General features: G+C 40.9%; 1 protein-coding gene across 1 annotated transcript; it reads left to right on the top strand.

The window, feature by feature from the left end:
• Nucleotides 1-11,598: 11,598 nt before the first annotated feature.
• On the top strand, nt 11,599-78,891 carry PPP6R1 (protein phosphatase 6 regulatory subunit 1). The gene is made up of 25 exons (XM_063436362.1): nt 11,599-11,867; nt 20,902-21,134; nt 22,394-22,580; nt 23,741-23,878; nt 31,040-31,105; nt 35,168-35,280; nt 36,545-36,658; nt 39,209-39,377; nt 46,768-46,920; nt 48,119-48,253; nt 48,747-48,811; nt 49,770-49,885; nt 59,552-59,637; nt 59,932-60,021; nt 66,335-66,432; nt 66,878-66,901; nt 67,761-67,818; nt 67,977-68,122; nt 70,549-70,670; nt 72,237-72,399; nt 72,498-72,589; nt 72,782-72,980; nt 73,095-73,220; nt 74,549-74,660; nt 77,785-78,891. Exons 2-24 carry the CDS (start codon nt 20,908-20,910, stop codon nt 74,649-74,651), a joined length of 2,790 nt encoding a protein of 929 aa, XP_063292432.1. The 5' UTR covers nt 11,599-11,867; nt 20,902-20,907; the 3' UTR covers nt 74,652-74,660; nt 77,785-78,891.
• The last annotated feature ends 29,008 nt before the right edge of the window (nt 78,892-107,899 follow it).

The following is a 107,899-nucleotide window of genomic DNA, read 5'->3' as shown; positions in this document are numbered from 1 at the left end:
ACACTCGCTACATCCCCTATAACACTATGCTCCCTATACACACACTCTCTACAGCCCCTAGCCACACATATTACACCACAAACACAAATGAAATTGACCTATTTACACAATACCACACCACACTCTACACACACACAATCCCTCAAGCAGGCTCCAAACACATGCACCATACACTTTACTGGCCCTTTTGTCCTCTGGTATCCCACTTGTGGAGACACCAGAGACAATTTAAAAGCAAACACAGCGCAAGCATGTAATTAAATTTGCTTGCGCTGCGCAGAACAAATTCAGGGCCTTTTTCTAATGCCAGAGCTCTTCAGTGGGGCTCTGCGCATTGAACTAACATGCTCACTTTGAGAGGGGGCGTGCTTGTCATTAGTGATGACAAAACACACCCTCTCTGGCCCCGCACCCTTCTTAGGGGGCCGCTCTGATTGAAAAATGCCCGGGCCTAATTTTTTTCCCAGTCCGGCCCTGGTGCAACTCATATCTGGTGTAACAGTAGTGTACATTTTAAAAAAACAAAACACTTTTTTGACTGTGAAATAATAGCAGTCAGTTTCCTTCACACGTGTGCGCTTCAGGGCCTGCCAGGGCACAGTGTCACACCAGTGCAACTCATATCTGGTGTAACAGTAGTGTACATAAAAAAAAACTAGAAATTTGACTGTGAAATAATAGCAGTCAGTTTCCTTCACACGTGTGCGTTTCAGGGCCTGCCAGGGCACAGTGTCACACCAGTGCAACTCATATCTGGTGTAACAGTAGTGTACATTTAAAAAAAAAACAACACTTTTTTGACTGTGAAATAATAGCAGTTAGTTTCCTTCACGCGTGTGCGCTTCAGGGCCTGCCAGGGCACAGTGTCACACCAGTGCAACTCATATCTGGTGTAACAGTAGTGTACATTAAAAAAAAAAAAAAATAGAAATTTGACTGTAATAGATTGAATAGCAGTTAGTTGTCTGCAAGCGTGTGTGTCAGGCCTACAGCGTCTACTCTGCCAACTTCTGCCAGTGCACAGTGCCACTCATATCTGTTGTCACAGTAGCTTGCACGCATAGTACCACTAATCGAAAAAATAAAGACAGGCAGAGGCAGGCCACCCCGCAGGGGCCGTCGTGGTTGTGGTGCTGTGATTCCCTTTGGCCCTAGAATAATGCCCAGTGTTCAGAGGCCACGTACCCTGAACTCGAAAAAGATCTGAGGACTTAGTTGACTGGCTAACACAGGACACCCAATCTTCTACAGCTTCCGCTCGGAACCTTGACGCACCATCCTCCTCCAGCTTAGCTTCAGGCATCTTTCAAGTTACCACTCGCCCGCCTGCCGCCACCACCAACACTAGCACCACAGCCGCTTCACTTGATCTGTCAGAGGAGTTATTTACACATCAGTTGGAAGAAATGAGTGATGCACAACCATTATTGCCAGAGGATGTAGATAACAGGAATATGTCTCAGTCAGGCAGCATTACACACATGGATGTACGGTGTGATGATGATGATGTTGTACCCGCTGCTGCTTCCTTTGCTGAGTTGTCAGATACAAGTGAAGCGGTTGATGATGACGATGCGTCCGTGGATGTCAGGTGGGTGCCCGCTAGAAGAGAAGAAGAACAGGGGGAAAGTTCAGATGGGGAGACAGAGAGGAGGAGGAGACGAGTTGGAAGCAGGGGGAGGTCGTCGCAAGGAGCTAGTGGCACAGTCAGACAGCATGCATCGGCACCCGGGGTCAGCCAGACAGCACGCCAATCAACGCATGCTGTTGCCACCACCAGAATGCCGTAATTGCAGAGCTCAGCAGTGTGGCATTTTTTTTGTGTGTCTGCCTCTGACAACAGCGATGCCATTTGCAACCTGTGCCAAAATAAACTGAGTCGTGGGAAGTCCAACACCCACCTAGGAACAACTGCTTTGCGAAGGCACATGATCGCACATCACAAACACCTATGGGATCAACACATGAGTACAAGCAGCACACAAACTCAAAGCCGCCATCCTCCTCCTGGTCCAGCATCTTCAGCCACGTCAACCACTGCTGTCCTCCTTGCCCCCTCTCAACCATCTGCCACTCCGTCTCTCGCCTTGAGCAGTTCCTGCTCATCTGCCCACAGTCAGGTGTCGGTCAAGGACATGTTTGAGCGTAAGAAGCCAATGTCACAAAGTCACCCCCTTGCCCGGCATCTGACAGCTGGCTTGTCTGAACGCTTAGCCCGCCAGCTTTTACCATACAAGCTGGTGGAGTCTGAGGCGTTCCAAAAATTTGTAGCTATTGGGACACCGCAGTGGAAGGTACCCGGCCGAAATTTCTTTGCACAAAAGGCAATCCCCAACCTGTACTCGATTGTGCAAAGGAAGTAATGGCATGTCTGGCACACAGTGTTGGGGCAAGGGTCCATCTGACCACTGATACCTGGTCTGCAAAGCATGGTCAGGGCAGGTATATCACCTACACTGCGCATTGGGTAAACCTGGTGACGGCTGCCAAGCATGGAATGCATGGCTCTGCAGAGGAGTTGGTGACACCGCCACGACTTGCAGGCAGGCCTGCTGCCACCTCCTCTACTCCTCCTACTCCATCCTCTTCCATAACCTCCTCGGCTGAGTCCTCTTCTGCTGCTGCGTCTTGCTCCACATCAACGGCACCCCCCCAGCTCCCCAGGTACTATTCCACATCCCGGATACGGCAGTGTCACGCCGTCTTGGGGTTGACTTGCCTGAAAGCAGAGAGTCACACCGGACCAGCACTCCTGTCCGCCCTGAACGCACAGGTGGATCAGTGGCTGACTCCACACCAACTGGAGATCGGCAAAGTGGTTTGTGACAATGGAAGAAATTTGTTGGCGGCATTGAATTTGGGCAAGTTGACACATGTGCCGTGCATGGCACATGTGTGTAATCTGATCGTACAACGCTTTGTGCATAAGTACCCAGGCTTACAGGATGTCCTGAAGCAGGCCAGGAAGGTGTGTGGCCATTTCAGGCGTTCCTAGACGGCCATGGCGCACTTTTCCGATATCCAGCGGCGAAACAACATGCCAGTGAGGCGCTTGATTTGCGGCAGCCCGACACGATGGAATTCAACACTCCTAATGTTCGACCGCCTGCTCCAACAAGAAAAAGACGTTAAAGACTATTTGTATGACCGGGCTGCTAGGACAGCCTCTGCGGAGCTGGGAATTTTTTTTGCCACGTTACTGGACGCTCATGCGCAATGCCTGTAGGCTCATGTGTCCTTTTGAGGAGGTGACAAACCTAGTCAGTTGCACCGAAGGCACCATCAGCGACATCATACCATTTGTTTTCTTCCTGGAGCGTGCCCTGCGAAGAGTGCTGGATCAGGCCGTAGATGAGCGTGAAGAGGAAGAGTTGTGGTCACCATCACCACCAGAAACAGCCTTATCAGCATCGCTTGCTGGACCTGCGGCAACGCTGGAAGAGGATTGTGAGGAAGAGGAGTCAGAGGAGAAATTTGGCTTTGAGGAGGAGGAGGAAGACCAACCACAACAGGCATCCCAGGGTGCTCGTTGTCACCTATCTGGTACCCGTGGTGTTGTACGTGGCTGGGGGGAAGAACATACCATCAGTGAGATCATTGAGGACGAGGAACGGGACATGAGTAGCTCAGCATCCAACCTTGTGCAAATGGGGTCTTTCATGCTGTCGTGCCTGTTGAGGGACCCTCGTATAAAAAGGATGAAGGAGAACGACATGTACTGGGTGTCCACGCTACTAGACCCCCGGTATAAGCAGAAAGTGCCTGAAATGTTACCGAATTACCGCAAGTCGGAAAGGATGCAGCAGTTCCAAAATAAATTAAAAAGTATGCTTTACACAGCGTATAAGGGTGATGTCACAGCACAACGGGAATCTAACAAGGGAAGAGGTGAAAGTAATCCTCCTCCTCCCACGACCACGCCGGCAAGGACAGGACGCTTTACAGACGTGTTGTTGATGGAGGACATGTGGAGCTTTTTAAGTCCTACTCATCGCCACAGCCCTTCGGGGTCCACCCTCAGAGAACGACTCGACTGACAGGTAGCAGACTACCTCGCCTTAACTGCAGATATCGACACTCTGAGGAGCGATGAACCCCTTGACTACTGGGTGTGCAGGCTTGACCTGTGGCCTGAGCTATCCCAATTTGCGATAGAACTTCTGGCCTGCCCCGCTTCAAGTGTCCTGTCAGAAAGGACCTTCAGTGCAGCAGGAGGTATTGTCACTGAGAAGAGAAGTTGCCTAGGTCAAAAAAGTCTAGATTACCTCACCTTTATTAAGATGAATGAGGGATGGATCCCGAAGGGACTGACAGTGGGCGATACATTCGACTAAAAAAGGCCTGATGAGGGGGACGTAACAGGGATTAAACTGATAAGAATAGTACTACTTAACACACCACTCCTGTCTGGTGGCACATTAGATTACACGCGCAGTGCCCCAAATTTGAAGTAGGAGGACCAACCAAGCATCTTTTTCCATCTCCGGTTCCTAAAATCGATGCCATATACACGTCCCCTGATAGGGGATGTAACAGGGATTAAACTGATAAGAATAGTACTACTTAACACACCACTCCTATCTGGTGGCACATTAGATTACACGCGCAGTGCCCCAAATTTAAAGTAGGAGGACTAACCAAGCATCTTTTTCCATTTCCCGGTTCCTAAAATCGATGCCATATACACGTCCCCTGATAGGGGACGTAACAGGGATTAAACTGATAAGAATAGTAATACTTAACACACCACTCCTATCTGGTGGCACATTAGATTACACGCGCAGTGCCCCAAATTTGAAGTAGGAGGACCAACCAAGCATCTTTTTCCATCTCCCGGTTCCTAAAATCGATGCCATATACACGTCCCCTGATAGGGGATGTAACAGGGATTAAACTGATAAGAATATTACTACTTAACACACCACTCCTATCTGGTGGCACATTAGATTACACGCGCAGTGCCCCAAATTTAAAGTAGGAGGACCAACCAAGCATCTTTTTCCATTTCCCGGTTCCTAAAATCGATGCCATATACACGTCCCCTGGTAGGGGACGTAACAGGGATTAAACTGATAAGAATAGTAATACTTAACACACCTTATAATAACGCAGAGAGAGGCAGCGCAGAGAGAGGAGTCTGAAGAAGAGGAGTCAGAGGAGGAAGGTGGCTTTGAGGAGGTGGAAGACCAAACACAGCAGTCGTCCCACGGGGCTTGTTGTTACCTTTCGGGGACCCTTGGTGTTGTACGTGGCTGGGTGGAGGAAGATACCTTCAATGACATCAGTGAGGACAAGGAACGGGACATGGCTAGCTTGGTATCCAACCTTGTGCAAATGGGGAGTTTGCGGTTGTGCAAATGGACTGTTTGCGGTTGTTTGCGGTGCGTTAAACGGGGAGTTTGGTCTGTCACTGTGAAGCGGGCGTAACCCTTACACTACCTGATCGATACAACATCATACATGATGTTTTAAAGCACGTTATTCCAAACAATTTAGGAATGTTAGGTGATTTATGCCCTTTATGGATTAATACCAGACTCTGCATCAACTATGTAATTTTCCATGGGAGTTTTGCCATGGATCCCCCTCCGGCATGCCACAGTCCAGGTGTTAGTCCCCTTGAAACAACTTTTCCATCACTATTGTGGCCAGAAAGAGTCCCTGTGGGTTTTAAAATTTGCCTGCCTATTGAAGTCTATGGCGGTTTGCCCAGTTCGCCCGTTCGTGAACATTTGCGGAAATTCGCGTTCGCCGTTCGCGAGCGGAAAATTTTATGTTCGCGACATCTCTAGTGCTGTATTGATAGTGGAGTACAATGTCTTGTTAAATTCAGTACCATGTCAAGTTTTAATTTTCTTTAGATCAATTTAGAAAGGTACTCGACAAAAAAAAAAAAAGCTTTAAAAAAAATTTCTTTATTCCTTCACCTTTTTTGTTCAAAAACACTGCTCTCACAGACATGAAATAATTGCATGCAAAACACAGAATTACAAAAAAAATTCAAAATAAAATATTTGTTAACTATATGTGTGGCACAATTATTCGCACCCCTGTGACTTCATATGAGAATATGAAAATATATTTGAAGTATATATAAAATAGTTAATCCATTACTTCCTGTTTTACAGGGATATAAATGTGATGTAACACATCAGCCAAATTTCCTTAGTCATACATCACAATAGGTAAGTTCAAGGAATATAGCTGTGATGTGCAGCAAAAGGTTGCTAATCATTACAAAATTGAAGTGGCTATAAGAAAATAGCAAAAGCATTGAAAATGACCATTTCCACCATTAGGACAATAATTAAGAAGTTTCAGTCCACTGGAAATGTTATGAATCAACCTCAAAAAGGACGTAAGTTTATATTGCCTCAATGTACTGTGAAGAGGATGATTTGAGTAGCCAAAAGATCTCCACAGATCACAAACTGTTAGGAAGGGTTTCAAGAAAGAAAAACTCATCTAAAAACAAATGCAAGCAACTTCAGTTTGCAGACACGACCAGAACATCAAATGGAGTTGGGTTAAATGGTCAGATGAAACCTAATTATACAAAGAAAAAGCAATATGTATATATATGATACCTCAAATAGTATTACAATGGTATCTAGATATACTTATCTGATATATTCAAAACAGCCTCTCAAGGTCGTGGCCCAGTTCCTGACCTTTTACAACATATATATAGACACAAAGGGAAATGAGATTCGGCTGTACATGATCTAAAACAGGAACAGAAAAAGATACATAGTGTGATACAGCAAAATGAATAGTAATGCGCTGATATAATAATGCACTCACAAGATCAAAATGAATAATGCGCCAAAAAAGGTGCCTGCCCCGATGAACTTGGGCGGCTGAACGCCTCCACTCTCCACTGGAACTCCAAGCGGACCAAAGTATGGAATGAGACTCCAATATAGGTATGGTAAAATAAATATGCAGGTTTATTGTAGAAAAGAGGCTATATACATTAGCCACATTAAATAAAATGAAATAAAACAAAAGGAGGTCCTACGCGTTTCGTTCCTATAAAAAGGAACTTCCTCAGGGACCAAAAGCAAATGATATGACAATTAAAAACAGTCAATACAAATGAGTCTCTATAAATAGGGCTGGACCCTTAGTTCATAGGTGGATCGAGTGGGAGTTACCCTTGATTCCTTGATCACATCCAGTTGTGGGGTATCTAGCGATCCTGTTCAGGTGTGGAGTAGGTGTTCTAACGTTCATTCTTGGCGCAAAACGGTGGAACCGGAAATCTAAATAGTCAGACTTATAAAACACGAAATACATGGACTTTATTATTACTTCCCTATTCCCTTATTGCTATGTTTAAATACATGGAAATCTCATTTAACCCTTTATTATTACAATATTTTGATATAAAAATAGATATACTCCATATATATTATCAGTGTTATAAAGTTTTTAATGTGGCATTTAATGTTTAATTAAATAAACCCAATAGGTGAGTTGTCTTATAACTCACATAATAATATTAAATATGTACTCCAAAATAATAATAATAATCAGTGATGCCAAATTCATAGGTGGTCATCAATCAAGTGGGGTGCTGTTTGTATTTAGTGTTTATCTATTTAAAGATTTATTTAAAGAATTATCTATATTTACACCTTGATGTGAATAATATTTCTTAATCACACATTTTTTTTTGTGTGTGTGTAAATTAATTAATTCATATGAATTTATTATCTGATCCTGTATATTCACGTGTTTCATATATTATGAATGAATTAATCGTATGATTTATAATGTGAAATGGTACAAACGGTGCTTCTTAATGATCTAGTGGTCTCCATCTTGTTATATATCCTTAATAAACTTGTTCCTGAAAAATTATAATAGTATAAATTCATCTAAGAATGTATAGATATCCCATGTTTGGAATGCAACAAACAAGATAACTTGTAAATTGCAAAAACCTCCAATAAAAAAGTAGTAACAGTAAATAATGAAAAATATATACAAATTAATATATAAGGATGTGTAAAAAATTGATAAAAATTATAAAAAATTAAAAAGAAGAAAAAGAAAAGAGAGAAGAAAATCACTCCTACAAAGGCACTGCTGTGGGACAAGAGGAAGAACTAATCGAGGAAACACATAAGATCTATATCATGGTTTAATCCTGTTGGATGAAGAGTCTGGTGTTTATGAATCCAGAATGTATCGCGTTGTGCTAGTTTCTTGAGTCTGAAACCTAATTATAGCTTTTTGGCAATAAACACCAGCGGTGGATTTGACACACACAGAGAGATAGTAATATGGAAAAGTACCTCATGCCCACTGTTAATATGGTGGTGGCTCATTAATGTGTTGGGGCTGTTTTTCGGCCAAAGGACCTGGACATTTTATTAGGATACATGGCATCATGGACTCTATCATATATCAACAGATAGTAAATGAACACCTGCCTTCTTCTGCAAAAAAGCTTTAAATAGGCTGCGGATCTTCCAGCAGGACAATTTTCTTTCTAACTTAAACCCTATTGAAAATCGCTGGGGTGAATGGAAGTGGAGAGTCCAACAGCGCTGACCTCGGAAATTTTAAAGATCAGGAGAGATTCTTTATGGAGGAATGGTCTCAGCTCCCTTGCTATGTATTCTCCATATAAGCACTCCCTTAAGTACTTAAACACAATAATCTCTATATAATACAGAATGCACACTCTAACACTCCCTGTTATTTAGTATAAATCTTTAATAAGTATGCAAATAACAAAAAAAATATTTTTTTACAAAAAGGAAAGTAACAGCACAAGGCAAATAGCCTTGATAAAGGCAACCAGTAGGCGCCGAAACGTTGGGGTAGTTGGTGACTTGTGTTTCTGCCTTGAGGCTTGTAAGGTTTGGATACATTATTTTTGATTGCTATTTGCCTTGTGCTGTTACTCTGTTCCTTTTTGTACAAAATTATTTTTTGTTATTTGCATACCTTTTAAAGATTTATACATAATATCAGTGAGTGTTATAGTATGCATTCTGTATTGCAATTATTTGATATTCATGAAAGCAGAGTATTTTTGTGTAAACAATATATCAAAAGGTTGAACAATAAAGACAATTTTTCACAGTCTTTTTTGCTCATATACTTACCAAGAGTGCCAGTATTGGTGCATTGCACAATATATAATTGTTGAATCATCCTACAGAACGCATTGAACCACACTGGTGGTCACTGAACATAATGTGACCATATTTGAGCTATTGTAATTGTGCCACTTGACAAACGATTCAATATATTGCCTGATGTTTCTTTTTAATCAGCATTTGTTTAATTTTTTTCTGTTCTTTGCATCTCTCTCCTTTTTAAGAAATTGCCTTTTTTTTCTAGCTTTTGACACAAATGATAGTGAGTTGTGTATTCACTAATTAATTGTAAAATAGGTGGGTCAGTTCAATGGACCTAATATCAGCACACACACTACCGTCAGATTTTAAATGAAATCATTAAAAGTTATCCTGAACTTCTAATAAATTAAGAGGGACGCAGTGTTTTTGACCCATTCTACTCCTTCACATCTTGGATAAAATGTCAATGTGAAGGCTCATAATTTAGTGTATAAAGCTTGCAACACCACCCAATCTTTCACCATCCCTTCGAGGTGATAAATATACAGACTGAGGGTTCATATTCAGCTGCTTTCTTGCTCACATTCTCCCACAACCCTGGTCTATGTGGATATTGAATGTCCAAAACATTCAGTGGTCTCCTCCACACCGTACGTCAGCAAATATTAGCATGACGAACCTCTACATACTTTATTTGTATCCCATTACTAGTTTAGACTTTCTCTACACAGTCTGCCCCGAGCGTCATCCTGGAGAATCGTTCCAAGAGCAGGGTCTTCATCAACCTATTGTTCCTGTAACATTTTATAGTTGTCTTAAGTATTATTACATTTCCCCCCCTTTATAAGAAACTGTATGACGCTGCTGAAGGTGAGACAATATTTTCCTGACTAGTTTATTTAAAGCATTACTTATGTAAAAATTTTATATAATATGGTATAAAACTGCGGAATCGGGTGACGCTATATAAATGCCAAAAATAAATAGTAATAATAAGCTTCTTTGCCCTAGTTGTGCTTTCATATGTCCCAAATTGTGGGATAAAATCACATGTTGAAAAATGCAAAGTTATGCACTTTGGCGTAAAGAATACACAAGCAACGTATAACCTTAATGGAAGCGAATTAGGGATAACAACACACAAAAAGGACTTGGGAATTGTTATAGACAACAAACTATGCAACAATGTGCAATGTCAATCAGCAGAGGCCAAGGCCAGTAAGGTATTGTCATGCATGAAAAAGGGCATTCATTCTCGGGACGAGAATATAAATTTGCCTCTTTATAAATCACTGGTAAGACCACATATTGAATATGCTGTGCAATTTTGGGCACCTGTTCTAAAGAAGGATATTATGGCACTAGAAAAAGTGCAGAGGCGGGCTACAAAATTAATAAAAGGAATGGAACATATCAGGTATGAAGAAAGGTTAACAAATTTAAACCTATTTAGTTAAAAACGTCGCCTGAGAGGGGATATGATAACATTATACAAATATATTCAGGGCCAATACAAACCATTGTGTTGAAATCTATTCACAAACTGGACTTTACATAGGACACGAGGCCATGCGTTTAGACTGGAAGAAAGAAGATTTCGTCTAAGGCAAAGGAAAGGTTTTTTTACTGTAAGAACAATCAGGATGTGGAATTCTCTGCCTGAAGAGGTGGTTTTATCAGAGTCCATACAGATGTTCAAACAGCTACTGGATGCATACTTGCAAAAACAGAATATTCAAGGATATAATCTTTCAATGTAGGGTAATAACTGCTTGATCCAAAGATAAATCTGACTGCCATTCTGGGGTCAAGAATGATTTTTCCCCCCTATCTTGTTGCAAAATTGGAAGTGCTTCAAACTGGGTTTTTTTGGATCAACAGCAAAACACAAATGTGAGGAAGGCTGAACTTGATGGACGCAAGTCTCTCTTCAGCTATGTAACTATATGTAACATGCCATAGACAATAATGAGAAGCATCTGATTAGTGGAGCCTTTTCCTGGTCTGGCAAGGACCTGACTGCTATTTGCCCATGCTGTGCACATATAGTTACATATTGTTTTGTGGACCCAGGACATACTTGAAAACAAGACAAATCTCAATGTATCTTTCCTGGTAAAATATTTTATAAATAAATATAGTAGCAACAGGATCAATGAAAAGTGACAATATTTTCCCAATTAGTTTATTTAAGGCATTACTTATGTAAAACAGTGAATGTGTGAGGAGGTGGTTCCTCCATTTTGAAACACATGCTGACAGTGACCCCCTCCAGCACAACAGAATGTCTGGGCTCTCAGACACAGTCCTTGGCAAGGCGCATGCGCAGCTTTCCCGCCCAGCAGCCCGCCCTATTCCAATGCTCCCGCCCTGCGCGCCGCCTAGTTATAACCACGCCCATCGCGCGGCCACGCCCACCGCCTGCCAAAGACTAGCAGGTAGAATAAGGTTGCGTACACCGGAAGCAAACCTCCCTCCTTCCCCTCCCGAGCTCCCCAGACCGGAAGCGGAAGTGTAAAGCTCTTTCCGCTGCTGCCTCTTACTGTCCTTTTGAAGATTCGTTTGAACCCCCTCCCTCCCCCTCCTTTCTCCTCCACTCCTTGACAGCGGCTCCTCCTGGGCGACCTCCCCAGCCTGCAGCTCGCCCTCCCCCTCTCTCCCTCCCCGGGGAAAGAGGCACCGGCCGCCGCCGCCATTTTACAACCGGGAAGACGGAAGGTGCCGGAGCCTGCCACATCCCAGAGCGTCTCCCAGGATCCCACCAACCGGGTAAGGCCGGACACAGCCGGACACGGCTAGCTACATACACACCGCCTGTCACGTATCGACATGTACACATTGAAATCCACCTTTATCTCCCCGAGTGCCAGGGGGTCGGACTGAGCTCTGGGAGTGAGAGGGTTAAGCAGGGCCCCTCCGTCCAGAGACCAGCTGTCAGATATCTGCATAACTGGCTTTAATCTCCGAAAGCTCCAATGTGTGCACAACTCCTAGTTAAAGCAATAAGTAATGCCTGTTTGGTGCTGCCTATGTCTCAGTATTGAGCAAAACTGAAGACAGGAAAGGGTTAACTAGTGAGCGTTCAAAGTCAATTTTAAGCCCAAAGTAGCTGAACAGGAAGCACAGCTGTATTGGAGAATGTGTCCACTTCGGCTACTTTCAACCTGAAAGCTGAAATTCACTGTAATGATGTTACTAGTGTTTTAGTGTGTGTGTGTGTGTGTGTGTGTGTGTGTGTGTATATATATGTATGTATATATATTAGCATTGTTTGTGTGCTTTGTAAGTGGTTCAGTTGCTGCTGCCTAGTTACTTGCAACATTGTATACAGATAGAGACATTGTGTGTGTGTGTGTGTGTATAGTAAAAATACACTACTAAAGTACCACATTGGGCACATGCTCCTAAAAAAATACGTAGAATAACTTGGTGTTAACTAGGATTCGTTGGACAAGAACACTTTTTGAATAAACGTTTGTTTTCCTTATTTTAGTTTTTAGGTGGGCAGTAGATTATTTCTTGCAGCATTTAACAGGGACACTACGGTCACCATAACCACTACAGCTTAATATAGTGGCTCTGATATCTATAGCCTGTCACTGCAGGCTTCTCATTGGAAACACTGCCTTTTCATTCTGCCACTAGAGGAGTTTCCATCTCAGTGGTGGGTAGTGTGCATCAGCTAGGTTCAATAAACCATAAGTCTAGAGATCAACCGCAAAAATCAAATGTGAGGAAGGCTGAACTTGATGGACACATGTCTCCTTTTTAGCCTATGTAACTATGCTGTGAGATGGACTGAACTAGTGACAGTGGATTTCAGTTCTCTACAACTCACTCTCTATTGTACAAACCGTATAGTTCCTTTTTCAATTCTGCACGACTTCTAGGTTAATTTCTAAATTGCCCATAGGGTAAAGTGAGATGTTTTTGGAGTTCAATGTGAAGTTTAAGTTAAGGCCAATGTAACAAACTGGAAAATTTGCTGGGTTTAGCAAGCACAACACAAATGTGGGTGTAAACTGTGTAATTTGTACTGGTGCCCTCTATCCACATGGGTAGTAGGCAGCAATATGTTGAACTGTGCTGTTCAGTTTGTGTATTGGATGATCTGGGATTTGTCATTATGGTATGATCCAGTTTGGCAGCTATTGACTGAGTATGGGATCAAATACGGTCCACTGTGGCAACCTCTAATAGTAATGGGTGTCTTATGATCCACATGGCCTTGATTTAATAATTTTGTATACGTTTTCAAATCATCACAGTTTGATTTGGGAATTGCTGTAGATAAATCATTCAAAAAGTTCTTCTAAGACTTTGGTGACTTTTATAGATATATCATTAGAAAAGTTTTATGCGAGGCGACAACTTTGACACACAATATTCCCTTATTCATTGGCCATTCTTAGGGCAGATTATGGAATGCTTTCCATAATTGCACAACACTTCCAGCCTACTCAAACACAGGGTTATTCCCTAAAGTAAGAATTCAAAGTGAATTTAAAATTTTAAAGCCAAATTAGCTGAACTGGAAATATTCTCCAGTTCAGCTATGCTTTTAGTTTGGCAACTATGATCTTAAATTTGATATATTGACTTTGCATTCTCACTTTAGTGAATAACCCTGTCATTTTTTTTTTCTTTTTTGTAAATGTTGCATCTATAAGGCACATTTTCGTGTGTGTGTGTATGTATATGTATATGTATATATGCTTTTTACTTCAGACATGGTTCGGTATCTTTTTTTTTTTTTTCTCCAAGGTGTTTTTTTTTTTTTCGCCTGTTTTTCATCGCTAATTAACCATCTCTCCATTGTGTATAGCATGTATGAAACTTATGTAGCAGAAATACATAAGAATCTTGTATGCACCAAAGCAACTTTAGCTTATTGAAGCAGTTTTGGTGTATAGATCTTGCCATTTGCAGTTTCACTGCTCAATTCTCTGCTAGTTTGGAGTTAAATTACTTTGTTTATGCAGCCCAAGGCACACCTCCCTGCATGTGACTGACACAGCCTTCCTAAGCACATACTGTAAATGGAGATCTAATGTTTAAACATATTTTATTGAACAATTTTTCATTTAGAATTTCATATCTCTTGCTCTCTTAATAGCATGTTAGAGACTGTTAGAGAATTAAACCTTTTTTTTTTTTTTTCTTCTTCTTCATGTAAGCTTTGTCAGTCACAGCCAGGGGAGGTGTAGAGAATTGAGCAGTGAGACAGCAGGGCCATGATAAACACCCAAACTGTTTAATTATGCAGATGTTTTAATGCATATGCAGGGCTGCCATCAGAAAGTTTGGGACCCCTTACATTGCTTAAGGCCTGAGCCTGCCCCAGAATCAGCCCACCTCAGATGTCTCCAACAAGGATGCTGTGTATATGTGTAAGGGATGTAGGGTGTGTTTGTTAATTTGTGGGGTAGGATAGAGGCTTTTGAAGTTTATGCAGTCCGGGAGACTCCGGTAGGTTTGTTTCTTTCTTTCTTTCGCTCGCGCGCACGTGCCAGCAGTGGCCTGGGGTTTATATTGTGTGTGTGTGTGTGTGTGTGTGTATATCATTTCTTCACATAGAGAGCATATTAGGACACAATATTTATAGGTGACCTCCCCCCTAAAAAAAAAACAAAACAAAAAAACTTGGATTTCTGACTTAAATCTTTTGGATGGCTTTGCAGACTTGTGAGTTTGATCCTAAATATACAGTTATACTTGTACTGTAAGTGAAACACACAAAGGTACTAGAAATACTGTATCAAACATGTGTTATTCATTCTCATCTTAAAAGCAAAGAGAAGAAAAAACGGAACACTCACACATCTACAAGTCTGGTCCAATAATTCTTCTTTTAAATTAATTGAAATTTTTTTTTTCTTCTCGCACTTTTTTTTGTGGTTTTAATATGGCAGTTGTGATAGTTTCAATATGGTTCCAAATTGAGTTCTCATTTTTGCCCTATATTGTTTCTATAGCAAGTGGTGTGTATTATCTTTGTCACTCCAGCCCTGTACGGGGCCTCATTCATGACAGGAGAGATTTTCTTTCCCTTACATAATCATTTCACCTCCTACCTGCTGTTGCAGCTTTAGGACAGAGAAGGTGGTGCACGCTCTTTCTCTCTCCGCCTCTCTCTCTGTGGATTGTAATTACTACTCAGCAGAATAGGACTGAGATTTATACATTCATTTACTGTAAAATACATTTTGATTTGACTTTGCAGTTGCTTTATTTTTATTTATTTATTTATTTATTTTATCGTGCTTTGAGTAAATAACATACAAGCTCATGGTGCCCCAATAGCATTCCCCGAGCATAATTTTCAGGCATAACAGTTGGAGCATTGAGATTATCGACACACTTTGAAATGTTAAAGTAATGTTGCTTAGATCAGAATGTTAGTAAATACAAATTACATTAGCTTGGGTTATGATTACAAGAAGTTAATTAACATGTCTGACTTAGGTTCATAGCATGCTGAATAGTGCATCATCCTAACCAGCTAATAAGTTGCTTGGGTGTACAGATGTTTTTATACAGCAAGTATCTTAGCTAGGGCTATTATTCAGATTAAGTAAAGTAAAATGCAGTAAAGTAGAATAGAGTACCATCAGGCAGATCGCGGCACATTGGGTCATCCACTGCGAGTGTCAGGGTGTTAGAGACTGCTGTGTATTGCAGGTTTGGCTGTGACATTATTAGCATATATGTCCCTCCATGAAGCGGTGAATGCCGCCAGAGTGTCCCTTGGTGAGGCTGCTTGTGGTGAGTTCTGCAGTTTGTGCCTTTCATGTCTTCCGTTCGCTTACTTTGTGGAAGCTTATTAGTAGGCATCCTCTTCTTAGGCATGGGGATACACCCGCAGGTCTCTCCAAGTCCACTGGGTCCTGACGACACACTGCAGGGCATAGTGTCCGGAGATCGATGTGGTCGTGTGACCCAGTCGTGGGGTGATTGCAGGTCTTGTGCTGAACAGATCACCTTGTCCAGGTGCGGGTAGCGGTGCGACCTAGCTGTTACAAGGGGACAGCTTTTCAGGGCCTTCCTCCGGTGATGGTCTGCGGTCTTGGTAGTAGGAGGCTGGGGTAAGGCGTTCTCAGTTGGCGCGTTCTGTGCGTCTTTTCTCCAGTGGCCTGTGGGGTAGTTATCGCACACTCGGCCATTTTGTTGAAGCCGCGTGGCAGTCGTTGGCGGATGGTGCCGAGCTGCCCAGGAGCGCCTTGTGGGTGTTTGCTTGCCTGGTGGGGACCGGGATAACCCTCACCGGTCCAAAGGGGGGGGGGTGTGAACGGGGCCGGGAGGGCTCCAGTTGCGTTGTGGTTCTCTGCAGTCGGGGTGAAAAGCAAAGCAGCGGGCGTCTGCTCCACTCCACCCCCCCCCCGGGTAGGCCTCATTCTCCAAGCCCCAGACCATCTCACCAGGACCCAGAACCACCCGATATCAGGTGCTCTAGCTGCACCGGGACACTCCAGTATCTTGTACCACAGATTTCCAGGGTGTTTCAGGCTGAGTTGAGTGGGGATTTGCCCGATATTAGCTAAATTCCTCAGGAGCCATAGTGACTTGCAGCCTGCTAGCATGGCTGCCCGGCCCCGCCCCCTATTTTTTTTATTTTTTTTTTATTAAAAATAAATAAAAATGATATTCTCACTCTGCTCTTCAGAAAGATATTTATGACCCTCTGCAAAAATGGTGTCTATTTTCGAACAAACCTGTGTCTTATCTACACTCATGTCGCTTCAACCCCTGTATCACAACTCAACTTTGAATTCTATGTGTCGTCTTGCTCAGAAATGCTTCAGACTTGAGAAAGGGAGGTTCTCCCAAAAGCTTGTCATTAAAAATTCTGTTAGTCCAGTAAAAAAGGTATTCGAAGATTCGAATACTGGACTAAAATGGCTAAAATATGTATATATGTATGTGTGTGTTTTTTTTTTTTTTTTTTTTTTTTTTTTAAAGAGAACTTTTCAATATATATTTTAAATGTATAGCATGTGAAACAGTTGTTGCATTCATGTTCTATAGCAGAATAACTAAACCCCAACTGCATCCTTTTGTGTACCTATCTTCTCCTTTATCCAGCATTCTTAGTGCTGCAAGAATTATTCATGCGATTGATTATTAAACTTATTTAAGGCAAGTCTTACAGTAATTTGATTAATCAGTGGTGTCATCAAGAATGATGTGACATACAACCATTTAAGTAGTTTGGATAATATTATTTTTGTGTGTTTTTCATGTCGTCTGCATTGTGGAGTATCAATATTTGTTAATTTATTTTTTTGCTTAATATCAGTTGGTGTGTTTTTATTATCAGTTGATAACCTTTTCCTCATGTTACTTTTCCCCTGAGGGTAGAGGTAGTATACACACATGAAGAGAACTTAAGCTATCAGGCAGCCCACAAAAACAGAGCCTTTTAAAAGTTAAGCCCATCCTTCCCTTACTCCTCCCAAAAATATAAAATAACTCAATACCCCATGAAACAAAGTTCTGTTAATTCTCGGCAGAGCTTGTGGCCTACTGGGATGCAGTGAGGGGGCTATGGCACTGGGAGTCTGATAATTGATGGCTTTGTAGAGCTGCCAACATGGCCAGTGGATGTTAGGCCTCTTTGTGGAAAGTGTTGTTGTTTTTTTTTTTTGTTCAATTCTGCGGTTGCCGGTCGGTTTATGAAGTGTGCACTCACCTGTCCTCCGCATACTGTGAAGCATATTAAAACACTCTAGGCACCCTAACAACTTAATCAAAATAACATTGTTATGGGACGAGGAGGTCCCAGACAGTGGCTTACTGTTCACAAATGGTCAACCACATAGTCTCCCCACCAATGTTGTTTTGCTTTGCCCCTCCAACATCTGTTTAAAAAAAACTTCAAAACTGGAGCATCAGGGGTGCCAATGATTGGTTAAGAGCAGTCAGCCGACACTTTAAGCCAGTCAGTAGCTGTCCACTCACAAAACGGCCTCTTCCTCCCTTACCTGTCTGTTCAAAAACACAATGACTTGGGCCGAAGGTCTTTACTCTCTTTCAGCAGTTCACATAACCGGGACATTCTAGTAGAGGGCATAGCCAGGGTACTGGTCTCTTTTTCCATAGATAGAAGAGATAATTCAAAGATTTGGTCTGCTTAAGATTAATCTTATAGTATCAACATTAAAGGGACTCTATAGACAACCAAACTACTTCCACTCATTGAAGTGGCCTATGTGCAGTGCACCTGTCTGTTTAATCCTGCAATGCAAAAGTAGCAGTTTCAGAAACCAGACAACCACTAGATGAACTTCCTGCTTTCTAATGTAGTTTTACTTCATGAAAATTTTGATGCCTTCAATTTCCCCATAGGAAAGCATTGCTTGAATGCTCGGAGGTGGTGGACATTTACACTTGTGTTAGGAGTACAGCTTTGTATTCCTAATGTTCTAGATTTTTTTTTTTTTTTTTTAAATGAGTTTTTTTTTCTTCCATCAAAAGGAGCAATAGGCCAGACCTCTGCATTTGCTAGCAATGAAATAAAATTTCAATCTCATACATTTTTCTCTCCAAAAATCCTTATTCTAAGGGTTATAAAAAAATAAATACAATCTTCAAAGAGAAGTTGGTTCACCAATCTTATGTACCTTTTAGGAGGTAAATGTTGGATGCTTCCCTTTTTAGGAGTACATTTTGGTTCCTCTTAAAGACTTTCAGTTTGAGAGCATGGCATCTGAACTGTATATAGTCTTCTCCAGGGATTTAGACGCAGGTGTTATCAGTGGTTTTTGTTCAAGCAAACAAGGAGTCCACAAGAGTAAAGTTTAGTCATGGATTTGGAAAAAGTTTGCGTCTTGCAATCTTAGAAGGTGCAAATTTTAGCAATCCGTTTCTTCTTCATTAGAGATCTAGCATTGTAACACTTGATGTAGTGAGTCATAGTTTAGTTACGAGAGACATGCGTCCATCAAGTTAAGCATTTTTCACATCTGGTTTTGCTGTTGATTTAGAAAGACCAAAATAAAAAGTTTGAAGCGCTTTCCAGTTTTGCAACAAACCAGGAAAAAAATTCCTTGTCAGACCTAGAATGGCGGTCAGATCGCACATTGGTTCATGAAGCTGTTACCCCATGTAAATTACATTGGTGAATATTATTTTTTGCAAGTATTCATCCAGTTGATGTTCAAAGGATCACTATAGTGTCAGGAAAACAAAGCGGTTTTCCTTCACTATAGTGCCCTGAGGGTCCCCCTCCCGTGGCGCTGAAGGTCAGCCACTTACCTTAATCCGGCGCCGGGCTCCCTCGGCGCTGGTGACCTCTCCTCCCCGTCCGACGTCACTGGAGCCGAATGTGCATGCGCGGCAAGTGCCGCGCGTGCATTCAAATTGTCCATAGGAAAGCATTTCTCAATGCTTTCCTATGGACGCTCTGCGCGATAGAGGCAAAATTCGCCTCCCGCATTGCAGATGCGCCTCTAGTGGCTATCCGGAAGACAGCCACTAGAGGCTGGATTAACCCCAAATGTTAACATAGCAGTTTCTCTGAAACTGCTATGTTTACATGTGTAGGGTTAAAACCTGAGGAACATGGCACCCAGACCACTTAATTGAGCTGAAGTGGTCTGGGTGACTATAGTGTCCCTTTAAACAGTGCAAACTCTGATAAAAGCACAACTATAGGCAGGTAATTCTGCATCACTAGTGCTTTCTGTAAAAAAACCAAAAAAAAAACACAACCCTTTCCTTTGCATTAGATTTTGTTTCTTTTCTTCCAGTCTAAATAGGTGACCTCTGATTCCGCTCTAGTATAAAAATAGTAATCATTTAATTTTAAACGATTGAATAACTCCGAGAAAAGGTCTCTTCTACCTGACCTCAGTTACCAAAGAATGGATATTGCCTGGATACAAGAGACCCATTTTAAAAGTCCTGTTGCCTCTAGCATCTTCTCAGCACATTACCCCACAAAGTTGCATGCCTAATTTAATAACAAGTCTAAGGGAGAATTCATCTTAATACATAGGGATGTATCTTTCCAATTTCAAAGGAAACAAACTGATGATCAGGTTAGATATACTATTTTATGTGGCCTGATTAGTAATGTGCAATACACACCTGAATCAATGCGTTCCTATTGGGGGCGAAAAAAAAATCTGGCACTGGTGGTCCTCATGCAAAGCGTGAGGACGTCCATCAACAGATATCAAATCAAAGGTCCGTTTCAAACCTGTTAGCACTCTAGTGGCCACTAGAGGCTGACTTAGTGCTGCAATGTAAACATTGCAGTTACTCTGGAACTGGAATGTTTAACATTGCAGCACTAAGTGTACCCAAACCCCTTCAATGAGCTGAAGTGGTCTGTGTGTCTACAGTGTCCGTTTAAATGGCTGTAGAAGCGCTCACTATAATCTCTGCATACAGCGCATCTGTCATTCTTAGGCCACAAGCTGACAAAGATGGGCTGCAGGTATTTGATACTTTGGTTTCCTGATGTGGGTGTGAATTTAACCTTGTTGATACTGAATTGTTGCAAAGGAGAGCTCCAGATATTTATTGATACCTGGGGCTCCCTGGTGTCAGCAGGTATTTAACCCTGCTGACCTCAAAACTACAGGACATTCCACGTGGTCCTAACTGCATTAAAGACCACTCTGGAGGACATCATGTAACTTTTTTAAAATATAATTCTTGTTTCTTATGGTAGAAATTGATAAATATATCATTATAAGCATTTCTCCTATACTGTTTAAGGACCAAAACCATGTTTAAATTGGTAAACCTACTTCTTTTCTGACACCTCCATATAAACTCAATTTATTTTTTCCCGCAGTGAACCATGTTTTGGAAGTTTGATCTGCACACTAGTTCACATGTGGACACTCTCCTAGAGCGTGAAGATGTTACCCTGTTTGAGCTTTTGGATGAAGAAGATGTATTGCAGGAATGCAAGGTTGTGAACCGCAAGCTGGTGGATTTCCTAGTGAAACCACAACACATGGAAGAACTAGTCACATGCATAACAGAAGAGCCTCCAAATGATGTGGATGAAAAGATGCGATATAAGTATGTATATTGGAAATATTTAAAGTGCAACTGTCTTTTCAGGATTTTAAATACTATGTTTGTTTATCCCCTTTTTTCAACAATTCCATGTGTGAGAGGGTTGGAACAGAATATTCACTCTGCAGTATTTACTTTTGAATCTGTCTTCCTCCATTTCACTCATTGTTAAAAGCTCTGCCCTTAAAGTCTGTGCACCAGGCATTCAGCAAAGAGAGAATGCAGTGTTTTTCTCCTGCTCCAATGCCTTAAAGGAACACTGTAGTCACCTAAATTACTTTAGCTAAATAAAGCAGTTTTAGTGTATAGATCATGCAATTTCACTGCTCAATTCACTGTCATTTAGGAGTTAAATCACTTTGTTTCTGTTTATGCAGCCCTAGCCACACCTCCCCTGGCTATGATTGACAGAGCCGGCATGAAAACAAAACTGGTTTCACTTTCAAACAGATGTAATTTACCTTAAATAATTGTATCTCAATCTCTAAATTGAACTTTAATCACATACAGGAGCCTCTTGCAGGGTCTAGCAAGCTATTAACATAGCAGGGGAAAAGAAAATCTTAATTAAACAGAACTTGCAATAAAGAAAGCCTAAATAGGGCTCTCTTTACAGGAAGTGTTTATGGAAGGCTGTGCAAGTCACATGCAGGGAGGTGTGACTAGGGTTCATAAACAAAGGGATTTAACTCCTAAATGGTAGAGGATTGATCAGTGAAGCTGCAGGGGCATGTTCTATACACCAAAACTGCTTCATTAAGCTAAAGTTGTTCAGGTGACTGGTGTCCCTTTAAGTGCTTGGAGCTTCTCATAAGCATTGGGGATGAAATGTGTGTGCCCAGCGAGTGCTGCACTCATCCAATTTAAATGCATCTCCATATGATCTGCATTTGAAGATGCAAATGTCACAAAACAAAGTCAGACTCTGTTCTCAATGCAGGAGTGCCTCTAATGGCTGGCAGGATGAAAGGCAACCAGAGGCTTGTGAAGCCCTGCAATCTTAACATTGCTGTATCTACTAAATGCCAATGTTTTAGATTGCAGGGCTAAACCGCCTGGGGCACTCACCCAAGCCACTTTTAGTGTCCCTTTAAGCTTTCTGTTGATGGTATTAGGAGGCATTACACAAACTCCTTTTTTTTTTAACAAAAAATAATAAATAAATAAAAATGTATTCCCTCCTTGTATTATAACTTTTCACTTGTATGAGTGCTGCTTTGGTACTGTTCTATTTGTCAGCTAATGATTTTTTTGTGTATTAGATATCCAAGTGTATCCTGTGAGATCCTAACAGCAGATGTATCACAGATTAATGATGCCTTAGGGGAAGATGAATCTTTACTGAAGCGACTGTATGACTTTTTGCAAAACAATGAAAGCCTTAATCCTTTACTGGCAAGCTTCTTTAGCAAAGTGATGGGCATTCTAATCAACAGGAAGACTGAACAGGTACAATTTTTGGTCACTTTATTTTTTTGGGGAGGAAAAAGTAATTTTATGTTTGTTAAATAAATTTAATGTATATGTAAATAAAAATAGCAACTATTGTTAAAAAATGTATGTGCTGAATATATGAACTAGAAAGTGCAAGTGACTTAGACTACCATGCACATTCCATATAATACCTTGTATAGTAGAAATGAAGCATAGGGAGTTTAAAACTCCCGTGTTTTTGTTAACCACTGTAGTAGCATATAATACCCATATAAATGACTTTAAAGTAACTGTCAGGTTCCCAGCTATACTTCACCTGCGTGCTGCCATTTATTTTACACTTGGATAAGAACATTCACTTACCCAACTGAAGATCACACTGCTTTACCTGGCAATGATGTCATAGCAATATGAACGCGTGGCTGGTCATAGCAATACATCACGAATGTCTGGTCAGGTAATTGGTGAAAAGGGGCTTTAGCCCTGGCAGTGTTTCTTGATGCATTACTTTCTGTAATTCTGTAAATGCACATGAGGCCAAAATATTTTAGCTAGCCACTCTTTATTACTTGTAGCTGTAGAATATGATGGGGTTTAATCAGAATTCAATAAGTTGTGGGAAAATAAAAATTCAAAACCTTTTAAAATCTAGCTTAAATAGTTGGAGAAAGGTCTGGATTCTTGAAATTTACCAGCTGTTTTTTTTTTATTTTTATTATTTCGTTTTTTTTAATTTACCGGTAGTTGTATTTTTTTTTTTGCCTTGTTTTTAGTGAATACACCCTTCTGCAATGGTTCTCCCCTTTCTCACTCACTTCTTACCAGAGTTGCCTGAGTGCCAGAGGCAAAGGTTGAACATGATTTTCCTGCAGTATTTATTTTCACTTAATATTTATCTGTACTGTATCAGTGTTTGCATACGTTTCATTGTTTTGTTTTTTTCCCAGTCATGATTCACTAATAAAGTACAATAGAAACAGTAGTGGAGTGAGTGTCAGGTCCCTTTTCCTGTAATGGTGGACTACAGTGATCAGTAATTATTTTTTTTTTTAATTTATTAAATTTTTTTGGTAATTTATCACGAACATATGAAAGTCTTATTGTATTTACTTAATGTATGGAGCTGAAAATAAAGGATCTTGCTTATACAATTAGTTTTCTTCCTAACTTTGTAGATTATAGCGTTTCTTCGAAAAAAAGATGACTTTGTAAGCTTGTTGTTACAACACATTGGCACGTCTGCCATTATGGACCTGCTACTGAGGCTTCTGACATGTGTTGAACAGCCTAGACTGAGACAAGATGTGTTCAATGTAAGTTGACCATAGAAAATTTAGCACCGTAAATCATACAGAGTGCATGGTGTTTTGATGTCAAATGTACCTGTGCAATTTTAATGATAATACTGTTTACCTTGTGCTTACAAAAAATGTTTTGCCATTTGCCTCTGTCAACAACATAGAGTTTTTAAAACTACAAATATGGCTGGCATATTAAAAGCTTACACATGCTTTCTGGATGACATATTGGATGAGGCAGAGACAAACTTCAGGTAAGTATATTGTTTAAAGCGTTTCTCTATGCAGAATAACCTCATTTTAGTGGTTTGAAGTGGTAATGGTGCCTCAAGTGTCTATGTTCATAGTTTGGCTTTGAAACACAGCAAACTCGGGTATAACTCCGCCTCCAGCAGTGTCATTAGCCTGTCCAGAATATATTTCTGGGTTGGCCAATGTCAATTCTGTGCAAATTACGATGCACAGAATCTTATTTGTTAGGTAAAAGTAGTCAGCTGACACTTCCACTCATTTATTGTTGGAGAATATCGGCAACCGGCTTTCAGATGTTCTAAACCCTTTTCAGGGCCGGACTGGCCCACCAGGAAATTTCCCGGTGGGCCGTGGCATCTGGGGGCTGCGCATGTATGTGCCACCAAGTGGCCGGTCCGGTCGCACACACTCTGAGGGGGCCGGCCGCGTTCCACGCTCATACAGCATACTGTGCTGGGGATTGTGGGAACTGTGAGGGAGCATGGTAGAGAGATATGCTCCTCCTTCAGTCCTCCGCATCAGTGACAGGAGTGCCGCCGGACTGGCGAGGTTGCCACCCGGCCCGGTGGCTCCAGCGTGGAACGCGGCCGGCCCCATGACTTCTCTCTGTAAATTGGGGTGGGGCGGGAGAAAGGGAATATAGACACAAGGGGAGGGGGGGAATAAAACAGAGGAGAAAGAGACAGAGGGGGAAGAGTGAGACACAGGGGGGAAAAAGAGGGGGAATAGAGAGATGGTGGAGGGAGAAGAGAGATGTGGGGGGAGAGAGACACACAGGGAAAGGGGGGAGAAAGAGGCAGAGGGGGGAAGAGAGAGACTGGGAAGGAGAGGGGAGACCTGAACACAGAGGAGCAGTGGGGGGGGGGGGGGGGAGACAAAAAGTCACACATAGGGGATGTATATATCACTGGTGGATCCCCAATGCCGCCCCCCCCCCCCCCCACACATACACAGCCCCCCCATACACACATTGCCCCACACCCTACACATTTACACACTACAACCCCCCTCCCCCCCACGCACACACTGCACCCCTCACACATTGCACCACTGCTCCTATACCCTACTACAGCCCCATATCCCAGCAGACACCAGGTAAGTTGTCAAACTTTTCTTAAACGATTTGACTACTTACTCTGGGAGGGGGTCCTGGCACTCCTGGCACCATAACCACTACACAGGGCAGTAGTGGTTATTGTGCATGGATTATTTCTTTAATCTACAAGTGCCCCTCCTGGGATCAGGCTCTGGATCCGCCAATGGTAAATGACATGTATATTAATGTGTGTCATATATCTGTCACTGTCATTAATATGTAATGAGCAGATATTGGCCCAGTCTTGTTGCTAGGTGCATACTCCAGCACAATAACATATTTAAAGTGAAGAGCACAGTTGTGGCCTACATACGTTCACCATTGTAGTACCATTACCAAGCTTTCCTTAATATGTCAAGGTAGTTGGACTGAAACATTGATTACATACAAAGGCACATCTGCTTAAAATAAATCTGCACTTTTGTTTATTTTGAAGCCTATGAGTGTTTTTTTTATTTTTTTTTATGTTGGAGTAATTTTTAATTTTTTTGTTTTTAAATTCTTTATTTTATTGTGCAAGTAGTAACATACAGCTGGGTACGCCACGACAGCGATACCATACTTGTTAATAACAGACGTGAATAGTGTCATAGCATATATAGGCAGTGCACATTTTATATATTATAGGAACATGCTGATAAAAGCGGAGGTTAGTAGGTGAAAAAGTGAAAACAGCTTAACATTTTAACGATCTGATGAAAGTAACGGTTTGATCTTTTGTAGGCAGCGTTATAGTACTACGGGTTACTAAGGTACCGGATGGGTATAATCATATACGAATATATCAGTTTACATTTTTCTTGCGATGCCACAACCGCGTTGACAAGCTAATTAGAGACAAATGGTTTGACATGGCATGCAGTTTGACAGCACATTTTTATAATAATGTTATGTTAAAGCCGGAAAGGTTGTGCCAAAATATGAGGCCTAATTTTAAACCAGAAGTACTAATATTTCAAACATTGTCATACATAGGTGTAATTATAAGCGCTTGCATCTATATCTGTTCATGTCGCTGTAGATCTTTACGATAAAAGGTTTTAAACAAGTTAAACTACGCTAAGTACAACAGCACTGTTAGTCTTGATTGTGCATAGGTCTGCGTTTTATGTACTAACCGCTGGTCTAGATTAAAGTAACACAGATTAGGTATATAGCTTTAAGGCTCATCACATACATGAATAGTCTTGTTGCTGGAATTGAAGTTATGAATTATAGCGATGTATGGCATAGGAGACCTGGTGCACAGGTGAGTTAGTGTGAGAGAAAGGTGAGAGTGGGTGGTAGGAAGAGAGAAAGCTTGAGCTAGCAAACATTTAAACATTGAAACATCAACAGGTGACTGAGATAAATGGGTAACATGCATCACTAGCAATAATAAGTGATCTGGCATGCCTGCACAGTTAAGCAGTCCGTCAACCTATACCCCGGGTGGGCTGCAAGCCGCCATGTGTGGACAGTTCATGCAGGGCTTTCAGTGGCCCGTTAGGAGACAGGTGCAGTATGTTCGGTGTTTGCTGGTGCCTGCTAGGTCGTCTTGAGGGCCTGGGCTTTGCATGGTTACCCTCCGCTGCTGAGGCGTTCTGGCTCCCGGGCAAGTTTCGGCTTTGTAGAGGTGTTATACTCCTGCTGACTGTCAGGGTGTCTTTCAGGTGTTGAGTCCCGGCAATATCCCGGTAGGCATTGGGGATAGGTGCCCTCCTGCCCCAGGCAATCCTGGAGGCCTGTCTCTCAGCCCCAAACACTCGAGTAATCGTAAGGGAGGCCAAGTCTCTCTTTGTTTGGCTCCAGGCGAGGCTCCCGTTGGTCTGTTTCCGCCTGTGGCGGTGGACCTGCCGCTTCCGCGGTCGGTGCCCCAGGGGCTGAGCCCTGCGGGCCTTCAGTCCAGGCTGGTGCAGGTTGAGTGGTTTAGATGCTTCAGGGTGAGTTACACCCGGAGGGGTTGTACCCCACTCCCGCTGTGCTCTGCTGCACCGCTCCTCCCAGTCTCGGGTCAGTGAGTCTGCCGATCGTGCCTTAAGTTGCGCCCAGAAGCGTGCAAAGTGCTTGTCTATGCGCTTCAGCATGCGGTCAATAGGGCAATGTTGGGCCACCGTTTGTTCCTGTTGTCCCTGTGCAGGGTCGGGGTATGCATCCGCCATCTTGGATCTACAGTGAGCGGTGTTTGTGCTGTTCCAGTCGCTTGATTGTGTCGATTTTGTGGGTTCCACCCGTGGGGACCGGGATAACCCCCACCGGTCCAAAGGGGGGGGGGGGTCCTCTGTGGTCTCTTGCCATGTCAAGCTGCGGTATCCAGCAAGGGGGGCCCGGGCGCGTCTCCCTTGCTCTGTGGTTGACAGGCCGCAAATTACTGCCGCGGTTATCTGCGTTTTTTGGCTTCACTACAGGTGTCTAAATGTGTGGTATCGTGTCTCGTCTCTGCTGGGCACCTCAGATTCAGGTTTGGGACACTGTGGCTCGAGATATTGCCTTGAATCAGCAGGTATTTGCAGGAGCTCCAGCTAGACACATCTTGTCTGCTTGCAGGTCAGGCTCCGCCCCCCGGAGTAATTTTTAATTTTAAGTTATCTTTTCTAACTCTGTATCTGCACACTATGCTGGTGCAACGCATTATGGGGCTGGTAAATATTTTTTTTCCAGGGCTGCTTTTAATTCCCAGTCCGGCCCTGTCCGGCAGAACCAGGTTAAAGGGCAATCCAGTTTAAAATGGCTTCCACATTACCAGGGAACAACAGAATACCCTTAAAATCATACAGTGGGCTGCAGTGGTTATGACATACATTTTCTGGCAATTTTGCAAGTGCAGTGTTTAGGTACCAAAAAGTTAACATTTTCCTAAACTGATCATTGACCTACCATTGAAGGATGGTGCATTGAGGGTTCTGTAGAAGATTTAACATGGGAGTGAAGTCCTAGGAATTAAGCAATCCACCAGAACACGTTCTCTGTTAAAGTTCACTTTCGCTTGTATTGCTGAAAGACTATAACTTCCAAATATTGAAGCAGTGCATGCCTTTTGTAAGGTTTGCAGGCAGAGAAAACAGTAAAATGTTTTATATTCCCCCCCTCCCCCATTCCCTCAAGATAATTTTCACTAAATGCAGCAAACTTTAATGTTCTTTTAGAAATGCGCCTTTCATTTTCTTTGCAAAGATACTAAATGGGGAAGGGAGGGAAGGTGTGTGTGTGTGTGTGTGTCTGTGTGTGTCTGTGTGTGTGTGTGTCTGTGTGTGTGTGTGTCTGTGTGTGTCTGTGTGTGTCTGTGTGTGTCTGTGTGTGTCTGTGTGTGTCTGTGTGTGTCTGTGTGTGTCTGTGTGTGTCTGTGTGTGTCTGTGTGTGTCTGTGTGTGTCTGTGTGTGTCTGTGTCTGTGTGTGTGTGTGCAAGTTGAAATTAGTTGGTTAAAAATTACTGAATGTTCCTCAAAATCGACTGGAAAAATAAGCAATAAGGCAGCTTATTCTCACAAGCTGTAACGGAGCCCAGCATCAGCAGACATACTGAACCCTAATCGACTGATACCCCGGAGAGTAGGATGTCTGCCCTGCGGCCTGGTGAACCAAGGAGAAGCGGCCGATCTCGCATTGGGGATCTCCTAGAAAGCAGCGGACGACACCACCCAGAGCCCCGTAGCCCCCCCCTATGGACCGGCGGGGGATATCCCGGTCCCAGAGGGAACCCAGCGGTGGTGAGCCTCGCCGCGAGGCAACCTCTACAACCAGGAAACACGACTTATTCAACATGGCGGGCGCCACGTGTGCAACGCATGTTACAACTACAACCCAAACCTCACCAGCGACCAGGATTGATAAAGCTTTTGCGGACTTTTGGGCAAAGCTCAACCAGGTGTTATGGCCTCCCATCACGCACAGGCTGACATATGGCACCCCACGAAAGCGGCCACAGAGCGCTCAGCTCCCGCCAACAGGCGAGGCTCCAGGCCGGCAACGACGCAAAGCAAACTCTCCTGCCGCGAAACATGGGAAAGCCCTGGCGTTGCACAGGTCCTCAAGTGGAGGGGAGGTCAGACAAAGGCACCGGGACCTCCAGCCGCCAAACCCACAAGCAGAGAGGCCCCAAGATTACACGAAAAGAAACATGCCAAAGCAGCGACATCCCCCTGCTGCCACCTGGCTTAGGCTGGGACACTGCGACAGCAGAAAAAGAACCAGAGGGAACACTCACAGCCCAGCGGCACTCAGCCCAAGCCACGCATGACGACACACAGAAGGGCACCACAGCTGGCTAGCAGTGGGACTTTTACAGCATCGAAGATACCGGGGGCAGCCCCTCCATGTTACAAGGTTAAGGCTGCGCCTGGCGGCTTATTGGACTCACACAACTGGCACCACCGATTTAACTGCGAGGCCCGAGAGGCCAACACGCATACCAAGTGCAAAGCTGGCGTCGGATGACTCAGGGCTACACAGCGGACTATAGCCACAATATTCCGCCCGAGCACTGGAGAAAGCCAGGCACTATAAAATGAACATCCAGATTGCCTTGGTACCATAAGTTGGCCAGGTGTCTCCTTTTTGTTTCCGTCTGTTCTCTTCTTCCTCCTCTTTCCAATATCCTTCTGTTTATCTATCAAGAGCACTGTATGCTCCATATCTAAAACCTGTGCACCACAAGTTTAAAGTCGATTATTTAAGCGGAATATAATAGAATTCATGTGGTCAGATGTTATTGTATAGCCTGTTGTTTAGACTGTATCTAATATGCCATAAAATAGTGCAAAGTCATCAAGCAAAGCTGTTACTGAGCATATACATTATCAGGCGTAGTTGTTACCAAGCATATGCATTAACAAGCATAGTTACTACCAAGCATAGACAATCTTGGTGACAAATACGCTTGGTAATGCATATCATCAAGCGTATGTTATCAATTGTATGCGTTATCAAATCTTACCATTACAAAAACAAAATGTGCTGAATTATCTCATGCCCTATATTGTTAAACAATGTATGCTGATTCTCGTGCCACCGCTGTTTGGGCAGGGCAAGAGTTTGTGTAACCTTAAAGCACAACAAAAATAGAGAATTTAAAAAAAAAAATTAAAAAAAAAAATTACTGAATGTTCAAACTTTTCTTAGGAGACTTAATTGAATTTGACATAATGAGATGTCATTTCTCTAGTAAAGTTGCTTGCAGTATGGGTACGTTTTGGTTTTATTAATTACTACCATGTCACTTTTAGGGTGCATGTGTGTTTATTTTTTTTTCTCTTCTAAATTGCACTAGTATTCCTCATTGATTTATCCCTGCTCCTTTTCAGTAGTTTACTCTGGCAATACTAGAAGGCAAGGTGTATGTTGCTGAGGGGTGGGGAAGCACATTTAATGCAAATATTGCTTTGCTTCACTTTTGCTTCTTGAGCAAAAAACAAAAGCAGTTTGTGACGACTCCACCTTAATGTTATTGGTATGCTGCGCCCCCATTCACGTTTTGGCTTTAAGCAATGTGGCTGCTTTAACAGACAGGAAATGGTAATTACAATTCTCTTCCTTGATGTACAATTTGTTTAAATAAACTAAAGCGTAACTCTCCTTGAAGTACTTTCTGGGATACTTTAATGAGACAATTTATGGTTTTGCTGCCGAAATAAAAGGGCCCAGGGACGATTTTATATAGTGCGCTAATTATGTGTATGGATATACAGAGTTTTATATGAACTGAGATCAAGTTCACTGAATTAGTTTGTCATCTCTATATTTTATATCAGCAGATTATCTTATAGTTTATTAACGAAATATAAACGTGATCTAGGGCAGTGCTGTCCTTTTTTGTTATTCTTTCCCAATAATCTTCTTTTTATGATTTACAGTGGCTTAATGAAGAAAAAATAGTACAAAGACTTATTGAAATGATTCATCCTTCAAAGGATGACAATGTAAGTATTAACTGACGTCTTTATTTTTTACTATAAGTAATTTGTCTTTTTTTCCAGAAAAAGTAGGTGTCCGTACAGCTTAAAAAAAATACATAAGAATTTAACTCTCTTAAAATAAATATCATGGTTTTGTAGATTTGGAGAGTCCCTTTAAGGAAATTTAAAAAAATGTAATAAGCAAAAAAGTTTAAAAAGTAAAAAAAAAAATAAAATACTTTAAAAAATGCTCATTACCACTACACCTGGAACAAACCAGAGAAAAAATGATCCCAAGCTAAGGTTCAAAATACGCCTTTTGCATTACCACAGGGTGTGTTCTTTAATAAATAGTATGTGTTTTGTGGGGAAGTTTCAATAACCAACCATCTAAACTACTCCAAAATGGAACATGGACACAGCGCAAAACTTCAAAGTTAGAAAAAAACTGGCTGTGTCTCAAATGTGCCTCTTCAACATCCACATATACCTGGCAAAGGTACATACGGGGCTATTGCTGTACTCAGACGACATAGCTGAGCAACAAACGTAGTATTATACAGTCGTAGCACACATACGATTTGCAAAATATACTGTGCAAACTCACTTTGTGTGTCAAAAAGGCAGAAAAAATGCTTATTACCACTACACTTGGTACAAGCTAGCGAAAAAATGATCCCATGCTAAGGTTCAAAATATGCCTTTTGAAATACCCTGGGATGTCTTCTTTAAGAAATGGTATGCCTTCATGGTGTAGTTGTAATTTGTTGCCTGCTCAAGTGCTCCAAAGTGGGACACGGACGCATCAAAACTCTCCATGAAAATCCACACTTAAAAACCTGAACTTGTCACGTCTCTTTTACAGTACTGTATCTTCACAAAATAGTGTTTACGTCATACATTGGGCATATTGTTTTACTCAGATGTAACTGAGCATAATGTGGGGATTTTTATGACTGTGGTACATATAAAGTGTAAGAAATACTCAGTAAAAATGCAACATATATGTAAAATTCCATTCCCCACCCCCCCATCCCAACCACAAACATTGACATAAATTTGTGAAAAAATGGTGACAATTTAAGGCACAATATACACCATATAAGATACCCTGGGGTGTCTGCTTTATAAAATAAAAAAGCCCTTTGTGGGGTTATTTGAACAGTCACACTGCTATAATACCCTAAAATGAGACACAGACCCTGTAACGGCACCCCGGATAAAAGGGGTTAAAAGCCGTTTAGGAGATATTCCCTTCCCAGATATAAAGGCAGCTACCAAAGTCACCAATCCGCCGAACAGGATGAACCATACAAATAGGTTTACACTCCAGACAGCCAAATAGTAAAACCATTCAAATAATCCCCCCACCAAGTACGAGACGAGGCTCCGTATTGAGGGTCAGCAGGTGATCTGGTTTAATGGGGCTATCTGCCTGGGATTTATGCAGGTCTCTCAACAGGTGGACACTCCCCTAGGGGACCTGGTGGAAAACTGTGACAAAAAGATACAGTAGCCAATCAGAACATTACCGAGATAAACACTCCCACAGGCATATTGTAAACCCTCCTCTCTATCCTGGAGATAATTGGGAAGTAACTCCATTATCTAAGAGGATAGAGGCAAAGCTCCATTTTACACATGGCAATAAAAATATATAACTTCTAAACTGCCGAATGCAATATACACATTTAACGTATCCCCAGATAGCTTAGATCTGAGCACACATTATTACCGAATGGCGCTCAGATAACATACATACAGTTCAATCGCCATGGAGCCAAAGTCTTTCACACAGTCTTTCGTTATACGAATGGGCTCCACGGCATAGCTATCTGGAGTAACACTGTTCACATAGCCAAAGTCCTGAATGGCCCGACGTTCGTATAAACGAATGAAAACAAGAGAAGGGAGGTCGGCGGCATCAGCGGTGTTCGTGAAGAAAAGTGTCTGTTTTCAGTTCCATGAAATAGTCTACGAACACTGCTGTGCATTCGACGGCTTAAGATGGCCGCCTCCACGTTTTCAGCTATACGAACGACTGCCACCCAGCAGAAAAGAACGAACAAGCATTTCTACAGGGAGGAATAAAGGTTTTAGCATAGGGGCCATAGTCCTGAGACAGCAGGCGAGCAACCAGGCTTCTGTCAAATCCATCTACGAAAATTCTAACTATAGCATCTGAAATAGCCTTGTCTCTTATATTGCATTGTAGCTTTACAGAATAGTGCCAAAGGCATACAATGGGGGTATCGTTATACTCAACAGATGTAGCTGAACACTAAATGGGGTTCAGTGCATGAATAGTACACACCAGCTTTACGAAATACACATTAAAAAAACCTTATGTGTATATGCCAAAATAAAGAGAACACAATTTTACTCCAATATTTAGCAGAGCTTGACAATGAAATGGCTACGTAAAAAGTTTCAAATTAACCTTTGGTAAATAGCCTGTGATGACTACTATATATGTGTGTGTGTGTGTGTGTGTGTGTATATATATGTGTGTATATATATATGTGTGTGTGTGTATATATATATATATGTGTGTGTGTGTGTGTGTGTATATATATATATATATGTGTGTGTATATATATATATATATATGTGTGTGTGTATATATATATATATATGTGTGTGTGTATATATATATATATGTGTGTGTGTATATATATATGTGTGTGTGTATATATATATGTGTGTGTGTATATATATGTGTGTGTGTATATATATATATGTGTGTGTGTATATATATATATATGTGTGTGTGTGTGTGTGTGTGTGTGTGTGTGTGTATATATGTGTGTATATATATATGTGTGTGTGTGTATATATATATATATATATATGTGTGTGTGTATATATATATATATGTGTGTGTGTGTATATATGTGTGTGTGTGTATATATGTGTGTGTGTGTATATATATGTGTGTGTGTGTGTGTGTGTGTGTGTGTGTGTGTGTATATATATGTGTGTGTGTGTATATATGTGTGTGTGTGTGTGTGTGTGTGTATATATGTGTGTGTGTGTGTGTGTCTATATATATATATATATATATACTTTTGTGTATCAATTTTGTTTTCTGTGATGGCTACTAAACCTACAAGACAAACTTCTAAAATTGTTGCAAATTGAAATTTTATTATGCACACCCTATTGCCAAAACTGTGAAAGTATTTTTTATTTTTTTGCCATTTTTTATACAACTAATGAGAATGTATATGTGACATCAATTTAAAGCTCTGTGTGCCCTCTAAAAACGATGTATAATATGTGTTGGTGCAATAAATGACAGAGATGCAAATTTGTTTTTGCATACAAACAGCAAAAAAATGCAAAAATGGCTTGTGTCCTTAAGCGTAAGACAAGCTTCTGAAGCTGTGTCCTTAACCCCTTAAGGACACATGACATGTGTGACATGTCATGATTCCCTTTTATTCCAGAAGTTTGGTCCTTAAGGGGTTAAGGGGTTAAAAACACCTTTAGTGACTGCGTTTTAGGCTGACATTAGAAGCACTCCCTGTGCAATGACAAAGTAAAACTTTGTTGTGTGACCAAATGCAACTCCTAGGAAAGCCTTGAATCATTAACCAAGTCTCAAGTTTGATGCCTATTAATCTAAAATATTTCCAAAAAAATCAAAATCAAAAAATCAAATGCTTTCCTATGGGGAAAAAAAAAGTTTGGGCGCGTGTGCAGCACTCATAGGAAGGGCATTAGCTCGGACAATCTCAGAAGAAATGCCTGCAGACTGAAGCACTGAAGTAAAGTAAAATCTTGGCAACTTTGCCCATTCAAAACTTCTAAACCTAAAGAGCTTCTTCCCTACAAAAAATAGTTTTGGGCAGGCAATGGTATCCCTTTATGGAAGAAATATCAAAGTTGTAAATTGTCTCCATACCGTGATCTATACTTATGAATACCAAAAGCCTTAGTACATTTTGTGCCATCTGTATTACATTACAAAGATTTTAGCAAAAAAAAAAGGTTGACTTATTTTCCTTTTTTCTTTTTTTTAATTTCTCTCTAATTTTCCCTTTTAATGTTTCATATATTTATTTATATTTTTTTTTCCACCAGCAACATTCCAATGCTTCCCAGTCCCTGTGTGATATCATTCGTCTGAGCCGGGAGCAAATGATCCAGATTCAGGACAGTCCAGAACCAGATCAATTATTGGCTACTTTGGAAAAGTAATTCATGCACACAATTTGCACAAACCTCTATTAATTTGTATTTATTGAATCAGTTCTCAATGTTAACGCATGTGTTTTATGGGGGAGGGGGAGGGGGAGGGACTCAAATGCTTTAAATGGGTTTCACAAAAACAAAGGCCTTAAAAAAATAAATTAATAAATAAATATAAATAAATAAATAATATATATATATATATATATATATATATATATATATATATATAAACACACTTAACCACATGCTTGGTAAGGGTGGATACTCCCTCCCTGTCAAAACTGAAAGGGAAAAAATATCAGAGGGAATGAAAGATGAATTAAAGTGGGTCACTACCACATTAAAATCTGTACTCTAAATGTAAGAAATGTATTTAGTGTAACAGGTGAAAGTCTGGCGAGGGTAGTCTTGCCTCTGAATTGGACTGTTTATGACGTTAAGCATAATTGCAAATGTTCATATGTTAAGGCATAACTTGCATATTAAAGAAACAATTTGAGCAACAAAAGAACTTTAACTTAATGAAGATATTTTAGTGTATAGATAATGCCACTGAGGTCACACTGCTCAATTTACTGCCATTAAGTCTTTCTGTTTCTGCAGTCCTAATCACACCTCCTGGCTGAGACTCGCACAACCTCCCTACACACTTCCTTAAAAAGAGGTCTAATCTTTAAACTTCCCTTATTTACAGTGTGTTTATTTAATTTATAATTTCTTATATATTGCTCTGTTAATAGCATCCTAGATCATACAGCAGTCTACTGTTTGATTTAATGCTCAATTAACAGAGCGGGAGATGAGAGCTTATAAAGTAAACACATGGTCCTCTAAGATCAGATTGTAATCTACAGTGGTAAGGTGCCTACATATGTTTCTGATCTTTGTTTAATGGATGTTAATGTATTCATTCAATTTATCCACTCAATGCTCTGTAGCTACTACTGGAGTTAGTGTTGTAGTGTCAGGCTTTTGGCTTTTGTTAGCTGGCATTTTGTTAAGTTGTAAAGGTTGTGACCCATAATTAGTCACAATCATATTAGTTGTTGTTTTTAAGTAACTACAAGGGTGCATGACCACCATATATTATGCATTGAAATCCATCCCTGCTAAACAACTCCAACCTTTTTTGTGTTATGGATCTGATTTTACTACACAAAGTACAAACCCTTCTGAATGTTCAAGCTCCATGCCTTGGTCCTTAGAATGTATTTACCTTTGCACAGTGCATTGTAAAAGCAAATATTTTTCCTTTCTTCCAAAAAGGCAGGAAACCATTGAGCAGCTCCTAAGTAACATGTTTGAAGGAGAACACAACGAATCTGTAATTGTTCACGGCATTCAAGTGCTTTTGACGCTTCTGGAGCCTCGTAGACCGAGGTAGGTTTCAAACCATAGTAAAGTTTTCTGAGTAGTAGATCAACTCAAATCACAGGGCCTGTACTTGGGTGCTTTTTAAATTATAGTGGCTGTGTTGTGCTGTATGTTTTGTAATCTAGATTATTTCACATGCTTTCAATTCGTACATAATCACTCTAAAAATATTCCGTTATAAAAAAACATTTATGTGATGAACATTAGGAAAGTTGAGCGAACACCTATTTTTCTTTTATTTAAATAAAACAAATTTCACTTTACTGAAAATGACCGGTCCTTATTCCCTCACACCAGTAAATGCTAGTGGAGTGCCGAATAGGTAATTTATAAAGCAAATTCATCTCTGCAACACTTGTGTGTCCAGAACATAATCCGTCCATTATCCTTCCTCTTAAGTGGTTTGAAAGTGCCATATATGTGCTTGCTCTCTGCTACGCTTGAATTAATTTAATTAAACTTAGAAATAAATTAAGGTGCCTGTCACCCTATACTTGCCTTACTTCAACCTGTTCCTCTTCTCTTCCTTAATTCTAATCTGTTCTTTCTTTTTAATCTATTTTTCTTAAAATATATAAGGAAAAGTAGGGGGACTACTTTGGCTTTACCAGGGTTAATCATGAGCATGGTGTTAGCCGTCTACTGAATTCCAGGGTACTATGGCATTTAATGTCTATGATTTAACAACTGTCTGACTCTCCGATCATGGTAGACAGTGGGCCCTATCTGAGAATAGGTTATAGAATTTTGTTATGAATACATAACATTATCAGACAATAACTTGTACAGAAATGATCAGCACACATAAGCTTAAAATCTTATAAAAAAAGATTGTGTAGTGATCAGAGGATTAGTCCCCTAATTACATGGGCTAGGTTGGAAGAAAATGTGTATTTTAAAGCATCTAGACTAGATCCCAAGTGTAGTGGAGACCGTTGGATGGTTGTGTTTCTGTTTGGTTCTTAAGTGAGGTGGGAGTCAGGGGATTGAGTACACAGGGGTCCCCGCAAAGTCTGATTCCAATGCTATCCAGAGTGTATGCAATGGTCCATTCAATCACTCTTTGTAAGTTAATTGCTTTATGGTAAAGGACAATGTTGGGTAGGCTCACTCCTCCCCTGTTTTTTGGTTGTGTTTGAAGGTGGAGTTTTAGTCTAGGCTTGTAGTCGTGCCACACATAGGAAATAAAGGTGGTGTTTTGTATCAGTGTGATCATGGACGAGGTATAAGAACAGGTAAAGTTTGCAAGAGAAATAAGATGCATGGCACATATATTCATCTTGAGCACGTGTATTCTACCCTGCCATGTTGTGTGGGAAGGCCCAATTCTGAAGGTCCAACTTAATCTGACGAGAGGTGAGAAATTGATGCTGCAGGTTTTATTAAAGGGATGCTGGAGGGCACCTAGATAATTTCAGCTCATTGAAGTGGTCTGGGTGCACTGTCTCGGGTACCTTAACCCTGCAATGGTAATTATTGCAGTTTTTAAGAAAGGGTGTTTTTTTTTTTTTTTTCATTTTCTTCCAGGGCACTATAGTTTCCCTTTAAGGTTGGAGGGTAGGTTTAACCCAAAGTCTTTAATGGATTCCTTAAACCAGTTTGTTTAGTTCTTAAGAGAAAATATTGTATTTTATTTGTTAAAGTTAAGCTTTAAAGTCATTACTGCCATTGGTTTCATTCACAATTTCAGGTACATGAGCCTACTATTGACTGCTTAAAGTGCCACTGTCATGGCCGCATCCGTGTGTTTTTTTTTTTTTTCTTCTTTCTTTTTTTACTTTTTTTTTTTATCTCCATAAATTAAGAATACTAGGTAATCTTTACTTGGTATTAGTAAAGTAGGCTGAAAGGCCAACTTTGCTCTTTAATTCCCACAGTATTGGGGAACTATCTACCAAATGGCTGCAAGATGCAGCCGCAGCACAAATAGGATTGGAATGTCATTTTTTATTAAAATTAAATTCTGATTCAAACAAAAAAAAGTGCAGAATGTTGTTCTAATATGAATGGACAAAGTTTACTTATTCTGTTAGGATAAAATTCGGTAGTTTCGCCGGTGCCCTGTATATATGACCGGACGTTCAGGAATAGTGAAAGGAGGCATCGTGAGATCACGGAAGAACAGTATTGTGATAAAATTTATTTGACCATAGGGAATGGAGCGTGTTTAAGCTCCTTCTTCGGTCAAAGCTGGTCAAACTTAGGAAAAATACATAAGACAAAGTAGTCCCTACTTTGTCTTATGTTTTAAAGAAAACTAGGTCAGACAGGAAGGAAAGAAGAACAGATCCTGAGAGAGGAAGAGAAGATGAAGTGATTGGGGAAAGGTAAGTTTGGCATGACAGTGCTCTTTAATGCCCTGTGATAAGTAGACCACCTCCCTGATGCGGTAAATATTTAATCATGTTGGCCATGTCCTTTTTAATCTAAATACCCACAGTTTGTATTTCATGCAGTATACCTAGCAGTTGTGATTTCCCAAAATAAATTTCCGTTCTCATTTTTTGTTATATACTTTGCGTTTGTTTTCTAAATGTTGCTCTTCTTGCCGTGCAGGGCTGAACTTGGTGGATTGAGTGGATTCTATTGTAACCTGGAAGGCCAGTTGGAGATCAACCCTCCCGGTATGGACTCGTCTTCCAACACTCAAGCCAGTTTAGACACTCTGCTTGCTATTAAGCAGCATTTGTGTGAGTTTCATAAACTCCTAGTTGATCCACCAACGGTAAGAACAATGTCTTGACATTTAAATTTGTATTCTCATATTTATTTTATAACAGAATTGTGTATTTAGTTGATCAATGAATACCAACAAGGAACGCTTTTTATTCCAAGCACTGAATCTCCATCAACCTTCCATGTCTTGTAAAGCTATCTTGTCTGTTTTTTGATACCAGTCAGTTTAAGGTGCTCTGTACTTGTTTATTTACTTAGACCTATTGGTGAGACTGCAACTAATCAAATAAGAGCTTGTCCATGTACAATGTCTGTGTTGGAGTTTTTGTCTGTGAAGTTAAATAAATTCCTAGGTTTAACAAAGATGCTAATAAAACAAAGTATCTTACAGTGCCTCCACATTAGACTGTCTCAGTGTTGTCCTTGAATTGCTTTATGGCAATTTATTTTCAGGTACAAAATCTTTTACACTGACAACCTTCTCAGCAACTTTCCAAAGAGATGAGTTGGAAATGTATTTTTGGTTACTTTTTGCTCTGGTTTAACCCTATCACGACTGTGTCCTAATATAAAATTTGCTGACCAACTTGTCCTGAAGGAGTTAAGAATGTCTAGATTATGAAGAAGTTCCATTTGAGAAGAATACATGGAGCAACACAGACAAACAACAAACAGTCAGTTTTAGTTAAGGTTGAAGTCTTGCTTGACTGGTAGTGACAGTTGCTTGTTTCCTTAACCGTAAACACTCATCGTTTATTGGGCTAAATAAAGCAGCAGAGGTAGGGTAAAAAAAGCAAAAAGGTTGTGCGCCTTTCCTGCACTCCTGCTTTGTGGGTGAACTTGCTGCCCAGTCAAGTCTCTGCTCACTCAGAGTATTTCTGTGTAGATGCCAGTCTTGTATTTCTTCAGCAGTCTCACACATGCATCAAGTGTGTGACATTACAGTAATTTAATCTACATTCCAATGCCAAATTATTGAGTCTTCATGATTGGCGTTGCTGAATGTTAATCCTCCTCACACTAATAGGTCCTCAGTACTTGTCTAAGCATTGGATTGGCCTAAAATAATACCCCGGGTGGTGGTGCGTTCCACCGAAGTTCCAGGTGCACTATTACGCATGTGCAAACCGGAACTTCCTAGAAACCTCAGAGTGCGGATTGCTATGCTGTTCCCTCTGGCAGCCGAAAGCTTGTCAGAAGGGTTCCCCGTGTAACCAACCCCCCACACGGCTCAGAGGTTTTCAAGTTAAGATTAGCTGATCTTTGCCTTGAAAATCTGTTCTGATTAAAATTGCAAGTTATGGATGGAATTGTTTTGCAGAAAGTGGACTGTATGTGCAAGATGGACTGTTTGTACACTGTGGAATGCCTCTGCTATACTTGGCTTTTGCTTATTGTATCTGTTCTACTTCCCTTAATATGGTTCTGGGGTTTATAAATAGGACCATGGTGCTGCAATTTCTTGGCTAAAATTAAGCAGAGAATATGAAATTATTCCCATCTTTGAATTCTTATAGAGAATCAAATAGTGTATCAGCTGCTCTGCCTGAGATGTTCCACAGGTACCGAAGAGAAGCGTCCTTCGATTACTTCTAATGTCTGGCGAAAATGTATTTACCTCTTCTTAAGACATGTCTGGTTCATCATACTGTGTGGAGTTGGTTCCCACCTGATGTACTGAGAAGGTTCATTAGGAATGAATCGGTCATGGGGCAGGATAAATCTGCTCAACTTTAATGAGGGTTATGTGTTCCTCAAACCCCATGTCTTTCTTATATGGAGAAATGGGAACACTCTGTGTAACGAGCCTTTCTTGCCCATTTTTTAATATGTTTACCATCAAATGGGTAAATGTTACACTTACAGGTACAATCCATAAAATTCTGCAGCAGTAGCTGCTTTAAAAACCTTGTTGTCAAGAAGTCTGAGACCTCTTGCAGACAATCTTTCCAGACGGCTGGGTTTCGGTATGGGTCTTTGCTGGCAGCTGCAGCGGTGTCCAAAACATATATAATCTCCATTAACAATATTAAACAAAGTTATAAGTCTCCTGATAAGCAGCTCGTCAGTTTCCTGTTTTATTTGTGATTGTCAAATTTTATTAGTCAAATCCATATAAAATGTTACAATGACAGCCAAGATCATGGGTTGATCTGCTGTTTCCCCTATATCCTGGTGGCTTAAGCTTGGACAGCAGATCAGAGTCCTTTTCAGTCCCCTGTTTACTCCCGTTAGAGAAAGGGGAATCTTAAATAACCTATGTCTAAAAAGAAAAAAATCCCTGCCTCAAGACAAGTAGAACAAAGTCTGACATGGTTAGGTGTTTCGGACGCCAAGAAGCTTGGATGTGTAATCCTTCATTTCTATACCAAGTGTGGATAGCTCAGTGGGTTTAGACCTTGTTCAACCATCGGGGTTCACAGGTTTGTTTACTCAGCCCTTCATCCCTTTGGGGTAGATGACTGGAGTACTATTCAATAGAGTCACTTAAAATTCCCAGGCTGCTTTTGGGAACCAGTATTTTTTTATTTATTTTTTTAATTCTTTATTTTTGAGAGTTAGTGCAAACATTACAGCATGACATGTGCTTTGCAGGAACGGTAAATTAAACACCCAAAAAATATTTACAGTATTACACATTGCAGGCATCAACTCAAATTCTTTTAAGGTAAATGTCTAAGGGACCCTTTCCTGCTTAAACTAGAGTGGTGTGAGGCGCTTCTTGGGGGTGCTGGAATGAAGCTTCAGGTGCCTATATATTATGGTCATAGCGCAGTTTGCTGTGGCTTATTTTTTTTTTTTTAAATTCTTTATTTATTTCAAATTTGTCAAATTTGGTGAAATGCGGGGAAGGGTTACAGAAAAGAAGAGGGGTATCAAAAAAATTACATACATACAGTTTTGTTATATCGGTAAAATTACTGTGATAGGGTTTCGTATAGGTCAGGGTTTGTGTAGGAGTACATACCATGAGGGGTTCAGGAGTGTGTGCGCTGCTGATCGCCCTGGTATAGGTGTTCTGGTATAGTGGTTCTTTCAGGTTGGGCTTTCAGGGTTCAGGGAACCAGTATTTATTTTAATGTCTCTTGCCTGGCTTTTAAGTGGAACCTACTTGCAATCACTGGTTGCTTGATCTAGTTAAAGAGGGCACTGATTGCTCTTTTCAAATCTGCCCAATCCATAATCTTGCGAACATCTGATACTCTATTTACAGAAACAGTGTTCCTGTTGGATTCAAGGAGTTTGAGATATGGTTCTTTGAACCACAAAGTTCGTTGGGTTCCTCAGGAATCTCCTGGTTATCAAACTCTGATCCTTCCTTTAAACTGGTTATGAATTTAAATTAATTGGTTCCTCTCCTGAGTTTCAAAATGGAAACTTCTGTTTCTGTAACTGATTCTGCAGAAAGGAATATCATGGTGTATATAGATCAGAGATATATTCCCACATATCCCTATTGCGGCCCCTCAAGAAGTTTTCAGAAAATACGCCATAATACCTGGATTGTTGAGATTTCATTGCTTTTCAAAGCGCTCCCATAACAGCATATTTTAGGGAACAAGGCATTCCCTAGTTGGGAGTTTGGCTACTTATAGCAAAATGGGACGTTTGCCCTTTTAAGTATGTTCAGGTAGTTAGCAGGGTGCTACAGCAACACTGTTGGATACGGAAACTATAAAGTATTTTATTTTTCTCCAGGAAACGTAGGCTTTTGAGGTTCGTGTTAACCTTAAAACGTTACCTCTGCATCTACTGCACTCATAAAAGATAAAGAAAATAAAAGGTCCAATTACTAATAAAGCGAAAATGTCTCAATAAGGACATGAAATGAGATTGCTGGGATGTCTGACATCTTCAATTCCTGCGATCAACTGGGCAAAATTCTTGATTTGGCTGCTACTGTGAAAAATTCTCCCCTTTGGGTTAAAATGTGGAAATCTTGGATTTCTGTCTCCTAGACTCTTTAAAAATAGGAGAAGCTGCCCTTTCTGCCTATAGAAGGAGTAATGTTCACCATAGAATGCATCCAACATAGGCTGGGTCGCTCGTCTAAATTCTCCAATGTGCCAGTGTTCTTGGTCCTAAGAAAAATAGTCCACCAATTTCAGAGCTCTTAAGGCAGTTCTTCACTCCCCTCACCGATTCAGATCTTGGTTGATTGATGGACCTATTACAATGCGGTCAGACCACGACACTGCTTCCCTCACATCAACAGACAGGGCGGTGCCAGAGGCAACGTCTGTTTCAGCTATGTACCAAAACTGTGTACTGGGCTCAGGATCTCTGGGAGGTCCTCTCTCCATTCCACTCATGATGTGTGGACAAAGTCATCACTTACAACCTCAGCTCAAGAAATTTGGATCAAGAGTAAGGGTCTGTAGATCCAATCATGTTCATGGTCTACAGAGAGATTTGGAGTGGCCGGATAGACAGTATGGCGAACATTAAGATTCTCAGGTTTGCCTCTCTGTACAGGTCAGACAAACTATTCAACATCAACTATCTATCTAAGGGTATTTCTCCAGGCTTACTTTTTTTTTCTCCTATAGACTGTTCCCAAGACTTCTTCAAAGAGGTAACAGACAGAGCAGTGGTTCTGCCAATCTTTCCGTACTGGCCAAACACGAGCCAGTTTTCGGCCTTGGAGATGACTTTCAAGTTTGGGGATCTTCCGATCTCGAAAACACTTTTGGAAGACAGGATATCCTACTAGAACTGTTGAATAGGTTCTTATTGACGGTAGGGCACTGCATGGTGCTTCCTTAAGCACCTGAGTCTTTATGAGTCAGAGTCCGCTTGTTGCATATAATCTTCTAGCCGTTCCGCCTCTAATCTTTACATGAGGATTTGGGTAGTGTCTACATTGTTGTAAAACGTCATTGTCTTCTAGTTCATTTGTCCGGTTGGTTCAAATTTACACTTCCTGCTGAAGTTTTCCTTAGGTTGGGTGTTTCCACGTTAAGACCAAATTGTATTCCCTAAATTCTTTCTGAAAAGGGATTGATCTTCGTATATACTGGTTAGAAGTTTCTTTAAAGCAATAGACTTCTTAGGCCACCCAGGAAGTTCTGTTTCCCTCCTGGGATCTTTATTCAGTCTTTCAGGTCACCTTTTACTTTGTAAGCGGATCCTTTTAATATGCTAAAGCTCAACCAGCATTCTTAATGGTCATTACCTCTGCCAAGAGAGTAAGTGAGCTTCAGGATTTATCTTGTTCAGTGGAATTTCTTGTATTCCATCAGGGTGAAAGTTGTTTCATCCTAAAACTTCAATTCTTTCAGAGTTATCTTTTAGAGCTGTTAATCAGCTCGTCCTTCTTTAATTATGCCACCTCCCCGCTGGAACTAGATGGCAAAAAAATTCTATTTTCTATTCTATTTGTCGTTATTTTGTCAATCATATGGCCTATGCTTTAGTAGTTTTGATTTGCCAGCGTCTTTCACCGCGCATTCCACAAAGGCAATGACGACTTCGCAGAGAAAAGCTCTTGCTTCACCCGAAGAAATCTGCATGGCTGCTTCTTGGTCAGCGTTTAGCACCGTACAAAATGTCAGGCATTTTCAGACTAAGATGTACTCTCTGCATCTAAAATTGCGTTGGGGCGTAGGTACTTCAAGCTGTTTAGGCATAAGGCCCACCCAATTGGGAATCTTGCTATATCCCATATGTACTGCCACCATATGTCAGAAAAAAGAGATTTTTACTCACTGGTAATTTTTTTTTCTTTTTTTTTTTTTCTTCTTAATATGGTGGCAGTACAAATCTCCCTCCCTCTAAATTACAATTTTGCTTACAGTGTGTGGCTTAGGTTTGTATTCTTACTATGACTGAGGTAGGTTTGCTGGGGGAGCCCTTATAGAGTAAAGGGGAGGGACTTTTCTTAATCAACTATCTTGCAGATGATTGTCCTAAACAGGAAGCACAACCCATATGTACTGCCACCATATGTCAGAAAAAGAAATTTACCTTTTATCCATCGCGTCCCAGTCTTGCCGGGGGAGCTGCTCCGCCACTTGTCACTGGATATTTCAGGTCAATCCAATTGGTGTGAGTAAGATTTTAACATTCAGCAACGCCAATCATGAAGACTTTCAATAATTTGGAATTGGAATGTAGATTAAACACTGTAATGTCACACTTGATGCAAGTATGGGACTGCTGAAGAAATGCAAGACTGCTCGCTCATGGAGTATTCCTGTGTAGATGCCAGAGACTTGACTGGGCGGCGAGTTCACCCATAAAGCATGAGTGCAGCAAAGGTGCACAACCTTTTTACCCATACGTACTGCCACCATATTAAGAACAAACATTTTTACGGTGAGTTTCACAGAAATTTGAAGTCCTGCGTATATGTGTATAAATGCATACACTGACTCAGTTAACCTTCATTTTTATTTATTTATATGTTGCTGCCTTATGGTACCATTGTTTAAATAATTTACACACAAGCACACCTTCACAGATGGTCCTGTGGGGGAGAGCCCTTCTGACATTACCCACTGTTGAGGATTCCGTGTTCATTGTGTACATAGGGAGCAGTGATGTCATGTTTCTGCCCTCTTTCACATGATGCACAGAGATGTGCACTAGATCATTGGAGTCCTCTCAGGAGAGAAATCTGGTCTCCATGAGGATAGTAAGTGTTCCATAAGTGGTAAAGCAGCCAGCAACTTACTTAAAGGGACACTCCACTGCCAAATAAAAAATTAAAAAAAATCACTTAATATAAATACACCAATGAAAACATGCAAAAGCTCTAGATTTATTGTCTGCAGCTTTTACAAGTTCTCCAATCACAGACTTCCCAATGCAGCAAATTGACAATTTTTACATAAAGCACTTCAGTAAGCTAAAGTGCTTTAGGTGTTTGGAGTGTTCCTTTAACAGACTGTCTCGACTCGACACCAATCAGTTGGCAACTGTTGTCATGTTATAGTTGTTTCCCTCTATACCAGGCTTCCCCAAACTCTGGCCCTCCAGATGTTGCTGAACTAAAACGCCCATGATTCTATGACTGAAATAGGCTGGGAATCATGGGAGTTTTAGTTCAGCAACATCTGGAGGGCCTGAGTTTGGGCAAGTCTGCTTTATACGGTCAACTACTGGACTTGAGACTCCAGACCTAGATAAAGGAGATGAGAATGCATCACACATTCCTGCTTGGGCATTTTTTGAACATGTAATTTCACTGTAGGGTAAATTTGAACCATAACTCCATCCTTAATGTAAACCAGATCATTAGATGTTACTCAATCCCATGGGTTGAATGCCAACTATACATGCCAAAATAAAAATCTAAATGCAAAACGTCTATTTAAACTTTACAAAAAGATAAATGCAATGTTCTGAGACCATACAGTTTTGATGTCTGGATAAGCACTCCTCTCCCCCCACCCTCCAAAAAAAATAACCCAATGTTATGTTTCCTTCTTGTACAGAAATACTCCTTGCAGACCACTTGGGGAGTCCTTGATCCACCATTGGGAAACACACGTCTCCATGTGGTGAAATTACTTGCAAGTGCAATTAACGCAAACAACGAAGCATTAAACCAAGAACTGATTGACCTAGACACCCTCAATGTAATATTGGTAAGTTGAAAAGGGTTATACTTGTCTCAAAATTATCTTCCTTTCATAAGCGCTCTCATGTCACATCCCATAGATGCAATCCTTAACTTAATCACATGAGCAACAATATAACCAAACACCGTGTTGTGAACACCAGCGGAAACATGTATAAAAGGACAAATTAATCTTTTAGATTCAGAAATCTCTAGAGCCGAAGATTCCTCCCAAACTTTTTAAAAATTAATATAAAAGCATACCACTCTCTACAGAAAAAAATGCAAACACATACCCTAGTAGTATTGCTAAATATTGCTTGTTTAGTTGTGTATATTTCACTCACAAGATGAATAAAAATGATAAAATCATACCAGTCTGTACAATGCCTCTTCTTGTGTTCATGTAAAGTGGAGAAACTCAAAACAGTGTATACCCTTTTTTTTTTTAAACCAAGAAACTTTCTTGCCTGTCCCCATCAAATGGAGTATATAATCCTTCTTCCAATACCTCTCAAATTTTAAGGATCTTAACATGTGTAGCTTGGAGGAAAGACTAGAACATTTAAATGTATAAAGAGGATCAACGCAGAAAAGGAGACTATATTTAAAAGATAAACTACCACAACAAAAGGACGTTCGAGGGGCAGATGTTTAAAAATACCAGGAAGTATTACTTTACTGAGAGGATAGTGGACACAGCCTTCCAGCTGAAGTGGTAGATGTTAGAACAGTGAGGGAGTTTAAGCATGCGTGGGATAGGCACATGGCTATCCTAGATAAAAGATAAGGCCAGAGACTAATGAAAGTATTGAAAAAATTAGGCAGACTAGATGGACCGAATGATTCTCATCTGCCTTTACATTCTGTTTCTATGTGTCTGCATTTTTTGTTTTTTGTTTTGGAGAGTGGTATGTTTTTATTCACAAGGGCACTTTGTGACATGCTCATTGCATAGATACATTAGTATTTATAAAGTTACACTAGCTAACAATATTGAATTGATCTGGATGTTTTCTGACCACCACGTGTTTGGGTGGGTGGTTTTTGAAGTTATGTGGAGGTGTGACATGTGAATAAGTCTGTCCTATAAGCACCTATGACCGGAAATAAAAAAAATGTCTAGATTAAATGGTTCACCTGTTAAGCTATACAAAAATGTGGCTTTGCTAAGAACATATGTCTTAATATACATCTAATTTTATTTATGCTTTTCTATGTTCTAGGATCTTTATTTCAAATATATGTACAATAATTTCCTGCATTCACAAGTAGAACTTTGCATCAACACGATTTTAAATTCTGCACCTATTGAAGAAACCAACGAAACTGATGAACAAGTAAACCCGCTCGTTAAACATGTAAGGAAAATTTTAGTGTTCTGCCTGTATAGAAAGAAACTGTAGATGTGCAATTCAGAGACTGGCATAAAGTGGATCTGGGGAAAAATATGTACCTAAAATGCATTGACCCAAGATGGCTTTTTTGTGTGGCACTTTACATAATGCATTAACACCTTTTGTGGAAATATATAACATGGCAAACTTGTTAAATAGTCTAAAAGTTGCAATGCCTAGGACTGCCCTGAAACTAGCTAAGCTATCTCAGCCAGTGTTGAAGTATTTTCTGATGATGGATGGGGGTGTAAGTTTCTTGTTCTTTTCATGCTGGTAAAAATTATACATAGAACATCCCTTGCAATATCTATTCATTTTCCTCAAATAGGGCGTGGTAAACAAAAGTATTTTAGAATATTAAGAACGTTTGAAAATGACTGACAAAAGGAAATCAAATGTTGAAAAAGTATTACATGTATTACTTGGTAGCACTCTTAAAACTCGTAATCCTTGTCAGCTTTTACAGAAATGTCGACTTTTCCATAGAACACTTTCAGCGTGGGAGGAAAATGAAAAAGAACAGTAAGTGTTTTATATATTTATGTGTGTGTTTAGAGATAGACATGATGCACAGAGTGCCCTACCCATTGTCAGAAGTCAAACTGTTTTGAATGGTTTGGTTTTGTTACCCGGGTTCAGCCCCTCTCCATCTCCACTGCTTCAGATGTAAAGCCAGAAATCTTAAGCGGACACTCGGGCAAGTTACTGATTGGGAACTTCTCGCTCTCCAGCTTCAATAGAGGAGGCCTTGAAAATGTCATCTGGCCAATCCATGTAAATAGTTGGGTCATTCAAAAACAGTTTGACTACTTACTAGGGGGAGGGCACTCTAGGCATCTTGGTGTTTGGAGTATTCCTTTTAAAAGGGAGTAACTTTTTGTTTGTGTTTGCTTCTTTTATTATTCAATACTTTATTTAGGATCATGCATAATACCTTAAAAGTGAAATGCATACCTGAAACGGTTTTGTAAGGAAGTGACTCTAGGTAACAGGTCCTGGAAAGAGATTTAAGAAATTTTGAACAACAAAAGAAAACTGGGGGCTTGGGGGGGGGGGGGGAGGAGAGAGAGAAGGGGTATAAAGTGGTTGGTTGCATTTTTAAAATTTATTTTTGTCTTTAAAATGCATTAAAGAAATAAGTAACCTATGTTACTTATTGTAATTTTTATGGTGCAAGGAGTCTTGGGAAGCAGTCCTTCCAACTTTTTGTCAAACCATTTTTAGAGCCGGTTGAGGAAGACACTGTGCTCTCCCATTATCCAATGCCTGCCAAGGTAACAATGGATTTTGTTTCATTCTCTATCCAAATTTGGAAGTGACTGTACCAGTAGAATCTTTGAATAATAACTAGTACAATATGTTGTAATCATTCCAATGCCTTAGTGCTGATTCAATGAACGGTGCAGAAGTGGTTGAAAATGTGCACAGAATTGTTGTTTAAGTCTTAATTAATAAATGAGACCTTTTTCTGTAACTTAAGGTCTGAAGGTGGAAGACGGAAAGGCTTCATGGGTCACCTGACAAAAATTGCAAATGCAATGGTTCAGAGTTCTGAAAAAGGACCTAATGTCAACCTTGTTATACAGCTGATTAAAGGTGAACAAAATGACAAATAGTTTACTGTAATGTATTTTCACAAGATTCTGAAGTCACTTGGAGTGCTGTGAATATAATGTTTAATAGTACAAATGTCTGTATTCGCTATATCCATTCTATTCTCATAAAAAAAACAAAAACACAGTTTAAAGGTTAAATGTGATGATTTGTCTTGAGACTCCTTTTTATTGTTTTAAATAGTTGGCACTATTGTCATAAAAAATAGGTGCCGTGTTGACCAGATCAAATCCCAGCAATGTTGCTGAAGCTTAGTGCGCCAGCAATTGCTAAACCTGTCACTACCCTTATCACTGAATCCCTGGTGTCAGGATACATACCCATACTTTGGAAGACTGCAAAAGTTCTACCTATCCATAAAAGTGGTGATAATACTTTGGTATCTATTGCCCGATATCATTGCTACCGCTATTGTCAAAACTCTTGGAAAAATATGTTCACGTGCAACTATGTGAATATTATCTGGCCCTCTGATCAATCAGGCTTTCGTCCAAATCACTCAACTTCGACTGCCCTCTTAAAAGTTTGCAATGGCAGCGGCTCCCCCTTATTTGCTCCCCCTCCCTCCCCCACCACCCCCCTTTTTTCATTCTGTTCACCATCTTTCTTTTTCTCCAAGCCTACTTGGTAATATCAAAACACCTGACCAACGCTATGCATCCACGGGAACAGACACATGGGACATACAGACTATTGACACCTCGGCAGAGGGAAATGGGCGTATAACCCTTCACAATACCATATGACTTGCCATGAGCAAAGCGCAAACTTTCTCTAACACTAGCAAGACAATAATTGGGTCGTAATGATCAATGATACAGTTATGTATGCTAATGTGGAGCAGCCACATAACGCCGAACACAACAAAACATGTTCACAAGGTAAATACAGAGACCCCATGGCAGGTCCGTGGAAGGACTATGTTAAACTCACGTTGATCTCTGTTAACCCATGTCTAAATCATGCTAACCCATGTTTAAACCGTGCAAGTTAATGTATGTAACATGTCGTGTCAAGACAAAATAAAGTTTGCAATGACATCCAAATTGGCATGGAACAGGGAGACTTAACTGGAGCTTTTTTCCATTGATTTTGCAAAGGCTTTTGACACAGACCGTGGCATTCTTTTGCAAAAATTTAAAAACTCAGGCATTGGTGATCGTCCACTAACCTGGTTTCGATCGTATGTTTCCAATCGACTGCAATATGTGGCCATTTCTTATAGCGCTTCTTCCAGTCACGTATGGTGTTCCCCAGGGCTCCATACTCTGCCCCCTGCTATTCACATCATTTATAAATGAGGCTGTGCTCCAAAACCAATTCAGAGGTAGAAAAGTGGATAGCGGATAACAAACTCTTCCTAAACAGTGACAAAACGTTACAATGATCTTTGGAACTGTACCTAAATTACGTAAACTGCAAAATCAACAACTGTGTATCAGAACAAATTCAAATAGCACACTGACAGCAGTCTGCTCTTTTAAATACCTAGGTATGATGCTAGACCAATCTATAGTTTGGCCTTCACATTGAAAAAAACTCTTCAAAACTTTTCCCAAAACTAGGAGCCCTGTACAGAAACAAATCCTGCCTAAGCCCTACAGTCAGGAAACAGTGTAACAAATGCTAATGCCGGTCATTGATTATGGGAATGTAGTGTATGCACCCGAACCGCAAACCCACCTTAATAAATGTAATACGTTATACAATTCGTTCTGCCGCTTTGTACTAGAATGTAAATTACTTTACATGAGCTAAACTGGCTGTCGCTGGAATCAGTTAATGTGCATAAGAGCATTTCTGGGAAGCTCCTGCCCTACCTGAGAAGAATGCTCTTCCCGGCTGTTCCCAGCTCCTATAACCTCCGATCCAGTACTAGCATGATATTTAGCTTACCGCAATACAAAAATAAAGTGGCTCGATCCTCCTTTTCCTACAGAGCACCGCAATTATGGAATTACCTCAGGGACATGGTCAAATGTTCATTCAATCTAATATATAGTTTGTATATTGTATTTTTGTAATATTGTATCCTAGTGTAACAATGCAATGCTTTGTGGACCCAGGACATACATGAAAACAAGAGAAATCTCAATGTATCCATCCTGGTAAAATATGTTATAAATAAATCTTTGCTCAGTCTTGCACGTGTAACTTTCTACTGCAATGGAAGACTAAAGGCCCTTTTAAAAAATAAAAATATATATATATATATATAATTTTTTTAATTCTTTATTTTTGCGTGCAAGATATTACATGCTAGCCGTGTTGCCACAATAGCAGTCACAGGCATATTATGGTCATACATGGCATATATTTTACATTATTATTATAACGTGTAGATATGCAGCGCTCCAACATTATTCACCAATTGTATTGGCAGATCTAGCAATAGGAGCATATTATAACAAGCATAGTTTGGAGTTAAACGCAGCTTCACTAGTGTTTGTACCTCATAGTGGTAAATGGTTACAGGCTATGGTCACGTGAATGTTTGTTTGGTCTCTATTGTGTCGTTTGGGCTGTACGGTTGTTGTTTATCTTAGTCTGCCACGGGTGCCAACGTGTGGTGTGTGTGTGTGTATGTGTATAGTAGTGTTTTCCACTTTTTTTCTTCACATTGTATCACTTGGTGTCAGTGAGGTACACCTGGGATCCTTTCAATTTAGCTCAAGTTTATTTATGGTTAGTTTGTATACTATTTCATTAATAACTGTGTATAGTAGTGTGTCTGGTCTGCCAGTACTCCCCTAGATAGGTCTGTGGTCCATGTCAGTAGTCGTGGGGGTTGTCAGGGCCTGTGTGTAGTATGATTGTCTGTGGTATCGTGAGTCCGTCAAGCGCTGTGTTGTGGTATGTGCGTTAGATGCTCTCTGGATACTGATAGCGTTGCTCGGTTGTCAGGAAAGTCGATGGGTATGTGGGGCTGTGAGTGCAGTCTGTGGTTTCCGCAACTGCAAAGATGACTCAGCTCACAAGTGCTGGGTATAGTGTCCAGTGTTAGCTGATGCCTAGGCTTGGTGGTGGGCGTAGGGGGCTGTAGGCGATTTGGTTGCAAAGTTCTGGTAAGCCCTCCTCAGGGCCCTGGACTGTCCTGGGGACCTGCGGGTTCGGTTTCTTCTGGTGAGGGCCGCGTTCTGCCTTGTTTAGGGATTATCGATTATCCTGGCATGGGGTCTCCTTCTGTAGGGTCTGATCTTCCGCACCTGTAGCTTATGTTCCAGGGGTAATCCCATGGTTTACTTCTATCTGAGTGAGCTCAATTTGTAACTGTGTGTGCACTGTGCATTTGAAGTGCCCAGGGGGGACCTCCTCGTTTCCCGCCCTTAGTCTCTCCGCCTGTGTGTCATTGCCGGTGCTTGTAGCCGCTTGGGGAGGGTAGCTGGCTTGCCTCGGGGGCTTGCAAAGTTTGTATGTCGGTTCTGCCGTTTGAGTGTATGTACGTTCATTGGTGGTTCACTCTCTGTCTGCCCTTGTGGCTGCGTGGTGTCCGCCATTTTGGTGTACGCCATGCGGGCCGTAGTCTGCGGTTTAGTTTGTGCTGGGGCCAGGCAATTGTCGTCCGTGTGGAACGGGATATCCCCCGCCGGTCCATAGGGAGGGCGGGACAGCAGGATGCCGTTCGGAGAACCGGGGAAGCGCCCGTCACACCCCGGCTCAAGCTCGGGTAGGCCCCAGGCCTTCGGGTTACTCCAGTGCTGTACCGGGTCAGAAGCGGTATCACAGTGTGAGCCCTCATCTTGTGAGTATATTGAGCTTCGATTTGGGACGATGGCTGCTGGTGGCACGGAGTTGGCTCCGAATTACTGGCCCAGATGCCAGAGCTCAGACTGGACACGTCTGATCTGTTCAGCGGTCAGGCTCCGCCCTCCCCTTTTTTTTGTATTTTTTTTTTTTTAATTCTTTATTTTTCTTGTGCACGTAAATAAGGATAACATTTTCTTGCGAAGCCACAACAGCATTAGCAAGTGAATTATACACATAAGGTTTGACATGGCATTCGATAGACAGCACATTTTTAAAATAATAATAACAGGCTGGAAAAGTTATGTCATAACAAAATGGTACGTTTTAACAGTGCTAGATTAATACAGAAGAGCTTGCATTGTCGCGACAGCATAAGTAAGTTAGCATAGTTTAACAGTTAGTGGCTTTGGTAATGTGGCACTGTTTATATATATATTACTTAACTATTACAGGTAACGAGTAAAACCGGTAGTTTGTGAGAATACTGCTCCCGCTGTGGGTATGTAAAGTATCTGCGTGTGTACAAGGCTGCATGTGTACAAGGGAGCATTAGATGCCTCAGAAACCAGAAGGCTATAGTAGGATTAACGTACTAGGTACGTGTTAGAGAGGAAGGATCCCCCTTACTTAACTCGTAGGGTGAGAACTGTAGTGGTTCGACATGAGGGCATAAAAGGGGGGGGGGGGGGGGGGAGGCTATCTGGGTTGATTCATAGATGGATATAATGAGAGGCTTAAAATCATTAACGTATATGATGAGCATTGCAAATAGAGAGTTATAGCGGTATACTTGTAAATTCAATAAACTTGTAAAGGCAAAAAACAAACTTGTAAAGTCTATACACAGGAGGGATAACTTGGCAACAGGCAATATCCCGTGGATACAGTTCAGGGTACTGAAGTGGATGCCGCTTCATTCCGCTGTGCCGCCGGGATGAATGGGTGCACCGTCGCTGGATTCCAGGTTATAGAGGTTGTTGGTGTCGCTGAATCTGCTTGCTCTGGTAGTCGTTTATCCAATTTGAGCTTCTGCAGCGTGGCTGGAATCTCTGCTTCCTCTTGTACCTTAATGGCCCCAGTGTCCCCGGGTATTATCAGGCTTTTGGGCATGCCCCAACGGTATGGAATATTGTGAGCTAAGAGCTCTTTGGTTAGAGGGCGCAGGGATCTCCTCCAGTCCATGGTGGCTTTGGAGAGATCAGGGTAGAAGGACAGAGAATAGCCCTCAAAATGGAGGGGAGATTTGTTGCGCGTGGCTGCCATGAGGGCAAAGCGATCCCTGCCTTGTTGGAAGCGAATGATCACATAATTTCCACCCCCTGGGGTGTTTGTCGTTGGTCTGGGGATCCGATGCCAGCTATCCAGAGGCATAGATTTGGCCTGCTTAGCCGTGAAGAGAGTGTTAAACAGCCTGCGGAACAGGTGTGGTAGCTCTGTGGTTTCCACCGCGTCGGGTAGGCCGCGGACTTTGACATTTTTCCAACGTCGCTTGTCTTCCAGCCCTGTTAGTTTATCTTGCTGTAGTTGGTGGGCTTTCTGCAGGGTTATCAGTTGTTGTTCCACTGCCGTGAGCCTGGTCTCATGTGCGGCCGTGTTTAGCTCTGTATTTTGTAATCGGGCCGACACTCCGCTAATTTCCTCGCGGAACGTGCCGATGTCAGCTGCAATGTTGCGGCGCAGCTCCCCCAGCATGTTTCTCAGAGCCTCTTCCGTGACCGGTGGCTTAGCAGGTACGTGGGTCAATGGGGTCAGTGCCTGGGCTCCATATTCCTCCTCCTCCGACCCGGATGCCTCGCTGAATGAGTTGTACCTGTCCTCCATCTGCAACGCCATTGTAGGCCTCTGCGTGGTCTGGGGCCTCCGCAAGAGATCACCGATATCAGCGGTAGCCGGGGGTCTACCCGGCTTGGATTTTTTATTGCGTCGCCCCATGCTCTCAGGAGGCTTTGCTGTGTCCAAGAGTGCTCTCAATATGATTTTTCTGTTGTATTTTGCCGTTTTTAGGACCTATTTGCACGGAGCTCCGTGCATGTGCATCCTCTCGGTATGGCTGCTGGCTCCGCCCCCCTTTTTGTATTTTTTTTAATCACTCTTAAGATAAGTTTTTTGTTTTATTTTGTTATTTTTTACTGTTGCCAATAAGGAATCTAATTAGACCTCTAAATAGGAAAAACCTATTTCATTTTTTTTTTTTTTTTTTTTACACTTTTCTTTCAATTTTTTATTTTTACATTTTTGGTGCAGATTTGCATGTAACGTACATACATATTTTTTTCGTTTCGGTCTACAACATGAGTAAACAACAAAGGTAACATCATATGTTTGTGGCTTATATCTGGTTAGTGTGCTGCACATTTTTAGAAGTGTGTTGGACTGTCGGGTTGTAGCGAGTTGATCAATGTATGGATTAATAAACCCCCTCTATGCGTGGTGCCGCGGAGTTTGTGTGCCAGTGAGTTTTGCGGTGTCTAGGTCGCACGGGTGTTGTGTAGAAGGGAGAGGTGTTGGTGTCTCTGTGGTGTCGGCCCCACTAGGTGGCGGTCGGTGGTTCCAGGTGACATCCCGGCTTCGTCTCCAGTGCGTGGGCTATCTCTATGAGGTAGCACTGGTGTTGTAAGTCCTATCGTGTGGCCCTTATCTGTGTGTTTGGTCCCTTGTCCCCTTGTTTTTTTCTCCTTGGCACGTCGAAACTATGGGGGGAGGGAGAGTTCCTGAGCATAGTGTGAGCGCTGTGTGTGTCTTTTGGGTGTTCCAGCAAAGCAGAGTGACTGTGCGTTGGTGTGTGTAAAAGTAGGCAAATTAAGCGGAACTTGTAGTGTTACAATTGCAAAACTTTGTGGTTAAGAAAGTCACGTATGTGCCACTTAAGTATGGGATGGCCAGGAGTATTATTTGGTTCAGGTCTTTGGCCTCATGCTTCTTCCGGAGTCGCGTGAAGACGTGTCCGAATCAGTGTCCATTCGGGGTTGCGTATCTAGCGGCTCGTGTGTAGGGTTAGGCTGCAAGTCCAGCGCTGCCAAGAGTGCGGGAGCATCTGCAGGGTCAGTGGCCTTGTAGAATTTTCCGTTTTTGGTGACCCATAGTATTTGCGGTGTCGCCCATCTGTAGGTCAGTCCTTCTTTTTGTAGGGTCTGCGTGAGGGGTTGCATGGCTTTTCGCCACTGTAGTGTGGCTCTACTAAGGTCTTGGAAGAAGGAAATTTTACAGTTCTCAAAGTGATACGGCGTCTTTCCTTTTATCGCCGCTAGCAGGCTTAACTAGTTGGACATCGTTTGACACCTCAAGATTATGTCACATGGTGCAGTTTCAGGAGCCCTAGGGGATTTGGCTATTCTGTATGCCCCATCAAAGGAGAAGTACTTGGCTTCTCTTGCTGGCAGTAGCGATGTCGTCAGTCTTCTCATGAAGTGTGGCAATTCTTCCAGGGGTATGGACTCTGCTACTCCCCTCACCTTTATGTTCTTTCTCCTGCCCCTGTCGTCTAGTATGTGCACTTGTTTATTGGTTTCAACTTGTGTGTTCTGCAATTGCTGTACCTTATCACTGAGTTCTTTAAGGCCTTTTTGTAGGTCCGTTACATTTCTTTCTGCAGTCTGTGTGCGCGTTTTGACGGCCTGTACCTCCGTTTTAAGAACCGCCAGATCCGCCTCCCACATTGTCCTGAGGTTGTTTTGGAGGTCGGTGAGCATATTTTGAAGTTCCCTTTTTGTTGCTGGAGCTTCTGTCTCCTGTGGGTGTAGTGTCCCTGTGGTTGCCGGTATCTGGCTCTGGAGTGGGGTCCCGCCGTCAGCCTTTGAGAGTGAGGGCTCTCGGGTGAGTAAGGCCTCCCGTGCCGCCGGTGCCATCATGGGCGCCGTTTGTTGCAGCATCCAGCCTATGTCGTGCTGGGTCCTGGTGGTAGTCGCAAAATTTTTTGGTTTCTCTTGCCCATATCACCTGTCGGCAGAGGGAAGAAGTCTGTTTCGTCCCAGTACAGTAGGCCTCCGTAGGCTGCTGAGGTGTGTCTGGTAGCGCGGCAGGCCTTGGAGCCTCGGGTCTGGTATTTATTGCCCGGGGTGTATAAAAAAGGCATCGGAGGAGTCAGGGCGGCTTGCTGCAGTGATATCTGCCCTCTGCAGTGAGATCTGCCCTTTCAGTTGATTTTGCCAAGATGCCGAAGATATTGGGTGGATTAAATTTTCAGCGCTCGGAGCTGTGAAAATGGCGTCTATTCGGATGCGCTGCTAGGAGGCTCCGCCCCCCCAATTTTGTATTTTTGTTGTGCAGTTGAGTATACATCAGCTTCAAAAACGCCACAACAGCGTACACATTTATAAACAAGGGGTACAGTGGCAGGGAGAAGTATGCACATTTTTATGTTATAAACAAGTTAGTACAAATGGAACTGTGCCGGCCGGGTCCCAGACATGCGTTGCGGTCGCTGTCATTTGCTCTCTGCCGGTCAGGGAGTCTTGTGGGAGACCCAGAGTCTCTAAGATGGCCGCTGCCCCTTCAAAGTCCTGGACAGGGTGGGAAATGTTACCGTGGAGGACAGCCAAGGTACGCGATCCTTTCCACCTATAGGTTATGCCTCGTTCCCTAAGGATCCGATACAGATCTACCGGTGTCACCGTTTTCGCCTGTTTAGAGGGCAGAATTGCAGTTATTAGCCGTTTTAGGAAATGTGGCAGCTCCACGTTGGGGACCGATTCTGCTACTCCCCTGATTTTCAGGTTATTGTTACGCCTGGAATCCTCCAGTGCTGCAAACCGGTGCTCTGTTGCGGTTTGTTGTCTCTGCAGCTTGTGAACCTCTTGTTGTAGTTGAATGAGGTGTGCCTTCGCATTGTGGGAGTCACTTTCCACAGTGCTTATTCGGCCAGTTAGCCCCTACAGGTCTTTACGGAATGTCGCCATGTCCATTTGGATACCTCTCCGCAGGCCCACCAGCAGTTCCTGCATGTCGGCCTTGGTGACCGGTGTTGAGTCCGGTTTAGGGGTCGCAGGTGCCGGGTCCAGTTCGGTTCACGTGGAGCAGGTGAGTGGGGATCTCCAGACTTTGGTCGTCCGAGAAGTCGGAACTCTCTCCCATATAGGCGGCCATCTTAGTCATCGAGGCGCCATGTGCCTGCCGCCATAGATCACCGATGCTGGTACCTGGTTTCGGCTTGTCCGGCCTCTGTTTCTTAATTTTTCGACCCATGCTGATGTGTGTTGCTCGGGGGTCCGGTTAGGGTCAATTTGTTTGGGGCTGGGGTCAGTAAAAACTCGATAAATAGGCCTCTGGTTACGGAGCACACAAGTTTGCGACCGTTCAGTTCAGTAGCGTAGCGTAGCCCCAGGAAAAAACTATTTCTATACCTTTTTGTTTCCTTTATTTTTGTTGTGATGAACAGTTTATTAGACATTTTCACTTGTGAAGCAGTGCATGTGTCAAATATTAGCGGTTTCTTGACTAAATGGCATGTGCAGTATTAAAGGGATCCTATAGTGCCAGGAAAACACAGCCTTTTTCCTGACACTATAGATTTAAGGTGCCCCTCTCCCTCAGCGCTGAAGGGGTTCAAACCCCCTTCAGTCACTTACCTGAATCCAGCGCCCATGTCGGGATTCGCCCACGTTCCTCCCCCAATGACGTCAGCAGAGGGAGACCTAATGCGCATGCATGGCAATCGCTGCATGCACATTAGGATTTCCCCATAGGAAAGCGTTCACATGCAGTGTCCCTTTTAAATATTTGTACATTATCTATGTAATGCATTAAACGTGTCAGGAAAAATGCGTCAAGTAGTGTCAGTGCAGTGAATCACAAAGTCTGGCATTTCATAGCATATACTCTTTCTCTTGTTATCTATGTGTCTTTCTCTCATGGGTACAGTTTTATATAACTGAATGTAAATCTGTTTTTTCTGTCATTCTTTAGATCTCACAGAGGAAGAGCAGGAGAAGTGGGATAATTTCATTAGTGGATCCCTTACAGACACCAATAAGAAGAATACTGTGGACCTTGTAAGAATTTCTGTTTAGTTTTTGTGCAGTTATTTTATTTATTTTTTAAATTTTCTTACTTTACACAAAACCAAAATCTGTAGACCATGTAATTGTAAAACCTATTCCAAGCGAGCTTGTTTTGAATTGGGGAAAATAACACTGGCAAGGAGATATCAAGCACTAGAAGTGTTGTGCATAGACTGCAAATCACTCCTCTCGTCATTTTAATCTATACATTGTGTGTCAAGTAACCAGCAACAATATAGATTACAAACCATACCATAAAATGTTATTTTCATTCTCCCGTCATAGGTAAACACCCGTAACATGCACTCCTCTAGTGACGATGACGAGAGTGACCTAAAAGAGTTCACCTTTCCCCAGGAAGCTGTTCTTCAACAGGTAACCTTTCGTTTCTTTGGTAAATGCACACCCACACTGAAAAGACATTTAGTTACGGTTAATTTCCAGGATATTATACCGTAGTGTACCTACCATACAAAAATGCCATGGTGGTGTTTTTGGTGAATTAAACATCTGAATAACACAATAGTTTCAAATTGTCACTATATACAGCCTGCACCTATTTGGCTGCTGTCTTTAGATCAGTTAGGTATATTTGAATATATTGTTTGCTGATATTTTAGCCACTATGATGGATCGAATAAGCAAATACCCATGTAATTTTGTACATGGCAGTATTTATTTAAATAGTAAATTAGAATTGGTTGACAAGCACTGCACTGAAAGAGAAGCTTCAATAAAATGCAAGTTTAGTTTTTTAAGTAGCACATGTTGCTGTACCATATAAAATCCTTCAGCAATGCTCCATGCTGATATAAGTTTGCATTATCATGAAAATTTAACATTGTCAACAAATCGGCATAAGACAGTCGTTTATTGTAGTAAACCTATGCTATTATCCAGTTCATCCAGTTGTGTGAACATATGTACAGACTCTGATAAAACCACCTCTTAAAGCAGAGAATGGTTTGTGTTGGCCCAGAATATATTTGTGTAATGCTACCATGTATTCTAAACTAAACAGATTTAAATGTGCTAATCTTTCTTCATAACTAAATTGTTCCATTCCTTTTATTTTTATAACCCGCCTCTGCACATTTTCTAGTGCCATGATATCCTTCTTTTGAACAGGTGCCCACAATTGCACAGCATATTCAAGCGTCCGCCTGGTGGGCCGCTAGATTGGAGTGACTGGCAGGAGGTGGGCTGGTGGGAGGAAAAAACACTATGGGACAGGGGAGGGGGTTGCAGGAAAGAACACTATGGGGGGGGGGGGGGGGGCACACAGGTGAGAGGGAGGGAACATTAAGGGAGGGCACTAAGGTACAGGGAAAGGAAAAGGAACACTGGGGGGGGGGGGGGCACTAAAAGATAAGGGAGCGGGACATTATTGGGGAGGGGTGGAATGGTTCAGGCTCCTCCTCGGCATGGGGGACCTAATGTGCATGTGCGGCAAGTGCTTTGATCGTATTAGGGCTTTCCCCCACAGGATAGCATTGTACAATGCTTTCATGTGGGCTTTTGGGTCAATCTGGATGTTCTTATGCATAGCGTGAGGACATCCAGTGTCAGGCGACTGAAGTCACCCAACAACCCGGAAGTCCCTCTAGTGGCTGTCTACAGGACCGTTAACACTGGCAGGTAATTATTGCAGTTTATCAAAAACTGCAACACTTCTCACTGCAGGGTTAAGGGACCTGGGACACTTCAATGAGCTGAACTGGTCTGACGCATTTTTTCCTGACACGTTTAATGCATTACATAGATAGTGTCCCATTAAGTACCCATGGGTGAATAGTCAGGCCCTGGAGCTTTGTTGCCTTGAGTCATCCAATCCGCTAGTTTTTAACAGCAATCATTTGCATATCTATTGCCATAGATACCTCCTTAATATATATTAAGCAAAAATAGTTATTTAAAATTTTTCCCTTTTCTGATCTTCATTAACTAACACACCCATATCTGTTTTCAGTCTACCTTTACTTAATTTTCTTTTTTAATGTATGCACTATGGTTTCGCTCTCTTTGTCTCTCTTTATTTCTAGTTTCTCATCTTTTTGCATGCATGATTGGCTTTCTTATAAAATATGCTTCTGTTTTATCTGATTATAAATTCTTTAGATGTAATTTTCTTTGTAATTTCTTGATTTACCTGCCCACGAAGTCACCATGGTTTCAAATTGCTTGTTATATTCAATACCCAGTACTACATACTGAGAAGTGCACCTTTCTGATATTTGTTTGATATTACATTAGTCCCTACTTTCTTTATTTCCATCCCCCATTAAATAATTTGTCAATTTAGTCAATATGTTGTAAAGCTTCCCTTTTATGGAAATTGGCCTCTATAAAATTATTTTAGTATACTCGTGCATTTTTTTCTTATTTTTTTCTTTCAAAGACACCAGATTGTTATCACTATTTCCCGAGTGCTCACCTTCTTGAATGTTGGTCAAAGGATCGACATTGTTTGTTATAACCAGATGCAGAGAACCAACCTTTCTAGTTTTAATGTTGGTGCTTGTACCAGTTGTGACATGAAGGTGTCATTTAACACTTTCAAAATGTTGATTACCCTTACTGAACTACTAGTTCCTCTATCCCAATGTATGTCCAGATAATTAAAATCTCCAATAATTAACGTTTTACGCAGATGTGCAGCTTTCCCAATTGCTCTAATGGCAATTCTTTCTCCTAAATATTAACATTCTGTGGTTTATAACCTATCCCGACCAATAATTGTTTTCCCTTTGCTTGCCCCAAGCAAATATCCATAATGCTTCCATATTTTCCTCGTCACATTCCACTTGCTTAATATTTGACTTTAACTCATGCTTGAGTAACAAACATACCCCACCATGTTTCCAGTTTTTTTTTTTTCCTGTTCTTACGAAGTAATGTATAACCATTTTAGTTAACTGCCCATTAATGTGTCTCATCCCACCATTTTTCCACTATGTCTATTATGTTATATTGCTTAGTGTATTCTCTAGTTCCCCCATTTTGTTATTTAGGCTTCTTGTGTGAGTTAACATAAATGTAATATTATCATGAGTCTCTTGTACTTTATGTGAAATTTGTATTACTATTACATAACTCACCTGTTCTAATATTGCCCATGCCCCATCTGCACCCCTTGCACTTGGCTAAAGCCAGTCCTTTGTGTCCCCCCCCCCCACTAGTTTAAAATGTCCTCCAACCTCCTAGCCATGCTGTTCTCCAGCACAGCAGACACTCTTTTTTTTTTTTTTCACCTGGGGACTATAAAGATTGTACAAAGTGCAAATTCTGCCCAGTGCTCTAAAGTCAAAACTCTCCTTCCTACACCATGACTTGAGCGACGCATTAACCTCCATAATCTCCTGCTGCTTTTCTACTGTAGCGCACGGCACAGGTAATATTTCTGAAAATACTAACTCAAAGGTCCTTTTCTTCATTTTGTTTCCCAATTCCCTGAACTTATTTCTTAGGACCCTCCGTTTTACTCTAACTTTGTCTTTGGTACCAGTATGGACCATAACAACTGGAACATCCCCAGCCCTTCTCAATAATCCATCTACTCTCTCAGCAGCATGCTGGACCCAAGCACCCATGAGACCACAAACTGTCTGAGAGTGGCCGTTCTCTAAGCAATACAGTCCCCTACAATGATGACGTGTCTAGCCATTTTTAAGCCACTTCTCCCCCTCCCGACCCCTCCTTCCACATGATATTGTTACCCAGTTGTTTTATATTCTCCTTCTCTTCTAAAGGCCCCCCCACTAAACTCTGCAGCAGATTGTCAATCTATGAATACCAATCACAGGTTACCTCTTTTTACGGAGGAATGTGTGTAACAAAGTGCTTAGAAAGTGAGAAATGATTTACAGGCAGCTCAATACACTTGTGTGGGGAGATCCTCAATTCCACTAAACAAATATGTAGATTATAGTGCGGTGTAAGTGACAAAGACCACCTATAAGTGGAGTGCTCAAACACATATATAGCTTAACGTTATTCCGTTCAATAGTGCAGTATAAAGTACATGTCAAAAAATACAAGATAGTGCAGATGGTATATAAAGTGGCAGTGCAATAATGGCAATGATATCGTAGTGAACTTGTACACTCACATTTTAAGGAGCCTGTATATGGAAACACTGGCTCCGTATTGAGGCTTGTGTGCTTATTATGGTAGCACCACCCTTCTACTTTGGCTTGGAATAATTCTCAAAGACATAAAAGAGAATGGGCCAATGTGTAGATTTGGCAGTGGAAGAACACAGGTATGAGTTAATAAATGTGGTGTAAAAATAGAAATCCAGCGCACTCACTTATCAACTAAACAGCTACTTTGATGCTGACAGATTTGACTAGTTTTATTAAAAACACCTAATCTAGGCAAAAAATAATGGGGGTTTAGTTACACTATACGATCATACATTGCATAAGCCTGCCACAAACGTCAATGTACCCCATCTTTGGCAGGTCCTACTCTCACTGCCAACTGTCTACTAAATGAGCTACTCACTTGGGGAAATCCTTCCATCTCGAGTTCTCTGCAGTACAAGGCTTAAATAGGGTCCTGAGATGAGACACCTGTGACAAGGGGCGGTGCAAAACCAAGGAGCTGGCTAAACTCCTAAAATATATGGGAAAACAAGGGGCTGGCTGCACTCACCTAAACATGCTTAAATGTAATGGGGGCCAATAAGTACAGTAAAAATAGAAATCCAGCGCACTCACTTATCAACTACTTATCAACAGCTACTTTGATGCTGACAGCTGTAATGTCAGTCCTCTGAATCTTCATTTTTAAATGTCTTTTGGGTCTTCCCCTTTAATGAATTACATGCATCATGTCCAATCTCCCTATATAGGGAGATATGTGTATGTGCCTTTAATAGGTGGAGGTGCTCGGCGCCTTTATTTGTTTTATTCTCATTGGTGGGCAGTGGTGGTTGGCGGTAGTGATTTCCAGCCATCCGGGCGGTTGGCGGAAGTGACGTCACAAACCCACGTGAACGTCACTTAGCCGCCGCCCAGAATCTCCCGAGCACTCCGATCCTGCCGCTCATCACATATGCGTGCATGTCGGAGGGGGAGGATTGTAGCACGGGAGGGGGTGGTCCGCGAGCACGCTGACACGTACCGCCCCTAAGGCGTGTCGGTGTGTCCGCTGGCTCCTCCCCCTCCCTCTTGATTGACATCTTCCCTATGAATGGGGATATGTGATAGAAAAATGAATGAAAATAAAAATAGAATAAAAATAAAAATAAAGATAATAGTGAATAGAAAATGAGAGAAATGGGAAGAAAAGGAAAAAGGGGGAAAAAATAAGAAAAGAAAAGAGAAGGAAAAAAGGAAAAGGAAAGAAATTAAAAAGTAGAAAGAGAGCGAGGTTATACAACGGTTGCATATCCAAAAAATCGTATAGTACAAATGCAAAGTGCATAAAGTACTTAAACTTGAAAAAGCCTACTGTTTGGCAAAACGCATTGTGTATTTTTACTTTGTTTTTAATTAAAGTATTTTGTGACTACCACTTATCTTTGGTTAGTACATTTACTTTATATGTTGCCGTTTTATCCTGGCTGATTTTTTTTAACAAGATCCAGTACTTCAAAAGAAATCTCTGGTTGAAAAATGAAGAATCAGAGGACCAACATTACAGCTGACTGAAGAAGCTCTATTTTGAGAGTGAAACGCGTATTTGGCCATTTTAAAGGACTTTTATTGAGGACTTTTTTTATAAGACATATTCATTTTGTTTTTATTTTCAATAAATGTGTTACTCTTTTTATATCCTACTCTTTTACTCTTTTTAAGTCCTTTTTTTTTTGGAGCCTCCAAGGAATCTTCATAGGGGCAGTGCCATCCCCATTTGAATTGGTACAAAATTTGTATACCTAGAGCCGAGACCCATAGGCTCAGGACCAGGTGAGCACCACATTTATTAACTCATACCTGTGTTCTTCCACTGCCAAATCTACACATTGGCCCATTCTCTTTTATGTCTTTGAGAATTATTCCAAGCCAAAGTAGAAGGGTGGTGCTACCATAATAAGCACACAAGCCTCAATACGGAGCCAGTGTTTCCATAAACAGGCTCCTTAAAATGTGAGTGTACAAGTTCACTATGATATCATTGCTATTATTGCACTGCCACTTTATATACCATCTGCACTATCTTGTATTTTTTGACATGTACTTTATACTGCACTATTGAACGGAATAACGTTTGGTAAGCTATATATGTGTTTGAGCGCTCCACTTATAGGTGTAGGTCTTTGTCACTTTGACACCGCACTATAATCTACAGATTGTCAATCTGTCTCAATGTTACAATTCGCTTCTCCAGAGAAGCCATTCGCTCACACATGCTACTGCGGTGTGGACCCTAGATTGATTCATCCAGGCATGCATGCATACATGTAGCAAGATGTTCATGAAGTCAAACCTTCAATCCTATGAACACCCATTTCCACAGTTACCGAACACAAGGACAGGACAGTAAAACAATAAGTACCGTTTTAAACGCCTGTTTTTAATTCCTACTTAAGAGACTACTTTTAAGCAACTCCAAGTGAGCAAGCTCAGTGAGTCAGCTGTAAATTTGTTTCCATGATTTGATGGTAGAGATGTGCAAGAGTGATTATTCATACCATATATTTTTTAAATGTTTTATGATTTCTCTACATTTTCCCCGGCAGGCGTTTGTGGACTACCAAATGCAGGAGATGACCTCCGCCTTCATTGATCACTTTGGTTTTAATGACGAAGAGTTCGGAGAACAAGAAGAGAGTGTGAAGTTAGTATATTTAAAATAATTTTAATTTAAATTGAGTACAGCAGCTAAACAAATGGATTTATTCTTTATTTTAAAGGCTGATGTCTTGCTTTTGGTATTTTTCATTTGCATAGCAATAGGAATGTAACACTTCTGACAATCTCTAGTTTATAGCTTCAGGTCAACCTTGTCTTTTGATTTGCAATACAACTGTGGGAATGATTTGAAGCAAAGAATTAGTGTGTTGAATAATACTGTTAAGACTAACAATTTTAAAGTTAAGGATTATTTAAAAAAAAAAAATATTTTTGGGGGTTCTGTAATTTTGAGGCACTGTCTCTATGCTCTTGGATTTTATAGTTTTCTTAATGACGTGAGAGGTTTTTTTGTATGCTATCTGTCCAGCTCCTTGCTTTCATTTCATTTTCTCTAGTTGATGTGTGCTCTGTCTCTCTCTGACTTGCAGCGCTCACTTTCGACAGCTGAAGAGGTAAAATAATACATTCCAAACATTTAAAAAAAAAAAAAGGGCATGAAACGGCAACATTCTTGCACCCTTCAGCTGCTATCTGTGTCTTGTTTATAAGACTAGTAACTGACTGTAATGCTGACTTGCGTCTGTCTTAAAGGAGACCAAAAATGGCCTCCATGAATCTGTGGCTTGATGTATGTATATCTTTCAGGCAGTCCGTTTCATTATCTCAGTGTAACATTTTACATCATAATGCAAATTAAATAGCTCAATGGACCTTCCAACAACACTTATCTTCTGCAATGAATGGAGAAATAGTTTTTCTACTTTCCTCCATAAATTAGTTTTGATAACGTAACCTAAATGCAGTTATTACTTATATGGTTCTTCCCCTTACGTAGACATATATCTTCTACTCAGGTGTTCTATGAAGGGTTGCTTTTCAGTACTGCAAAAAGCGCAACCATTACGCAGGCAAGTGGTTCGTTTTTTTTTGTTTTTTTTTTTTTTTAATATATATAATAAACCTCAGTCCTGTGTATTTTCTATTTGGTGATGTTGGAAGTCTAGATGAGCTGTCCAATGGCAATAGTCACCTTGCACGAGTTACTATAAAGCATGAGGGAAGCCACTGTAAGAATTGCTCACAAAATTGTTCACAAACACTGCCTGGAATGGGTACAGGAACACGGTGACATAAAAGCTGCTGCATGAGTAGTCACAACACAAAATGCATCTGTTTTTTTCCTGTGTACGTCTTCATGTGCTTTTTCTTCTCTCGTTTTCTTGAGCTCTTGGTGCAGTGCCTTAACAAAATGCCTCTCGCTCAACACATGTTAAGTTATTTAACTTTTTTTTTATTTTTATTTTTTCTTAGTGCGCCATTTGACAAAACTGCCAACATCACATTTTCTCTTAATGCCGATGAAGAAAGTGTAAGTGTTTTTCTAAAGTTAAAATGATTGGATCTCCACAAATAAGGACCTTGTCCCCTATGTAGTTTAATGCCTAATTAGAAGTTACACTGCAACTGAAAATGTATTTATAAGGAAGAGTCGGCAAGATTGTATTTAAAGATGTGTCCTTCCTACAGCCAAACTCTAATCTCTTTGAAATCTGCTACAAAGAACGAATCCAACAGTTTGATGATGATGAAGACGAAGGTTCTGATGGTGAAGATATCTGGCAGGAGAAAGAGATGCGTTTTTCTTCTGGCACTATGCAAAGTACTGGTACCAGGTAGTGATAAGAGGCATACTTTCTATATTTTTCTCTTTATTGTATATCTAGAAAGTTCTTTCTAGAAGGATGGTCTTATAAGAAATGTTTTTCTGTTTTTTTTTTTTTTCTTTTCATTCCCTGCAATGCCCTGTACAAGATAAATGCCTGGCACTTTTTATGGGCATTATACACAGCAGTAAACATATTAATTAATTCTGTTGTGGTGGTTTTTAGTAAACTGCAATCCCCAAAACTCTCCAATTAAACCCCAACTGGAGAGAGATCTTGGTATCTCCCATCAGCTAGGGACAAATTTATTTGCTACATGCTGACAGGTTAAATGCAACAAGCACTCAAATTAAAACCTGGCACATCCTGTTATAAAGGCATGGTTTAAATTTAATTGTTGATCACACCACTTTATTAGTATCGATGAGGTTACTAGCACTGGATAGTCAACGGAAAAGACACTTGGGGCTTGAAGACTCAAATAGGTTGTGTTTGTGAATATTCTGTTAGAAATATTTGAACATGGGCTATGATAATTGAGGATGAGACTTGAGTGATTCAGTCATAACTGGTCAAATTAAAGGGAGCTCTTTTTTCTTTTTTTTTTTTTTTTCCCTCTGGAAAAGTTCCATTTAGTCACTGACCACTGTCCATACCCTTTGATATGAAAAAAAATAAAAATGACCTTAAATATTACTTGCCTTGTTTTCTGGCACCTCCGCTGCAGCCGCGCTCTCAGCATACCCGCTGACTCTACCACATTGTTTTCTAATACAATGCTTCTCAAATAGTAGCATGGGGGACGGGATACGTTGAGAAGCATTTGATTGAAGAACTGCGTTTGACTCCATTTACGAGGCAGTAGTGCCTCAAGTGGCCTGGCTGCCTTTAGTGGCCCTTTAAAGGGCAGGGTGACAAAGTTGGATATATTGGGGATAACTTTATACCAAGGCAGCATATTTGAGTTATATTACCGTCTCTGGAATAAATAAAATAAATTGGGAATCATCCATTGCAAGCTCCCAAAATCATGTCTGTAGACTGGCTGCATCTACAATTTAAAACTTTTAAAAGCAGACTGCAGTCACTAGCTTGGTAGTACAATTTTGATGCCAGTGCTTCTCTATTTTTAGGATTTCCTCTTGTTTCAAATATAGCAATTGAGGGTGCCGGCTTATGGCAGGCAGAAAACAGGATAGTACTATTAATTTTCTTTAAAATTAATAGTACTGTTTTATTTAATGCAAGGGTCCATTTTTTACCCTGGAGAGACCTAGGTATCATTTGATACTGAGGGTTCTGCTCTGTCAGCTGGGGCCACACTTAGTGTCTTCAGGCTGACCAATAAGCTGTATGCCGCGCTCAACTTGAGTGCTGCCCCTGCGTATAGTCCTTTAAATCCATGAAGAACACCACGACTGAGCGATTGCTCTCAGTTGCAGTTATTCTGGACTGGAGAGACCTCTGGGATTTCCTGACAAGGCCCCATGACAATTGTGATCATTGCTGGGGTATGCCAGCTGCTTAGCACCCATCACAGTATAATCTACATACTTAATTTTCAGCATTACAAAGGTATGTTGTGCTGAAAACAGCCAGTAGATGGCGACAACATAATGCTCTGTACTCTTTTAACAAGGAAATTGATCTGCTGATATTACCAACTGGTTTCCTCAACCGTACAGTTAGTTGTAGGGTTAGGAATAGTGTAGAGATAAGGTTAGGGCAAGTATACGGCAAGTAAGAATTCCATATAAGAGGCATTTAACAATCAGAACTGATATATGGATCTATTTTGAGCTCTCTTTATTCAGTTGCACTAGATTTTTTACAATTTATAAACAAAAATATGAAAAAACATGCCCCTCTGATTTATAACATATGTTACTTAATGCTTTGTTAGGTACACATGGGATATATTCACAGTCCTTAAAAAATTTTTTTTTTTTACAAATGGTATATAATGTGTGTATATATACTTAACACGTAAACACTTACATTATGGTTGAACAAACAGTGCAAATTCTAGGTTTTGGTTTGGTTCAGAACCTGTAAAACTGCGTCTGTCTTTAAGGGGTTCAAAAACTTAAGGAAGTGCAATGCTGTTTACTGAACAGTGTGTTTGATTTGCTCTTACTACCAGATGGTTACTGCAATTGCCTGATAATTTAGACCATTTCTTCCTGAAATTATGATTAATGAACATTGGTGCTTATTTCCCAAATATGCACACATTCATAAACTTACACTCAGAAATCAGCAAGCTCCTGTAATTTTTCAAAATACAAGAAGTTGGGCTTAGCAGAATTAAATTTTCCTTACTGGTTTCTGTAAAAAAAAAAAAAATTCTCAACAGACAAAAGGTGCTTTTTGAATACTTTGTGTCACATATGACAGTAAAATATTGGCATGTGCTTTCCCCTCCTCCATATTAGGAGCTGCGGAAGTACAGATAGCGAGGACAGTAGAGACTCCGATGAGGAAGAGGAAGATTCTGGTGGTGGCGATGATGGTACAAATCCTAATCCCAGTGATGCCGTTCAAGCAACATCAGAAGGTAGGAAAATTTAGTAATTTTGTTATGGCAAACTAGTCAAAATCCATCATTTTATCTTTTATTCCTCTGACTAATGGAGTCAGAGAAAAGTCCAAGTTCCATTCTACTCTATACTTTCTGCTGCTAAAAAGTGAATGCATAGGAGTTATTTTTTTAATTAGTTATACCTTACCAGAGGTCATTTTCAGGTTGGGGCTTCAGGATGACTCACAAATGTATTGTGGGGAAAAAACAACAACCTGTACAACCATTTTCTTATACTTGCATTGATTGTAGGTTTCTATCATCTTTGTGATTTGCCTGCCTGTTTGGTGATAAGTAATATCCCATCTGATTATTACACAGATGGCAACACCTAGCAGACCAGCCAAACCAAATATATTGCGTGTATCAAAGCATCATTTTGAATTGTGCCAATGGATGTTTATTCTGTCTGTCTCTTTAGACTTACACTTCATTAAGTACCAAAACCTGTCTAACTGGATTCAATGTTACTCAGAACAGAGCGCTAACCACAAGTATTTAGAACTGAATCCAGCAGTCCTAAAACACCGCCTCCCCCCTCTGTCAGTTCGTAGATTGGCTTCTTCTAGATATAGGACTCAGTTTAACGTGGTTACAAATCTCTACACAATGCTTCTTTAACCTACCTATCCTCACTAATACACAAATATATCCTGTCTAAGCCCCTACGCTCTCCTGAAGACCTACGTCTAACCTCTGTTTGTATTCCTACCTCTGCTTGCCTTAAAGACTTCTCTAGGGCTGCACCATTCCTATGGAACACCCTTCCCCTCTGTTACACTTTCACCCAGGAGTCTCCACTCCTTAAAAAAATCTTTGAAAATGTACTACTTCAGGAAAAATATAAATTAAACTGTCAACAGTTTTCCCTCCCTACACCATGATTCCTCTCCTGCAACGGTCATCAAAACAAAGCACTAAGCCCTCTGTGAATATTATCCTAACAACCTACTTTTCTACCATATCCTTACCTTTTGTGTCACTATACCCCACTCCGTCTAGCATGTAAGCTCATTGAGCAGGGCCCTCAATCGCTCTGTTCCGGTGTGTCCAGCTTGTCTTGTTACAAATACGTGTCTGTCAGTCCACCCATTGTACTGCGCTGCGGAATTTGTTGGCGCTTTTATAAATAATATATGTAGGGACTTGCATACACGCAGGAGAACTTGGCTGCTTCATTAAGTGAATTGGTAACTGGTTGGAAAAAAACTTTCGGAATTGCTTTGGAAAACACTGCCTGGTGCTCAATAGTTGCTTCAATAAACTAATAGTTAGAATCGTTTTAGGATTGTTCTGCTTTTAAGAAAAGACCATATGCTATAATTACAGTGGCCTACTTAAACTAATTTTGTTTTGTCATCCTAGGAGGCACGTAATAGATGGAGGGTGAAAACTCTGTTAGAGAGAGCCTATCGTAGAATTAAATTTGTTTTTAAAAAAAAACTTACATTAATGTTACATTGTTGGAAATGATTGATATTTAATAAGATATAATAACATTTCAATGTTCAATTATTTTTTTTTCCTTTCTAATGTATTCAGAAAATAGCTGGACTGCAACCTTTGAATCTATGCCTACAGATGTTTCTTCATCTCCATTAATTAGCTCAGCAGACACTGGGTCATCGCTATGGGATAAGACCGCTCCAGGTGCCAGTTCTGAAGAGGGCTGGGCTGTATTCACAGACATCAGTGCAGAGATGAGGTTAGCATTTTATTAATTTTATTTTAACAAACTAGATCTACATTATGGTCTTAAGAGTTTAAAAGGATCGCTTCCATACTTAAATGTTTTTCTTTTAGTTCGCAGGAGAGTACACAAAAGGAAAAACCTGCAGATGTAGAAAACCCCATTCCTCAGGAAGATTATAAAAGCAAAGTGTCTAAAGAAGAAAGTATGTATCCCGATAGTTTTTGTTTCATCTATTGCTTAGGTATAACATTTGTTTAAAGCAAGAGTGTGTTGTCCTTTTCTGTGGAAGGTTTTGGAAGAATAATTCCTTCTGTTTCAGAAGTAATATTTTTCATATACTCTGGATGGCAAGACACATTGAAATGTTCCGTTATTTTTTTTATTTTTTTTATAGTAACCTCAATAACCTCAGCCAGCTTTGGTAACAGCCAGGAAAGTTTAGAGCTCCCGCAGTGTTCTGTTGTAGATATGGATACAGTTCCAGATAATTCACATGATAAATCTGATGATGGATCAGAATGCAGGCTAACCTGGAATGGGGAAATTGAAGAATCTATGGCACAAGGGAAGCCAAAGACAGAAGCTCACATCAGGTAGCAATTTCTTTCTAGAATCATTTGGCATTTTTCCAAAAAAATACTTTTGTGTGTTTTTTTTTTTAAACTTCTATTTTAAATAGGTCCTATGCAATTTTGTCCCTTCTTTAGGGTAGAAGATACAGCACCATCTACCTCTACTATGGATAATAAAGGGGAACCTAAACTTCAAAGTTTGGAACTACCAAATGACACTATAGATAAGAATTCTATTGAAACTCACCTGCAAGATAACAGGTAAGCAGGCTGTTTACAACTCTACCACAAGAGGTAAAAATGATCTGTAAAAGCGTGCTATAGTGTCAAGAATATAAACATGTATTCCTGACACTATAGTGTTCGTTTAGTTTTCCGATCACCTTCGTCCCCAGTTAATAAGGTGTAAAACTCACCCTCCCCAGCTCCAAACTTGTTGCACTACTTTATAGATAATCAAACTTGATCTCAGCCAATCCAATGATTTCCCTTAGGAAAGCATTGGGAGGTTATTGCGCATGCGCAGCAAAACTCCTCACTGCGCCAATCGGCATCTCATCTTAGAGATCCATTGAATCAATACATCTCTGAGCAACGTTTGTGCTGCACACTGTGCAGCAATGACACAGGAAGCAACAGCTCTAGTGCCGCCTGAGTGGCACTAGAGGTGTTTCTAGGTAGTAATGTAAACACTGCCATTTCTCTGAAAAGTCAGTGTTTATATTAAAATGCACGCAGGGACTAGAAATCAAAACTACTACATTAAGCTTTAGTTTATATTAACAAGAACATCCCTTTAATGCCTTAACATTTATTTGGCATTCCTCTTCAGTGCCCTGAATTTTTCCATCCCATTCTATGTCATACTGTTTCTTGGGACACTAAGTCATCAAAACGTGTCACATGAGCATTTCCTTAAAGTAGCTCTGTTAGAAATACAAATGTGTCTTCCGAACGGTATAGTGCCCTAGTCACAGTTTAGGTGACAGGGCCCTCGCACCCAGATTTAAAAGCATTATTTTAATTACTTTGTCTCCATCGCAGCGCAGCATCTCCAGCGCGCAGCTCCGCTTTCTTGATCTCTGCCAGTCAAATGCTTTCCCATAAGTAAACCCTGCACTGCGACAATAATTCTCTAAGGCCAGGTTAACCCTACAATGCAAACATTGCCATCTGTGTTTTCAGCTGCATGGTTAGGAAAGGGAGACACATGGCACCCATAATCACTTTGTTGAGATGAAGCTGTCTGTGTGCCTGTAGTGTTCCTTTAAACACTCTCAACCAATACATGACTTTTGCCTGTGCAAGAGTACTCCTGCAGATAAATAGCTATAGTTTGCTGACTAGCAATGGTAGACAAATGCCAGGCTGATGTGTTTATTTTTCAGGAACGCCTGCTATCCCTTTATCGCTAGTGATAAATAGTTTAAAATAAATTAATAAGATTTAAAAGTTCTATAATGCATTATAGTGAGGTCACAATACCTGTAAAATGTTTTTGCAAAGCATCAGAAACATGTTCTGTAAATAGATCCACCAAGTGTAATTGTTTATTGGTATTTTAATGCATTAACTCTCTTTTTTGCCAGAGAATCCAGCTCATTGCACAGTACTACACAGAATGAGGTCCAGTGGCCTTCAGTCCCGGACAGGCAAACACCAGAATGTTCTCCTGAGGATAATATAAATTAAGTATGTCAGGTTTGTACACTATAAAACTTCTTTAGTGCTTGTAACAGAGCTCCCTGTAACCATCGCTGGGTACTTCCGCCAAGGATCGCTTCCTAGCTGGAACAGGGGAAAAACCGCAGCACTTCTGCCCAGTCGCCATGGCTTGACTGCGTCCTGGAGCTGAATGGGGAACTCGCTCTAGACACCCTCAGGCACTGGACGGCACTCAGTCCTGGGAGCTCTAGTCCTTACAAGTACTTTCCCCGTTGAATCCTCCACACTGGAACAGTGATTAAAGAGTAGCCCTCCCAGTAACCAGACGACACATAGTTTTGGGAGTAGAAGCTGACATGCCTTTATTGGCAACCACAACTGGCCTTATATGCAGGTCCCCCTGCAAGGGGCACTCCTCCCTGGACTGGAGAGTAAACCACAGTAGAAACAAATACACAATGACATTGGCTCTCAGATCCAGGGCACTCCACTCCCATAAAAACAGGATAATACCTTCCCTGATCATGGGAGATAATGGAGTCAAGTACTGTATTAAACTACATTATCTCCAGGTACAAAAAGCACACATTTCCCAAACACCCCAAAAGTACATTAAAAATACATAAAATCCCACTAGTTACCTCCCCTGATAGCCCCGATCTGGGTGACCAACATAACCAAAAATCACCCAGATCGGTTCAGGAATTTCCTGGAAGTCATAATTTGACCGACCGCACGCATGGTCCCATGCCCAAAACCGTTCCAGCTCTAGTTCGGTAGTTTAAAAAAACCGAACAAACTACCGAACATAGTCAATGTTCTTACCCTGGAGCTTGTTCCCCTTGTTTGTGGGAACGTTTCAACCGAACAGCGCCTTTCTTAGTGTTGTAGAACCGAACCCAGGCGATCATGGAAGTCCAGCAGTGTTCGGGAATTTCAGTGTCCGAAAATGGTTCCATGAACTCAACGACCAAACACCGCTGCCTGTGTTCATGCAAACTAGATTGCTGCCACCTCGTGGTCGTCCATAGGAATTGCGGTGACCCAGCCGAACGCTTGGAACACTGCGGTGGAAATTGCTACAAAGTAGCAATTAGGCTTAACAAGCTCCAGGGTGGTCTCTGGTTCGTGAGGCTGTTCGGTTCCCGAACCATATAGTCCAAATATGCGAACGGAGACTTTTACATCACACTTTGCAGGGCCCATAGTCTGTGGGCAGGAGGCTGGCAAGCAGGCTCCTTTAGGAGCTTGTGGCAAACTCACGTGGGAAGGGGAGTTTGTCACAGTGCTATTTACACAGGTAATGATAATACAGGTTTGACTTGGATCCACTATAGCCAAATTAAGCAGTTTTGTATTTACATCTTGCCACTGCCGTCTCTCTACTCAGTTCCCTGTCATCTAGGAGTTAAATTACTTTTGTTCCTGTTAATGCATTCCTGCAGCCACTCCTCCCCTAGCTGTGATTCGCATAACTAAATGGGGAAAAAACATTTTTCATTTAGAATTGTACAGCACACTCCCCCCGCTTTGTTAAATGTAAAACAAAAAAATGCTCTTGGAGGCTCCAGAAGTCAACCAACAGCAGAAATAAGACAATTTAAACACACTGTGCAGTAATGTCACTTTAATCACACACAAGGCTGTTTGATGCTCTAACAGTTTATGAAGAGAAGGCATTTTAAATTAAATAAAGGACTAGTTCACAAAGCTAAAGTGCTTACACATGCTCTCTGTTTTAGGGGCATCTTGGTGTTAATTACAGTATATAAAAGTCCAGATTTCTATTTCAAATCAGCACATAATAATAATTGATTGAAGAAATGCCTTCCTAGCAATCGATGGCCCCCTGTGCTTGTTTGACCCTTTAACCACTACATTCTATTATAGTGTTTATGGTTAAAGGAACACTATAGTCACCTAAATTACTTTAGTTAAATAAAGCAGTTTTAGTGTATAGATCATTCCCCTGCAATTTCACTGCTCAATTCACTGTCATTTAGGAGTTAAATCACTTTCTGTTTATGCAGCCCTAGCCACACCTCCCCTGGCTATGATTGACAGAGCCTGCATGAAAAAAAACTGGTTTCACTTTCAAATAGATGTAATTTACCTTAAATAATTGTATCTCAATCTCTAAATTGAACTTTAATCACATACAGGAGGCTCTTGCAGGGTCTAGCAAGCTATTAACATTGCAGGGGATAAGAAAATCTTAATTAAACAGAACTTGCAATAAAAGACTAAATGGGGCTCTCTGTACAGGAAGTGTTTATGGAAGGCTGTGCAAGTCACATGCAGGGAGGTTCATAAACAAAGGGATTTAACTCCTAAATGGCAGAGGATTGTGCAGTGAGGCTGCAGGGGCATGTTCTATACACCAAAACTGCTTCATTAAGCTAAAGTTGTTCAGGTGACTATAGAGTCCCTTTAATACATTGTTAGCGTGGAAGAAAAAAAGATTTAGTCTAAGGCAAAGTAAAGGTGTTTTGTTTTCTTGTTTTTATTTTTTTTACTTTTTTACAATAAGCATGTGAAATTCTCTGCCTGAAGAGGTGGTTTATCACATACATCAGGTGGTCTATACATATTTTTCATGGATATAATTTTTAATATGTGGGGTAACTGCTTATTGATGCAACAATTGCCATTGTGAGGTCAAAAAGGAATATTTTCCTTGTTTTTTTTTTTGCTAAATTGGAAAGCGCTTCAAACCATTTTTTTTATTTATTTTTCAACCACAAACTGATGTGAAGCTGACACTTCACGGCCGCGTCTTTTTCCCCTTTATAATATATGTAACTAATGGAGCTGCAAATATAAATTATTCTAGTCTGCTTATTGGCCTTGTATCCACTATAATTAGTAGTCTGACCATGATAAAGCGACACTGTCCAACAGGTCTTTGTGAATTCAAGAAAGTCTCCAGGTGGTGACAGTTAACCAATTTTAATAATTCCCCGCAATACTGATTGTGCAATGAAAATATTTTTTTTGCTGTTTGAGCTAATGATCTGGGATGGCAAATAGTTTTTGTATTTCCCTGATGTGTGTATTTTTGTTTAAATCCTAAAACTTGTCAACATGTAATTTGAAAATTGTCTTGTGAAAGTATATCCTAAGTTTTTTTTTTTTTTTTTTTTTTTTTTTTTTTTTTTAGGTAAACCTTGCATCTTCCTCTGGCAGCCTTTACATCACGAAATATCAGTTGACTGCCCGTCCAAAGATCTTTAAGGCTCTGAATGGATCACAATGCAGGACAATACCCAGGCCTCTGTCTCCTTACAAAGGAGCAAATGGGACAGTTCAGCAAAACCTCAAAATTAGTCCTACACAGGCTTTGATTTCTGAAAACAAAAGTCTACAAAAGGTTCCTAGAACAGTTTTTTGCACTGATATTACTGGCTGTTAAAATTCTATATACATGTACACATTTATATATATATATAAAATCTATATGTATGTGTATATATATTTAGGAGAGAAAATGCAGTAAGTAATAAAACAAAAATTAATGGAATTTAAATTATATACATATATATATTTTTGTTTTGTTTTAATCAAATAAATCTTAGATGCCACGAGGCATAAGCACAAGGCAGAACACCAAAAGCAGTTTTTTTTTTTGTTTTTTTTTTACTTTTTCTATCCCCCCCAGATATTAGGAGCTTTCTATGCAGATGTGCACCATGCTGTGACTGGCCAGAGGACCGAATTCCTCTGCCTTAATGTTTCTGCTGTGCCCAATTGCACTTTTTTGTGCATAATGCAACAGTTGGGAAAATGTTCAGTGACATTTGCTAAAAACATTTTTTTTTTCTTCCTACTCCTGTAACCTTTTTTTTTTTTTGTTGTATAAACACATCAACCCCCTTCCACCATTTTTATTATTTACTTGCCTAGATAAAACTTGAAGTAGTGTAATTACCAAAAACTACTCTCGCTGAAGATTTCTAAACCAGATTTGTTAGATTTACCTTAATGTTAGCAGTGCCTTATTGTTCCATAAATATGTGATATGTCCGTTTCAGTGGGATAGTCTTTTAACGATCAATGGTTCCTGTATATTTTATGCATTGTAAATGGAAAATGTGACTGGTGGATGACATGCAGCATAACATTCATTTTATGATCAGTCAGGGCATAGATGCCCTTTTTGGACTATTCTGCCTTGCATATGTTTGCACAGACTTTTTTTGTCTGCTTTAGAGCATTCTATGCATTATGAGAGTAAATGTGAAAAAAACAATAGTTTTTCAGTATCCCTAATGAGAAGAATATTTTTCTTTTCTTGTCTTTGAGAAGCATTATCCATCCAAGTAGAGATTCTTACTGATCATATAAATTCCCTCTGGTTGTAGATTTAAGTACAAGCTTCTATAGTACAGGATCCATATAAATAACATAAGCAGTGTTGTCTATCTAGTGGCAGAGAATAAAACATCTATATGTATACACTATCTTAGACTTAACCTACATATTTTGCTAAATGGAAATTGTACTCCCACCCTTTCCCACCACCACTGCAAATCAAACAGAGACTTGCATACATGTAATTTTCTCTTAAATTGAGAACTCTCTTGTTGTACTGGAAATTTCAGCTGTATCTTGTTATTGGTGTTATGTTCTGATGACCACTCAGTGTTTTAGAAGTTGCACCTTTTTTTTTTTTTTTTTTTTTTCCTTAGTGAGAGTGATACCCCCCACCCTCCCAATCCAGTTTCATAAAAGTTTCATGTGTTGTTTGCTCTGATGAATAAAAAAAAAGCAATAATCTGCATGTACATCCAAACATGGTCATTACAAGAGGCAGGAAAATTTAGAATAAAAACATGTTTCAACATGAAACACAGGTGCTGATCTGTATGAATGATGCACACTGGAAAGCATTGGAGTAAGCTGTTTTTATCATGTTCCACATACTATGACAGAACAGCATTATCGCCCACAGCCTACTTTGTCTACGTCAATCAGTCTGTCTACATCACAGAGCAATAGTGGTTGCTGTTGCACCATACTGGTTTGAAGTCTTTCAAACTAGGTTTGTTTTTTTTTATCAAAAAACTTCCATTTTACTCTACAGAAGAAACTATAATGCATTGTATAATATCCAATTTATGAGAGTAATTCTGTTGTAAGAAATAAGATCATACCCTGCCCTCCTTTACAGACCATGCCAGTTACTCCCTTCCTACATTAACGTAATAAGCTATTGATCTGAAAATAAGGACCACTGAGCTGTGAATGTGGAAATATGTATTCCAAGTATATTTTGCTGCTCTTAATCTTTAGCCTCTGAGTGCCTAGCAGGTGCACACCAGACACTCGAATGGTTAAACTTGTGATTAGTTTGATGTAATCTAGCCACAGTGTAACGGGAGAAAAGGTTGTTACCAGTGATGTAGTAGTAGAACACATCCTAACATTCCTATTTAAATTAACAATCCCCCTTTTGTTTAGATACAGATGTTCCCTTGGACCGGGGTTAATGATGCATTGAATGTTTAAGGCTGTTGGAAACATTGAATAGATAATGCACTGACCTCCTCTGTGCCAGAGGAACAAGAAAGTCTCTTTGAATTGCTGTAGTTTAACTCTTTTCAGTACATTGGTTTTAAATGTCTTTGACGGAAAGGCTTATTTGCGAGCTATGCATGCCGGCTGATGAATGAAAACAAAAAAATAGCAAATAATTTTGAACCCTTGATTTCTTTAGCCCCTGTATTTTACAGTTTAAAAAACAAAGAATACATAAAATAGGACTCAAGCTGAAATAAAGTTTGATGTGTTTATTTTATTTTATTTTATTTTTTTCCATCCATCTCTTCATAGGTGCACATACCCAATGGCAAATCAAGCCTTTAAAATATAGGATCACAATGCAGATGTGGGAAGAACAGTGTGTTTATACCCCACAAATCCAATTTAAAAATGTTTTTGGATAAACAGAAAACACTTCAACATTTTGGTCGTTTTTAAAGAGCACTCAGAGCACCATAACCTTTACAGCTCTCTGGTGGTTGTTGTGGCGTAAGATTTTTATTCTTTTTTTAAATTTTATTTTAAATATACTGTGACTCTGGCTTCTGTCAAACTGTTTTGGAGTGAATCTTTCACAACATCAGAGTGGGTGCAGAGAGGCTTGGGAGCTAGAGGTGTGCTGACTATCTTAAACGGTTTGACAGAAACAAGGGGCAGTACCATAGCACCATAACTACTATGTAACTACTGTGTAGTTTTTATGGTGCTTAGAGTGCCTCTTAAAACCTACTGCTCTAGTGAGCTTTCAGTAGTTAGGAATAAGTATTCTAACCAAGATACGTATGAATTTTGACCTTAAATTTTTTTTTATTCCAATTTTTGCTGTGTTTTGATACTTGTTTATTTTTAACCCTTGTTGATCTTGGCCATAGTCTGCAAGACATAATAAAAAAACACACAAAAAAAACCTCTTTCATTTTATGTGCCTTTGCTTGCATTTATGGCTTTGTGGTTACATTGTAAGGGCGAAGACAATGGTACAAATGGGCTGCTGCGCTCAAGATACAGTCTCTAGTCTTCATTTAATCCCAGTGTCTCAAAAGGCATTTCTGTGAAGTAATTGTGTAATTAAACAACGTTGAAAAGCCACTTTGTGAATGAATGGAGAAAAAAAAAATGTTCATTTTTTTAATGAAAAACAAAATGTTAAAAAAATGATTTCAAAGGTATACAAATAATTTATATATTTCTTTTGCAACGTTGAGAATATTTTAAAATATGTGTCCTTTATTTTTTTTCTTGGCTGGAAAGAAAAATAAATTATACATATAATTGCTAACGGTGTACATATGTTTGTGTGTTTGTGTATATGAAAGTTGAAAAAGTCATGTAAAATAACCAAATGTATATGGTATGAATAATCAATTTTTTTTATTTTTTTTTAACGCACATGGTGTTAAAGGACTCTCAATGTTGAACCTAACGTAACCCAATATTTAACACTTTCTCAGTTGGAGCAATATGGTTTCTTCGGCTGCGCATGAGTTACTGAAGCATTGAGCTTATTCTATAAGGCTTACTGAATATTATGAGTGCTTTCTGCGGGATTCAAACGTGTTTATATATTGGCTGGACCAGGATTCAATTACTTTAAAGGGGAAACCATCACTTTTCTGTAAACTACACAATTGAATAAAACATTGAAAATTACCTCCAATTTCCGTAAAACTTTTTTCATGTGATGCTGTTTTTTTAAATGTATTTATTTTTTAAATATGTATTGAACACTCAACAAATGGCATCCCAGTCCAGTTATGTACAGGCAGAGCCAAGGCACGCATTGCAGATCGTAACATTTTGTCGTTTCTCCTCTGAATGACTTCACAATGCTGACCATCAGGTACAAAGGACAGCGTTTATGACAATCTTTGATAAGCAACCTACAAAGCATATGTTAAAATTACTTTCTTAAGTAACGAACTCTCTTTGCAAGGTTGCAGGAACAACCTTTATAAATTAAAAAAAGTTTCTGGGAAGCTGCATTGTTTCCGTTTCGTAAAGTCATTAAAGCAGCCACTAGGGGCTTTAAACTAAAATAGATTTAATAAATCTATTTTATTTTCCAGATTACAATGAAAAGTATTTTGATGCATTTGTTTGGCGGATCACAACGATTGCCTGCATATACAGTATGTCCGCATAGCCTATTTATGAGGAAGCATTTTATTGCACAGCTATCAAGATGGATAATATTAAAGGAGAATTATTGGGCTGTGGTTTATTTATTCTGTTAAATAGAGGGGATAAGTAAACATTGAAAATTCAGGGTAGTGACCGTTTCATTTTAAGAACTGCATAAGTTGTAAGGGATGTGGCTTTTAAATGCTCATGTAGGCTTTTATTTTTGTTTTTTTAAGTTGGTGTTTATGGACTTTTGTTTAAAGTTGGTTATGTGAAAATGACCTGTCTTTTATGTACATTTTTGAGGGAGGGTAGAAAAAGGGGAGGGGGGGTGGCACATTTAGGTAGGTATTTATTTTTATTTAAACATAATCTTACAACCCAATTTGAACTCACAGTTCATGATTGTATTAATGACACGGAGGCTCCTATTATGCTGCACTTTTTCTTTAATTCCCTCAGCAGCAAATAAATTAAAATCAATAGAAAACAGGTATAAACATCACAATGACAATATCCGCCTATTAACACGAACAGCCGATCAGTGACATACTTATCCTATAGTAGGCGGAACATAGGTGAGCACTTCATCTTTCTTGCGAACCCGAAGGAGAAGTTACCACCACAAACCGGAACACAACCGTGCAAGCCGGAAACCAACAGAGCTGGAACAGAGAATAGAATGCAGAAGGGTCTTGTAATCAAGGTCACGCTAAAACAAGAGAAATATGGTTATACCATGTAATCCTAGAACTGCAATACAATAGGAGCACAACTGTCTAACTTATCAAGGACAATGACTCTGGAAATTTCGAATGTAATGAAAATCATAACTGTCTTAAGATACTAAAGACAATTTAACTGTACTCCAGGTTAAATTGAATTCTAGATTGACATTTAGGCATATAACATAACAGTAATTCTGCTAAATCCCAGACTTACCATTGAAGATAGGTCACTTTAGAAGTTGAGAAAGGTGAGTAATATACCTTGATATCTAACATAGCCACTTAAGGGTGGGATAATACTCTCCTCTGTGGCATTAATAAAATCATGACTTTGTCATGTTAATAGTAAAATCTGGGAATTTAATTACACAGAGGCTCCTATTATGCTAGTTTAAAGCTGCGAAATCACGGCTTCTGTAAAATGATGGATAGGTCTGAAGTAGAAATTATGGGAAGTAGACTCTGAGGACCAGTCAGCCGCTTTCATAATATTCTCCAAACGATAGTCAGCAATGGAGGTCTTAGATGCCATAGCACCGCAAACCCAATGTGGATAAAAATTGGATGTATCAACACATGCCAAGGCCATGAGCCATCTGACCGAACGAGCCAAGGAGGGAGAAGATACCGGTGCATGTAGTTTCTGAGAGGAAATGAAAAGTTGAGGGCTTGATCCAGTCCGAAGGGGGGGCGTTATGTGTTTCGTAGACACGACACTGGACTCGATTGTGGTTTCAAAAGAAAAGGCTGGGTACAAGACAGACTGTGTAGACTATTTAGTAATACGTGAAATGGCGAAAACTACCCCTTATGGGACATTGAGTGCTCTGACATCCGATATTTAGCAAGAGCAAATGAAACAGCATCACTAGTTTAGCTGAGAGTTGTATCAGGGATAAAGACTCATTATCTGGCCAATCGTTAAGAAAATTCAGTGCCGGGGAAAAGTCCCATAAGGAGGAGGAGTAAGGGAGAGGCGGGCGTGCAAAACGAATGCCGCGAAGAAGCGACAAACGGGTGATGTCCCACCGGAGCACCATCAATACCAGCATGACCAGCTAAAATAGCTGAGTGGTTGAGGTTTACTGTCAGATATGCCTGCCTGTTATCATAAAAGAAAGTCAAAAATTGGAGGAAATTTGTCACAGGAGTTGATGGGGGATCCACACACCATGCCCCAATCATTCCATGCGCCCATCAAACTTATAAGACTGTCTGGTGCCCATGCGCCCAAAGTCTGTTGATTGCAATACTCTCTTGATCGAGACTCATGGGGTTGAGGGTCCTGTAGGAGAGATTGGGAGTCCGGGAGAAGACTGGGGCGAACTAGATCCATCTCCAGTAGAGCAGGGAACAAAGTTGCGACGGCCAAAGGGGGGAGGGTTTATGATCACCAGAAACCCCGATCGGCATCGAAGATGGAGGAGGAATGAGGGAAAATGGAGGGAATGCATAATTCCTGGCGATGGACCAGTCCTGGGAGAATGCATTCGTAGCCAATGCCGCAGGGTCTGGCCTCTAACTGAAAAGGTTTGAAATACTTGTTCGCGTCTCGCTTGAATGCAAAGATCCCAAATGCATTGAAAGATTTGGGAAACGAGGTGCCAGTCGCTGGAATCTTGCAGATTGCATGAGTATCAATCCGCTGTAATGTTGGACAATCCTGGGATATATTCCACTCTGACTGCAATATTGTGCTGAAGACAAAACTGCCAAAAAAATTTGCCTGGATTTCGTGCCTCTTAGATGATATAACGGGCAACTAAGATGTAGTCCATTTTCAATAGGATTGAACACTGGCATAGGGTTGGAGAGAGGCTGCGAATCGCAAAAGATCCTGCTAGGAAATCTAGGCAATTTATATGCAACATTGATTCCAGTTCTGACCATCTTCCACTTGTGGAGACGTCGCCACAGCGCGTACCCCACCCGTAAGAACTCGCGTCTGATTCTATGACCGCATCTGGAGTCGAGCCGAAAATGGCCCTGCCATTCCACGCCTCCATGTGTAGCAGCCACCAATGGAGTTCCTCCTTTGCTTCTGCGTCTAGTTCCTCCTTTGCTTCTGCGCTACAATATCCTCGTATGAGACGCCCCTTATGAGGTACGATGCCTGTAGACATTGGAGGGCTCTGTATTGAAGAGGGCCCAGAACTAGGGCTTGGAGTATGCAGTCAAAAGCCCGATCACGTGGCCAGATGCTTGAGAGAGAATTGTGAAGTATGCACCATATCTACTTTTTGATGATCTTCAGTTTCGACATGGTAGGTATAGAGTTTGCAGAGACTAGTCCACTAGAAGGCCCAGAAACTCTGAGTGGGAATGAGTATGGTGTTTTCCCAATTTATAATGAAGCCCAGATTCTGCAGCAAGGTCGTGGTCCAACCGAGATGAGTATGCAGTAGTGGGACCGACTGGCATAAACAGCAGGATATCGTCTAAATAAGATGGATCCCATGACAGCGTAGGAGTGCGATAACAGGCTTTATGAGCTTGGTGAAGCACCAAGGCGCTTAAGAGAGACTGAAGGGAAGGCAGCGAAACCGCCATATACATACTTGCCATGTAAATTGCATGAAATTGTGATGAATATCTGCAATGGTTACCATGATGTAGGCATCCCTTAGGTGCTTATTGCAATATGTCACTTTTCGAATCTAGAAATCACTGGTTTAAGTCCGCAATACAAAAATTTATGTGTGAAGAACCACATGTGGAAGAAGAAGTGATTTTAAGTGATAATTTAGATTTTATGACTGACCAATTAGAGAAACTGTTGAGCAGAGAAATTAAAGTAAAATGGGAAGTGTTTACGCTTGAAAAATACCTTAAGGATAAAATAACCCCTAGGGGGCTGGGGTTTACCAAATTTCCCACTTTTGATCTAGAGAATACCAAATTTATGAATATTTGGACATCTGCTCTGGAATCATTTTCGGTAACAATGATAAACATAATCATAACACAAAGAAAAGAAGACCTCAAAGAAATTGATGAAAACATCAATAAACTACGTGCCAAACTAGAACCTTTTGTTGGCACCAGAGACTTTGACATGCTGTCCGAAAGGATAAAAATAAATCTTGAAAAATTAGAAAACTCTATAATCTTGAAAAAAAAGAGAAAATTTAAAAGAGACACAGAAGATTATGCAAACAATAGGGTGAGGAAAATTCCTAAAAGCAATAATAAAAGAGATCAAAACCGCCCCAGAATTCCTTCAAATAACCTGAGATATGAAAAGAGAAATTATAAAACCCAAGTCCACCAAAACAATTATTCTAAACCATATAATCAGTATGACCAACAGAAAAGCAAAACCCCAGTTAGGACCGAAAGAACGTATTCGAGTGTAGTACAGAGAGGACCAAAAAGCCCCCAAATGTTCAGACCTACCAGACCTAAAACATTTGAAAGATTTTCACCTAAATACGACCCAAAACCAAGACGTGAACAACGAGGGAATAGAAATTTTATAACAGAGGAAGAAAAATCGTTTCGTATTCCAACTAAAAACAGATTCGAAAAATTAAGAGACGATCACAATGAAGACATTTTTTTAGATCAGGGGTGGAGGGGAAGAGAAACCCTCAAAACACCAAAAAGGCAAAGAATACTAGAAGAGGAAATAGAGGAGGGAGAGATAAGTCAGAGAAAGAAAAAGACATTAATGAGATAAAGGTTTTTAACTTATCCAATGTTAACCTATCCCCGACACAAACAAAAATTTTAAGTAAGGGTTTTAAGTATGCACCGAGCTGCCCAATAAACAAATTCGAGGCTTTTATTGATATTAATCGTTTTACCAGAAAGTTATGTCTTAAGAAATTTTTTAATCAAAAAGAAGAAGTAGCGGAAGTATGCAACAGAGAAGAGTCTATAACAAAACACACGGATTTTAAGAAAAAATCCACTTTTTATCCCCAATTTTTAAAAACACAGAGTATTTGAACAAACACAGAGTGTTTGAAAAAGCATGTTTGGAGGATTTGTACAAAATAAAACCCCTGAACAAATTTAACCAGAATTTAACCACTAAAGAAAGACAGGCCATTAAAGATTTAAAACAAAATAATTCTATTGTGATAAAACCGGCCGATAAAGGCGGAGGTGTGGTTATTATGAATAAGGATATGTACTTAAACGAAATTATAAGACAATTGAACGATGTAAATACGTACAGGAAATTGAATAAAAACCCTACTATGGAGATAATAGCAAAATTTGATAAATTTCTCCAAGAAGGAATCGATAACAATGTGCTAAATAAAAACGAATATTCTTTCCTGAAAGTAGAACACCCACGAATTCCGGTAATCTATGTTCTACCTAAAATTCACAAAAGCCTGGAAAACCCACCTGGAAGACCCATAGTCTCAGGGATAGACTCGGTTCTAACCCAATTATCCCAATACATAGATTATTTTTTGCAACCATTGGTTAAATCTTGTCCAGCTTATTTAAAGGACTCTATGAGTCTTTTGGGAATTCTAAACGATTTTGAGTGGAAAGAGGAATATTTTTTAGTCACATGCGACGTGACAAGCTTATATACGATCATTGAGCACCAAAAAGGACTGGAAGCGGTAGAATTTTATCTTAGAAAATCTAAAGAATTCTCAGAAACACAAATTGCCTTTTTAACTCAGGGGATATTTATGATTTTAACCAACAATTACTTCTGGTTTCAAAATGATTTTTTTCTTCAAATACGTGGCACAGCTATGGGGACCAAGTTTGCCCCAAGTTACGCCAATTTATTCATGTCCTTTTGGGAGAATACGTTTGTATACCAGGGACATGAATTTGGGGCAAACTTGGTCCTCTACAAGAGATATATAGATGATGTTTTTATGATATGGAAGGGTACAGAGAGGGATTTTACTATTTTTTTTGACTACCTCAATCTAAATAATTGGGGGATTAGACTAACTAAGAATATTAGCTCGACTTCTATAGACTTTTTAGACCTTAATATTTTTATTCTGAACAACCAAGTTAAAACTAAAACTTTTTTTAAACAGGTTGATATTAACAGTTTTATTGATATTAAAAGTTGCCATTATGACCCCTGGCTACAGAACATACCAAAAGGACAATTTTTACGCCTGAAACGCAACTGTACGGAACAAAAGGATTTTAATGAACAATCTCAATTTTTAAAAAAACAATTCCTGCAAAAGGGTTATAAGGAAGAGATACTTGAGAAAAGCCTTAGAAGTATAGATACTGTTGATAGGACTGACTTGTTGAAATATAAAGAAAAGAAAGAGGTGGTAAAATCAAATCAAATTCCCTTCATTTTTAATTATTCCAGCAACATTGGCTTTTTAAAAAAGACTATTGGCAAAAACTGGCACATTCTTAATCAAGAGCACGACATTAAGGAATTTTTAGGAGAGAAACCAAAATTCATCTTCAGAGGTGCCAGGAATTTAAAGCAAATTTTAACATCTAGTTTTATCAATAGTGAAGAAAAGCAAACATTTATAGAGGACTGGTCTAAAAAACAAAAAGGCTTTTTCCATTGTGGAAACTGCAACGCCTGTAAAAATACTAAAGTCAGTAAAAGAAAAAAAGAAACGTTTTTATCAAACATAACCAAAAAACAATATCCTGTACGTTCCTTCATCTCCTGTGAATCCAAAAATGTTATTTATTACAATGTCCCTGTGGTTTGCAATATGTAGGGAAAACCTCCAGATTATTAAAAATTCGTATAAACGAACATATTAGAAATATAAAAAAAGGTTTTCCCAACCACAGCGTGTCAAAACATTTTTTAGAAGCCCATCAATCAAATCCAAAAGATCTAGAATTTATGGCCATTCAAAAAGTTTTAACAAATTGGAGAGGGGGAAATGTTGCTTTAAATCTTAGCAAAAAAGAAAGCTCCTGGATTTTTGATATGCAAACCTTACACCCAAGAGGTTTGAATTTAGATTTTGATATAGGTCCGATTTTATAAAACTGTTGCCTGTTTTAGTAAGAAGTATTTTTTAAAGACTTTTTAGATAATATATCTTTTATATATTATGTATATTTTATTTGTAATACATATAATAACACCTTGATTCCTTTATCTCTCTTTCTCCCACCTTTTATTGAGCTAAACTGATACTTTGTACTGGACTTTGGACTTTTATTGAAATATCTCCTATATGTTGCACATTCCCTTACCCTTGTACGTTTTTTGCCCACACGGAAATGACGTTTGTCACATATAATTGTGAATACACTGTATTGGAATACGGAAGAATGAAAATACCCGAAAACGGAAGTGACGTATCGGCATGAGCCGGCGGATGTGACGTATCGGCAGTAAGACTGATAATCACGTGAGCGGATACAAGCCTGTGGAACGCACGGCCATGATGAGAAGGTCGATTCTCATGGACTGAAGCAGGATATAACGCCATATTGGATGGGAACAAGCACCGGAATCTCCTTATATGGACATGGAGGGTGGGAATTTTATTATATACACATATGTTAGCAATATTTTAATTAGACATGTAACATATAAGCAGAAACTGTTGATGTAACAGCATTGCACCTGAGGAAGACCAAGAGAGTGGTCGAAACGCGTTGTGCCTATTTATTTATTGTTTTAATTGTTAATAAACACTTGATTACCAACTTTTCCTGGTTCCTGATTATATCCAGACGAAATTTGCTGTCCGTTTCTGGTGGGACCTACCTGCACAAATCACTTTACAAAGATCACCTGATGTGCCGACTGATATGGCTCTCTAAAGTGTGAGTGCTTCTATTTATTTTCTCTAAGAAATATTGGGTTTTTATATATTGCCCTATGTAAGCTGTTTATCTTGCAGAGTACATCAAATATCCAAACATCCAAAGTGTGCACAGAAACCCCTTTTCTTTAGTCAAAATCCCTTAGGTGTAGTTTGACCATCCAATCTGATGGTTGGAGTAAATCTCTTAGGCAATGAATGCCCTCCATCTTGAAATGATGGTAAGTTACATAAGCATTTAGTTGTTTCAGATTGATCACGGGGCGGACTCCGCCTCCTTTCTTGGAAACTAGAAACAAATTGCTCACAAAATCCGGGGTTTGCATTGAGACTTCTTGGATGGCACCTTTGTGTGCCAATTCTCATATCTCCTCGGAAACCAGGGTCATGTCTAGTGGGGAAGAAACAATCTCTCTGGGTGGACCACGTTGTGTAGAGAAGGACACAAAATCGATTAGATATCCTTTGACAGCCCTGAGTACCCAAGCATCTAATGTAATAAGAGCCCAGACATGGGGGGGAATGGGTGGCTGCCCCCCACTACCCACAGGGAAGAAAATTGATTGTAATAGCTTACCATAAGGACTTCGTCCCAAAGGAGCGCTTTTTGCGCCTCTTGACACCCAGGGTCAGTCTCGTTGAGGGAAAAAGGTCGGAGTGGACATTTGCTCAGGAAAAAGGGAGTTCTCCCCGTGTAGGCGCCTTGGTTCGGATGTGGACTCTGCCGGACAGACAGCCCTTTGTTCTGCCGGCCCCAGCAAAAACCTTTGGGTGGAACACCCTCCTCATATTTGACTGTGCCTTGTCTAAGGCTATAAATGTTTGGACATAGGAGCCCAGGTCTTTAACAAAGACTCACCAAATAGGAAACTTTTCGCCTGAGCGCCTGGCTCTGTAATTGCCACATTTACAAATTTTGGTTAGATTTTTAAGAGGATAGACTTAAGGCGCTGTGTGGCAAGTGCAGTGTTTACATTGCCAATCAAGCAGATCAACCTGTGGATTTAGCCTCTATTTGTGACACTATCTAGTACATCGTCTTGAGCCAATGATTCTTCTATAGCTTCAAAGATCTTGGTTGCTGGGCCCAAAATATCTGAAACTTTATCCTGGCAATTGCACTGGGAAAAATCCAAACCCTTTTTGGGTTTCCACCCCGTCTTGCCCAAGTATTGAACAATTTTGGGGTCGACTGGGGGAGTCTTACAGACATCGTCTGGTACAGTGGGGTGTGGGCATTCAGCCCGCAATTTATTTCGGGTCACCTTATCAAGAGGCTTGCGGACCCAGGCCATGATGTAGCGTGCCACATGCTCAGCTGGTTACCATTTGGATGAGCGTGGATGACATAAGTCATCAGGATCAAATAAAGGCTCACCCTGCGGGTCAAGTATTTTACCATCCTTGGATAATACTGGTTGAGACAATTTAGAGCCAGAAGTTCCAGTGGCAATAACATCATGAGAGGATTTATGAGCCCCCTCAAATCTATAATCCAAATCAGGGTTGGATAAAATCCCAAAATGGGCCGAATCAGAGTCTAGAGCATTCTTCTCTTCTGCAGATCTGACTCAGAGAAATCAATTCTCCTGGCTAGAGGCTCTCTTGCGTGTTGATTCTATAATATTGCCATCTTTGACAGATTTTAAACTGTCCTTCATAACCGGTTTGGAGGAGTGCTTTGTTTTAGCCGAGGCCTTGTGTCCGGGGCTTGGGGGAGGTATCGCAGAGGCCGGAGGGACCGACAACTGAGTCTGTAATAAGGCCTGCGTAAAATGAGGACATAATGTCCATGAGGACATAATGTCCATGGCAGAAGCAAGGCTTTTGACATAGATTTAGACACAGTAGTGTCCATAAGTGCCTGAATTTTCTCAGAGGCTGGGAAATTGGCTTCATCCCCAGAAACCATAGAGGGAAAACCCAAGGAACTTGGGGATCAGTTTGTTACCCAGAGGGCACAGGCAAATCGTTAGAAGATTGCATAGTAAACTGAATAAAAGGCTGAAACCCAAGGTTAAGTAACCCACAGGAATAACCTTTTAAGAAAAAGTACTCACAAACTCACTTATAATAAAAGGAGGGGGACACAGTAAGCAGGGAGCCGTCTGACCACTAATTAATCCTGGACACCAACTCCTATAGGGGAGAAGGAGGAGGCGGTCCAGAGGGAAAAAGCGTGTAAAAAACGCTCCAAAAAGATGGCTGCCGCGGCTGGGTATAAAAAAGTTGGTGGCATATGTTTGGGAACAAAACTTTATACTAGCGCGAACAGTGCTATGGGAACACAAGCCTAACGAACATGGGTCCTAAAGAAACGAATGCGGCCAAAACAGTTGAATCGCAAAATGGCCACCAGAGGCACTCCTAACGGAACGCGCATGTGCAGCCAAGCTGGAAGGATCCAGACAGCTCAGTGGAACGGAGTAGAAGCAGGCAGGTGAACTAAAATGAAATGGAGAGCGTAATAACACCGTGAAGATAGGGAACAAGCATCTACAAAGAAAGTAAGGTCCCAGGGGGACAATAAAGAGGGGAATGAAAGCCAATAGGGAAAACTGAAAACAGCAATTTCTTAGAGCCAAAACAAAAATTAACCAAATTAAATATATCTCATAAAATAACAGTATTCAACAAACAGCATCCAGAGGTACCAGTCACCACAATTAATAGTCATAAAATACAATATCACAATAAAGAAGATCCCACAGTTGGGGAAACTGTGAGACAGTCCTATTTAACTGAGGGAGCAGCAAAGAAAGATGAAGTGTTCACCTATGTTCCACCTACTATAGGATAAGGATGTCGCTGATTGGCTGTTCGTGTTACTAGGCGGATATTGTCATTGTTATGTTTATACCTGTTTTCTATTGATTTTAATTTATTTGCTGCTGAGGGAATTAAAGAATAGGAGCCTCTGTGTCATTAATAAAATTTGTGTTTATGGCTCACTATAACAACTCATTAAATTAGTTATGGTTCCTGGAGTCTCCCCCCTTTAACCTCTTAGTGACCAGACCGTTTTTCAATTTTCTAACCGGTGAGAACCAGGGCTCTTTTCACATTTCTGCGGTGTTTGTGTTTAGCTGTAATTTTCCTCTTACTCATTTACTGTACCCACACATATATTCTATACAGTTTTATTTTCACCATAAAATGGTCTTTCTAAAGATACCATTATTTTTATTATATATAATTTACTATAAATTTTAATTTTATAAACTATCATGAAAAGAAATTTAAAAAAAAACTCACTTTTTCAAGCTTTGACCCCCAAAATCTGTTGCGCATCTACAACCGCCAAAAAACACCCATGCTAAATAGTTTTTAAATTTTGTCCTGAGTTTTTAGAAATGCCCAATGTTAACATGTACGTAGCTTTTTTTGGGAAAGTTATAGTACTATAAGTACAAGTAGCACTTTTGCGTTTTCCAAACTCTCTTCTTTTTTCAAAATTTAACTAAAGTTACATTGTAGGTTTACTGTTTTAAACACTCATATGTTCAGTGAAATCTCCCGAGTATAACAATACCCCCCACGTACAGGTTTTATGGTGCTTTTGAAAGTTACAGGGCCAATATAGAGCTTCCCCAATTCCGATTGTTAGATTGGTTTGCTGGGTCTGTGTTGCCTTTTGAGACCATATGGTGGCACAGGAATGTAAAATAACCCCATCATGGCATACCATTTTCAAATGTAGACAACCCATGGTATTCAAAATGGGGGTATGTCCAGTCTTTTGTAGTAGCCACTTTGTCAGAAAGGCTGACCAAAGTTAGCATGTTTATTTGTTTATAAAAAAAAAAAATGATTCAGTGTATGTATAACGTATGTGTGTATGCGCGCGCACACACTTTGATTTACTATATATGTATATTTATAATTAAAGCATTTTATAATAAATTAAAGATATATAATGCATATATGATTTCATTATAAGTGTATTTTGATATATGTGTGTATATATCTCAAAGTACACTTATAATGAACTCCTATATATGCATTCTATATGTATAATATATTATAACAAGCTTTATTATTTTAGAATATATTATACAGACACTCCTCACTTACCGACCGGGTTCTGTTCCTATGACCTGGTCGTAGAACGAATCGGTCGGTAAGTGAGGAGTAAAGGGATTCTCTGCTCTGGTGCACATGTCTATGTTCGGGGAAACATCCCCTACGCCTGATTGTAAGTGCGAGCCATCGTAAAACAGGTAGGTCGCTAAATGAGGACCACCTTTGTATGTATAATATATGTATGTAATATATACAGTTGCAAGAAAAAGTATGTGAACCCTTTGGAATTATATGGTTTTCTGCACAAATTGGTCATAAAATGTGATCTGATCATCATCTAAGTCACAACAATAGACAATCACATTCTGGTTAACCCCTTAAGGACACATGAAATATGTGACATGTCATGATTCCCTTTTATTCCAGAAGTTTGGTCCTTAAGGGGTTAAACTAATAACGCACAAAGAATGAAATGTTGCCATGTTTCTATTGAACACACCATGTAAACATTCACAGTGCAGGTGGAAAAAGTATGTGAACCCCTAGACTAATGACATCTCCAAGAGCTAATTGGAGTGAGATGTCAGCCAACTGGAGTCCAATCAATGAGATGAGACTGGAGGTGTTGGTTACAGCTGCCCTGCCCTATGAAAAACACACACCAGTTCTGGGTTTGCTTTTTCACAAGAAGCATTGCCTGATGTGAATGATGCCTCGCACAAAACAGCTCTCAGAAGACCACGATTAAGAATTGTTGACTTGCATAAAGCTGGAAAGGGTTATAAAATTATCTCCAAAAGCCTTGCTTTTGGAGAAAGTTCAGGACTGCTGCTACTCTCCCTAGGAGTGGCCGTCCTGTAAAGATGACTGCAAGAGCACAGCGCAGACTGCTCAATGAGGTGAAGAAGAATCCTAGAGTGTCCGCTAAAGACTTATAAAAGTCACTGGCAAATGCTAACATCCCTGTTAGCGAATCTACAATACGTAAAACACTAAACAAGAATGGATTTCATGGGAGGATACCACAGAGGAAGCCACTGCTGTCCAAGCAAAACATTGCTGCACGTTTACAGTTTGCACAAGAGCACCTGGATGTTCCACAGCAGTACTGGCAAAATATTGAGTTCTTTGGAAGAAACACACAACACTATGTGTGGCGAAAAAGAGGCACAGCACACCAACATCAAAACCTCATCCCAACTGTGAAGTATGGTGGTGGGGCATCATGGTTTGGGGCTGCTTTGCTGCGTCAGGGCCTGGACGGATTGCTATCATCGAAGGAAAAATTAATTCCCAAGTTTATCAAGACATTTTGCAGGAGAACTCAATGCCATCTGTCTACCAGCTGAAGCTCAACAGAAGATGGGTGTTGCAACTGGACAATGACCCAAAGCATAGAAGTAAATCAACAACAGAATGGCTTAAACAGAAGAAAATACGCCTTCTGAAGTTGCCCAGTCATAGTCCTGACCTCAACCCGATTGAGATGCTGTGGCATGACCTCAAGAAAGCGATTCACAACAGACATCCCAAGAATATTGCCGAATTGAAACAGTTCTGTAAAGAGGAATGGTCAAGAACTACTCCTGACCGTTGTGCACGTCTGATCTGTAACTACAGGAAACGTTTGGTTGAAGTTATTGCTGCCAAAGGAGGTTCAACCAGTTATTACATCCAAGGGTTCACATACTTTTCCCACCTGCACTGTGAATGTTTACATGGTGTGTTCAATAAAAACATGGCAACATTTCATTCTTTGTGTGTTATTAGTTTAAAGGACCACTCTAGTGCCAGAAAAACACTCGTTTTCCTGGCACTAGAGTGCCCTGAGGGTTCCCCCACCCTCAGGGACCCACTCCCGCCGGGCTCTGGGGGGAGGAAGGGGTTAAACTTACCTCTTTCTCCAGCGCCGGGCGGGGAGCTTTCCTCCTCCTCTCCTTCTTCCTTGCGATGTCATCGGCTGAATGCGCATGCGCGGCAGGAGCCGCGCTCGCATTCAGCCGGTCGCATAGGAAAGCATTTACAATGCTTTCCTATGGACGCTTGCGTGCTCTCACTGTGATTTTCACCCTCAGGATAAACATAGCAGTTTCTCTGAAACTGCTATGTTTATAAAAAAAAAGGGTTAACCCTAGAGGGACCTGGCACCCAAACCACTTCATTAAGCTGAAGTGGTATCGGTGCTTAGAGTGGTCCTTTTAAGCAGACTGTGATTGTCTATTGTTGTGACTTAGATGATGATCAGATCACATTTTATGACCAATTTGTGCAGAAATCCATATCATTCCAAAGGGTTCACATACTTTTTCTTTCACCTGTGTGTGTGTGTGTGTGTGTGTGTGTGTATATATATATATATATATATATATATATATATAAAAAAACAATTTTTTAACTTTTTAGCAGCCTGGGGGACTGCCTGACAGCTCCTAGAGTCCTATTGCGGCAATGTGATCACATGACCCTGGAGTGGCCGGAGCTGCTGCAGGGGGACTGCTGAGGTCTCTGGCAGTCCCCCCCGACCATGATCGTCACGGATTGCCGGTCCAGGTGAGTTCAGGGCCCCTATTTGCCACTGACGTACTAGGTAAGTCTGTGGCCCTTAATGACTGTTTGTTTTTTTTTTGTGTTTTTTTTTCTTACTATTTTTCATCAATCTAACATTAACTGAGGGTCCCTGGCTTTTCATAGCCTTGCCGCACTAGAGGTGTGTATTAGCCATATTCACACCTGCAATGAGTGCTGTGATAGGCTGAAAATGTCAACCAATCACAGCTGCTAATTCTTCCTTATTAGACCAAACTGCACAGAGTGGATGGGCTGCTGGACAATCTTGCTTAGCATTAACACATTAAATGTTATAACGCTAAATGAAAGGATGGTTTTGGGGGATTCAAAACACAATCACTTCAATGAGATGAAGCTGTTTCTGTGCCTTCAGTGTCCTGTTTTTTTTTTGTTTGTTTTTTTAAAGTGCTGATTTGCAAGCATTACAGAGTTATCTTACCAAAAAACATGCTGATTATGTGGAATTGAGCATTTCTGTGGTGTGCGACAAACTGTGTAGCTTACCCACTAAAATCTTTCAATCCTTGAAAGAAATGGTTTACAGCACAGAAATTTTATCACTTTGGTTTGAGGTGGGTTTAAGTCTATTTTGGGTTCAAGGCCACATTTGGTAAATGTGTGCCAGGGTGGTGTACTTGTTTTATCTAGGTGCTCTACATTTAAAACCTGTTATTTCCAGATTTAGTGTAACATCTTCATGAAGATTTCCACATAGATTTTCAAAGAACATGACTGACCGTTTTTAGAGATGGTACTCTACTCTTTAGATATGTTTAGATATGCTCCTATCCAGCCTTTAATTGCACAAATTTCGCCAACTTGAAATGTCATTGAAAACTATTTAAAAATAAAGGCATATCTTCTTAAAGTGAAAGTGTTATTCTAAGCACCCCAACGCCTGCTCCTATTTCTAAGAGTGAGCCAAGCCATGGACTGGGCTTGTGTGTTCTACAACTTTCCCAGTACTAGTGGGGAAAAAAATATACCATACAAATTTTTGTTCTTTCTGTATCTTTATTTGCAGGAGATGGTACGCAGATCATCACACCGGTAAGTTGGTACAATCAGGTGAGAGATTGACCATCGCACTTCAGGGCTGCTGCTTAATAATAAAGTATGGAGAGATATAACCAAGAAAAAGAAAGAATAGAGGTAGAGTTAAAATAAAAATAAAAAATTAAGCAAGAGAAGGGGGTGAGGTTCTCTTCCACAGGGACCTCGCGGGCCTTGTTAATGTAAACCTATTGGTCAAGACTTGACTCCTCCTGCAGCTGGTAAACCTTACAACAAGTTGTCATGGTATGTTGTACGTGGGCAGTGAGTTCATCCATTGGATAGGGGTCTTTGATTTTAAGTACGCCATATCCACTGAGAGTACTCCATCCCCTGTTCATCTAGCAGATAGGACTATTTTGTTGAATCATTTCTCATTGGACAGAACCTCTATAGGCTTGTAAAGTAGGAAGTATCAAGGGTGATTAGTCGTGGAAGGACCCTGCAATGAGGACAGTAGGAATCTGCCAGCAGTTCCAATATTGTTGAATGGGCAATGCAATGGCTGAGTGACAGGCAACAGAGGGTTGTAGTCAATGGAGTATATTTGAAGCAAGGTCTTGTTACTGATGGGGTACCTCAGGGATCTGTACTTGGACCCATTTCCCAATATTTTTATTAGTGATATTGCAGAAGGCATGGATTAGGCATGGATTAGGTATGTATTTTTCTTGATGATACAAAGATTTGTAATGGGGCTGATGTTCCAGGAAGGATAATTCAAACGGCAAATGATTTATGTAAATTAGAAAAAGTCTGAGCTGTGGCAACTCACATTTAATGTAGATAAGTGCAAGATAATGTATTGAATAGATCCTTAAAGCAACATTGTCATGGCTGCATCTGTTTTCCACTACATCTAATTGCTCTCCCTAGTCACCCTCAAATACCCCAGTGCCTATTTTTTTAATCTTTATTTTCTGCCCGGACCTATGTCCTGGGTGCAGCCATCTTTGTGGGGGGGTAGATGAAGGCTCTGTGGGACACATCAGTACACAATAGATAACGCTATAAAATTCTTGCGCATACCCAGTTAAACACTTGTTCATTCGCTATTGTCTGAAATTCAAGCGGGAGTTTCGTCCATTAATTTGTCAGAAAGACGAATGAATAGAAATTTCAGATGAACACACACACTGCATGTCGGTGTTCGTTCGTTCTGTTTATTACAAGGAGGGAGCTACCGACTTACAGCTCCATCCTTGTTACATATTACATAGTTGAAAAGAGACTTACGTCCATCAAGTTCATCCTTCCTCACATACGTTTTTGCTATTGATCTAAAAGAAGGCAAAAACCCCAGTCTGAAGCGCTTCTAATTTTGCAACAAACTAAGAAAAAAAAAATCCTTCTTGACCCCAAAATGGCAGTCAGCTATCTCCTTGGATCAAGCAGCTATTACCTACCCCCTCCCCCAAATATAAATTATACCTGTATGTAATGTTTTTGCACGAATTTATCCAATTGCTGTTTAAACATCTGGTAAAACCACCTTCAGGCAGAGAATTCCACATCCTTATAGTTCTTACTGTAAAAAAAACAAAAAACAAAAAAAACCTTTTATTTGCCTTAGACTAAATCTTTCCTAAATGCTTGACCTCGTGTCCTATGGATAGCCTTGTGTATGAATAGATTTCCAGATAATGGTTTGTACTGGCCCCGAATATATTTGCATAATGTTATATATCCCGTCTATTTAAACATAAGTAATTTAATTTTTATTTTTTTTTAAACCTTTCTTCATAACTAAAATGCTCCATTCCTTTTTCTAGTACCATGATATCCTTCGTTAGAACAGGTGCCCAACATTGCAAAGCATATTCAAGGTCTGGTATTAGCAGTGATATATAGAGGCAAAATTATATTTTCATCCTGAGAATGTATGCCTCTATTTATACATGACAAAACCATAATTGCCTTAGCAACTGCAGATTGACATTGCATATTGTTGCCTAATTTGTTGTCTATAACAATTCCCAAATCCTTCTCGTTTGTTGTTCTAGCTAATTCACCATCATTTAGGGTGTAAGTTGCTTTTGCATTCTTGACCCCGAAGCGCATAACTTTGTATTTTTCTACATTAAATTTAATTTGCCATTTTAGTGCCCAGTCCCCAGTCTATCTAAATCCCTCTGCAGCAAAGCAATAATTAATTACTTTACAAAGTTTTGTGTCATCTGCAAACTAAACCATGGCTTTCAATGCCCATTTCAAGATCATTTATAAATATGTTAAATAGAAGAGGTCCAAAAATAGAACCCGAGGGACACTGCTTACCACTTTTGTCCAACTTGAAAATTTACTATCTCTCTATTTTAGACACACACTCACAGACAGTCACATGCTCTCGCTGAGAGTACACGCTCTCACTGAGACACACACACACTCACTGATTTGTCACACACTGACAAACATACTCAGACAGAAACATTGACACACACTCTCAATGACATACACAATCTCACTGATTTGCAACACTCTCTGACAGACACAAATGCCGATAGACACTTTAAATCACAACATAATCACACACACACTGCCCCAGGCATACCTAGACAGTCACACACAATACACACACATTCACACTGTCATATGGACAATGTGACAAGCGCACACATGCACTCTCTCTTGCTCGCTCTCCTTGCTGCCATGAGCAGTGGGAGAAGGAGAGGCGGCCAGGGTCCCTAGTGTTGAGTAGGCAGGTATTCCTTTCTTCTTCCCCTCTGTGCAGAATTGGCTCTAGACTTGATGACGCCCTCTTAAAACAATTATCTAATTGCACCATTTTCATGCAATATGGGGAAGAAAAAGGATCTCTCTGCTGCCGAAAAGAGTGAAATAGTTCAATGCCTTGGACGAGGTATGAAAACATTAGATATTTCACGAAAACATAAGCGTGATCATTGCACTATTAAGAGATTTGTGGCTGATTCAGAGCACAGACAGGTTCGTGCAGATAAAGGCACATTGAGGAAGATTTCTGCCAGATCCATGCATCGGATCAAGAGAGCAGCTGCAAAAATACCATTACATAGCAGCAAACAGATATTTGAAGCTGCTGGTGCCTCTGGAGTCCCACGGACATCAAGGTGTAGAGTCCTCCAGAGTCTTGCAACTGTGCATAAACCTTCTATTCGGCCACCACTCACCAATGCTCACAAGCAGAAACGGCTGCATTGCAGAAAAATACATGAAGAATTTTTATTTTTTTATTTTAAAACTGCAATGTTTTTTTGTATGTGATGGTGTGTGTCAAGGTTTGTATATCTGTGCTTGTATGTGCCAGTGTGTATATATGTGACACACAGATGCATACATACACACACTGTGTGTCAAGGTGTGTGTATCTGACACATACAAAACACAGATACATACCTTGGACAACAGTGCCTATGAATCTGACATATATATATATATATATATATATATATATATATATATATACACACATTACATACATATACACCCCCACCCCCCCTTGACACACCGTATGTATCTGTGTGTCAAGGTGTGTATCTGTGTTTGTATGTGCTGGTGTGTGTGTGTGTGTATATATATATATATATATATATATATATATATATATATATACACACACACACACACACATACTCTTTTACAAACACAAATATACTCTTTGACAGACCCACATACAATTTGTATTTTTTACATTTTACTCCACCCAGCCCCTTACCTTTAGGAGTGCCGGCATGGAGTCCCTGGGGTCCAGTGGGGCTGCTGAGCAGCTGATGTGCGTTGGGCGAGGGAGCAGTAATATCCCTGCTCAGCTCCCTCGCGTGGCTCTTAGTGATGCCGGAGTGACGTCATATTCCAGCTCCAGCATCACTGCTGTGCGCGCTAGGGAGCTGCGCAGGAAGATCACTGCTCTCTCGCTGCCTGCGGCCATTTTATTTTTAAACTTTTGTCGGAACACCAATTGGGAAACGCTGATCTAGACCAATTTCTTTTAGTTTGAAAACTAGCCTATTTTGAGGAACCATATCAAATGCCTTGGCACAAGCCAAGTAGATCACATCCACTGCAACACCCTGATCTATACTTCTACTTACTTCTTCAGAAAATATAATTACCGTATATACTCAGGTATAAGCCGACCCGAATATAAGCCGAGGCCCCTAATTTTACCCCAAAAAACAGGGAAAACGTATTGACTCGAGTATAAGACTAGGGTGGGAAATGCAGCAGCTACTGGTAAATTTCTAAATAAAATTAGATCCTAAAAAAATTATATTAATTGAATATTTATTTACAGTGTGTGTATATAATGAATGCAGTGTGTGCGTATGAATGCAGTGTGTGCGTATGAATGCAGTGTGTGCGTATGAGTGCAGTGCGTGTATGAGTGCAGTGTGAGTGCAGTGTGTGTGTATGAGTGCAGTGTGTGTGCTTATGAGTGCAGTGTGTGTGCGTATGAGTGCAGTGTGTGTGCGTATGGGTGCAGTGTGTGTGCGTATGAGTGCAGTGTGTGTGCGTATGAGTGCAGTGTGTGCGCGTATGAGTGCAGTGTGTGCGCGTATGAGTGCAGTGTGTGCGCGTATATATTAATTGAATATTTATTTCCAGTGTGTGTATATAATGAATGCCGTGTATGAGTGCAGTGTGTGTGTGTGAGTGCAGTGTGTGTGAGTGCAGTGTGTGTATATGAATGAAGTGTGAGTGTGTGTGATGCAGTGTGTGTTTGTGTATGTGTTGGTGGGGGTGGGCATTTTGATATTATTAATTATTTTATTAATTATTATTTTATTTTTTAATATTATTATATATTTTTTATTATTATTATTTATTATTTCATTTAATTATTATTCTTATTTTATTTTTATTATATTTTTTTTTCGTCCCCCCTCCCTGCTTGATACATGGCAGGGAGGGGGGCTCCTTCCCTGGTGGTCCAGTGTCATTGGTAGTTCAGTGGGGGGGAGAGGGGTGCTGGCAGAGCTGTACTTACCTGTCCTGCAGCTCCTGTCCGCTCTCTCCTCCTCCGCGTGGTCTGTGCAGCTCCCTCTGTCAACTCCCAGTGTAAGTCTCGCGAGAGCCGCGGCTCTCGCGAGATTTACACTGGGAGCTGACCGAGGTGCTGAACGGACGGCGCGGAGGAGGAGAGAGCGGACAGGAGCTGCAGGACAGGTAAGTACAGCTCTGCCAGCACCCCTCTCCCCCAGTCTGTATTATGGCAATGCAAATTGCCATAATACAGACACTGACTCGAGTATAAGCCGAGTTGGTTTTTTTCAGCACAAAAAATGTGCTGAAAAACTCGGCTTATACTCGAGTATATACGGTAGGTTAGTTTGACATGACCTATGTTTCATAAAAACATGCTGATTGTTGCTAACAATAAAGTATTTCCCAATGAATTCCTGAATATTATCCCTTAATAGACTTTCAAACACTTACCCAGTCACTGAAGTTAATTCCTGAAACAAAAGAATCTTGAAAGATTTAATACAGATGTTCACCTATATCAACACTAAGCTCCTTAACCCCTTAAGGACCAAACTTCTGGAATAAAAGGGAATCATGACGTGTCACACACGTCATGTGTCCTTAAGGGGTTAAAGGACCACTATAGTGCCAGGAAAACATACTTGTTTTCCTGGCACTATAGTGCCCTAAGGGTACCCCCACCCTCAGGGACCCCCTCCCGCCGGGCTCTAGAGAGAGGAAGAGGTTAAAATCTTACCTTTCTCCAGCGCCGGGCAGGGAGCTTTCCTCCTCTTTCTTCGCAACGTCATCGGCTGAATACGCATGTGCGGCAGGAGCCGTGCGCGCATTCAGCCGGTCTCAAAGGAAAGCATTTACAATGCTTTCCTATGGACGCTGGTGTCTTCTCAATGTGAGTTTCACAGTGAGAAGCACGCAAGCGCCTCTAGCGGCTGTCAATGAGACAGCCACTAGAGGCTCTGGAGGCTGGATTAACCCTCAGTATAAACATAGCAGTTTCTCTGAAACTGCTATGTTTATAAAAAAAAAAGGGTTAACCCTAGCTGGACCAGGCACCCAGACCACTTCATTAAGCTGAAGTGGTCTGGGTGCCTATAGTGGTCCTTTAAGTACTCATGGTTGAATACGGCCAGGCCCAGGACTTTATTTACATTAATTTTCTTTAACTGCTGTAGCACCTTGTCTTGAGTAATCCATCCGTTATTATAATATGTAAAAATAGAAGCGTCAGGGAGCTGTGCTCCCCGCCACTTCCTAAGCCACCCCATGTCTTCCCTCACTCTGTGGGGATCAATATTACCCCCATATTAGCATAAGGGAGATTGAAATCTCTCAAATGCCCCTACTTGCTCTGCTGCGAGTAGGGGCATGTCTACTAAACAGTGAGCAGCCTGTGTAATAAAATTAACCCCCCCCCCCCCCATTCCAATAAATGGTCCAATGGTGGGGCATCTATTAACTAGCAGGGGAGGGATCATAGGGTCCCTCTTGATCCCCACCCATAAGCGACAGGTGGGACCATGGGAGAGAAGACCTATTGTCCCACTCCGGGGCCCCCACCCATAAGCGGCGGGTGGGGGCCCTAAATGACAATGGGGGTAGCCATATTGTCCTGGCCTCCACCCATGTGCAGCGGATGGGGGCTATATGAAAAAATACCCCCATCCATAGGTTACATGGGGTCCCCAAGTCACCACCCTCCCCCGCATGTACTTGCCATTTGATGTCTTCTTTTTTTAGCCCCCCAAAATTAAAATTCATAAAGCCTGTTGAACTTGGAAAATAATAGAAGACCCGAGCAAAAAAAAAAATGCTGAAAAAAAATTAAAAATCCCAATGCTAAAAAAAATAATTCATCTTCACCCAGGGAGGGGAAAGGCTTATAAAGCCCTCCCACACCCTGCAATTTGACATAGAGCGCTCTAATTGGTTAGTTTAAGGGTTAAACCTTAAGCCAACAATAGCTCCCCCCCCCCTTATTATCATTTAGTGTCCCCACCTGCTGCTCATGGGTGGGGGCCAAGAGGGGACAATAGGTCCTCCCCCTACTGTCTTTTAGGGCCCCCACCCACTGCTCATGGTTGGGGGCTGGGGGGGACAATAGCAGGGCCGGATTAACAGAGGCTGATGGAGCTGCAGCTCCAGGCCCATGGAATAGGCCAGGGGTAGGCAACCTTTTAGCAGCACTGTGCCGATATAGGATTGTGATGTCCCGTAGCATGCCGATCCTATTTTTTAAAATTGAGGTGTGTATGCTACCGTATTCTGCTTGTGTTATTTTTACTGTAGTTGCTTTGTATCATTGTATTTGTGCGTATATGAGCTATTATATTGTATATGTTCAGGAGTAGTTTATGGTATCGTGTATGATACATATGAATGTGGGCTATGTACGTGGGGTTGCTTGTGGAATTGTGTGTGGATGGATATGTCACATTGTGTTTGTCTGTGAGGGGCTGTTTGGGGTATTGCATGTTGATAGGCTGCATGTGGGGTTGTGTGCATGTATGTGGATTGTCAGTGGTGTTGAGTTTGTGCGGATTGTGTGTATGTTTGTGTGTGGGCTGTTCGTATTATTTGTATGAGGGGAGGGTTATTCTGCATTTCTGTGTATATCTAGCAGTGTGGGTGGCTTCACTAGGTTCCAGTGGGGACCGGGCCGGCCAGGTATAGCTCAAGTATAGGAGCTGCAACAGCAGCTGCTGGCTGCTCTGCTACAGTGTGGATTCCCATTCACAAGTGCTTGGAGGAAGTGATCTGAGATCACTTCCTCTACGTGCTGCAATGCATAAATTGAGGATTGTCCTTCACCACCTTTTCGTATTAGCAGATATCTTAAGTTTTACTGGGACTCCGGATAGGAAAGAGCCTGTTTGGCTCTAGCAGCCTTGAGTGCCGTGCAAAGACACCTCGAGTGCCGTGCATGGCACTAGTGCCGTAGGTTGCCTACCCCTGGAATAGGCCCATGGAATAGGCCCATTGATTTAAAAAAAAAAAAAATTGTTTTACTTTTTTTTTTTTTACACACTACTCTTAGGGTTGCCAGGTATTTCTCATGTATTTCTTAGGGTTGCCAGGTATTTCTCAGAAGTATTTCTCAGGTATTTGAGGCTGCCTAGCCGGTGCCGGTATTGCAGTAATGCCGACAATACAAATGTCTGGTATTCTGCAATACCAGCGCTGGACAGTAGGGGTCGCTGTTTGTGTGGAGAGAGGCAGTGATAAGAAAGTACGGCATCTCCCTCACTGCCTCTCTCTACTCACTGATCCGCGAGGGAGCAGCTCTGCACAGAGAGTCCAGACAGCAGCTCCGAGACATGGGGATGCTGAGACATTGGGACACTGGGGAACATGGGGACCCTGAGACACTAGGGACACAGTGGCCCCATGTCTCGCAGTGGCCCCTAGTGTGTGTCCCCATGTCTCCCAGCCACTGTCCCTAGTGTCTCAGGGGCCCCATGTCTCCCAGTGTTCCCATGTGTCCCCATGTCTTTCATGACATCGGGACACTGGGAGACATGGGGACACAGACTCTAAGGGACACTGGGAGACATGAGGATACAAACACTAGGGGACACTAGGCGACACAGGGGACACTGAGACACTAGGGGACACTGAGAGACATGGAGACACTGGGGGACACAGGGAGACATTGGGACACTGGGCGACTTTGAGACCTAGGAGACATGGGGCACTCCCCATGTCTCCCAGCCAGTGTCCCTAGTATCTCAGTATCCCCATGCGTCCCTGATGTCTCTCACTGTCTGTAGTGTGCCAGTGTCCCTAGTGTCTCAGTGTTTCCTAGTCTCCCAAAGTCCCCTAGTCTCCCAATGGCTCCTAGTGTCTCAGTGTCCCCATGAGTCTGTTTCCCCAGGTCTCCCAGTGTTCCCTAGTATCTTCTGTCCCCATGTCTCCCAGTGTCCTAGTGACATGGAGACACATGGGGACACAGACACTAAGGGGCTGGGAGACGTGGGGACACAGACATGCCCCCTTTTTGTGTATGTTCACCCTTTCGGATGTTCTGGTTATGTGATTTGTGTCAGTGGCCCACCCTTTTACCGCTTCCATAGACTTCCTGCTTTACTGGACACTGCTATTAGGGGGGTATGGGTTTACTTGAAAGATGAAAGCGTGAGATTAGCAAAGGGTAGTGTTTTTTCATAGTTGCATCCTATGAGTTTCCCTCCAGCACCATCTCCATCAGATAAATGACGCTTAGGAGGTAGGACTGTTTTAGTGTTTTTGGTCAATAAGATTTTGTAATTAGGTCCATCATAATTATCAGCACCAGGCCCACTGGGCTCTTAATCCGGCCCTGGACAATACGTCCCCCCCCATTGTCTTTTAGTGCCCCCATTTGCCGCTTGTGGCATAATAGTCCCTACTTTGTCTTATGTTTTAAAGCGGCACTGTCATGCCGAACTTACCTTTCCTCAATCTCTTCCTCTTCTCCCCCTCTCTCGGGATCTGTTATTCTTTTCTTCCTGTCTTCTTTAGTTTTCTTTAAAAATCATAAGACAAAGAAGGGACTCTTTGCCCTATGGAGGATTCCTCCGCTTGACCAGCACTGACCAGCGGAGGAGCAAAGTGTGCTTCATTTTTGCTGGTCAGAGCACTTTTCCCATGATCCCTAGCTTTCCTCCCTGTTCCTACAATGCTTCCTGTCCAGTATTGCCGAACGTCCTGTCACTTAGACAGAATGCCGGCAAAACTGCCAAATTCCATCCTAACAGAATGAGAAGAGTTTCTCCATTGGTGTTAGGATGCAATTTGGTACTTTGTTCGTTTCGGAATCTCATTCTAATGAATGAAACTCCGATCCTATTCATTGCCGCGGCTGCATCTTGCAGCCGCTTAGTAGATAACTCCCTAATTCCCACGGTATCAGGAAGCTATCTACTAAAAGGCTGAAAGACCTAAATTGGTCTTTCAGCCAAATTTACTAATATTAAGTAAAGATTACTTACTATTAGTAAATAATATGCCCCTACTCGCTATATCGCGAGTAGGGGCATGTCTAGTAAGCAGTGAGCAGCCTATAGCTGCTCACTGTAAAAAACAAACTAATACCCCCCCCCCCGCGCGGCTGGTGTCCTAATAAAACAATAATGGGGGGGGGACCTACTGTCCTCGCCCCCACCCCTGCGCGGTGGGTGGGGGCCCTAATAAAACAATAAGGGGGGGACCTACTGTCCTCCCCCCCCCTGGCCCCCACCCCTGCGCGGTGGGTGGGGGCCCTAATAAAACAATAAGGGGGGGACCTACTGTCCTCCCCCCCCCTGGCCCCCACCCCTGCGCGGTGGGTGGGGGCCCTAATAAAACAATAAGGGGGGGACCTACTGTCCTCCCCCCCCCTGGCCCCCACCCCTGCGCGGTGGGTGGGGGCCCTAATAAAACAATAAGGGGGGGACCTACTGTCCTCCCCCCCCTGGCCCCCACCCCTGCACGGTGGGTGGGGGCCCTAATAAAACAATAAGGGGGGACCTACTGTCCTCCCCCCGGCCTCCACCCCTGAGCG

The sequence above is a fragment of the Pelobates fuscus genome, chromosome 11 (assembly GCF_036172605.1).
Source record: "Pelobates fuscus isolate aPelFus1 chromosome 11, aPelFus1.pri, whole genome shotgun sequence".
Lineage (NCBI taxonomy): Eukaryota > Metazoa > Chordata > Amphibia > Anura > Pelobatidae > Pelobates > Pelobates fuscus.
The sequence above is the reverse complement of the archived record's forward strand: the minus strand, read 5'-3'. Positions and strand labels throughout refer to the sequence as shown.

Coding starts and splice junctions, on each gene's coding strand:
- PPP6R1 (XM_063436362.1), top strand. CDS start 20,908: ATGTTTTGGAAGTTTGATCTGCACACTAGTTCACATGTGGACACTCTC. Junction 66,902..67,760: donor CACTTTCGACAGCTGAAGAG/GTAAAATAATAC, acceptor ATTTTTTCTTAG/TGCGCCATTTGACAAAACTG. Junction 73,221..74,548: donor ACTCACCTGCAAGATAACAG/GTAAGCAGGCTG, acceptor CTTTTTTGCCAG/AGAATCCAGCTCATTGCACA.